The sequence below is a fragment of the Pecten maximus genome, chromosome 17 (genome assembly GCF_902652985.1).
Source record: "Pecten maximus chromosome 17, xPecMax1.1, whole genome shotgun sequence".
Lineage (NCBI taxonomy): Eukaryota > Metazoa > Mollusca > Bivalvia > Pectinida > Pectinidae > Pecten > Pecten maximus.
The window spans coordinates 31,461,171-31,583,144 of record NC_047031.1 but is presented as its reverse complement, the minus strand read 5'-3'; the positions used below and the strand labels follow the sequence as shown (position 1 = coordinate 31,583,144).

Sequence of the window (121,974 nt, the reverse complement as noted above, 5' to 3'; positions counted from 1 at the left end):
ATTTCTTTGCGATGAAATTTTCATGACAGAAATATTGAACCGGCTTATCTCCGAAATGAGGAAGGAAGTAAGTTCTTCAGGAAATCCTCAACCAATTAATGTTCGAAAGAGCTCTTCAAGAAAGGAATATCAAAGATTAATAATCAAACTGTCAATTCCATGATAATGTCACCAAAACTCCAAAAGTGAATGTATATGAGCCGCAGAATTTTCTTGGAAATGACGCTTTCAGGTATATCGGTATTGCACATACCGGGAGGACGAAATTCGAGATATAAACTCATACAAAACGTAAGTGTTATTCAAAATAGATCAAAACAGGTGAACATATGTTTACAAAATAGAGACTTACGTGAAGACTAGGATGATGACAACGGAACTATCGGGGACATCTTATCACTGCATTATCTGTTGGGAATAAGCCACTGAGCATCGAAATCTGTATTGCATATAGATGGGGTTAGTCCTGACGAATACATTTCTGACAAGTGATTTTTAGTATGACTAACTTAGGGGGTAGACCTGACGAATACATTTCTGACCAGTGATTTGTAGTATGACTAACTTAGGGGGTAGACCTGACGAATACATTTCTGACCAGTGATTTGTAGTATGACTAACTTAGGGGGTAGACCTGACGAATACATTTCTGACCAGTGATTTGTAGTATGACTAACTTAGGGGGTAGACCTGACGAATCGTGAAACGTTTTTGTTGTTGTTTTGGGTTTAAACTCGTCATTTTAAGTATTCAATGTATTATTGCAAGTGGTGTTTATTTACACCAGTAATTTCGCTGCTAAATTTGGATTTTTTTTCTCTCCAACGTTCTTCCATATCTTTTTTGTGTCCAATGACACGGCCTCTTTTTTTTTCGCCCTTGTAAGGAAGGTTTTGGTGTCGTGAGATACCAAGCTCCGATACTTGACGTTCAACTCTAACGGGATACACAATGAATTGTTATTGGCCGATGTAGGTGCCATAATGGACAGAGAGAGATGGCGATCCCAGATTACTTCGATATTACATTTCAGAGCCCATTGGATGACCCCTATAAGCAGGCGCTGGCCTTATTGGATCTTATTAAACAGATAAAAGCCCTGCATGGTCACGTTAGAACAGATATCTAGACACCAGCGGAACACAACGGAGCACATGACAGGAGAAGACATATAACAAAGGGGAATATACCCAATCGTGGATATGGGTTGAACAGTTTGGTTTCAATGGCATTAAAGCGTTTAAAGAAAGTTCCTTAACTAAGACTTTTTCCTTTAATCCATAATGCTTCCCAATTGAAAATTTGATGTTAATGAATTCCCTTAGGTTAAGGAAGGTTGATGAACTGAGGATTGGCCATATTCTGTGCCCACCATACAGCACAAATTCTGGTTTTACTGTGAGCCACGTAATCCAGGTGTGTGTTGAGTTGTGTCATTCCGTTTACGTATGCCGGCCGTACTGACTGTTGTTGCGAGTGACCTATGATAAGAATTGCATTCCTTAACATATTTCTGTATTTGATAGTGTGTATATATGTATGTGTGTTCTCTATCTTACGATAGGTCAGTCTTCATGGAAATCGCCAATTTAGTTTATATACAAGGTAAATATCTTGAAAATGTTCATGTATTAAATAATTAATAACTTTTTACAGTATCTATCCTCTCCATTCTATTGCATGTATCGGAAACTATTCACGATCTTGTGGACTTTTATCGAGCTTTAATTTCAATCATTCTAAGGTTTTCCTGACATGTAATGCTTTTGTCTTTCCTAGGATGGACTTCCTTATTCGTGGTATATGTAGCTGCACAAAGTGAGTATAAATTGACTACACACACAACGTGCAATATCATACATAGGTACATAGGTACAACATATATTTACAATCCTTTGATAGTCAGCGTATGATACAATATACTCCATCTTACTGTTGTATCTTTGTTTTTTTTCGTCTATCATTTCCAGTGTTTATCTAGCTCATACTCACATTTTACCTGTCGATGTGTTACCACATACGATGGGAGGTTATTCCATGTAATTTTGTTATACGTGAATGTTCTTTAATATGTTAAGCTATGACTTAATGATAATATGTTATCTTCGTTTAGCTTACATGGTGAGTATATGGTTTAATGATGTTGTAGTTTCCTTTTATTTAAGTGCTTCCCCTATGCCATACAGAACTTATAACACAGATAACCCGGCCAATGTAGCTATGCATTTTAATGATCACATTACCTATTGTCAGAGATAAGACGATAATTGTCATCCGAATTGTATTGATCACATTACCTATTGTCAGAGATAAGACGATGCATTGTCATCCGGATTTGACCGAAGCCAAAGACGCTTACTCTTCCGGAGCCCCTAGTACACTAGTTTTCTTTTTTCATATGGTTCCTTTTTTTCCACTTTTTTCAGTGTCTATGCAAATCTTCACGTTTTTATTTAACCTTTGCTAACATTATCTGAGTTATAATTATAGTTTCGTTATTATGTCGATATTCTTCGTTGTTTTTGTAAATATTATTATGCATAGTAATACATCAAGTTGTTTCCACAGTCTTTCCCAGTGAACTTCATAGATGTACTAATTATTTCCGTTTGTAGTATCCACTGTCGTCGGGAATGTAATAAACATCTATTGTATATATCTCCTTCTATATGTACTCTCTAACAGATGGCCCGCTGTGTTACAATTGTGACCGGATCCCCAAACAACGGGACTGCAACACCATTGTTCAATGTGGACCAAATGAGGTGAGCATTACTTCACTCAGAAAGCTAATTAAGCTATATAATATCCAATACACATTTTCAATATTATAGGCCTAATGAGGTGAGCATTACGTCACTGAGAAAGCTAATTAAGCTATCAATTATCTAATACACTACGACATTTACATTATTGTTAGGTCTAATGAGGTGAGCATTACGTCACTGAGAGAGCTTGTTAAGCTAAAAAGTATCCAATATGTTACGACAGTTACAATAGTATAGGTTTAATGGGGTGAGACATTACGACACTGAGAAAGCTAATTAAGCTAAAAAGTATCCAATACACTGCGGCATTTACAATACTACATAGGTCTAATGAGTAAGATATCACGCCACTGAGAAAGCTAAATAAGCTATTCAATACACTGCAGCATTTACATTATTATAGGTCTAATGCCCTTACCTACATCTATATCTTAAATTCTGGGACATCCTCTTTAGGTTGGTAATGGAAATATGATAGATTATGTATAACCAACCAATATGATGTTAAAGAGCGTGACGTTTCGATGGTTACACTGTCACCTTTATATGACCAAGTCTTGCTTAGTATGATGGGCTGATAGTGTAGTCATCGAAACGTAAGAATGTAATTAGAAATCCATAGGATTTTCGAAATTAGACGTGGTGTGCGACGATGCCAACCTGCAAGTTCTATATATGTTCACATTTAAAGCTCATATACATAATTATATTTATAATTGACACTCTTTCTGAATCGATAACCTTTGTGTAAGTAAGTCCGTTTATTTATCAATTGATTAATTGAGTGAAGAACGTGACCTAGTTCGCTGGGCATGAATGTATCTAAATATTGACGGACTTTTTTCCCGCAAACCACGTGTCGGAGTTTTTAACAATAACGTTTATTGTCATATCCACATTTATCAAGAAATTTGCTTATTTCATAAAATATCAAGACAACTGTAAAATTGCTGTAATTAATAGAAAACTGATTTAATGAGAATATAATAAAAACATTTTTTTAATAATATGCGGGATTATTTGTCTTGTCACCGAGAAAGAGGATCGGGTTTAGTTGTCTGTCAACGGCTTTTGCAAATGGTATGGATAAACTTGAAGTTCAATCCTAAATGATTATAACTTTTAGCTGTACTAATTGAATACATAGGAATGGATTCGCTCCTAAGCTCCGTTTTTATCGAGTTTCTCGAGACTTTCCTTTAAACTTTTATCGTTACCTTGATTCCTGGTGATTTGTTTCTAGATATGTTATGGCGAACATTACGTCACTTCCGGTGCAATTCAGATGTTCCGATCAGGTTGCAGGGATGCGGCTGTACGTATAAACATTTCAAGCACAATGTTACTGCATAATTTATATAATATATATTCCAAGTTAACATTTATTTGTTCTATATCTATTCAATCACGTCGTCTGAAATTAGGTACATTTGTGTACACATACTTTTCTTTTTTGCAGCATTGTTCGAGGAGAAAGAAAAAGTCAGACTTAACACTGTGTAAATCGTGTTGTACTGGAGACTACTGTAATCTACAGACATGTGACATTCCGATAAGTATGTGTTGGTAAACTTTGACCTATATTCATCCAGTTATATTAATCAAATTAATTTCTAATAAAACATGAAATAAAATTTAACATCACCAAGTATTGACAAAAAAGATTTGTTTGGTTGAGTAATATTAGGATAGCGTCCACGAATGATGAGAGTGGGACAACTGATATAGTGTTATCACACTGACATGACACTGCCAAGTCACATCACATTATACTGAGAACGACCAACCAGTCCTTATCTCGTTCTTTAAATTAAAAGAAGACTACAGTTAAAATTGTTTAATTACCAATTTGATAATAATCATGGAAATCATGTTTTGTTATTTCACCAGAGTTGGGTAAACGATGCCTTGCGTGTGATGACGTCATTGATCCCCAAATGTGTACCCGTGATATACAATGTGATGATGACCAGGTATGTTATATTATAGTATAATGTGAAATAATGTGAAAAGTTCTGTGATGTCGCAATTGGTTGTGTCCTTTTTTGACGAGCGAAATTTAAGGAAAAATTCTGATAAAATTTGAAATATAAAAAATAGATGAGTTTTCTTTTTAAAAGAACAATGTAATTCCCGTTAAAGATTCCATAAAGTAACCATCCCTACCCTTTAAGAAACAGTTCTGGAAACGAATGTAGATATATCAGTTTATTGTTTATCTCGAGAATGGTGATTGTTTCTGTCTAATGTGAATATCATATCTTTGTAATCCTACTTATCATTATCTACCTGTGTGCCGTGCCTTCTCCGTCTCATTAGTACCATTTTCCGGTGTACCTGTATACACAGTTAGTATGATGTTGATAGATACTTTATTATGTTGAAGATGTGTTATGCAGAAGAAATTTATAACGCAAACAAAGAAAAGCGATATCGTCTAGGCTGCGCAGCAAAAACGGTAAGTACAGCTCTTTTGTATTAAGCATTGACAGCCTTCCGAATTGCATCCCGTTAAAACTAGACCACAAGGGGGCGCTGGTGTTATTTCTATATAAGGGTGTATATTTTATGAAAACATTGTGTTGAAAGGTTTTGCACATTACACTGTGTGTCCCTTTCAATTCTGTGTATGGCAGGTTAGTGCATGCGTTGTGTATGATTGTCTTTTTCAGAGTTGTGGATATCTCGGAGTCCCACAAATTGGCCGGCGGCACGTGATGACTAAGAGCCAATCACGTGCGACATCGTCATACTGTGGTCAGTGTTGTGACACTGGACATAACTGTAACCGTGATCTATGTCGTAAAGGTTCGTATCGTCATACTGTGGTCAGTGTAATCGGGATCTATGTCGTAAAGGTTCGTATCGTCATACTGTGGTCAGTGTAATCGGGATCTATGTCGTAAAGGTTCGTATCGTCATACTGTGGTCAGTGTTGTGAGACTGGACAGAACTGTAACCGTGATCTATGTCGTAAAGGTTCGTATCGCCATACTGTGGTCAGTGTTGTGACACTGGACATAACTGTAACCGTGATCTATGTCGTAAAGGTTCGTATCGTCATACTGTGGTCAGTGTTGTGAGACTGGACAGAACTGTAACCGTGATCTATGTCGTAAAGGTTCGTATCGTCATACTGTGGTCAGTGTTGTGAGACTGGACAGAACTGTAACCGTGATCTATGTCGTAAAGGTTCGTATCGTCATACTGTGGTCAGTGTTGTGACACTGGACATAACTGTAACCGTGATCTATGTCGTAAAGGTTCGTATCGTCATACTGTGGTCAGTAGTGTGACACTGGACAGAACTGTAACCGTGATCTATGTCGTAAAGGTTCGTATCGCCATACTGTAGTCAGTGTTGTGAGACTGGACAGAACTGTAACCGTGATCTATGTCGTAAAGGTTCGTATCGCCATACTGTGGTCAGTGTAACCGTGATCTATGTCGTAAAGGTTCGTATCGTCATACTGTGGTCAGTGTTGTGACACTGGACATAACTGTAACCGTGATCTATGTCGTAAAGGTTCGTATCGTCATACTGTGGTCAGTGTAATCGGGATCTATGTCGTAAAGGTTCGTATCTTCGTGGTACCAATGACAGACTATGACTGTTAGATGGAGTTGAATCTCCTGTACGCAATACTTTTTTAACGAGTGTAGGTTATATAGAGGATATCTAACAGTGTCTTCAGTAATACCAAATATATTTCACGAGTGGGGCTAATATTTTGATATTTTTCACGAGTGCGTATAAATATTCTGTTTATTACATTTTTTATCAACGAAAAACCTACCCCGTATGCTAACTAGGCCTAATGTAAACAAAAAAGTAGTTCCCCCGTCCAGGTGCTGACATATATGTCGAGCTTTTTGATTGGTCAATTATTTTGGTATTTTCTAATCATTAATTTGATTGGTCAAATCAGCAAAAGTGATATTTTTCACTAGTGAAAAATATCACTTTTATAGAATGAATAATTTTTGATATTTCACTGGTAAAAATGTAATAAAATTTAGTATCGTGATTCCATTCAAATAGATAATTTGATTATTATATTCTTGTTAGATATTGATTCCTGGAAAACTAAAAACTAACATTACTGATATGATTAACTCTTCCTTCTTTTAAAAAAAACCATTTAAATTTGTGTCATAGAGAACAAGCATTTGGTGCACGTATGTACTATAAAACGATTGAATGAATAAAATAATATTTACTATGAATTATATCTAATGTTTGGTTTGAAAATACAAAATGTATATAACTTTTTTTCTCTGCGTATTACGTAATAAGCAGAGGAAAAAAGTTATATATTTTCAAACTAAACATTAGATATAATTCAAAGAAAATAATTGAAACTCAAAGTTACCACTTTCCATTGTATAACATTTCCTCTGTAAATATCAGTCCATAATTTGTAAGTATCTGATACCGTGGGTTACGACCTTCTTTCCAATGTTAACAGATGACGTCACACCCAAATCAATACGTTATGATTTCTCCGACATACAAAAATAGATCGTTTTTAAATGACGGATAATGCATCAAAATACAGTTTTGTTTAAAAAATGAATTCCTAACGTGTTTTTGTTGAGAATTATTACTATTTCGAAAAAAATTAGGCCCATTTGTGTTCTGATGGTTGTTCACCTTCAAGTTAGTCTCCAATGAAAGAGATATTATACCAACAATGATACCAATTAACAGTTCTCCATTATGTTCAATTTCCTTGGTTCCATCTTTATCACCACCAGATTCCATTGGATATGACCTGCTGATCCCCCCTCCTCTACAGAACTGTTTTGATTACGACAGTTCACGTTGCTCTAGTCTGCTAGGATCTGACCCTACAGTCTGTAATGACCGGACGGTACGCTTCCTGATGTGTCCAAGGAGCTGTGGTGTCTGCTGTAAGTCTTTATTGTTAACACAACAGAGAATACAACAATGAAAAGAAACTATCAGTGTAACTCAGGTTCGTTAAAACGAGGGCAACAATAAAGAATACAACAATGAAAACGAAACCATTAGTGTAACTTAGGTTTGTTAAAACGAGGACAAAAACAACAAAGAATACAACGATGAAAACTAAACCTTTAGTGTAACTTAGGTTTGTTAAAACGAGGACAAAAACATCAAAGAATACAACGATGAAAACGAAACCATTAGTCTCGGATTTTTTCATAAAGAGGGCAAATGCAAACAAAATGTAGATTCGCATTAAGACTACTACGCACGAATTTCTTTTATTGTCGAGTGTCCAGAATTATGATTAAGTTCGCGGTAAGTGTATCTGTAGAAAACAGTTGATAATGACTAGTGTAATTTCTTGAGCTCCTGCCAGAAACACACAAATACTGTATCTATTGCTTAATTCATACTTAAAGATGCCAATCATTCGAACAATTAGTACTGCCTTATTTAAGTGAAAAACAAAAGTTGATAGAAGAGTATTAACCTTTATATTTAGAAATTTACAGTGAATTATAAGTGCGTTCTAACTGTATAAATGGATAAAATGAATTCTTAATATATCATTGGACATGAAAATTATGGCCGATACCGTTGGTTCAGGATACCAATGAAAAAACGCATATCTTTCTTCTATCTCTTTACTTAAACATTTTCAGTGGGCGCTGGAGGGATTCCTGGATTTCCAAGTAAGCTATGATTAATTTTCACTTTGAAGTAAACTATTTTTAATCATCATTTAGAATGTTTAATCGGATTTATTTTATTGATTGATTAATTGGATATATTTACATCACATGGGTATTGCTGTAATGTTTACAAATATACTGTGGAAAACATTTATTGATTAATTGGATATATTTACATCACATGGGTATTGCTGTAATGTTTACAAATATACTGTGGAAAACAATTTTTAATCAAACTATATTCCATGTCGATCTCTTTTTAAACTGAGGCACTAACAACAATACTAGCTCATTTCATGTTTATATTTTACCGAAAAGAAAACCAAGTTTTGTTTTTATTCTAATATAAAATAATCTGTTCCAATATCTCAAGCAACCATCGCCGTCCCACCACAGTACGACAGCGACACCTAGCGGCCAATGTCCTCAAAACTTTGAACTACAACGTTGCCAGGTGATCGATTGCGCTATCGGCTTGTGCTCTGACCCCCTCCTCCGACCTCTATGTCGTGAATACTGTTCAGGATCGTGTCTGACTGTCGATTGTTCCAATACTAAATTTGCTAACACCTAGCGCCTATTTCGATCAAAGGTTTTATATAGAGAATGCTATGATCTAGAGAGTGTTACTTTGCATGTTAGTGACATCTGTCATACAATAGATTGTGTTTGGTTTTTAAATGTGTTGGTGTAATTTATCTTTTGTTAGAGTAAATATTCTACAAGCTCAAATGGTACCGCATCTTTAAATCTAGGTATCATCCAATCGTCGTATTCATGTGTTGAAGATCCTTAACAATTAGACCAATGTAATATCTCACTTAATCATAATGTATCATGTTTTCGCGTACTTGTGATTCAGAACCTGACTCAAAAATAGGCCAGTAGCTCAATACAATACTGTACAAGTTTAATCTGTCAATGCAAAAATAATTTGCATCTAGAGTAATCAGTGATGTGGTCCTGAGTGTTTTGAATTCAAATGATTCATCTACAATAGGTATTAATTAATGTTAAAATCTAGATTGGGAGATGGAATTACCCGTAAATTCAATTAAATTCATTATTGTCAATTTTAGACTTTAAAAAAATGTTAAAAACTGTATAGTGTATATTCTGAACGCGTCATCATTCAAATGAATTCATTTGTGACATACAGGTTAACGAAGGGTACTAAAATCCACCACATCAACTTTATTTGAATAAAAAGCATTAAGTGATCAATAGATGATATAATCTTGCTTGTTTTAAACAATGTTAAAAGAATTTCTATTGACTCAAAAATGGATATCATCCAAAAACGAAAAAAAAAATGACGTCGCTGTTTGTAACGTCCCTTTTGATTGGCCGATACATCATCGTAATAATTTCTAAGAGAAAATAATCAATAAATAAAAGCAGGGCCTGTGACGAGTAGAGTACATTGTTGCGATTTCATTTCAAAATGATTCCTGTCATATCTTAGTAACTTAGAAGATATTGAGCAAGTAACACATCATCATCAACAAATGGAAACTTATTAGAATGTTATTGATTAAGACTCGAAACTTATTGAACATTGTAACATTTATTCAATTGCGAAACAATTTGTATCAACATATATTGATAACGCTTGATGGACTGGATGGAAGCGAGCGAGTGGTGCTATGGTGAAAGGGAACTGAAGTACCCAGATTAAACCATGGATTTTGACGTCCGATCGGGGAGTCGAACCCCGGCCGCCTAGGTGAAAGGCAAGTATGTTACTACTTTGACCCCCGGTCACTCAAGCATGAAGAATTTATACCAAATAGTTCATATATAAACGTTAGGAAACAATACTTACGAAAATTTGTAATAATCCTTGGTCAAAATACACTTTTCGTGTTTGATATGTGACTGTAACCCAATCGTGTTAGAATATGCTTACTGAAACAGAAGCGTGAACGATGCTTATGTAAATGAATTTCCTATAAAAGCGACTGAGAATACACATCTGTTAACGAAATTGTTATTCTAACCCAAATTTAATATAAAAAAATGAATAACAATTACAAAATTGAAAGCATTAACAAACAGCTTAGTTGTAAGTTAAACTGAAAACCAAAATATCGAGATAAGTGGCTTACTTATAAAACAAAGCGTCGATAATGATTCTGATAAATATCTGCCTGAAAAATAGATATTGATGAATATTCCTGCCATGTGACCGCAACATATGTTATAATATCTCACAAATATCAACCGACCGGTGAAGTTGGTACGGACACACTTCACTGCCTGCTTACTTTCTGTGATTGTACGACGGATGATTGATATGTTGTGAGCCTAGTATTGAAGGAGATACGCAAGAATATTTTTTCAAGTCCTACTATTCTCTGATTATATAGGGCCGTGTACCCATGGACTGGTCACTCGTCAGCTGAAAGGCCATAAAAGCGGATATGGTAGCAACACTAGGGAAAGATTCCCCTTCATAGGCTACAGTGAAAAGGTGGGTGGCGGAATTTAAGCGCAGCCGACAGAGCCTTAGAATGACCCCGTCAAGGAAGGCCTGTCAATGTTACGACACCAGAAATGGTCAATAAAGTTCATGATATTGTTATGACTGACAGACGAGTCACAGAAAGATATATAGCCAGTAGAGTTGGCATTTCACAGGAAAGAGAACATTCCATTCTGACTGAGGATATTGCAATGAGAAAGCTTTCGGCCCGATGGGTACCGAGACTTCTGCCAGGTGATCAAAAGCACACCAAACGCACAATATCGCTTGAACATCTTAACCTTTTAGAGGAAGATCCTGCCAACTTTCGTCAGAGATTTGTCACTATGGATGAACGATGGTCCATCATTTTACCCCAGAGGTCAACCAACAATCGAAACAATGGAAACACACTGACTCTCTCCTGCCAAAGAAGGCAAAGATTGTTCCCTCAGCTGGGAAGGTTATGGCCTCAGGTTTCTGGGAAACAGATGGTATTGTACTGATAGATGATCTCTAAACGGATCAAGCTATCAATGGCACAATGGTACGGGAAAATATTAAACTTAAGCGCCGCAGAAAGCTCACTAAAGGTGTGTTATTCCATCAGGACAATGCTCCTGTTCACAAGACCGTCATTGCTATGGCTGTCATTCAGGATTGTGGCTTTAAATTGATTGAGCATCCGCTTATTTACCTGATCTCACTGAATCAGACTTTCATTTATTTCCACAATTGAAAACAGCTATTTCAGGCACCCACTTTCAGTCCGATAATCACGTCATACATGCAGTTGATAACCCTAACTCTGACCCTAACATGCAGTGGATGACGTTCTGAACAGCCAAGAAAAGGAGTTCAATAAAAGTGGCATTGAAGCCCTTTAACACCGCTTGCAAAAGTGTGTAGATAGTGAAGGGGGTTATGTTGAAAAATAATGCAAGATGTCCGGCAAAATTCAAATCCTTCAATATGAGGCTCGCAACTTATCAATCAACTCTCGTGGATACCTGCTGGGCAAAAAAATAATTATATAAAATAATGATTTTTTTTTCAATTCATGTTATTCATGCCACTATTATACATGTAAGGAGATATTTCTAGCCGTGCTGTTTTTAAATCCAGTTATGCGATATGTTATACTTAAGCACCCAAGTGTCATACTTAGGTTTCCTGAAATATACGAATATATGCAACGTAATAAAGGTGTTGTATTCTTACATAATAGCAATGCTATTTCTTTAAAACTTAAATGTACAATATCATTGAAATATTTGTCAAAAAGCATTAAGTATAAATTAACAATATTACGTGACCGACCAATTTGACTGGTTACTGTAGTTGACCGTAGTGGAAGATGACCATTGTGGGAGATGACGAAGGCGGTCGTAGTTGACCATAGCTAAACACATGAAGTAAGTATTAAACGAAGATAACCATAGTTCAACGTAATTATAAGATTATAGATTGAACTCCAAAAATCTCACAGAAACTGTGACTGTTGTTTGAATGTAGTTGACAATACTTGACAATAATTTACCATATTGATTAGCTTGATTACCGTATTTGACCGTATTCAACACCACACAACCATTGATACTATGGAAATTCCAATGGCCAGGTAAGGTCAACCGGGGAACTTTTCGAACTGTCGAACTTTCTGCACTCTTGTTGATTACGGTGAACTACAGTCAAACGAACCACGGTCATTCAGGTGTGTGACCGTAGGATGTGACCGCGGCGTAAGAACCAATTACTAAACACTATCTAATTGGTTATATTCGCGTTGGGAGGAAGGGGAGGGCTATTTTGTTATATAAATATTGTGCAAAAATAAATATTCAGCAATATACCGTAAGTTATGAATTGTAAATACTATAGTGAAACCACGTGTAGCGTCACCACATATAACATACATATACAATAATGGTCACTGACATATCACATAGTATGCTTACCAAGCAGCGCGGGCGCAGCACAAACAGCAATACAATATATATCACAATAGGTGGAACTTCAAACACAGTGTTCACAGGTTGGCGTTGATCTCAAGACTGGCTTGACTCGCGCGCTCTCACCGGAAGCTCGAAGACACCCGAGACTTCCCGAATGCCCACGGCATTCCGGCAAGGAGGACAATTACTGTTGGCTCAGTCCTGTTTCACCACACTCCTCCCCGTTCTAAAGTCCCTCCTACTCCGTTAAAAGTATAAATAATAGGAACATCAGTCTCCTGTCCGGGAACATGTCCAAGAGGCTGAGCACCATATATATAATACATATTTACAGTCCAGGTCTCGGCTCATCAGTGGTGACGGCATGAGACCTGAATGGATCCCCTGATGGCAAGTTGGATAATCTACTCTCTACAACCCGTACAGGGCTGTAGCGTTGCTGGTGGCAAGCTCCAGGATTTCCGGGGTCCTAGCATCCAGGTGGGCGGCTACAATGGCGGCTGTCTCTCCGATGTAAGCTGGAGTGCTGATTCTGGTCTTTCCGGGTGGGAAGTACGGAGAGTCAGTCTCCAGGAGTAACCTGTCCCTAGGGATCGCTCGGAGACCCTCAATCTGGGGGTCGTCGAACCGTCTGACTGCGGCTGTGACTCCAAAATATGTGACCGTGACCTTGGTTGACCAGCAGACCTGGGCTCGGATTTTTTAGACTCCAGGTGGCGCAGTAATGAGCGAATATCAGCTTGGACACTTTCCATCCGTTCGTCCAGGCTGTCTATCCGTTTGTCGACATTCAAGTCTCTCTTTGGCTTCTCCAAATGACAGGAACGTCGACTCTGGCGCGCTTTGGGTGCTGACTCTGGTTCACCATCACTGCTCGAGTCAGTGTCACGGGACACCAAAACTTCGCGAACTTCGCGTTTGGCACTTGATTTGTCAAAGATCGTTTGATGATTGAACTTAAAACTTTTTATTTTGTCCAACACCAATTCGACCGAATCACAACTCAAGTTCACAGCGTATTGTCCGGCCTCTTTATCTATGCAGCCATGGCAGATCCTCTTCATAGCCTGCCGCTGCATAAACTCCTCGGGAAGATCAGGGTACGCTCGTATTGCCAACTGCATCACCCTGTCCGCCCAATCCTCAATAGACTCCCCGACCTTCTGACTGGACGTCGCTAGTTGGTCTTGCGCTGTATCTGGTAACAGCATACCACCAAAACGCTTTTCCAGCTTTTGAAGCAAATCGTGGAAGCCTATCCCATCATGCCTCTGGACTGTGTTGGCGTAGTAGTCACTAGCCTTTCCTTCTAAACTCCAGCAGAGATTGTCCCTCATTTCATTGACAGTCCAGTTTTTCACTTCAGCATACCTCATGAATTTGTGCTTGAAGCCCACCCAGTTGTCCTTCCCGTTAAACTTTAACCCCTTGGGTGGGGTGTCATTTCGTCGGTCGTTGCCTGCCGCTGGTTGTCGTTGCCTAAGTTGCAGTGGGGGCTGAACTTGAGGTGGCACTATTTGGCCTTGCGGTGGCATCTATGGCGGACCTTGACCCTGGGGTGGCATCATAGGTGGAACGTGACCTTGATGAGGCATCTGAGGTGGCATCTGAGGTGGCACATGACCTTGAGGTGGCATCTGAGGTGGCACATGACCTTGAGGTGGCATCTGAGGTGGCACATGACCTTGAGCTGGCATCTGAGGTGGCACATGACCTTGAGCTGGCATCTGAGGTGGCACATGACCTTGAGCTGGCACATGACCTTGATCAGGTGTCTGACCTTGGAATGGCATGTGGCTCTGAAGTGGCAGGTAACCAGGATGTGGCATGTTAGGGTAACCAGGTGGTGGCGGTATGGGGTAATATGGATACGGTGGGTAACCATACTGCTGGCCGTGGTAATTCCCATAAGGAGACATGGGCTGATAACCCTGGGGGTACCCTGGTGGTGTCTGTGGCATATATGGTGACGGTATTCCACCATACGCGCCATTAGGCATGCCATAGTGATTTGGGGGGTACACACCAGATAGGGCTTGACTATATTGCCCTGGTGACATATATCCCGGAGTCTGACCATAGTTGCTGGGATAACCTGACATAGCTGTTGGTGTCATAACGGTGGACATAGACATTACAGGATGACTCGCAGGTGTGAATGTACTCAATGCTACTGCAGGAGACAACGTATCTGGAGGTGCGAATACCTGGGTCCTAGGGGTTTGTGGCAAAGTAGGCAGTTGGTACTGACCCGGTAGCTGAGCTCCAGGTGCCCTAGATTTAGGTTTAAAACCTGGATCCATGCTGGGTGGCTCCTGTTTAGCATGACCTCTGACCTCTACATCCTGATTCTTGTTATGTACAAGACTTCCCACGTTGGCCAACATTTTGGACATATCATCTTTTGTGTCCTCCGTGAGTGAAGGCTGACTGTCCAAACTTTTATCGAGCTGAACTTTGTTGTCCTCACCCCCCATATTTGAAAAATCAAATTCTGGATTTGGCTCAAAATCAACAAAGTCCATTAACTCATGGGCCTTTACATGTCTTATAGACTCAAATGTTTTCTCTGTGATATTTCCCCTTTCATCCTAGCCTCTATTATTGATGAAGCTGTCCTGTCTCCCACCCCACTTAAAGTTTTAAGCTCCTTTGCTGTTGCAAAGTTTACTTTGACTAGAGTACTAGTATTGTCCATAGTGTAAGCAGTGGCCATGACAACAATTAACTATCGTGTTATTCACAGAGAATTAAACAGTTTAGAACCAGGGAACACACGAAAATATCAAGGCAACAATGAACAATACTCAACGACTCGTTGTTGTCGAGTAAAGTAGGTATTATCAGCAAATATCCAACGACTATGTAACGTTGTCAACAATTGACAATCACATACGCTGAAAAAATTCACCGACAATTCTTAACATACAATGTATATAAATACTCAAGAACCTAATAACAGTGAAACTTCTTCGAAAATGCACATGCCAAGCAATGACAAATACAACGTCGAAAATTCACTGTCACTGTTATAATAATATGTGCAGACGACAAGTTCCACACACAGAAAAATACAACAAATTATATATAACGCCTGTCAAGATATTGAGTCTTGGATACTTATCACTGTTTAACAATAACATAACAGTGAAATATTTATGAAACAATAATAAATGGCAGTATACTACATGTAAATTATCAGCGACACAAAAATTCCAAAATGGCGACGACTTGCACGTGCTTTTCAAACTTTACAAAAAATATGCCCAGTTCGAAAATTTGCCGACGACGCCAATATAGTGAAACCACGTGTAGCGTCACCACATATAACATACATATACAATAATGGTCACTGACATATCACATAGTATGCTTACCAAGCAGCGCGGGCGCAGCACAAACAGCAATACAATATATATCACAATAGGTGGAACTTCAAACACAGTGTTCACAGGTTGGCGTTGATCTCAAGACTGGCTTGACTCGCGCGCTCTCACCGGAAGCTCGAAGACACTCGAGACTTCCCGAATGCCCACGGCATTCCGGCAAGGAGGACAATTACTGTTGGCTCAGTCCTGTTTCACCACAATACTAACTTGCATGCATGAAGTAAATGATATTAAGGAGGCGGTGTTCTAGTGAGTTCCAATTAAAACTTCTCAAAATCTTGCAATTTATTATTAAAAATTGTATCGAAGAATTGGAGCAGCATGCACCCAGTAAATTAACATTTCAAGTTACCGACTTACACTGTATATATACATATTATAATAAAGGTTTAACATCCGGCCTTCATGGAAAATAATGATAAATTCATGTATGATTTACTATTGAATTTCTCGGTTAAATGAAGTAAATTAAATAAAAAAAATCATCATAGCCAGTGAAGGAAATAAGATTAAATGTCGAAATGCCAGTATAGCACTCGTGATATTTGAACAAAAAGGGAATATATAGCAGTCTTGAAAATGAAAAAAAGGTGCAAACCTAGTCCTGCATTGTCATGTGACGATTTGTCATTTCAGGATATATTTGTACACCTAAGTAAACAAAACCGTAAAAAGTTAAAACAAAGATGTACGTGTACAAATCAGGTAAGATAATTAAAGTTAAAAAAACTACAACATTGCGGTGATGGTTTATACGAAATTATCAACAAATGAAAAGGCATAGCTCTTCTCACTAGGTGTGAAGGGGGTAAACTTATTTCACTTTACTCATTAAGATAAGAATTGATCATCAAAGAAGATAATAGATGGAGTTTGACCAACTTGACATTTCAGTATATAATTGTTATTTTGACTTTCGGAGGGCAAACATTTAACCTCGGCCTTGACAATTGACACTGAAAGTTACAGAGTGAAAGACTTAATATGTTATTACAATGTAAACATCGACATGAAAGGATGAAAATAGATTTCTAGCTGGTGATGTAGCTAGAATTATATACATCAAAACATCAAAGTATGTTTTCTTTTTAAGAAACTTCAGAATAAGTTGCTAAAAATATTCAGTTTTACGAAAAAATGATCGATCATACATGAATTTTAAACATGAAAATCGCTAATGAACACTTATTCTAGGATAACTGGAATGATTTTCGCTTCACCAGCGACGCAGTCGCGAGGAGAATGACATTACTTTTCTAGCGGTGGCGGCAACGCCGTCAACATTTCAACTTAGAGTTTTGCTAACAAATTTTAAGCCAACTTGAATCAAGCTTGGTATATAGTTGGATAACATATTTGACATTTCAACACATTTTCCTGTTAGTATCATCCGGAATTTAACGTCAAGTTGCAGTGGAAACTAGGGATGCTTGGAATCAGACCGTTATTTTTTTGTGTAGCGTTGTCCCTTTAAAAATATCAATAAATATATATATAAATATATAAATGTTATTTTAACCTTAAAATGTTTGCATTGTAGTATGGACATCTCAGCACACTATACAGATTACATGAACTTTATTTTGTTATTTTTTTTTTCTATAATTTTTAATTAAAACCCTTAGATCTTAGAAATTTCTTTTCCAATATTTTTACAATTCAATTAAAAGTCAAATTGGAAATAATTCTATAATATAATAAACCGATTTCCTCTCCCTTTTCAGGTGATGTGATGTTATTTAGGTAAAACAATGACACGTTTAAGTGATAGGTTTTTTGTTTGTCAATAAGTTGATATTTACCCATATCTTTTATGTATACAAGCTGTTTCCTACTATCAGGCAGAGGGTAGATTTTGGAACAATACTGAGATTGTAGTGAAAAGAATACCGACATAGCGGAACAGACGAGACATATGATTACACGTGTAATTCTGGTGACGATGATCCAATCGGTCGAGTTAACACAGTTTGACTTTTGTTGTGATTTGATAAAGAAAAGAGAGTGGACATGCATATCGATTTTTATCTTAACAGTAAGCCTGAGACGGTCATCATTTTACTATTTAAGAATGTCGTGAATTGTTTTGAATTCGTGACTCCGATATATCAGAGAGGGACATCGATCATCCACACAATCAGAGAGAGAGATAAGAGTGACCTTTGACCTTTCCATTGATAACGATAGCCATTTTAAGCCAATATGGCCTTTCTAGGAGAGACATGCTCCATATATTCAGGTAAATTTAGTCATATATTTTTCTTGGGATTTTTTACCTAAATATGCGTTGCGTGGTCGTATGCAGACTATGTTTTTCACAACCGGTAGATGTATACTGGGAACGTAAACCAATGGAACAACGTTTACAACCATTGGTTTATCACAATGGCGGTCCGTGACACAGATAAGAACCTAGGTCTATTTATGATATATATTGGTTATTATAATACAATATATAATTTGACGTCATGTGTCTTTTAATTGCTTCTTACTCTGAATTTAGTTTGAAAGGTGAGGATGTTTTTCATAGAGAATTTACATAATTTAAAAACATTTCGGCTCTTTTGTATCAAATTGAATTTGTTCGAAAATTTTATAATATTCCATGTGACGTTTGTATAATCCTTATATAAATTTAACGTGATGAATTTACACATACATATATATATGTATATATCATCTATACACCATATTATAATAAATAACTGTCGTTAATTGGCTATCTAGTATAACAGAAAAACCTAATATACAAGAAAAAAACTATTCTATATTGTATTTTATTACAACGTTTCGTATAATATTTTCTTGAACATTAGCCTAAATGTGATGTACATCCAATGAGATTTATACAAGTAGTTCAAGTTCATTTTAATCCGTGTACCTATCAGCCCGTAAGTGAAAATAACATGATTATACATAAATACTCAACAGTGCAATTACATAGAAAAGAAGAGTGATCAACATGATATTGTAAGCACATCCTAAAAAACGTACATCTCAATAATTTAACATAATGATATGCAACTACTAATTTTTTCTGTACTTTTTCTTAAGGCTAAATGAATAAATTTACCAGTGTAGCATATTTTTACACTTTCATCCACGTTCAGTTAATTGAGATATACAGGTAGCATATTTTACACTTTTAATCTTCGTTTAGTGAATTGAAATACACCGGTGGCATATTTAACACTTTTATCCACGTTCAGTTAATTGAGATATACCGGTAGCATATTTTACACTTTTAATCTTCGTTTAGTGAATTGAAATACACCGGTGGCATATTTAACACTTTTATCCACATTTAGTTAATTGAGATATACGTGTGGCATATTGTGCATTTTTAACCACGTTAGGTTAATTGAGATATACGTGTGACATACATTACACTTTTATCCATGTTTAGTTAATTGGGATATACAGATTGCATAACAGATAAGTTGTGTTGGAAATCCTACCAGATTCAACATAAGATATGAACTAAACAAATATCAAATTCATTTGATATCTTGTTTTTTAAGCCTCTATATTTCAGTTTACAGGTTTAAAGAGGCTTACCCGCAGACGGACCGGTAAACGGCACATCTCCGATCACTAAATAAACTTCAGTACACGTTTCTATGTGACAAAATTAGAGGCTTTCCGACTTTATTTCTTGAAAACAATTACAGAATATGTATTTAAAAGACGTTTTAAAACTCAACCTGAGAGGGAAATGTATGGAATATAACGGCAAATCTTCTTTGTAAATCGCCGCTGCCTTTGAAGTTATCACTGTGCGGCACTGTGCACGTGCTTGTTTCTTTGATGTGTCAATCAAATTAGACTCCACTTTATAGCGGGGACTTATTGCGGGTTGCGATTAAATAAATAATATTTAAAAATGAGGTTTTAATATCACTTTTCAGCGTTCTATAAGGAAAATAAAATGAAAAACTCAACAATTCAAACAATCTGTCATGTGTAAAAAATCTTTTTCTATTAGCCATTTTTTTGGATCTCTCTGCGGGCAAGCCTCTTTAAACTTTATCAAGCTTCGTTATCTCCTCAGGCTTTATCCTCATTTGAATTCCTTCAAATCTGCTCAGTTATGACACTATTGTCACAGTTATTGTGTTTGGTTGTTTGCTGAATTTACCGCCCCCGTGAACAACCAGTGTCATTTTGAGAATGGGTCTCTTTGTAGTAGTTAGTGACTACATCGCTGAACAACAAACGTGAGGCGCGTGGTATGGCATTCAGAACAATTAGGGTGAAGTGTCCTGTCACAGTACACAAGCACTAACCGACTTAGCTGGCCTGGCCCATTTTATGGTCACCTCCTACTACTGATTTGGGCCCTTAGCTTCACTGACGAAATCTAGAAGGACGAAACAGCTGTATGATTAATTCAATTAATTTCTACTGCCTCCCTTGAAGGTCCTTCGTATACCCTTCAAATAAAAATAGCAATGCCATACATTATTAGGTAAAGTGCGTTTGATAAACTAGATTTATGTTTTAAAGGACGCTATATAAATTGATCATACTTAGGATTTATCTAAATTCTGATACTGCACCTGGAAGAAATATCCTGATTTGTTATATTATGTGTGTAAGTAAGAAAAGGTAGTTTTAATATTGTTTGTGATTGGTCAATGTTGTAAACTATATTGTAAATACTGTTTGTGATTGGTCAATGTTGTGAATTATATTGTAAATACTGTTTGTGATTGGTCAATGTTGTGAACTATATTGTAAATGCTGTTTGTGATTGGTCAATGTTGTGAATTATATTGTAAATGCTATTTGTGATTGGTCAATGTTGTGAACTATATTGTAAATGCTGTTTGTGATTGGTCAATGTTGTGAACTATATTGTAAATGCTGTTTGTGATTGGTCAATGTTGTGAACTACAAATGTATATTGTAAATGCTGTTTGTGATTGGTCAACGTTGTGAACTATATTGTAAATGCTGTTTGTGATTGGTCAATGTTGTGAACTATATTGTAAATGCTGTTTGTGATTGGTCAATGTTGTGAACTGTAAACTAGTGTAAGACGATTTAATGTTACATCATAACCTGAAAAAGACGTATATATTATCAGAGTGCTTTGTCGCTCGATAATATTATCTATCAAGCATTTGTTTGAGATTGAAGAAATCCTACCGGTTGGAAGTCTTGCCTTAAAAATCTGTTAAGTTAACCGTCATGAATTGATTTTAAAATGTCGAAATGGTAAATAATGCATTGTCGTCGTACATATGTAATGCATTTGTAATATAAAGTCTAGATATAATAACGATAAGTAATTGTTTCTGTGATATATGACATGTAGTAATATATATAAAAACACAGAATAAACTTTTAATAATTCCGAGATAACTAACCACCCAACATATCTTAGTTCGAGATAACTAACCACCCAACATATCTTAGTTCGAGATAACTAATCACCAAACATATCTTAGTTCGAGATAACTAACCACCCAACATATCTTAGTTCGAGATAACTAACCACCCAAAATATCTTAGTTCGAGATAACTAACCACCCAACATATCTTAGTTCGAGATAACTAACCACCAAACATATCTTACTTCGAGATATATAACCACCTAACATTATTCAGTTTGAGATAACTAATCAATATTTTAGTCGAAGATGTCTAATCACCCATCATGTTTTAGTTCGAGATAACTTTTCACTCAATATATCTTAGTTCGAGAAAATTAATAACCTAGCATAACTTGGTTCGATGTGACTAATCACCCAACATATTGCAGTTCGAGTTAACTAATCACCCAACATATCTTAGTTCGAGATAACAAAGACTATCCTACACTGTTTATTTTGCAGGCCGAATTCTGCTATTGTCACTGGTTATATTGCAGTATGCGTACAGAGCCAACGGAGGTAGGTAACCAAATTAGAATGACCTTTACGAGGTAATAAAATTCATATACCATTCGCCTCAAGGTAAGGTCATTGAGTGCACAACTGGTAGTTAAAATTTGTAATAAATTCGCTTGATACTTTGACATCAGTTGAGAAAATGTTAAAAATAATAAACCATAGGAAAATTTGGTGTCAACATAATTAAGAACAACCTAAAACGTATTCGTGCAAATATTGGATAGTTACTAACAGAACTAACCGTAGAATACAATACAAAGAAAGTACAATTACCGCGAAAAACGCTGAAATAAATGTGCCACTTAATGTCTACATTTACAGTAATACGTTGGGCTATATAAAGATGTCTATTGACATTTTGGCGATTTCTAACGAGAACTGATGTTGCGAACTATCTGAGGTTTGACTATGTTAGCGTTTTCTGCAAGGTCATTGAAAATATTTTTAATACCTACGTCACATTATGAACAAAATAAAGTGTGATTTTGGGATTCTATCGAAACTGAAATATATTTCCAAACGTATAATATCGACCACTTTACGAGCTATATTTTAAAGATATTTCAAAATTCAACTTTACCAACTATATGATATTATTCAGATTATATTGACGTTATTGTATATATTTACGGTTTTGGTATATATTGACGTTATTGGATATATTGACGTTATTTTATATATTGACGTTACGGTTTAGATTCACGTTATTGTATATATTTACGTTATTGTATATATTTACGTTATTGTATATATTGACGTTATTGTATATATTGACGTAGTTGTATATATTGACGTTATTGCGTATATTGACGTTACGGTATATATTGACGTTATTGTATATATTGACGTTATTGTATATATTAACGTTATTGTATATATTAACGTTATTGTATATATTGACGTTATTGTATATATTGATGTTATTGTATATATTGACGTTATTGTAGATATTAACATTATGGTATATATTGACGTTATTGTATACATTGACGTTATGGTGTATATTAACGTTATTGTATATATTGACGTTATTGTATATATTGACGTTATTGTATATATTGACGTTATTGTATATATTGACGTTATTGTATATATTGACGTTATTGTATATATTGACGTTATTGTATATATTTACGGTTTGGTATATATTGACGTTATTGTATATATTGACGTTATTGTATATATTGACGTTATTGTATATATTGACGTTATTGTATATATTAATGTTAATATATATATTGACGTTATTGTATATATTTACGTTATTGTATATATTTACGTTATTGTATATATTTACGTTATTGTATATATTGACGTTATTGTATATATTGACGTTATTGTATATATTAATGTTAATATATATATTGACGTTATTGTATATATTTACGTTATTGTATATATTGACGTTATTGTACATATTGACGTTATTATATATATTGACGTAATTGTATATATTGACGTTATTGTATATATTTACGTTATTGTATATATTGACGTTATTGTATATATTGACGTTATTGTATATATTTACGTTATTGTATATATTGACGTTATTGTACATATTGACGTTATTATATATATTGACGTAATTGTATATATTGACGTTATTGTATATATTGACGTTATTGTATATATTAATGTTATTGTATATATTGACGTTATTGTATATATTGACGTTATTGTATATATTAACGTTATGGTATATATTTATGTTATTGTATATATTGACGTTATTGTATATATTGACGTTATTGTATATATTTACGGTTTGGTATATATTGACGTTATTGTATATATTGACGTTATTGTATATATTGACGTTATTGTATATATTGACGTTATTGTATATATTAATGTTAATATATATATTGACGTTATTGTATATATTTACGTTATTGTATATATTTACGTTATTGTATATATTTACGTTATTGTATATATTGACGTTATTGTATATATTGACGTTATTGTATATATTGACGTTATTGTATATATTGACGTTATTGTATATATTGACGTTATTGTATATATTAATGTTATTGTATATATTGACGTTATTGTATATATTGACGTTATTGTATATATTAACGTTATTGTATATATTGACGTTATTGTATATATTGACGTTATTGTATATATTGACGTTATTGTATATATTTACGTTATTGTATATATTGACGTTATTGTATATATTGACGTTATTGTATATATTGACGTTATTGTATATATTGACGTTATTGTATATATTGACGTTATTGTATATATTGACGTTATTGTATATATTGACGTTATTGTATATATTGACGTTATTGTATATATTGACGTTATTGTATATATTGACGTTATTGTATATATTGACGTTATTGTATATATTTACGTTATTGTATATATTGACGTTATTGTATATATTGACGTTATTGTATATATTGACGTTATTGTATATATTGACGTTATTGTATATATTGACGTTATTGTATATATTGACGTTATTGTATATATTTACGTTATTGTATATATTGACGTTATTGTATATATTGACGTAATTATATATATTTACGTTATTGTATATATTGACGTTATTGTATATATTGACGTAATTATATATATTTACGTTATTGTATATATTAACGTTATTGTATATATTGACGTAATTATATATATTTACGTTATTGTATATATTGACGTTATTGTATATATTTACGTTATTGTATATATTGACGTTATTGTATAAATTGACGTAATTGTATATATTGACGTTATTGTATATATTGACCTTATTGTATATATTGACGTTATTTTATATATTGACGTTATTGTATATATTGACGTTATGGTATATATTGATGTTATTGCATATATTGACGTTACGGTATATATTACGTTATTGTATATATTTACGTTATACTATATATTGACGTTATTGTATATATTTACGTTATACTATATATTGACGTTATTGTATAAATTGACGTAATTGTATATATTGACGTTATTGTATATATTGACGTTATTGTATATATTGACGTTATTGTATATATTGACGTAATTATATATATTGACGTTATGGTATATATTGACGTTAATGTATATATTGACGTTATGGTATATATTGACGTTATTGTATATATTGACGTTATTGTATATATTGACGTTATTGTATATATTGACGTTATTGTATATATTGACGTTATTGTATATATTGACGTTATTGTATATATTGATGTTATTGTATATATTGACGTTATTGTATATATTGACGTTATTTTACATATTGACGTTATTGTATATATTGACGTTATTGTATATATTGAAGTTATTGTATATATTGACGTTATTGTATATATTGACGTTATTGTATATATTGACGTTATTGTATATATTGAAGTAATTGTATATATTGACGTTATTGTATATATTAACGTTATTGTATATATTGACGTTATTGTATATATTAACGTTATTGTATATATTGACGTTATTGTAAATATTGCCGTTAGTATATATTGACATTATTGTATATATGTACGTTATTGTATATATTGACGTTACGGTATATATTGACGTTATTTTATATATTTACGTTATTGTATATATTTACGTTATTGTATATATGTACGTTATTGTATATATTGACGTTATTGTATATATTTACGTTATTGTATATATTGACGTTATTGTATATATTGACGTTATTGTATAAATTGACGTTATTTTATATATTTACGTTATTGTATATATTGACGTTATTGTATATATTTACGTTATTGTATATATGTACGTTATTGTATATATTGACGTCATTGTATATATTTACGTTATTGTATATATTGACGTTATTGTATATATTGACGTTATTCTATAAATTGACGTTATTGTATATATTGACGTTATTGTATATATTGACGTTATTGTATATATTGACGTTATGGTATATATTGATGTTATTGCATATATTGACGTTACGGTATATATTTACGTTATTGTATATATTTACGTTATTGTATATATTGACGTTATTGTATATATTGACGTTATTGTATATATTAACGTTATTATATATTTATACTATTTTATATATTTACGTTATTGTAGATATTGACGTTATTGTATATATTGACGTTATTGTATATATTGACGTTATTGTATATATATTGATGATATACATTGGTCATATCCTTTGTAGCCCTTGGTCCGTTATGTTACGAGTGTGACCATATGCCCCATCAAAGGGACTGTGGGAAGATCGTGCGATGTGGGAGTCACGAGGTAGGCAGACCTTATAGTCATTCACTCCATCGGTTACTTGCAATTTCGGTCTCTGCACAATGCAATAATACTCATCCAAAGAACTTTTGTTTTTTTCGGACATTGCTCATTAGCTCCTATTAAACTATTTATAAAACCATTTTATGTTTTATACTATATTATTATGTAAATATTGCATGAAATGTGAGATACTACATGTATTATATTGTATTGTGAGAAATTACAGTATATTATTAAACACTTTTTTGTAGAGTTGCTATGGATTGAAATATGTGACATCCGATTCACACGTCTTCTTTAGATCTGGCTGTAAAGATACATCGGTGAGTACAGAATACTACTCTGTGATGGTCGTGGGAGGGTCCAATAAAAGGCCGATTATACCACTCCATAACGGTCGTGAGAGGTGGCCAATATAAGGCCGATTATACCACTCCATAACGGTCGTGAGAGGTGGCCAATATAAGGCCGATTATACCACTCCATAACGGTCGTGAGAGTCGGCCGATATAAGGACGATTATACCGCTCCATAACGGTCGTGAGAGGTGGCCAATATAAGGCCGATTATACCACTCCATGATGGTCGTGAGAGGCGGCCAATATAAGGCCGATTATACCACTCAATGATGGTCGTGAGAGGTGGCCAATATAAGGCCGATTATACCACTCCATAACGGTCGTGAGAGGTGGCCAATATAAGGCCGATTATACCACTCAATGATTGTCGTGAGAGGTGGCCAATATAAGGCCGATTATACCACTCCATAACGGTCGTGAGAGGTGGCCAATATAAGGCCGATTATACCACTCAATGATGGTCGTGAGAGGCGGCCAATATAAGGCCGATTATACCACTCAATGATGGTCGTGAGAGGTGGCCAATATAAGGACGATTATAACACTCCATAACGGTCGTGAGAGTCGGCCAATATAAGGCCGATTATACCACTCCATAACGGTCGTGAGAGGTGGCCAATATAAGGCCGATTATACCACTCCATGACGGTCGTGGGAGTTGGCCAAAATAAGGCCGATTATACCACTCCATGACGGTCGTGAGAGTCGGCCAATATAAGGACGATTATACCACTCCATGATGGTCGTTGGAGGTGGCCAATATAAGGCCGATTTTACCACTCCATAACGGTCGTGAGAGTCGGCCAATATAAGGCCAATTATAACACTCCATAACGGTCGTGAGAGTTGGCCAATATAAGGCCGATTATACCACTCCATGATGGTCGTGAAAGTCGGCCAATATAAGGCCGATTATACCACCCCATAACGGTCGTGGGAGTTGGCCAATATAAGGCCGATTATACCACTCCATGATGGTCGTGAGAGGTGGCCAATATAAGGCCGATTATACCACCCCATAACGGTCGTGGGAGTTGGCCAATATAAGGCCGATTATACCACTCAATGATGGTCGTGAGAGTCGGCCAATATAAGGACGATTATACCACTCAATGATGGTCGTGAGAGGTGGCCAATATAAGGCCGATTATACCACTCAATGATGGTCGTGAGAGGTGGCCAATATAAGGCCGATTATACCACTCCATAACGGTCGTGAGAGGTGGCCAATATAAGGCCGATTATACCACCCCATAACGGTCGTGGGAGTTGGCCAATATAAGGCCGATTATACCACTCCATGATGGTCGTGAGAGGTGGCCTATATAAGGCCGATTATACCACTCCAAGATGGTCGTGGTAGTCGGCCAATATAAGGCCGATTATACCACTCCATGATGGTCGTGAGAGTCGGCCAATATAAGGCCGATTATACCACTCCATAACGGTCGTGAGAGGTGGCCAATATAAGGCCGATTATACCACTCCATGATAGTCGTGAGAGGTGGCCAATATAAGGCCGATTATACCACTCCATGACGGTCGTGAGAGTTGGCCAATATAAGGCCGATTATACCACTCCATGACGGTCGTGAGAGGCGGCCAATATAAGGCCGATTATACCACTCCATGATGGTCGTGAGAGTCGGCCAATATAAGGCCGATTATACCACTCCATGATGGTCGTGAGAGGCGGCCAATATAAGGCCGATTATACCACTCCATAACGGTCGTGAGAGGTGGCCAATATAAGGCCGATTATACCACTCCATGATGGTCGTGAGAGGTGGCCAATATAAGGCCGATTATACCACTCCATGACGGTCGTGAGAGGCGGCCAATATAAGGCCGATTATACCACTCCATGATGGTCGTGAGAGTCGGCCAATATAAGGCCGATTATACCACTCCATAACGGTCGTGAGAGGTGGCCAATATAAGGCCGATTATACCACTCCATGATGGTCGTGAGAGGCGGCCAATATAAGGCCGATTATACCACTCCATGACGGTCGTGAGAGGCGGCCAATATAAGGCCGATTATACCACACCATAACGGTCGTGAGAGGTGGCCAATATAAGGCCGATTATACCACTCCATAACGGTCGTGAGAGGTGGCCAATATAAGGCCGATTATACCACTCCATGATGGTCGTGAGAGGTGGCCAATATAAGGCCGATTATACCACTCCATAACGGTCGTGAGAGTCGGCCAATATAAGGCCGATTATACCACTCCATAACGGTCGTGAGAGGTGGCCAATATAAGGCCGATTATACCACTCCATGATGGTCGTGAGAGGCGGCCAATATAAGGCCGATTATACCACTCCATGACGGTCGTGAGAGGCGGCCAATATAAGGCCGATTATACCACTCCATGACGGTCGTGAGAGGTGGCCAATATAAGGCCGATTATACCACTCCATGATGGTCGTGAGAGGCGGCCAATATAAGGCCGATTATACCACTCCATGACGGTCGTGAGAGTCGGCCAATATAAGGCCGATTATACCACTCCATAACGGTCGTGAGAGGTGACCTATATAAGGCAAATTATACCACTCAATGATGGTCGTGAGAGGTGGCCAATATAAGGCCGATTATACCACTCCATAACGGTCGTGAGAGTCAGCCAATATAAGGCCAATTATACCACTCCATAACGGTCGTGAGAGGTGACCTATATAAGGCCGATTATACCACTCCATAACGGCCGTGAGAGGTGGCCAATATAAGGCCGATTATACCACTCCATGACGGTCGTGAGAGGTGACCTATATAAGGCCTATTATACCACTCCATAACGGTCGTGAGAGTCGGCCAATATAAGGCCAATTATACCACTCCATAACGGTCGTGAGAGTCGGTCAATATAAGGCCGATTATACAACTCCATAACGGTCGTGAGAGTCGGCCAATATAAGGCCGATTATACAACTCCATAACGGTCGTGAGAGGTGACCTATATAAGGCCTATTATACCACTCCATAACGGTCGTGAGAGTCGGCCAATATAAGGCCGATTATACAACTCCATAACGGTCGTGAGAGGTGACCTATATAAGGCCGATTATACCACTCCATAACGGTCGTGAGAGGTGACCTATATAAGGGCGATTATACCACTCCAAGATGGTCGTGGGAGGCGGCCAATATAAGGCCGATTATGCCACTCCTTAACGGTCGTGGGAGGTGGCCAATATAAGGCCGATTATACCACTCCATAACGGTCGTGGGAGTTGGCCAATATAAGGCCGATTATACCACTCCATAACGGCCGTGAGAGGTGGCCAATATAAGGCCGATTATACCACTCCATGACGGTCGTGAGAGGTGACCTATATAAGGCCTATTATACCACTCCATAACGGTCGTGAGAGTCGGCCAATATAAGGCCAATTATACCACTCCATAACGGTCGTGAGAGGTGACCTATATAAAGCCTATTATACCACTCCATAACGGTCGTGAGAGTCGGCCAATATAAGGCCAATTATACCACTCCATAACGGTCGTGAGAGTCGGTCAATATAAGGCCGATTATACAACTCCATAACGGTCGTGAGAGTCGGCCAATATAAGACCGATTATACCACTCAATGACGGTCGTGAGATGTGACCTATATAAGGCCGATTATACCACTCCATAACGGTCGTGGGAGTCGGCCAATATAAGGCCGATTATACCACTCCATGACGGTCGTGAGAGGTGACCTATATCAGGCCGATTATACCACTCCATAACGGTCGTGAGAGGTGGCCAATATAAGGCCGATTATACCACTCCATAACGGTCGTGAGAGGTGGCCTATATAAGGCCGATTATACCACTCCAAGATGGTCGTGGGAGGCGGCCAATATAAGGCCGATTATACCACTCCTTAACGGTCGTGGGAGGCGGCCAATATAAGGCCGATTATACCACTCCTTAACGGTCGTGGGAGGCGGCCAATATAAGGCCGATTATACCACTCCTTAACGGTCGTGAGAAGTGACCTATATCAGGCCGATTATACCACTCCATAACGGTCGTGAGAGGTGGCCTATATAAGGCCGATTATACCACTCCAAGATGGTCGTGGGAGGCGGCCAATATAAGGCCGATTATACCACTCCTTAACGGTCGTGGGAGGTGGCCAATATAAGGCCGATTATACCACTCCATAACGGCCGTGAGAGGTGGCCAATATAAGGCCGATTATACCACTCCATGACGGTCGTGAGAGGTGACCTATATAAGGCCGATTATACCACTCCATAACGGCCGTGAGAGGTGGCCAATATAAGGCCGATTATACCACTCCAAGATGGTCGTGAGAGTCGACCAATATAAGGCCGATTATACCACTCCACGATGGTCGTTGGAGGTGGCCAATATAAGGCCGATTATACCACTCCATGACGGTCGTGAGAGTCGGCCAATATAAGGCCAATTATACCACTCCATAACGGTCGTGAGAGTCGGCCAATATAAGGCCGATTATACCACTCCATGATGGTCGTTGGAGGTGGCCAATATAAGGCCGATTATACCACTCCAAGATGGTCGTGAGAGTCGGCCAATATAAGGCCGATTATACCACTCCATGATGGTCGTTGGAGGTGGCCAATATAAGGCCGATTATACCACTCCATGATGGTCGTTGGAGGTGGCCAATATAAGGCCGATTATACCACTCCATAAAGGTCGTGAGAGTCGGCCAATATAAGGCCGATTATACCACTCCTTTACGGTCGTGAGAGGTGGCCAATATAAGGTCGATTATACCACTCCATAACGGTCGTGAGAGGTGGCCAATATAAGGCCAATTATACCACTCCATAACGGTCGTGAGAGGTGGCCAATATAAGACCAATTATACCACTCCATAACGGTCGTGAGAGTCGGCCAATATAAGGCCGATTATACCACTCAATGATGGTCATTGGAGGTGGCCAATATAAGGCCGATTATACCACTCCATGATGGTCGTGGGAGGTGGCCAATATAAGGCCAATTATACCACTCCATGATGGTCGTTGGAGGTGGCCAATATAAGGCCGATTATACCACTCCATGATGGTCGTTGGAGGTGGCCAATATAAGGCCGATTATACCACTCCATAAAGGTCGTGAGAGTCGGCCAATATAAGGCCGATTATACCACTCCTTTACGGTCGTGAGAGGTGGCCAATATAAGGTCGATTATACCACTCCATAACGGTCGTGAGAGGTGGCCAATATAAGGCCAATTATACCACTCCATAACGGTCGTGAGAGGTGGCCAATATAAGACCAATTATACCACTCCATAACGGTCGTGAGAGTCGGCCAATATAAGGCCGATTATACCACTCAATGATGGTCATTGGAGGTGGCCAATATAAGGCCGATTATACCACTCCATGATGGTCGTGGGAGGTGGCCAATATAAGGCCAATTATACCACTCCATGATGGTCGTTGGAGGTGGCCAATATAAGGCTGATTATACCACTCCAAGATGGTCGTGGTAGTCGGCCAATATAAGGCCGATTATACCACTCCATAACGGTCGTGAGAGGTGGCCAATATAAGGCCAATTATACCACTCCATAACGGTCGTGAGAGTCGGCCAATATAAGGCCGATTATACCACTCAATGATGGTCATTGGAGGTGGCCAATATAAGGCCGATTATACCACTCCATGATGGTCGTGGGAGGTGGCCAATATAAGGCCGATTATACCACTCCATAACTGTCGTGAGAGGTGGCCAATATAAGGCCGATTATACCGCTCCATGATGGTCGTGGGAGGTGGCCAATATAAGGCCGATTATACCACTCAATGATGGTCATTGGAGGTGGCCAATATAAGGCCGATTATACCACTCAATGATGGTCATTGGAGGTGGCCAATATAAGGCCAATTATACCACTCAATGATGGTCATTGGAGGTGGCCAATATAAGGCCGATTATACCACTCAATGATGGTCATTGGAGGTGGCCAATATAAGGCCGATTATACCACTCCGTGATGGTCGTGGTAGTCGGCCAATATAAGGCCAATTATACCACTCCATAACGGTCGTGAGAGTCGGCCAATATAAGGCCAATTATACCACTCCATAATGGTCGTGGGAGGTGGCCAATATAAGGCCAATTATACCACTCCATAACGGTCGTGAGAGTCGGCCAATATAAGGCCGATTATACCACTCAATGATGGTCATTGGAGGTTGCCAATATAAGGCCGATTATACCACTCCAAGATGGTCGTGGGAGGCGGCCAATATAAGGCCGATTATACCACTCCATAACGGTCGTGGGAGGTGGCCAATATAAGGCCGATTATACCACTCCATAACGGCCGTGAGAGGTGGCCAATATAAGGCCGATTATACCACTCCATGACGGTCGTGAGAGGTGACCTATATAAGGCCGATTATACCACTCCATAACGGCCGTGAGAGGTGGCCAATATAAGGCCGATTATACCACTCCAAGATGGTCGTGAGAGTCGACCAATATAAGGCCGATTATACCACTCCACGATGGTCGTTGGAGGTGGCCAATATAAGGCCGATTATACCACTCCATGACGGTCGTGAGAGTCGGCCAATATAAGGCCAATTATACCACTCCATAACGGTCGTGAGAGTCGGCCAATATAAGGCCGATTATACCACTCCATAACGGTCGTGAGAGGCGGCCAATATAAGGCCGATTATACCACTCCATAACGGTCGTGAGAGTCGGCCAATATAAGGCCAATTATACCACTCCATAACGGTCGTGAGAGGCGGCCAATATAAGGCCGATTATACCACTCCATGATGGTCGTTGGAGGTGGCCAATATAAGGCCGATTATACCACTCCATAACGGCCGTGAGAGGTGGGCAATATAAGGCCGATTATACCACTCCATGATGGTCGTTGGAGGTGGCCAATATAAGGCCGATTATACCACTCCATGATGGTCGTTGGAGGTGGCCAATATAAGGCCGATTATACCACTCCATAAAGGTCGTGAGAGTCGGCCAATATAAGGCCGATTATACCACTCCTTTACGGTCGTGAGAGGTGGCCAATATAAGGCCGATTATACCACTCCATAACGGTCGTGAGAGGTGGCCAATATAAGGCCAATTATACCACTCCATAACGGTCGTGAGAGGTGGCCAATATAAGGCCAATTATACCACTCCATAACGGTCGTGAGAGTCGGCCAATATAAGGCCAATTATACCACTCCATGATGGTCGTTGGAGGTGGCCAATATAAGGCTGATTATACCACTCCAAGATGGTCGTGGTAGTCGGCCAATATAAGGCCGATTATACCACTCCATAACGGTCGTGAGAGGTGGCCAATATAAGGCCGATTATACCACTCCATAACGGTCGTGAGAGTCGGCCAATATAAGGCCGATTATACCACTCAATGATGGTCATTGGAGGTGGCCAATATAAGGCCGATTATACCACTCCATGATGGTCGTGGGAGGTGGCCAATATAAGGCCGATTATACCACTCCATAACGGTCGTGAGAGGTGGCCAATATAAGGCCGATTATACCGCTCCATGATGGTCGTGGGAGGTGGCCAATATAAGGCCGATTATACCACTCAATGATGGTCATTGGAGGTGGCCAATATAAGGCCGATTATACCACTCAATGATGGTCATTGGAGGTGGCCAATATAAGGCCAATTATACCACTCAATGATGGTCATTGGAGGTGGCCAATATAAGGCCGATTATACCACTCAATGATGGTCATTGGAGGTGGCCAATATAAGGCCAATTATACCCACTCCGTGATGGTCGTGGTAGTCGGCCAATATAAGGCCAATTATACCACTCCATAACGGTCGTGAGAGGTGGCCAATATAAGGCCGATTATACCACTCCATAACGGTCGTGAGAGTCGGCCAATATAAGGCCAATTATACCACTCCATGATGGTCGTGGGAGGTGGCCAATATAAGGCCAATTATACCACTCCATAACGGTCGTGAGAGTCGGCCAATATAAGGCCGATTATACCACTCAATGATGGTCATTGGAGGTGGCCAATATAAGGCCGATTATACCACTCCATGATGGTCGTGGTAGTCGGCCAATATAAGGCCGATTATACCACTCCATAACGGCCGTGAGAGGCGGCCAATATAAGGCCGATTATACCACTCCATAACGGTCGTGAAAGGTGGCCAATATAAGGCCGATTATACCACTCCTTTACGGTCGTGAGAGGTGGCCAATATAAGGTCGATTATACCACTCCATAACGGTCGTGAGAGGTGGCCAATATAAGGCCAATTATACCACTCCATAACGGTCGTGAGAGGTGGCCAATATAAGACCAATTATACCACTCCATAACGGTCGTGAGAGTCGGCCAATATAAGGCCGATTATACCACTCAATGATGGTCATTGGAGGTGGCCAATATAAGGCCGATTATACCACTCCATGATGGTCGTGGGAGGTGGCCAATATAAGGCCAATTATACCACTCCATGATGGTCGTTGGAGGTGGCCAATATAAGGCTGATTATACCACTCCAAGATGGTCGTGGTAGTCGGCCAATATAAGGCCGATTATACCACTCCATAACGGTCGTGAGAGGTGGCCAATATAAGGCCAATTATACCACTCCATAACGGTCGTGAGAGTCGGCCAATATAAGGCCGATTATACCACTCAATGATGGTCATTGGAGGTGGCCAATATAAGGCCGATTATACCACTCCATGATGGTCGTGGGAGGTGGCCAATATAAGGCCGATTATACCACTCCATAACTGTCGTGAGAGGTGGCCAATATAAGGCCGATTATACCGCTCCATGATGGTCGTGGGAGGTGGCCAATATAAGGCCGATTATACCACTCAATGATGGTCATTGGAGGTGGCCAATATAAGGCCGATTATACCACTCAATGATGGTCATTGGAGGTGGCCAATATAAGGCCAATTATACCACTCAATGATGGTCATTGGAGGTGGCCAATATAAGGCCGATTATACCACTCAATGATGGTCATTGGAGGTGGCCAATATAAGGCCGATTATACCACTCCGTGATGGTCGTGGTAGTCGGCCAATATAAGGCCAATTATACCACTCCATAACGGTCGTGAGAGTCGGCCAATATAAGGCCAATTATACCACTCCATAATGGTCGTGGGAGGTGGCCAATATAAGGCCAATTATACCACTCCATAACGGTCGTGAGAGTCGGCCAATATAAGGCCGATTATACCACTCAATGATGGTCATTGGAGGTTGCCAATATAAGGCCGATTATACCACTCCAAGATGGTCGTGGGAGGCGGCCAATATAAGGCCGATTATACCACTCCTTAACGGTCGTGGGAGGTGGCCAATATAAGGCCGATTATACCACTCCATAACGGCCGTGAGAGGTGGCCAATATAAGGCCGATTATACCACTCCATGACGGTCGTGAGAGGTGACCTATATAAGGCCGATTATACCACTCCATAACGGCCGTGAGAGGTGGCCAATATAAGGCCGATTATACCACTCCAAGATGGTCGTGAGAGTCGACCAATATAAGGCCGATTATACCACTCCACGATGGTCGTTGGAGGTGGCCAATATAAGGCCGATTATACCACTCCATGACGGTCGTGAGAGTCGGCCAATATAAGGCCAATTATACCACTCCATAACGGTCGTGAGAGTCGGCCAATATAAGGCCGATTATACCACTCCATGATGGTCGTTGGAGGTGGCCAATATAAGGCCGATTATACCACTCCATAACGGCCGTGAGAGGTGGCCAATATAAGGCCGATTATACCACTCCATGATGGTCGTTGGAGGTGGCCAATATAAGGCCGATTATACCACTCCATGATGGTCGTTGGAGGTGGCCAATATAAGGCCGATTATACCACTCCATAAAGGTCGTGAGAGTCGGCCAATATAAGGCCGATTATACCACTCCTTTACGGTCGTGAGAGGTGGCCAATATAAGGCCGATTATACCACTCCATAACGGTCGTGAGAGGTGGCCAATATAAGGCCGATTATACCACTCCATAACGGTCGTGAGAGGTGGCCAATATAAGGCCAATTATACCACTCCATAACGGTCGTGAGAGTCGGCCAATATAAGGCCAATTATACCACTCCATGATGGTCGTTGGAGGTGGCCAATATAAGGCTGATTATACCACTCCAAGATGGTCGTGGTAGTCGGCCAATATAAGGCCGATTATACCACTCCATAACGGTCGTGAGAGGTGGCCAATATAAGGCCAATTATACCACTCCATAACGGTCGTGAGAGTCGGCCAATATAAGGCCGATTATACCACTCAATGATGGTCATTGGAGGTGGCCAATATAAGGCCGATTATACCACTCCATGATGGTCGTGGGAGGTGGCCAATATAAGGCCGATTATACCACTCCATAACTGTAGTGAGAGGTGGCCAATATAAGGCCGATTATACCGCTCCATGATGGTCGTGGGAGGTGGCCAATATAAGGCCGATTATACCACTCAATGATGGTCATTGGAGGTGGCCAATATAAGGCCGATTATACCACTCAATGATGGTCATTGGAGGTGGCCAATATAAGGCCAATTATACCACTCAATGATGGTCATTGGAGGTGGCCAATATAAGGCCGATTATACCACTCAATGATGGTCATTGGAGGTGGCCAATATAAGGCCAATTATACCCACTCCGTGATGGTCGTGGTAGTCGGCCAATATAAGGCCAATTATACCACTCCATAACGGTCGTGAGAGGTGGCCAATATAAGGCCGATTATACCACTCCATAACGGTCGTGAGAGTCGGCCAATATAAGGCCAATTATACCACTCCATGATGGTCGTGGGAGGTGGCCAATATAAGGCCAATTATACCACTCCATAACGGTCGTGAGAGTCGGCCAATATAAGGCCGATTATACCACTCAATGATGGTCATTGGAGGTGGCCAATATAAGGCCGATTATACCACTCCATGATGGTCGTGGTAGTCGGCCAATATAAGGCCGATTATACCACTCCATAACGGCCGTGAGAGGCGGCCAATATAAGGCCGATTATACCACTCCATAACGGTCGTGAAAGGTGGCCAATATAAGGCCGATTATACCACTCCAAGATGGTCATTGGAGGTGGCCAATATAAGGCCGATTATACCACTCCATAACGGTCGTGAGAGGTGACCCATATAAGGCCGATTATACCACTCCATAACGGTCGTGGGAGGACGTCATATAAAACAAACGTCTCGAGGTTAACATACTTCACATTTTCCGTCAAGTCCCAAGCTGCAAGGTTTCCAATGTTATCGAACTAAATTTTTCCATTTAACACAGAACACAGCCTTATTCTCTTGGTACATTTTCAATGGTCTTCATGCAAATAGTTATATTTTTTATTCCTGTTTTTCCCTCACTATATCGGTTTTGATTTCGAATTACCCTTTCGTTATTATGTCGTAATTGTTTTTACAGACCTGTGGCGTAGGAAAACGTGATGATCGAACGCTTTGTAGTTCGTGTTGTAGCAAAGATTTCTGTAACATACAGACATGTGATCAACCTGTCAGTAAGTAACGCATGGAATTTTCTTTTCTTTTTAAGGATTCAAGTAGTATCGAATGTCATTATGCATGTAGACATCCTCGATACGCAAAGGATTACGTTCACATTCGTTCTCTTTGACCCTTGACCCTTGACCCTTTTGTCACTGTGGTGGACTTCAGACTTCCGGGGTCGTCATACCGTTACATTGACTGGCTTTGGCTTTAGTTGTCACTCCTCTGTGAGCTAAAATAGACCAGCTTAATAATCATTCAGTTTTTATTTTCCTGGCATCAATCAAATATGTAGTTGTGGGCTTTCGATTTTTGTCATGGGATATTCCAAGGGAAACAGAGAAAGAAACTGGAGGTTATAGTTAACACTCTACTCTTCAAACGTCATATAACATAATAATTTTATTGCTAAACAAAAGTATCGATATTGACAAGATTGGAAATAGTTTACTTTCAAACCAGTTCAATGTACAATTGCAGTGACTACTTCCTTTAACAGTAGAATTTCCTCTGAATTTTCTGCACTAAAACTCACCACTGACGGAAAAAGCCTACAGTTAATTTTTCTGTGTATTTATTTCAGCACTTAAACACAGATGTCTGGCCTGTGACTATGTGATAAAACCAACAGACTGTGACCTATCGAAACAGTGTGATGATGACGAGGTAAACAAACATGTTTAAATATCCATAACACATCGTATACTCTATATAGACTGAATTGGCCCACTTTCAATTTAAGTGTTTTAGCAAATTTTATGACAAATTAACGTATCCACAATATTATTATTTAGAAATGGTATAGAGAAAGTTTCATTAGCGCATGCGCAACGTATCTAGCCGAAAAGCGCTAAAATATGGTGACCGCTAAATTGTCAGTTTACATTAATTAGGGGACGTCACAATATCAATTGCATATACTGTTGCAAAGTATGCATGAAAGCAGTGTTAAGATATATTGTTTATTATAATATATCATAAAATATGTAAAGTTGTTACAAATGACAGAAGCAAACGTTATTGAACATCTGTTTTATGATTTTTGGCAAATAATATGATAGAGCCACAATTTTCTGTATCAATATCAAATTTATTGTATTTAGTTTTTCGGATTTTCTTCTATCATCGAAAATTCGAAATATTTGAAAGGTCGAATTTCTTGAAAATTACATTTTAATGTAAATGAAGCATGTATTTAAAACTTTGATATATATATACATAAGATATTGAAAGAATTCCCGTTGAAAATATATGTAATATATAATGCACAACCATGACAGAATATTGGTAAAAAATGCAAAGTATATAGCGGAAGTGCCGCAATGCGTTTCAACGCCGCGAATAGAAAGTACCGTTTTGATTGGTCTAACATAGAAATTACTAGCGATGATGTAATATTTTTATCAAGATGATGATTTCTTACATTTGTATAAATGTTATACAAATCTGCATCATTCATCTTTTCGTCCGACAAGAAATCGACAGTGATAGCAGCGGGCAAATTATTTTAACTCCAGTAGTCCGAAAACAATGGCTAAGATAGACAATACGTATCTTACTTTCATGTTACATTTTTTTCAGATTTGCTATACAGAAGAGGTATACAACGTAAACTCGGAAAAACGATTTCGTCTCGGATGTGCGAGAACCTCAGTAAGAATATTCGCTTTACTCGATATGCAACGTTTTTCACGTGAATCATATTAAATGTCATCACTTACAGATATTATATGTGTTATATATATGAATCAGTATGTAGTACAATGTATTCCAACCAATTATAATAATACGTGTGCTATTATACATCAGAGTTGCAGATCGCCGCCACCCGTCCTTGTTGGAAAGCGCGGCGACATCTCCCAGCGACAGACCAACTCACTACCACTAACAACCTCTTACTGTTCCAAGTGCTGCTCGGGCGAGAACTGCAACAGACAATTGTGTAATGGAAGTAAGTTAAACGTTAACAAAAATATCAAGTAAAATAACCAATAAGCAAACACAAGATCAATACTGAAAACGTAAGTAAAGTATCAGAAAAACTAAAATTTAATATTCATATTTGCTATATATTATGCAGTACATTAATTTACTAATACAAATGAATTAAACGGGTTCGGAAGCAATTGACATTTTTCTTTTATGCGTTTAGGCATATTAAGGTGATGGTTTTGTTGAAATAACACTAGATATGAGATTTTACGAAAGAGCCTTAGAAGCTTTTTCTGAGAGCCTTGGCGGGTGAAGTTAAAGAAAATGAAAACAAATTAATGAATAAATCCGAAACGAGCTTTATAACATATTTTAAAGTAAAAATATTGAGAACATTATCAAATGGATGCAGTGGTTTTTTGCCGCCATAATTTAATTCATAGTCATGTCATGTCATCACAAAAGATGTCGGACTGGCATAACCATTTAGTGACATACATTTAAAAACATTACATTGGCAACTTCACCGGATACCACGCCGTTTATGTAATAAAATTGCATGTGTATAACGTCTTTGTAGAATGTACATGATTTCCAGATCTAAGATTAACCTTACATTTAAATATGTCCCAGATCTAAGATTAACCTCACCTATAAATATGTCCCAAATCTAAGATTAACTTTACCTATCAATATGTCCCAGATCACAGATTAAACTTACCTATAAATATGTCCCAGATCTAAGATTAACCTTACCTGTAAATATGTCCCAGATCTAAGACTAACCTTACCTAGTCCCAGATCTAAGATTAACCTTACCTATAAATATGTCCCAGATCTAAGATTAACCTTACCTATAAATATGTCCCAGATCTAAGATTAACCTTACCTATAAATATGTCCCAGATCTCAGATTAACCTTACCTATAAATATGTCCCGGATCTAAGATTAACCTTACCTATAAATATGTCCCGGATCTAAGATTAACCTTACCTATAAATATGTCCCAGATCTAAGATTAACCTTACCTATAAATATGTCCCAGATCTAAGATTAACCTTACCTATAAATATGTCCCAGATCTAAGATTAACTTTACCTATAAATATGTCCCAGATCTAAGATTAACCTTACCTATAAATATGTCCCAGATCTAAGATTAACCTTACCTATAAAAATGTCCCGTTTGTCTTACAGCTGACACCGGTACCGACCTCCTGATTCCTCCTGCCCTACTTGTGTGTTTTGACTACGACGAGGTAGCCTGCCGACAACTCATCGCTAACGACCCTGCTCCGTGTTTTGACAAAAAGATTAAGAATATGTTGTGTCCCCGAACGTGCGGGACATGCAGTATGTACATTTCTTACATTTAGTAGACAATACTTTTACCCGGTTACTGGGAAATGAAATAAATACAAACGGTTATAAATAAACAACATACACGTTATCTAATAAATTGTCAATTGTTCATTAATTTACATACTTGCTCTTTGTAATTGGCATTAAGAAAGACTTTTTTAACATAATATCCCATTTTTTGGTCAAAAAGATTGAAATTAATACTTAAAACAATATCGTGTTGTTCTAAGCATTTCGATGTCACGACTTTCATTCTGAATTTACACACATTTGGTCCCAAGCATCACTGACGAGCCCTTTAAAGGACGGAATAGCTATATAATGCAGTTTTATTTCATCATAATTTACTTTATCTTTTGTTAAATCTATATTTAAATTCACCTTTTACACGTGTGTGCCTGTCAGAATGTGCATCCTACTGATGACGTGTTGTTTCAGCTGGGGGTGGTCCAGGCATCGTTGTGGGGTCTACAGGTAAGTAGATAATGTCACTGTATTGTGTGGGGTCTACAGGTAGATACTGTAACTGTATTGTGTGGGGTCTACAGGTAGATAATGTAACTGTATTGTGTGGGGTCTACAGGTAGATAATATAACTGTATTGTGTGGGGTTTACAGGTAGATACTGTAACTGTATTGTGTGGGGTCTACAGGTAGATACTGTAACTGTATTGTGTGGGGTCTACAGGTAGATAATGTAACTGTATTGTGTGGGGTCGACAGGTAGATCATGTAACTGTATTGTGTGGGGTCTACAGGTAGATAATGTAACTGTATTGTGTGGGGTCTACAGGTAGATACTGTAACTGTATTGTGTGGGGTCTACAGGTAGATACTGTAACTGTATTGTGTGGGGTCTACAGGTAGATAATGTCACTGTATTGTGTGGGGTCTACAGGTAGATACTGTAACTGTATTGTGTGGGGTCTACAGGTAGATACTGTAACTGTATTGTGTGGGGTCTACAGGTAGATAATGTTACTGTATTGTGTGGGGTCTACAGGTAGATAATGTCACGGTATTGTGTGGGGTAGATACTGTAACTGTATTGTGTGGGGTCTACAGGTATATAATGTAACTGTATTGTGTTGGGTCTACAGGTAGATACTGTAACTGTATTGTGTGGGGTCTACAGGTAGATACTGTAACTGTATTGTGTGGGGTCTACAGGTAGATACTGTAACTGTATTGTTTGGGGTCTACAGGTAGATAATGTCACTGTATTGTGTGGGGTCTACAGGTAGATAATGTCACTGTATTGTGTGGGGACTACAGGTAGATACTGTAACTGTATTGTGTGGGGTATACAGGTAGATAATGTCACTGTATTGTGTGGGGTCTACAGGTCGATAATGTAACTGTATTGTGTGGGGTCTACAGGTAGATAATGTAACTGTATTGTGTGGGGTATACAGGTAGATAATGTAACTGTATTGTGTGGGGTCTACAGGTAGATAATGTAACTGTATTGTGTGGGGTCTACAGGTAGATAATGTCACTGTATTGTGTGGGGTCTACAGGTAGATAATATAACTGTATTGTGTGGGGTCTACAGGTAGATAATGTAACTGTATTGTGTGGGGTCTACAGGTAGATAATATAACTGTATTATGTGGGGTCTACAGGTAGATAATGTAACTGTATTGTGTGGGGTCTACAGGTAGATAATGTCACTGTATTGTGTGGGGTCTACAGGTAGATAATATAACTGTATTGTGTGGGGTGTACAGGTAGATAATATAACTGTATTGTGTGGGGTGTACAGGTAGATAATGTAACTGTATTGTGTGGGGTATACAGGTAGATAATGTCACTGTATTGTGTGGGGTCTACAGGTAGATAATGTAACTGTATTGTGTGGGGTCTACAGGTAGGAAGATAATGTAACTGTATTGTGTGGGGTCTACAGGTAGATAATATAACTGTATTGTGTGGGGTCTACAGGTAGATACTGTCACTGTATTGTGTGGGGTCTACAGGTAGATAATGTAACTGTATTGTGTGGGGTCTACAGGTAGATAATGTCACTGTATTGTGTGGGGTCTACAGGTAGATAATGTAACTGTATTGTGTGGGGTCTACAGGTAGGAAGATAATGTAACTGTATTGTGTGGGGTCTACAGGTAGATACTGTAACTGTATTGTGTGGGGTCTACAGGTAGATAATGTTACTGTATTGTGTTTAGAGTTATAATTATTATCTCCTTATTATGTAATGTGATAAAATACACTGATGTCCTGCTAGTCAAACGATACAATAGTGACATAAACACTTACTGAAGTAATTATATCTCTATAAATATATTAGTTAATAATCTCTAGCACGATACATGTTTCTAATGACACAATTATGAGCATTCATATTTAGATCGTCACAAAATGTGACGTTAGGTCACTTTGAAATCATACATTGAGTTTTTTTTATCTGTTTCCCCTTTGTAAACAGATTTTTTGATGTAAAATGATAGCTTGGTGTATGTTTCAGCAACACCGGGACAAGTACCAGGGAAGACTCCGAGCCCGGGTAAGTAGAAGGGATAAACCAACCAGTTGTTTTTTCCATAGACTTCAGTGTTAATGTTTGGAGTATATTATTAAAATTCTAAAATTCAATTTGGAAATTATTATCTATCACAAAACTTTAGGGTCTCATATAACACTTACTAAAAAACTATCTTTTCCAAGGTAGCCATTTTGAAATTGGGTGAATTCCGTAGTAAAAATTCTAAGAAATCTGAAATGTTCACCTGTTAATAATTATGATCTGAACTTTTGAAAAAAAAAATGAATAAGTAAATAAGTAAATCTGTCTTACCAAATTTATATCAGCATAACCTTTGAGCATGTACCTTTCGGGCTACATATATATTTTGGAATTTCAACATATACTGGCCAATCGGTGGCTGCCAAATATTTTATCCCCTGATCGACTTTGTATACACAGGAGAAAGTTTCAAAAGTCTATTTTTCGATTGGTTGGTTGTTCCCTTGTAACTTACTATACAAGATCATACTGGTCCCTTGTTACCTGGTAGAAATGAGGAGGCGTTCCGTTTCGCCGAACGTGCATGGCTAAATTTGGCTGAAAGAACTGAAAAAACTGAACCCCCGAGCCTTCATCCGGTCCCGCGTATACAATTATACGTATGTGCGGCTAAGTATTAGTAAAAGGTTTATACTCCCACAAATTGCTTGAAAATTGTTTATTAACATACAACGGTGGAGTGTAAATGTTAGGAAGCATTTCAGGAAAATAAAAGCGATCAAAAGCTAAATGGCAATAGATATTTAACAGTGTCTTCAGTAATAACAAATTTATTTCACGAGTGTCACTAATATTTTGATATCTTTCACGAGTGCTTATCAAAATATAAGCCACATGAGTGAAACATATTTGGTATTACTGAAGATACTGTTTGATATTCTGTTTATTTCATTTTATAGCAAAATAAATTAATCTCCCCCAGAATTCAGTTCGGTCCACTGTCAACAGCTCACAAATGTATGCCAAATCGTGACGTTATGTATTCTATCTTCCATTATGACGTCATATAATATGACAGAGAGCTATATGCAAATTTTAATTTTCCCTATTGTCGTTTGTAAGCAGTGCCGTGATTGGTCAGTTTAAAGTAGTATTAGATGCTGTGTTTATTTCGTTGAATTGTCCTGTCGCAAACACATTGTTATGGCATCTCTACGAATCTATAATACAGGCGTTGACGCTATGGTAATATTTCACAGTGAAATGTGATCGTATAAATACGTTTTCCTACTTCATCAGTTTCGACGGTAAAGCCAGGTAAATATTTAGTTTTTTTTTTTTTTTTCTTCTTTCCGAGCTAGGTTGGTGTGTTGATGAAGATGTGTTTAGTGACATATTACATAGAGTAGTTTTACTAACAGGAGTGATTGATGTAAATATAGAATATTACATCAGTGGCTGTATTATGTAATTTGAAATTCATTTAGTTATTTTAATATTTCGACATGCCTTGAGTCATTAATTATCTAATGAGTTAAATAATTTGACATGCCCCGCTAGTCATCAATTATCAAGCAGGTTTGAGATTTTCCCCATGTTATAGCCACAAGTGTAATATTCTGTTATATACATACGTCGTATTTTATAGCCAATCTCTTTGTTTATGTAAAAGACCCTTTATTTATATATAGTATATATGCTAAAGGGCTAGTAATGAAAGATAACACGTATTAGTCTATGTCTAAATAACATGTACCAAAATTGTTTTATATAACATGTGCCGGGGTAGATGTTTATAATGTAACAGGCGAGATTTATATATCATATACCAGACTAGTTTTGTATTGCATGTACTTGAGTCGATTTATATAGCACGTACATGTACATGTACTAGAGTAGATTTATATAGCACGTACATGAGTAGATTTATATAGCACGTACATGTACTAGAGTAGATTTATATAGCACGTACATGTACTATAGTAGATTTATATAGCACGTACATGTACTATAGTAGATTTATATAGCACGTACATGAGTAGATTTATATAGCACGTACATGTACTATAGTAGATTTATATAGCACGTACATGAGTAGATTTATATAGCACGTACATGTACTAGAGTATATTTATATAGCACGTACATGAGTAGATTTATGTAGCACGTACATGTACTAGAGTAGATTTATATAGCACGTACATGTACTAGAGTAGATTTATATAGCACGTACATGTACTAGAGTAGATTTATATAGCACATACATGTACTATAGTAGATTTATATAGCACGTACATGAGTAGATTTATATAGCACGTACATGTACTATAGTATATTTATATAGCACGTACATGAGTAGATTTATATAGATCGTACCTGTACTATAGTAGATTTATATAGCACGTACATGAGTAGATTTATATAGCACGTACATGTACTAGAGTAGATTTATATAGCACGTACATGTACTAGAGTAGATTTATATAGCACGTACATGTACTATAGTAGATTTATATAGCACGTACATGTACTATAGTAGATTTATATAGCACGTACATGTACTATAGTAGATTTATATAGCACGTACATGAGTAGATTTATATAGCACGTACATGTACTATAGTAGATTTATATAGCACGTACATGAGTAGATTTATATAGCACGTACATGTACTAGAGTATATTTATATAGCACGTTCATGTACTAGAGTAGATTTATATAGCACGTACATGTACTAGAGTAGCTTTATATAGCACGTACACGTACTATAGTAGATTTATATAGCACGTACATGTACTATAGTAGATTTATATAGCACGTACATGAGTAGATTTATATAGCACGTACATGTACTAGAGTAGATTTATATTGCACATATATGTACTAGAGTAGATATATATAGTACGTACATGTACTATAGTAGATTTATATAGCACGTACATGAGTAGATTTATATAGCACGTACATGTACTAGAGTAGATATATATAGCACGTACATGTACTATAGTAGATTTATATAGCACGTACATGTACTATAGTAGATTTATATAGCACGTACATGAGTAGATTTATATAGCACGTACATGTACTAGAGTAGATTTATATTGCACATATATGTACTAGAGTAGATATATATAGTACGTACATGTACTATAGTAGATTTATATAGCACGTACATGAGTAGATTTATATAGCACGTACATGTACTAGAGTAGATATATATAGCACGTACATGTACTATAGTAGATTTATATAGCACGTACATGTACTATAGTAGATTTATATAGCACGTACATGAGTAGATTTATATAGCACGTACATGTACTAGAGTAGATTTATATAGCACGTACATGTACTAGAGTAGATTTATATAGCACGTACATGTACTAGAGTAGATTTATATTGCACATATATGTACTAGAGTAGATATATATAGTACGTACATGTACTATAGTAGATTTATATAGCACGTACATGAGTAGATTTATATAGCACGTACATGTACTAGAGTAGATATATATAGCACGTACATGTACTATAGTAGATTTATATAGCACGTACATGTACTATAGTAGATTTATATAACACGTACATGTACTAGAGTAGATTTATATAGCACGTACATGTACTAGAGTAGATTTATATAGCACGTACATGTACTAGAGTAGATTTATATAGCACGTACATGTACTATAATAGATTTATATAGCACGTACATGTACTAGAGTAGAGTTATATAGCACGTACATGTACTATAGTAGATTTATATAGCACGTACATGTACTATAGTAGATTTATATAGCACGTACATAAGTAGATTTATATAGCACGTACATGTACTAGAGTAGATTTATATAACACGTACATGTACTAGAGTAGATTTATATAGCACGTACATGTACTAGAGTAGATTTATATAGCACGTACATGTACTAGAGTAGATTTATATAGCACGTACATGTACTATAGTAGATTTATATAGCACGTACATGTACTATAGTAGATTTATATAGCACGTACATGTACTAGAATAGATTTATATAGCACGTACATGAGTAGATTTATATAGCACGTACATGTACTAGAGTAGATTTATATAGCACGTACACGTACTATAGTAGATTTATATAGCACGTACATGTACTATAGTAGATTTATATAGCACGTACATGTACTAGAGTAGATTTATATAGCACGTACTAGGTAAATTTTATATAATGTAACAGTCTAGTTGATATATGATGGACTAGACTATTTTAATATAACATGTATTAGACTAGTTCGATGTAACATGTGCTTGGCTAGTTGTATATACATTTGTATTATGTACTTAACTAGTTTAATATAACATGTACTAGACTAGTTTAATATAACATGTATCAGACTAGTTTTACATAATATGTACTAGACTAGTTTGATATATATTACGTACGAGACAACTTTATTATAGCATGTTCTAGACTACAATGTAGTTTGATTTAGCATGTTCTATGCTGGTTTAATATAACATGTACTAGACTAGTTTGATATAACATATACTTAACTAGTTAAATATAACATGTACTAGACTAATTTAATATAACATGTACTACACTAGTTTAATATAACATGTACCAGACTAGTTTAATATAACATGTACTGAACTAGTTTAATATAACATACACTGGACTAGTTTAATATAACATGTACTTCACTAGTTTAATATAACATGTACTTAGCTAGTTTGATATAATATGTACTGGACTAGTTTAATATAATATGTACTAGACTAGTTTAATATAACATGTACTACACTAGTTTAATATAACATGTACTGGACTAGTTTAATATAACATGTACTAGACTAGTTTAATATAACATGTACTACACTAGTTTAATATAACATGTACTGCACTAGTTTAATATAACATGTACTGGACTAGTTTAATATAACATGTACTGGACTAGTTTAATATAATATGTACTGGACTAGTTTGATATAACATGTACTTAACTTGTTTAATATAACATGTACTAGACCAGTTTAATATAACATGTACTAGACTAGTTTAATATAACATGTACTACACTAGTTTAATATAACATGTACTGGACTAGTTTAATATAACATGTACTAGACTAGTTTAATATAACATGTACTACACTAGTTTAATATAACATGTACTGGACTAGTTTGATATAACATGTACTAGGTTAGTTTAATATAACAAGCACTGGACTAGTTTAATATAACATGTACTGGACTAGTTTAATATAACATGTACTACACTAGTTTAATATAACATGTACTGGACTAGTTTAATATAACATGTACTAGACTAGTTTAATATAACATGTACTACACTAGTTTAATATAACATGTACTGGACTAGTTTGATATAACATGTACTAGGTTAGTTTAATATAACAAGCACTGGACTAGTTTAATATAACATGTACTAGGCTAGTTTAATATAACATGTACTGGACTAGTTTAATATAACATGTACTGGACTAGTTTAATATAATATGTACTTTACTAGTTTAATATAACATGTACTACACTAGTTTAATATAACAAGTACTGGACTAGTTTAATATAACATGTACTACACTAGTTTAATATAACAAGCACTGGACTAGTTTAATATAACATGTACTAGACTAGTTTAATATAACATGTACTGGACTAGTTTAATATAACATGTACTGGACTAGTTTAATATAACAATCACTGGACTAGTTTAATATAACATGCACTACACTAGTTTAATATAACATGTACTGGACTAGTTTAATATAACATGTACTGGACTAGTTTAATATAACATGTACTGGACTACTTTAATATAACATGTACTACACTAGTTTAATATGACATGTACTACACTAGTTTAATATAACAAGCACTGGACTAGTTTAATATAACATGTACTAGACTAGTTTAATATAACATGTACTGGACTAGTTTAATATAACATGTACTGGACTAGTTTAATATAACATGTACTGGACTAGTTTAATATAACATGTACTGGACTAGTTTAATATAACATGTACTGGACTAGTTTGATATAACATGTACTGGACTAGTTTAACATAACATGTACTACACTAGTTTAATATAACATGTACTACACTAGTTTAATATAACATGTACTACACTAGTTTAATATAACATGTACTACACTAGTTTAATATAACATGTACTACACTAGTTTAATATAACATGTACTAGACTAGTTTGATATAACATGTACTGGACTAGTTTAATATAACAAGCACTGGACTAGTTTAATATAACATGTACTGGACTAGTTTAATATAACAATCACTGGACTAGTTTAATATAACATGCACTACACTAGTTTAATATAACATGTACTGGACTAGTTTAATATAACATGTACTAGACTAGTTTAATATAACATGTACTGGACTACTTTAATATAACATGTACTACACTAGTTTAATATGACATGTACTAGACTAGTTTAATATAACATGTACTGGACTAGTTTAATATAACAAGCACTAGACTAGTTTAATATAACATGTACTAGACTAGTTTAATATAACATGTACTAGACTAGTTTAATTTAACATGTACTACACTAGTTTAATATAACATGTACTGGACTAGTTTAATATAACAAGCACTAGACTAGTTTAATATAACATGTACTAGACTAGTTTAATATAACATGTACTGGACTAGTTTAATATAACATGTACTGGACTAGTTTAATATAACATGTACTGGACTAGTTTAAGATAACAAGCACTGGACTAGTTTAATATAACATGTACTGGACTAGTTTAATATAACAAGCACTACACTAGTTTAATATAACATGTACTACACTAGTTTAATATAACATGTACTAGACTAGTTTAATATAACATGTACTGGACTAGTTTAATATAACATGTACTGGACTAGTTTAATATAACAAGCACTGGACTAGTTTAATATAACATGTACTAGACTAGTTTAATATATTATGTACTACACTAGTTTAATATAACATGTACTACACTAGTTTAATATAACATGTACTGGACTAGTTTAATATAACATGTACTGGACTAGTTTAATATAACATGTACTGGACTAGTTTAATATAACAAGCACTGGACTAGTTTAATATAACATGTACTAGACTAGTTTAATATATTATGTACTACACTAGTTTAATATAACATGTACTACACTAGTTTAATATAACATGTACTGGACTAGTTTAATATAACATGTACTGGACTAGTTTAATATAACATGTACTGGACTAGTTTAATATAACATGTACTACACTAGTTTGATATAACCTGTACTGGCCTAGTTTAATATAACATGTACTGGACTAGTTTAATATAACATGTACTGGACTAGTTTAATATAACATGTACTGGACTAGTTTAATATAACAAGCACTGGACTAGTTTAATATAACATGTACTGGACTAGTTTAATATAACATGTACTGGACTAGTTTAATATAACATGTACTACACTAGTTTAATATAACATGTACTGGACTAGTTTAATATAACATATACTGGACTAGTTTAATATAACATGTACTGGACTAGTTTAATATAACAAGCACTGGACTAGTTTAATATAACATGTACTGGACTAGTTTAATATAACATGTACTGGACTAGCTTAATATAACAAGCACTGGACTAGTTTAATATAACATGTACTGGACTAGTTTAATATAACAAACACTGGACTAGTTTAATATAACATGTACTGGACTAGTTTAATACAACATGTACTAGAATAGATTCATATAATATGTACTTAACTAGTTTTTATATATCATGAACTAGAATAGTTTATGAAACATTTACTAAGCTTATTTAATGTAGCATGTACTAGCCTATAATTAGTTTTGTATATAATCGACTAGTCTAGCTTGATATATCATTGACTAGACTTCAATTATACATATTATATACAGTAACGTCTTTGATTTCGATGGCTCATTTTTGCAGCATGTATTGCCACAATGTTTAAAAGGGCGAAAATCTGAAAAATTATAAAACGGATAATAACCTACTGTTTTAAACTTTTTTGAAAGGTGTCAATTGAACTCTATGATATATTATCTGTCTTTTAATTACTAGGCTCGTGTGTGGACATTGGTGACCGCTGTGGTATCGATGCTGCGACGACAACATTGATCTGCAATATCTCACCACAGTTGTGTCAAAAGACTTGTGGAATTTGTGGAGGTCGGTTCTTGAATTATTCTTTTTTTAATGTCTTACTTATTTCCTTCACAAAACCATATAACTTTTTTGTTTGTTTTTGTAGTTTAATTTATTTCTTTCGTTCATTGATACACCCACAGGTTCTACGCTAAAACCAGGTAAATATTTCTCTTTCCTTTTCTACCCTTTCGTTGTAACTATAATGATTGATTTTTATCATTAACAACAGTGTTACTCAGGACACCAATAACAGACTCCAGCAAGTTGTTTAGGTGCTTTAAGCTTACATTGTATATAATTAAGAAAACAAAATATTTTAATAATAATATCAGTGTAGTATTGCAACACCGTCGCTTTGACATTTCAATTAGCGTCCAGATATTTTTGAATATATACAGCTACAAATGTTAAATCCTTGTAATAAAAACATGTTTACATCATAGTTTTTATTTATATACACGCAGCTTCTACGGCTCAACCAGGTAAAGTATTTTTTTTTTTTTTAACTTTTTCATTCCATCCACTGAAAGAATATTGATTGTTCTCTAGAACAACTCCAACACCTAACTACCAGATCACTAATTACCAGTCCCTGTATCTAGATGAACAGCTACATATCGCCTTAAAGTATCGACGAAGACTGATTAATGGCTTGGAGTGTTTCAGTTGTTCCGATTGTAATTTTCAAAAACTACTTCTCTTGAACAGTTCCAACATAAAACAACTACATAAATTGTCATTATCAGTGTCAGCATCTGCATCAATAGCTGTCCATATCCTTAGAGAATCGAACGTTTTGTTGTTCCATTAATGATTCTTAAAAGCTACTTCTCTCGAAGCGTTTTAACATGAAATCTCTCCGTCGCTAATTTTCATTTTCAGTGTCAGCTTCTGTATCAATATCTCACCATATCCTTATATTATCGGGAGTATTTTAATTGCTCCATCAATGATTCTAAAAACAACTTCTTCTCTCGAACAGCTCCAACATGTAACGACCCGATCAGTGATTGCCAGTGTAAGTACCTGGATGAACAGTTACACATCTGTGACGATCCTGACCCACAGGTGAAGATGTTCTGTTGTTATTACTGTAGCAAGAAGCGCCATACATACACGTGTCCAGACAACCAATGTGATACCATAGAACAACAGGAGTTTGACAGGTATTTATAGATTTACGTATATTTATAGATTCCTAACTATTTATAGACTAACTAATTACTGTTTGACAGGTATTTATAGATTTACATATATTTATAGATACCTAACTTTTTATATTTTTTTAATTACTGTTGGACAGGTATATATAGATTTTGTAGGTATTATAAAGGTTTGGCACGATTTATAGATTTCCAGCTATTGCAGATTTCTCAATTACAGTTTGACTGGCATTTATAGGTTTAAAAGTTGGACTATCAAACAGTATTTTATATGTTCAATATAAGGTAATGATTCTGTTTTACATATAATCTGTGTTATATTTAAACCTTTTTTTGATATAACATTAATAAATTGTTATTCGGTTGAATTCCACATTATCGTTATTCCTTTTGCAAACATGACATGAACATCAGATCGTTATTGAAGTGACTAAGCGAAAGAAACTTTATCGTGACATATATTACATAAACATTTACATGTATTGACCAGTCTTTACACCTAACTGATGAGCGACAGAGCGGAGTTATAATGATTATATAATGTTGACAAATATTGACCAAACTTTGCACCAAAAATGACAACTCGCTTTATTCGAACACTCGGATAACTCGAAGTTTTCTCGTGGTCCCGTCGAGTTCGAGTTAACAAAGTTCCACTGTACATGTATAGAACGAGTTTGACAGGTATTTTTAGATTTGTAACTATAGAACGAGAGTTTGACAGGTATTTTTTAGATTTGTAACTATAGAACGAGTTTGACAGGTATTTTTAGATTTATAACTACAGAACAGTAGTTTGACATATGCCACGAATATTTAGGCGAATACATACATGTATATCAAATTATTGAACGAGTTACATAAATTTCATATGACATAGCCACGAGTGTAAGATTCTATTTATCACAGAACTACTATTTATGAGAATATAAGCAAAAAACTTTCAATTTTTGTTTCTATATAGGACAAGCGGAATCCGGCTCGGATAAGACGTTTCCGTCTACTTAGACAAGGATTAGACGTCATATATTTATTATGCATTTATGAAATGACAATTTATTTGTGGGTTTTTTTCATGAATAGCTGACTTAATCAATAAATCCCATTACTTTATCGTTACAGAATCCAGAAACTCGGTATCAGCATCACATGCCACAGCGACATCCATATTAAGTAGAAATTGATTGTTTAGTGTCTGAAAACACGAAATAGAATTATTTTTATATACTGGGACTCATGGTGTTCTTTTTATTATTAATTATATGAATTTGATTCTTTTCTGGTTGTTTGTTTGTTTGCTGAGTCTATCACCCCGTGATATCTCGTTTTTGTCGAGGGGTCTCCTTGTAGTAGTTGGTGACCACCTTTCAATGAACAACATAAAAATGGCCCGTCGCATGCCATCCAGAGCAATAAGAGTAAAGTGTCTTACCCAACGACCAAACCGAGACAACACAAGCCGGCCCTTTTTTTCTCAGCTTCCTGAAAAACACAAACCGGCACGGGTAGGGAGCGTTGGACCACGCACCTCGCTTCTTTACCCGAGATCACTTGGCCGGTACTCTAGCCGAATGAGCTATTACAGCGCCCTTTCCTGAGGTAACGTGGCCGGCGCTCTAACCGACTGAGCTATGTCGGTCCCCTCACCCGAGATTACGTGGCCGGCACTCTAACCGACTGAGTTATTGCGGCCCCCTTACCTGAGGTAACGTGGCCGGCTCTCTAACCAACTGAGCTACTGTGGCCCCCTCACCTGAGGTTATGTGGTCTAAGCGACGGAGCTATTGCGGTCATCTAACATGAGGTTACTTGCACGTGGCTGGTGCTCTGACCGAGATATTGCGGCCCCGTCATCTGAGGTTACGTGGCCGACACCCTAAACTACACTAATATACTTGTACACGATTCCTTAGTGTATTGCATCGAAACAAACAGGGTCTGGTTTTATCAGCATTCCTTATCTTACGGCAATTCCTTATTGCATTAATCATTTCACCCCTACTGACAATATTGGACTTCATATGATGAATGAATGGCAGAGTCCACTAATGTTTCTGAAGGTTGTAAGGGTTAAATGAAATAATTGCGGAAATTTTCTCTAATTCTGTTATTCTTTTCAAATTTTAAGTGAATTGATTTCCTTCAGTTAGACGGTGTCGATGAAAACACTGCCTTGGAAATTTCGTGAGATATCGTACCTGTTTCCCACCAGAAGGACAAAACGGCTGTATGATATCCCTAATATATATGACGATTCTTTGAACGAGCGAAAGCTGAATGATGTCCCCAATATCATATAGAATTAATGACGAGTCTTGGAAAAACTAAACAGCTTTATGATGTCCTTAACATTACTGACGAGTCTTGGAAAAACGAAACAGCTGTATGATGTCCCTAACATTTCTGACGAGTCTTGGAAAAACGAAAGAGCTTTATGATGTCACTAACATTTTTTAGGAGTCATGAAAGGACGAAACAGCTGTATGATGTCCCTAATATTACTAATGACTCTTGGATGGTCGAAACAGCTGTATGTATGACATGTACATACTTTTATGAAACTAAAGTCTTGTTTAACATTTAGGAAAACAGCTCTTATAAGCTATATTTCAAATCAATGCTATACCCCTTCAACTTTGAAATCGTGAATCACGGCAATAGTCTCGCGCCTCAAGTAGAGGCAGCCTTGTTTGCAAAGTCGTTTTCTACAAGTCAAGATCTGAATAATTTCTTTCTTGTCAAAACAAATTACTGTAAGTCAATTTTGTGATTTTTTTCAATTCTCAATTTAAGTCACTACAAGCTACAGAATTTCCATAGTTTGTATACATAAAACCAAACGACAAAGCAAAACAGATCCAACATATGTACCAAATAAGCAAAAGGTAAACTACAACAATTGTACAAAAAAAGAAATATTCATTACCATAAATAGTTCCCTTGCTTTGAATAATGTAATGCATTAAATATCAATCTCGTTTTACTTTTAATTTAATTTTAATATAAATTTCTCAAATTAATCACTTGATTTTTCTTTCTTTCGTTTTTTACTTTTCTTCTTTTTTGTCTTTGTGTCATCTTGTAAATCATTATTTAATGGAGTCTCATCCTCAAAGGACTGTCTTTTTAAATCTTTCTTTTTCTTCTTTTTTGAATCGTTATCACTAAGCTCAGTCTCACACACATCAGACTTCTGTTTTTTGTCTTTCTTTTTCCTCTTATTTGATCCCCTATCACAATCATTGTCCTCAACCACAATATCAGATATCTCTATACTCTTCCTCTTCTTTTCTTTCTTTTTCTTCTTTCTTGTGTCTGTATCATCCTCCATAGTCTCTGAAGTCTCGTCACACCTTTGCTTTTTATGGTTACAAATTGAATCTGTGTCTATGGCCTCCTCTGCTGAGACACACTCCAAGTCCTCCTTTTCCCTTTTACGTTTCTTCCTTTCTGATTTGTCCTTCTTTCCTTTCTTCTTTATTTCCTTTGGACTACAATCATTCTGTAGTATGTCATTATCTTCTCCATTCTGAATTTTATCTTCAGTAACATTTTCTCTTTCTTTCACTTTGGTTTTTCCAGTTTTGTATTTAGCCAATAACAAAGCTTCTTGTTCTTCAATTCGTGCTAATTTTCCATTCAACTTGTGACCATGTCTGGCAGCCCTGTAGACAAAAAAGATTGATTTTGAGTTCAATTACTGTTTTGTTTTTATATTGATATCATCTATTGTGTTTACAAACATATAAAATTAAAGACAATAATACTGTACATAGAAGATCTAGCATGAGTGGCTATGTCATATGGAATTTATTAAATGAGTTCAATAATTTGTTATGCCACGAGCCTTTAGGTGACTTGCATATTAAATTATTGAACGAGTTTGATAAATTTCCTATGACATAGCCACAAATGTAAGATTCTATTTATCACATAACGTCTATTCATGAGACTATAAGCAAAACCATTTTTCAATTTCTGTTTCTATGTGATTAAAGACAGGCGAAATCCAGCTTTAACTAGATGGGACTTTACGGCTACCCGGACAATCATACGACGTTACATATTAATTATGAAGTCACAATAGTGATATTACATATGTGTCTAACGATATTTATGACATGGCCGTATGACATGGCAGACAGGGCCAGTTATGAGATAAATGGATGTTGTTGTACATGTAATGTGAGTTTACAGTAAACAGATTGAGCTGACTTACTTGTGACCCGTCATTCCACCACAAGCCTTTAGGAGCTCAGCATCATCTATGTCCTGTATCCTAAGAAATAAACACCAACATTTTAAACCTTACACAGAACTGGAATCTTCTCCTAACTGAGAGCATCATGAGCTTCAGTCTCCCTAACTCTCACTCAAGGTCACCATTCTAATACAGGTTAAAGAGAAATTCCAACTAGTCTGATCTAGTAAGATGACATAGCTATACACTTCACATTTACACTATGCCCTCCTGAACAAAGGTTTTCTCCCAAAAAACATCCACATCCCATGTTCTTTAGCTTTAGCCTTACAATCTCCTATAGCTTTCATTTGGAGTGGCAAACACTACCAAATCTGACAAAAGTCTGAGTAACGAAAATACCCTGAAAAATGTTTGGGCTAGCTAGCCGCCCAAACATTTGTCTCCAGACAGACAAGAACAGTTAACGGAAGACTGCAGGACAAAGGAAAGGCACCAAGGGAGATAACTCTTGAAAAAGAGGAGATGAAGTTATAACCCGTTGTTACATGAACCACAAATCGCGGCAAAGTGTCTACCTAAACGGCCAAGATTGGATTTAATGCACATCAAAGTCTCCTTTGATTAACATTGGCAATATGTGATGAATTCATGTAATCAACAACTATGTGACTAACCTTGCTGGTTTTGTTTCCTCTTCACTTTCCTCATCCTCAGAATCCTCCACATTAGTAGCCTCGTAATTTCCATTGGATAGTGTTGCACCCTGGTTAAAGACAAACATGTATATGACTATGATGAAGTGTTGCACCCTGGACAAACATGTATATGACTATGATGAAGTGTTACACCCTGGACAAACATGTATATGACTATGAAGAAGTGTCACACCCTGGACAAACATGTATATGACTATGATGAAGTGTCACACCCTGGACAAACATGTATATGACTATGATGAAGAGTCACACCCTGGACAAACATGTATATGACTATGATGAAGTGTCACACCCTGGACAAACATGTATATGACTATGATGAAGAGTCACACCCTGGACAAACATGTATATGATTATGATGAAGTGTTGCAAGAGATGTAGTGTTGTTTCTGGATAAAGACAAGCATGTATATGATTATGATGCAGTACCGATCCTTTTATAGATAAAGTTCATAATGATGAGATTTTAAGCCCTGTTAGCCAACAAAAATATTTCAGATTTCCCAAAATCTCAATTTTACTCATTAAAATTGTCTTAGTATGTTACATATTCACCAGTTTTCTTTCAAAAGGAAACAAAAAACCTCCAAGCACTTTAAGAAAAATATTTGCTAACTATACTCACCTTGAGAAATTTGCCATACAGCATGGCTTTATTGTCAAAAGTTTTTGTGGTAGTCGTGGATATCCGTTTGGTGTCCTTTGATTTATTCACCTTCACACCATCCTTTACAACAAAAGTACATCATTAATACAGGCTTTTAGAACTTGTCACCAGTATAACACGCTATTAGAATGTAAAGGGTGTGAAGATGTTTTGTTTCAATATCAATTACAATTGATCAGATGATACTGGTCGTATTTCCGACATCGCTGTTGTCTAAAAAAACATCACGGCTTCTTTACGAAAACAACCCCTTTTGGGCCTCATTTAAATTAAATGCGAAACTCAGGCTTCTAGCTCTACTTGCATTGAGAAGATAAACGAACCGACACGCTTCAATGATGTGTGGCATTGTTTCATAATTGTCGTGTTGATTATACACTAGGCCTTCCGTCATAATGCCCCCTTGGGATATATATTGGATACCTGTACAAATCACCTACGTAGGTCCCGAGACAATAAGGCTTCACACAATACCCGTCACAGTTGTTGTTTCACGGTTGACTGGCCTGACCTCGTGTCATAATCGCTCAGGTAAGGCCGGTTTTCAGAAGTAATTTTTGGTATATTTTAACAGGAACCGGACACAAAATCAGTCCGGTGTTCGGAATTCAGAGGGATCGGTATTAGAACATTCTGGCTTAATCTGGCTATTAGAGAATTCTCACTTAATCTGGCTATTAGAACTTTCTGACTTAATCTGGCTATTAGAGCGTTCTGACTTAATCCGGCTATTAGAACGTTCTGACTTAATCTAACTATTAGAATGTTCTGACTTAATCTGGCTATTAGAACGTTCTGACTTAATCTGGCTATTAGAGCGTTCTGACTTAATCTGGCTATTAGAACGTTCTGACTTAATCTGTCTATTAGAACTTTCTGACTTAATCTGGCAATTAGAGCGTTCTGACTTAATCTGGCTATTAGAACATTCTGAATTAATCTGGGTATTGGAGTGTTCTGACTTAATCTGACTATTAGAACGTTCTGACTTAATCTGGCTATTAGAGCGTTCTGACTTAATCTGGCTATTAGAGCGTTCTGACTTAATCTGGCTGTTAGAACTTTCTGACTTAATCTGGCTATTAGAACGTTCTGACTTAATATAGAGTAGAACGTTCGGACTTAATCTGGCTATTAGAATGTTCTGACTTAATCCGGCTATTAGAACGTTCTGACTTAATCTGACTATTAGAATGTTCTGACTTAATCTGGCTATTAGAACGTTCTGACTTAATCTGGCAATTAGAGCGTTCTGACTTAATCTGGCTGTTAGAACGTTCTGACTTAATCTGGCTATTAGAAAGTTTGACTTAATCTGGCTATAAGAACGTTCTGACTTAATCTGGCTATTAGAAAGTTTGACTTAATCTGGCTATTAGAACATTTTTATTTAACCTGGCTATTGGAAAGTTTGATTTAATCAAGAAGTTAGAACATTCTGGCTTAATCTGGCTATAAGAACGTTCTGACTTAATCTGGCTATAAGAACGTTCTCACTTAATCTGGCTATTAGAACGTTCTGACTTAATCTGGCTATTAGAAAGTTTGACTTAATCTGGCTATTAGAACATTTTTATTTAACCTGGCTATTGGAAAGTTTGATTTAATTAAGAAGTTAGAACATTCTGGCTTAATCTGGCTATTGGAACGTTCTGACTTAATCTGGCTGTTAGAACGTTCAGACTTAATCTGGCTATTAGAACGTTCAGACTTAATCCGGCTATTAGAACGTTCTGACTTAATCCGGCTATTAGAACGTTCCGACTTAATCTGGCTATTAGAGCGTTCTGACTTAATCCGACTATTAGAACATTTTGATTTAACCTGGCTATTGGAAAGTTTGATTTAATCAAAAAGTTAGAATGTTCTGACTTAATCTGGCTATTAGAACGTTCTGACTTAATCCAGCTATTAGAGCGTTCTGACTTAATCTGGCTATTAGAATGTGCTAACTTAATCTGGCTATTAGAACGTTCTGACTTAATCTGGCTATTAGAGCGTTCTGACTTAATCTGGCTATTAGAGCGTTCTGACTTAATCTGGCTATTAGAACGTTCTGACTTAATCTGGCTATTAGAGCGTTCTGACTTAATCTGGCTATTAGAGCGTTCTGACTTAATCTGGCTATTAGAACGTTCTGACTTAATCTGGCTATTAGAGCGTTCTGACTTAATCTGGCTATTAGAGCGTTCTGACTTAATCTGGCTATTAGAATGTTCTGACTTAATTTGGCTATTAGAGCGTTCTGACTTAATCTGGCTATTAGAACGTTCTGACTTAATCTGGCTATTAGAATGTTCTGATTAATCTGGCTATTAGAATGTGCTGACTTAATCTGGCTATTAGAGCGTTCTGACTTAATCTGGCTATTAGAATGTGCTGACTTAATCTGGCTATTAGAGCGTTCTGACTTAATCTGGCTATTAGAATGTGCTGACTTAATCTGGCTATTAGAGCGTTCTGACTTAATCTGGCTATTAGAGCGTTCTGACTTAATCTGGCTTTTAGAGCGTTCTGACTTAATCTGGCTATTAGAACGTTCTGACTTAATCTGGCTATTAGAACATTCTGGCTTAATCTGGCTATTAGAATGTGCTAACTTAATCTGGCTATTAGAACGTTCTGACTTAATCTGGCTATTGGAACGTTCTGACTTAATCTGGCTATTAGAACGTTCTGACTTAATCCGGCTATTAGAACGTTCCGACTTAATCCGGCTATTAGAGCGTTCTGACTTAATCCGACTATTAGAACATTTTGATTTAACCTGGCTATTGGAAAGTTTGATTTAATCAAAAAGTTAGAATGTTCTGACTTAATCTGGCTATTAGAACGTTCTGACTTAATCTGGCTATTAGAGCGTTCTGACTTAATCTGGCTATTAGAACGTTCTGACTTAATCTGGCTATTAGAATGTGCTAACTTAATCTGGCTATTAGTACGTTCTGACTTAATCTGGCTATTAGAACGTTCTGACTTAATCTGGCTATTAGAACGTTCTGACTTAATCTGGCTATTAGAATGTGCTAACTTAATCTGGCTATTAGAACGTTCTGACTTAATCTGGCTATTAGAACGTTCTGACTTAATCTGGCTATTAGAGCGTTCTGACTTAATCTGTCTATTAGAGCGTTCTGACTTAATCTGGCTATTAGAACATTCTGACTTAATCTGGCTATTAGAGCATTCTGACTTAATCTGGCTATTAGAGCATTCTGACTTAATCTGGCTATTAGAGCGTTCTGACTTAATCTGGCTATTAGAACATTCTGACTTAATCTGGCTATTAGAGCATTCTGACTTAATCTGGCTATTAGAGCGTTCTGACATTATCTGGCTGTTAGAACGTTCTGACTTAATCTGGCTATTAGAACGTTCTGATTAAATCTGGCTATTAGAACGTTCCGACTTAATCCGGCTATTAGAACGTTCTGATTTAATCTGGCTATTAGAGCGTTCTGACTTAATCTATCTCAGTCTAGGACTCAAATTTTGAAACAAAATCTTCTTTGGGGTGAAGCCCAACAATGACAAATAGATTCAGTTTATAGTATTTCTCATACATAAATGTATCAAACTACATCAAACTATATATCAATAATTCCTTTTCTTCAAGCCAAATGAATTACCATTCTTATCGTCAAACAAGCCCCCTTCCTGTAGTGTAAAAGTTCAGTATTGTAATTATCCTTAAATAAACACCTTACTCCCCTGGTGTAAAAGGTTAGTAATGTATTTATCCTCATATAACCCCCTCCCCTCTGGGTAAAAAAAAATACAAAATACCAAAATGTTTGTTACCCTAAATTCTTACTAAATAAAAATGAAAATACTACAATGTACTGTAACAGGCTGACAAACTTTAACAAAATAGCTACTGGTCAGGTGTCTGGTCTAACTTTGTCAAACTAGTATAAAAGACCATCAATATTTTGTGTGTTTATGTTTTTTTTATTGCTGTTTTGTTTTTTTTGTTACCATATATGAAGATCATCAGATGGTAACACCTTTTAGTAATAAACTCAATATATGTTGGTTAATGAGACTAATTAATGACCATAAACATTGCACAAAACAAAACATCTCAAGTTGTTAACAAAGTAAATACCTCTGTGGAGTTGACGCTGATGTTACTGGCAGCTTTATTAAACACGTGATCCCACCAATGGAAAGCAAACTCGTCTCCTTTGCTATGACCAACCTACAAATTCAGAAATAGTTTCCATTCAAATTTGATCAACTGGTCAATTTTCAATGACAGCAGAGGGGACGGGTACTGACCATTAGAAATTGGTCTGTTGTCAAGTTAATCTTGCAGGAGCAATTTTTTTCTTGTTATCTTACATTTTCTTTTACTTATATTAATTGGTGTTTATTAACTTTATAATTATATCACTTGACGATATGTTTCACATTTAGTTAGTCCTTTGGTGCGCATGCTAGCTCTTATGAAATCAAACTTACCTGACAGGATGTTCTCCTATATATAGTTACCATATCAATCACTTAAACAACTAAATGTCTAGTATTTTATTCATTAGTTATGTTTTATTAATGCTGTACTTGAATTAATAGTCCAGTCATTTTAAGATTTGACCTCAAACTAATTGCAAAAGAAATAATTTTATTGGTTTTAAATAGAATACGACACCCTTTAAATCATACCAAAAGTCTAGAAAAATCTAAGTTGAGGAAAATGAAAAAAAACGGCATTGAAGTAGTCAAATATTGTCAATACGGTGTTTGCGAGTATGGGCCGCCGTAGTGAGATTTGAGACGATTCGCCCCACCGGTACCGCGATGTTCCGAAGCAGAATACAACATGATATATACAAATATATTCACAATTAAGTTATAATTCCAGTTTGAAAATAATATGTTGGATGTAAAATTGTGGTCTTTTCATACAAGAATAATAATATTATGCCTTTTCTGAATGTCGGACAGCGTAAAGTGAAGGGAGTTCGGTTTGTTTACATTCTACGTATAGTACGACGACGTCTGCTTTCACCGGGCGCATATTTCTTGTATTTCAGACTAACGTCTTACAAACTACATTGATTTTTCCATATTGTGTATAATGTCTTTAATATAGATGTGCTAAGGCTACCCTTTTTAATTGTTTATGCTAAAATAACGGAAGACGGCCTCGATAAAAAATTCAAAGTATGGAAGCCGTGTAGTGCTACAAAACGGAGATTATAAAGCATCGTAAACCGATTTCACACACGAGTATTTCCTATAGTGTGAACGTATTTTTTAATCATTGTTGGAACCTTCTCATTCTTCTACTTCTCAGTTTTTAAATGCATTAATACATGAATTGAATTTTTGTTTGTTTGTGCTTATTTAATACTGCTATCTTTTCTTTTAAAATTGCGTTGATTTTTAGGTTTTATTCATTTCATTTATCATTTTACTTTATTATACATGTATTTTTCTTAATTTCAGTTGAAAAGAGTAGGAGATCAAATATTCTACTAGCTAAGTTTGGTGAATAGTTAATTCTTATTTGTGTTTCACTTTTTTTTTATGTTTGGAAAATTGTAATTTGTTTTACTATAAGTTGATAAATTAAACTGCTAGTGCCTTATATATTTTTTTTCGTATGGCCTTTAAGATCGCCTATGCCAGGATGGTCAGGTCTTATGCAAATGATTGCATCAGGGTCACATCCAGGTAAATCATCATTTACATTTCTTCCAATGATTGATCTAAACCCAAGTGATCTATGATGCGTTTTTTCAACACTGAGATTTATAAGTGAGCAGGCCAGACTCTACAACAAAACCCCGATCATCACATTTGACCAACCACTCTACTGGAAAGCATTTACCATCATATCCAATGATGAGCCAGGTAGCAACCTCAAATCAATCGTCCTACGCTTAGGAGAACTTCACTTAGAAATGAGCTTTCTTGGAGCTTTTAGAGACAGTGTATTCCCCCCGATGCAGTTTCTCATATGATCACAGGGAAAGCCGTTGCAAGAGCACTTCGAGGTCACATGCTAGTTGACGTTGCTCTTCATGCTCTTGTGTCTGAAGTGTTTGGAGTAAAGCTTCCAGTCGACGTAGCGGAGAACACGGAGACAGAAGAGAATCTTCAAGATGAAGATGCGCCAGCGTTTTTTAATCATGGATCTCACATGTTATCTCAAGCAGCAAACTTGTATGATCAGCTCGTAGCTGGAGACATTCCTATTGAAACACTGTGTAACAACTTGGTTTTAACTGAAGCATTTGACTTGCTTGCTGAGAACTCAAAGATATATGAACAAATGCGCACAGCAAGGCTTTGGATTCAGTATTCTGAAATGATACAAATTCTCATATTATTCATAAAGGCCGAGAGAACAGGTGATTGGGAAATGCATTTGAAATGTATACGGGACAATTTTTACACGAAGTCTGGATATACTTACCTCACACAGATGCAGAACCTGGAAACTGAACATCCAGATGATTACCAACAGCTTCTGTCTGGATATCATGTCTTTCGAAGGAGTGATCGTTTCTGGGCTGATCTATCATGCGACCTTGTTATAGAGTAAGAACTTATGAGAAGTGTAAAGACATCAGGAGGACTAACCAGAGGTCTTGGAATGGGTGATGTTCAGAGGAGTCAGTGGCTATTGTCAATGCCTGCATGTGCAGACATGAATAACGCTCTGCAAGTTTTGACAGGCATGGGATTTCAAACTAGCGACCAACATAAGGAGGCCACTGCTGCAAGGAAGGAACGTGACCATAAGGATATAACAAAAGTCCTGTGTTTCTTGAGCGACCGAAATCCCTTTTCAGGTTCTGTGTCTTTACGGAACATTGAAACAGGCGAGGTAGCGGATGACAGTGTAACCAAGACCACGCAAAGGAGGTTGGTTAACGTATTATAGCATCCATGGAAGGGAAAAGGGTTCTTGAATTCTCATTCAAGCGATCCAATCAAGTGCAAACCCAAAGGGATAAATCCTGTGTCAAGGTAGATGGGGAGAGTGTGCTAATTGACCCTCAACTCCTTTTTCAGCGCCTCACGATTGCCGCTACGGGACTCTTAGAAGACCTTCCTATGGTGTTTAACTATGAGCTGTGTAGCTACCCTTCATCATTGTTTGAGGCATCAGGTCTTCCTAGGGCAGCACAGAAAGCATCTCTAGCAGATTGCTTTTGGAGTATGAGGGATTGTGGAATTGCAAAACTTCCAGATGACTTACTAACTGTGCTAGACGGTGGTTCCCTGTTGCAAAGAATCTCATGGAATGTTGGTGATTCATTTGCGAACATTTGTCAAACGTACGTACAACAAGTTACAATGAAATACGCAGATTCTGTTGTTGTCTTCGATGGTTATACCAGTAAATTGTCAACGAAGGATGTTACCCATATCAGGCGCTCAAATGGTGCAACAGCACAGAAAGTAGACTTCACCAAGGAAATGCCCTGTCGAATGAAGAAAGAACTGTTCCTGTCCAACATAGAAAATAAGCAGCACTTCATAGACCTGTTAGGTTCTAAACTGCAGCAAAGTGGTTGTACGACTGTGCACTCAGATGAAGATGCAGATCTTCTTATCACACAGACTGCTGTCAATTGTGCAGCAATTAAAGATGTTGTTGTAGTTGGAGAGGGCACAGATCTTCTTGTTCTGCTCTGCTATCACGCCGGTCGTCAGAATCATGCAATGTACTTAGAATCCGATTGTAAAAGATCTCTTGGGAAAGAAATTAAGGTATGGGACATCGGTAAGACAAAAGAGGTTCATGGAAATCAATGCAGCCTGTTTCCCATGTTACATGCTTTGAGCGGATGTGATAAGACATCTCGACTCTTTGGTATCGGCAAAGGGCCAGCGTTCAAGAAGCTACAATCATCTGACGTCCTCCAAGACCATGCTCGTGTCTTCCTGGATAGTACATCTGATGTAGATGCAGTTGCATCCGCAGGAGAAGAGATTCTCACGGCCTGGTATGGCGGACAACCATTTGAGACCTTAGATCTCCTGCGTTTCAGAAGGTTTGCAGCAAAAACGCACACAGGGGTCACATCTGTAAAAGTACACACCTTGCCTCCAACTTCAATTGCGGCCAGGTTCCACTGTATACGGTCGTTTCTTCAGTGTCAGTGTTGGATTGGTAATGGGTGTAACTTTGTTCCACAAAACTGGGGATTGTTTGTCAAAGAGAACTACCTATTACCCGTGAAATGTACAATGCCTCCAGCTCCAGAACAGCTGCTTTAAGTGGTTAAATGTGGATGCAAGTTGAATTGCGACACGTGCCGTAAAAACGGTTTGTCGTGTTCTGTGGGTTGCGGCAAGTGTAGGGGTGCCAGCTGTTCGAAATCATTACCAGTGACGCATGCATATTTGAACGAGGATTTGTAAATGACTGGTTTGTGCTTCATTACTGTAATATCCCGAAAACTTATAAATGAACATTACCATGCTTTTATCAGACACTAAATATAACTGTGTAAATGCAAATACAAATATATGGTTAACCTGCAATAGACTTGTATAAAAATACGTTTAGCCCCCATTTCCTTGCTACATGTGAGCCCCCAAAGGTCAATCATTATGCTAAAATGACAAAAGCATGCTTAATAACTGCCCTGAATTGGTTTCTTTATATATATGTAGCAGGTTTGAAATTATATATGATAGAAACAACATGCAAAACACAGGGAAATCATTTTTATACTCACATTTCTTTAAATGATGAGATTATTTACAAGTGGAGATAATTCTAAGGCTGTGACGTCAATAGACATGCAAAATAATATGCAATGACACTCAATTTGATCAGCATTATCACTTCCATAAGAGATTTTCTTTTGATAACCAAGTGTACCTCTATACTCTATTATCTTTACTTAACCTAAATCACGATTATTTAGAAATATGGTAAAAATTTCCGAAATTTGCTCGAAAGATTTGACGAAGAGTTGTTACATTTCTCGTCCGTTGCTTAATTTTTTATTTTAAAACAACACAAATTTGAAAGAGACAGAAAAAAATCAATGAAATCATTTCCACTTTGAATTTTTGATTTTTTTTTTTTTATAAGGGGAGGTAATTATCGGGTATTTATGACGTCATGATTTATCTAAATCAATATAGTGTGATATGTCCTGAAAGGTGTACTATCTGTGCTTATTCTAATGTATATATAGTTGTTCTATCTTAAAGACTTTATTTTTTATTCCGAAAATTATACACCTACCCCCAATATTTTCTTTCAATGATTTGTATTCAAGTAAGGTATAAAAAAAGGTGAAAAAATAACTTTTCCCTTTTGGTGATGGCTTTAGACTTTTTAAATATTAAGCAAGACATGTTACAGATAATAGAAACTCAAAAATAAATTCTTTTGCAATTAGTTTGAGGTTAGCCATATTTTTACTATAAAATGACTGGACTATAAGTTGTGCTTTAATCTTACCCCATGGGTATCATGCTTGAGTTTCACTTTGATTGCTTCTTTAATACCGCTCTCGCTCTTACCAAGTCCAGAACCTGAAACAAAAGTTTAAAAAATTACCAGTTGCAAGCACAGGGGCATGTCTAGTCTTTACCCCAGCTAGCTAAAGTTCTAGATCTCTGGCTATTTTTTTTTTTTTGTTTTTTTTTTCTACTGACGTCAACTGGCCTTCGGCAATCGAACACTATTTGACACTGTGCAAGTTCCGCACTGATTTCAGCAATCAACAACGTGGATGATGCGCACACCTACCGACCATAGCTCTCGTTTTTGTCATGTATAACTTTTCTGACGGGATTTATGAGTTTGCTACTGTTGACATAGCTATATAAAGCTATTATAATGGAATACCACAAATCATGACTTCTCCATGTTCTCCCCGACCTCATTCGACTGTTTCAACTTGTTGTTATTTTGTCGTCTAACACGTACACCACTGACCTATAATTCAGCAGTTAATGATCGAAGCGACAACTCAATAATTATGTACATACCTTCCTTCCAGCCATGTTTTGAGAGCTGTTCCAAAGCGAATTTTGAATCGGACATCTCAAAACGACAACACGTGTGGTGAGGAAAATACCGGAAGTACACGGTGGTAGAGAATTTGTGTATCCCGAGCCGAGCCCGAGCCGAAGACCCGAGCCCGAGCTTTGGATATTTCCGTTTTTCTCCTTCATTACTGAATGGATTAAAGTGATTTTTTCAACAAAGATTTGATTTCAGGTTTTAAATCAATCCGTGTAAGTGGATTTTCTTAAAATGTATTTTAACGTCCTAAATCGACGATTTTCATTTTTTAGGGGGAGAATTTGTGTAGCCCGCAATCAAGCGTGACTATTCATGTTTTTTGCTAATTATTTCCGATACATGCTATTATTGAGAAATATTACTAGATACAAACAGCAAGTAAATATAGCTGATTCTAAAAATATAAATTTCAACATATATCTAATGTGACTTGATGTCAAATTTTGACATTTTTGTAACCGCGCCGACGATCAATGAACTCGCCGTGTTTACCGAGCTTTCACCGAGCCCGTGCTAAGGGCAGATAACTCTACCGATCCCGAGCTTTGTAGAACTTTTAGCCATTCTGGTATAAGAATGTTTCCGGGCTCTGCGACGAGGACGCAGTTCTACAAAGAGCCCATATCATTTTATTTTAATGATTTTATATATATTTACCCATCTTTTCATTATTGTTTATCACATTAAAATATTTTTATCACCATATGTACTTTTGTATTGTTTTACGTAGAAAATAAAGTTTTCATTTGTGTTATAAACCAATTCACTCGTTTACATTTTATCTGTTACTAAAGCTATTTCTTTTAGTAAAAACATATTTTCATCAATGCATGATTTTAATACAACTACAGTACTATTTTCCTATTGTATTCTAGTTTGAATTTTCGAACATTTAGTACAATGCCAAACGAAACTGTCTCTTGAAAAATGAAAATCTGACTGATCACAAACACATCTATCGTGAAACCACCTATCGCAACCAGCGTCACAACTTACCATATCATCAAAAACATTAGAAATATGACATATATAAAATACATAAGAGCGCACAGTTAGATCCAGATGATGTAGTATTTTCAGAGAAGGTTTGTAATCCCGATGGTATATTAGATTTAATTCAGAGTAATATCAATGATATAGAGCCAGATGTACACGACGAGATAACCGACGAAGAGGTAAGTGATGACAATGTTAACGCCACAACAGACTCTAATATTCCGCAAGCAGGTAAGTATTCCCAAAAGTCGTTAGCAGTAGCCGCATTAAGGGATAATAAGGTAACTCATGTTCCATCTGCCAAGACATTTTTAGTTGAAGGTTCGCAGGGAGATAAGTATGTAGTTCAGTTACATCCCAAAGAGAAATGTCAGTGTCCGTCTATAGGTACTTGTTATCACATTATAGCTGCTAAGTTAAGTATAGGAATAGATGATTCAGTAGGTAAGAGAAAACTTCATATGGCCCAACTTAAACGTAATTCCAGGAAACGTGTAGACAAGAAAGCAGGTAGGAAACGACCACGACCTTGTGATAGAGATGAAACTGATATAGTTCCCGCGCCAGACAGTAAGTTAACTAAGTTAGGTGATTCTGTACTATGTTCAACGCCAAGCACAACAATAGTTTCTCCAGTGAAATCTGATCAAATCTCTCCCCTCCATGATATTTCAGACATCGGTACTCCTAAAAAGCCCAAACCTAGGTCTAGATTATCTTTAACAAATAGATTATCAAATATAATGGAAGAGAAGGAAGATATATCCAAAGACGTGAGTATTAAACAGTCAGAAGAAAATACAATAAGTAGTGATCACGTGAGTATAAATCAACCAGAGGAAATTGCCCCGACTGATGATGTTGTAAGTATAAACGAGCCTATTGTTATCACTAATCACTAAACTGTATTTCAAATGGTAGGTTTTCTAAATTTCCAAAGAAAAAACTTAGTAAATACAGAAAAAAGAAAGTTTCTCAAGCCTTAACTTATGATATTTTTATCGATTGTGAGTCAGCTAAAAGAAATAGCTTTAGTAACAGATAAAAAGTAAACGAGTGAATTGGTTTATAACACAAATGAAAACTTTATTTTCTACGTAAAAAATACAAAAGTACATATGGTGATAAAAATATTTTAATGTGATAAACAATAATGAAAAGATGGGTAAATAAAAGTTCTACAAAGCTCGGGATCGGTAGAGTTATCTGCCCTTAGCACGGGCTCGGTGAAAGCTCGGTAAACACGGCGAGTTCATTGATCGTCGGCGCGGTTACAAAAATGTCAAAATTTGACATCAAGTCACATTAGATATATGTTGAAATTTATATTTTTAGAATCAGCTATATTTACTTGTTGTTTGTATCTAGTAATATTTCTCAATAATAGCATTTATCGGAAATAATTAGCAAAAAACATGAATAGTCACGCTTGATTGCGGGCTACACAAATTCTCCCCCTAAAAAATGAAAATCGTCGATTTAGGACGTTAAAATACATTTTAAGAAAATCCACTTACACGGATTGATTTAAAACCTGAAATCAAATCTTTGTAGAAAAAATCACTTTAATCCATTCAGTAATGAAGGAGAAAAACGGAAATATCCAAAGCTCGGGCTCGGGTCTTCGGCTCGGGCTCGGCTCGGGATACACAAATTCTCTACCACCGAAGTACACGTGTAGTGGTAAAATCGGTAGTACAATGCGGTATACCATTTCCGGTTATCCGATACAACTTGTTGTTCGGGCCATAGCCGTGTTGTCCCTAAGTGTCAATATTTCTTAGCCTATGAATTGATTCACTGACTTGGTTTTTCATGTTTAATGCAAAATTAATTGATGATATTTGCAGGAATCGCTTCCTAATGAAGGCGACTCGATTCGTCGTTAGCGTCACGCGCTTATTCTCGCCCTGATTCTGATTAAGTACGCGATAGTGAGTAAGCTACATAGTAGCTACTCATGGAAAGCGCGCTAAATGAACTCTTCACTTATTTTGATATTCCTTATTTTTTTTTTTTTTCTGTCGATTTTGTTGTATTCCACTTATCTCCTTTGGGAAGAAATAAAGTTTGATGATGATGAGTAGAGACATATATACATGTACACGTATGTCTCTGATAACAGTACCTGTACTTACAAGCTATAGTTATTATTCATAAATGCGTTCATGTCTACTGTTTATAACCACAGGGCCACGTCACTATCGTATCGTTTTGCAAACACTGTCACAGGTTATGAGACGTAGAGTAGACATGTTAAGTGTTAAAAAACGATACGATAGTGACGTGGCCCTGTGATATAACCGATAATGAAGGGCGCTAATGAGAAAATATATATTTATCACAGAGCAGTTAAATCGGAGACGTATCAAGGTCTGGGTCAACATTTGTATGCGCGAAAACCAAGGTGATGTTAACATTTTGGAAACCAAGGTCAGGGTCACCCTGAACTGGAAAATTAGTTTTCACTTTATTCACTTTAAGAGAATATAATTATGAAACGAGCAATAAACGTGACATAGAAACACAAAAAATGACGAAAAACATCGTGAATCTCTCATTGAACGAGGTTTGCAATTTGAGCCTCGCCTTCCGACACCTTAGCTTGGTTCAGAGGTTAAAACTGATGACATGACTTTATTTATTTATTTATTTATTTTTATTTATTTATTTAAAGAGGCTTGCCCGCAGAGAGATCAGAAAAATTGGCTAATAGAAAAAGACTTTTTACACATGACAGATTGTTGGAATTGTTGAGTTTTTCATTTTATTTTCCTTATAAAACGCTGAAAAGTGATATTAAAACCTCATTTTTAAATATTATTTATTTAATCGCAACCAGCAATAAGTCTAATTTGATTGACACATCAAAGAAACAAGCACGTGCACAGTGCCGCACAGTGATAACTTCAAAGGAAGCGGCGATTTACAAAGAAGATTTGCCGTTATTTTCCATACATTTCCCTCTCAGGTTGAGTTTTAAAACGTCTTTTAAATACATATTCTGTAATTGTTTTCAAGAAAGAAAGTCGGAAAGTCTCTAATTTTGTCACATAGAAACGTGTACTGAAGTTTATTTAGTGATCGGAGATGTGCCGTTTACCGGTCCGTCTGCGGGTAAGCCTCTTTAAGGATTTAGAGAAAGAACGAGCGTCAAGCGAGAAATGGGTCGAGAGAGGAGATTGAGAAGTCGTCGGTTGTTTTGAATCCGATCCCGGATCCATATCCAAAAATATTCCGTGTCTTAACTTTGATTAGATACGTCACACCAAGATCCTGTCGTACCCATGGGACGGGGGATGGGGAGGTATTTATGGGGCCGACGTGTTTCTACAGTATACATATTAACGCCTTCACTCATTACTGCAAACTTCGCGACAACACGAGTGATTAAAGTAAGTCGTAGAACTAGATCTAATACAAAATGCTGGTGGGTGTGATCGAATGTTAATTGAAGAGTCAGCTGCCTCCAAATTAATTTGTGTTTGTTTGATCGTCCAGGTGTATAGTATATATAGGTAGATGTTCGTACTGGAATTGAGATTTGAATTACACGTGTTTCTCTCTTTCTATTAACCTCATTATACACGAACTTAATAATTTGATCAGATTCCAACAGATGTTTTCACATTGGACTCTATTGTCATTATGATACGATGTTGTGTTTATCATGTCTGTGTTGTTATGTAACGTCAATTATAAAGCAGGTGTCTTGACACTTGATTCTGGTTCCCTTTTTTAGTATTTATATGTTACATGGATACACATTGTTAAATGGAAATTGACAAATAAAACATCGTTTAAACTAAACACATTCTATTGGAAATACATGTATGCAAAAGAATTGGACATGCGTTTAGTACGAACTTCTGGAAATACAGACGGGAAGTTAGTGAAATAAGAAAAAGTCTAAATAAGGAGTTCGTTTTAAAGTTGGGTGTATTTCAGCTGAATTTACTATGAATCTTCTTTGAAGCCAAGAATTGTTTTAAAAGGCACAGGTGGGTCCACTCACAGCTCTGAGAGGCAGACCCTGCTAGGAGAAAGAACTTGCAATAAAAGTAACCTGGTTGTCGAAACATCCTCTGCGCATGCACATTTTACAGGCCTCTCTGTTAAGCACGAGTTTTAATAACGTTTAACATAAATTGCAAAATGATAACAAAGAAAATGTTTTCCTGCTTTTTAAGTAGATAATCATATTATGATGAATTTGCAAAATAGTTCTCGATCTACTCAATGTTTTGATTGTCGGTTGGCACAGTACTAGTGCTAAAACACTTGTTTTTCACCAAGACGGCAAGGGTTCGATTTGCCAATCGGAAATGAAAAGGTTTGAAGGTCACCTAACCCCTAACCCTTTTATCTAAACCCCTGATCTCTTAATCTAACTCCTAAACTCTTAATCTAACCCCTAACCCCTTTATCTAAATCCCTAACCCCTTAATCTAGTAACTCCTTTATTTAAACCCCTAACTATTTAATCTAACCCCTTTATCTAAACCCCTTACCCTTTTGTCTAACCCCTAACCCCTTTATCTAAACACCTTACCCTTTTATCTAACCCCTAACCCCTTTATCGAAACCCCTAACCCTTTATTATAACCCCCTAACCCTTCAATCTAACCCCTAATCTCTTTATCTAGACCCCTAACCCCTTAATCTAGTAACCCCTTTATCTAAACCCCTAGCCCCTTATTATAACCCCTAACCATTCAATCTAATCCCTAACCCTTCAATCTAACCCTTAACCCTCCAAAACGTCTATATTCAGCTATACTTTCTTAACATTTTTCAGTAATGTCTATCCTTTAATCGTTTATTTCCAATCGTCGGCCTGTTTGTTGAATTAGCTTTATTAGTTAAATCTCTATAATCATAGATGGTATTTAACATGTTTGTGTTATACTGCAATCTTTTCATTGTTTTGCGATCCCTATTATTATATTCTGTATGTACTGTATATTCTGAAATAAGGATGTTCGGGTGGCACAGTGGTACAACATACTTGCCTTTTTCTTAGTCTGTCACCTGCCCGACCACGTGGGTTTTCCCCGGGTACTCCGGTTTCCTCCCACAGTAAGACTCCTCCCACACTTCCATCCGGGCCAACAAGCGTGATTAATATAAGTTGACTTGTTTCGCAATTATTGTAAAATAAATAAAGTTTACATTCTAAAATTAAATGTTGCTTAAACCAAACATCTAAAAATATGGTATGCACACTATGCTATGTCCAAATTCACAAAGACAGTAACAAATTCTCAGGTCCGTGTGATACACAATAGGACAGACCAGAAAATACACATAGAGCGAAACAAATCTCAGGTCCCTGTGATACACAATAGGACAAACTCAAATAAACCTAGAATGAAAAAAAAAATTCCCAGGCCCCTGTGTGTACGAATGGACTTTACTTTGAAAGATAGTGTACATTGGTTTCATTATATTCTTTATGTTTTTTATTGTTGTTTTTAAGCAAAACGTTTGTTTACTAAATCCTTGATGAGACACTTGATTAACAATAAATATCTAAAAACAAAAGACAGACTCGAAAGTGCGATTCACCAACTTTAATTCTTTTAACAGATAGTAAAGTTTGAAACACACCAGTTTTTTTTTTTAAATAATCTAAAGTCTACAAAATGTGTTAAAACCAAGCTCTTGTACATAACATTACAACGTCAACGTAACTGTAATAATTTAGATATTTAAGAATTAAAACAATCAAACTAAGATATTCAATTTTATCTTTTTACTCATTAATATAGGAGACACAATTCTTGAGAAAATGCTCTGCAATTACATGATATGGTTGATATATATTTTGTCCAATTACTTCTAACTGTATGTACATTATTCGTTTTCTATATACAAAAAGGTGATTTTTATTATGACATTTTAAATAAAAGTATAAATAAATTACACTACACACTTTCTAACCTACGTGGTGATGTATATATATTGCAATAATTTATAAATATAAATATTTCACAATTTTGTCAGACGCGGTCTTTAACACTCCGTAAACCATCTAAAACGTGGTTAAGACTTCACAATTCGTGCCCTGTGACGTCATAGACGTTTCATATTTCCAAAACCCAAAGATGTTGACAAATTCATCGTTTTATTAAAAGTCTCGCAACAACAATTGTGTGAGGACGGATGTAAAGGACAACTCTGTCATCATCCGAACTAGGCCGTAATTAAGATAAACGAGTAACAATGTATGTTTTAGCATGCCAACGGAAGAAAAGTCTAATTCCAAAATGGTCAAATATCAGGTATCATCCCTTAAAGGCTCCTCTATATCATTCTGTTAATAGACGTTTTCAGCTGCGAGATGCTACAGTCGTTTAGATATGAAATTATGACGTCATATACCTTTGGCCTATCGTACCCTTGCCATCAGTTTTTGCATGAGTAATTCCTCCAGTTCCGGGGGTTCCTCCGTCGGTCGTGGGAACCTGTGGGAATTCACATCGAGAGATCCCACTAGAGACATTAAAACGTTTTGAAGTGAAGAACTGGCCGGCGCCTGCGCAGCAGATATGCTGTTTGGAACTGTGGACTGCGGTCCCTTGTTTGTAATATTCGAACTTGTACTCTGACTTGACATGGTGTTACTTCCGGCTGGATTGACATGCGCAGATATCTGGCTGAAGATGTCCGCTGAACGTGTCCCTGTATTTGTGGACGGGCTGGGGTTGTTGTTGAGTGACGGAGATGTCGGTTGGTTGCTGACACGAGTATCAAAACCACTATTGAGTTGTGGGACATTCATCTCCTTCCATTGCTCTCGTGGAGCCGAGATATGTGATGAAGAATTTATAGGGTCGACATGCATAAGGTTGTCGTGTGAAGGGCGGGAGCTACGGATAAATTCAGATCGAGACAAAGCCTGGTCACGTGGTCGAATGATGACGGGCTGCGACGAACTTTGCCTTCCAATATCGGTGAACTGACCTCCTTGGTCATTGCGCATGCGCCTGTCCGCCAACTGGGAGCGGGAGCTGATCATTATGATATCTGGAGAAGATCTTGAATTAAAACTGTCGAAGGACGATCTTGAAGGTCCACCGGAAGATCTGAATCCGCGCACGTCATCCCGAAATCCGGAATCCCCAAATCTGGAGAACCCACGAGAACTGCCGCGTGACTGGGAACGCCCTCTAGTGTCAAACTCGACGGCAATTTGTGATCCACGACCCCATGATCTGCTTCCTGTTCCGGAGTTTCGCGATATGCTCATCAATCTGTCGCTAAAGGAACCACGATCGAGGACCCGAATCACCTGTCTATCGTCCCGGCCTACACCACTTCTCATGCTGGAGAATGAGTCACGGTGTCTGTCGAAAGCACCACCCTGCAAAAGAAAATGGATTTCGAAACTGAAACATTACACAGTTAATTATGTTTGAGTTAACATTAGTTATACATAACGGTGATACTAAATGTGTATTAAATTCCATCAAAATGTAGTAATAGAGCAGCTAATAAAATATTTAAACAAGAGGCCTTAGGGGTCTTAACGGTCATCTGCTATAAACTTCCTTGTACTTTTGTATACATACTCGGTAGCGAGTATAGTGATTCTGTTGGCCATGGCTGCCATTACGGCTATCTTGGATTTTGGACCGACCAGAAAAAAAAAAAAGAAAAAACCCCACTTAGGGCTATGATAGGATAATTTCATGTATGTTAAAGCTATATCCCACTAGAGGAATTTGAAAATGAAATTTGAAATATGTTTTGTTCTGGAAAAACAATAATATTAGAAGACGACTGCCATGGCTGTCATGTGACCCTACAGGTCAGTACAAAACTTCAATATGGTACGTAGCTTACCATATTGTGAGGCGCCAGTTTTATAGCAAAAATGTTCGACACATACATTATATCTATTAGTGGTACGGGTTTACTTGGGTTATTTAAGTGCTTGAGTACGCTAGGGTGTCAGGCGTGCATAGCGACGTATATGGTGAAATACGGATAGCACGTGAATAACCTGGGGGTAGGGGTGGACGTATACATGGTGTATAGGTGGTAGCGTCATTCGATCTGTTGCAGCCGGACAGTGCACGTGTGGTTATTTTTTTAGGTCACAAACGCGGTGCAATATGATGCAATTCAAAATCAGTTTTATCATTAAAAAATACTCCTTTTTTGTGTTTTACGACATTATCCAATATCCCCTTACCACACCCTATTACCCGCGTCATTTTAACACACGTGATATTTTTAATTGTGTAACCGACTCTATCCCATGCCGCCCAAACTCCTTGCCCGATACCAAAGTCGTTTTTTACGTACATGGCTTGATGACAAGGTCGGACGGCGCCAGTTAGTGTCAAATCGAGTCCCCTGATTCTGTGGAATTAAATAAAGAAAATCAGAAACAGGGCAGCAACTTTTAAAAGGATTTAGATAAATACCAATGAGAATTTGCTCGTGAGTACCAAAAACTGCTGTATGTGAGATTTATATCCCTTGAATTTTACGTTACACGTTAACAAGAGTTATGTCCCTTGAGTTTTACGCTACACGTTAACAAGAGTTATGTCCCTTGAGTTTTACGTTACACATTAACAAGAGTTATGTCCCTTGAGTTTTATGTTACACGTTAACAAGAGTTATGTCCCTTGAGTTTTACGTTACACGTTAACGAGAATTATATCTGTTGAGTTTTACGTTACACCTTAACAAGAGTTATGTCCCTTGAGTTTCACGTTACTCATTAACAAGAGTTATGCCCTTGAGTTTCACGTTACACATTAACAAGATTTGTGTCCCTTGAGTTTAACGGCATACGCTTATTCTATAACAATAGCTCAATCTCTTGCGTTTTACAAGTCAGATTATCTGCTACATCGTCTATACACAAGTAGTTTTATTATTCAGAACTACTTATTACATCGTGTCTATAAACCATACTTTATTTCCAGCACGGTTTCAATTAGTGTTTCAAGTACAAAAACACACAGAGAGTATCACGCAATATATATAATAACCGTCAAAACGAAGGCAAGACGTGACAAAGAAAATGAATAAGACCAGATGATTCGGAAGGGTAAGCGTCACTACTTCATGGACATTACTTACCATACAAATCAAGGTCAATCCCGGGTAACATTCTCCGTATGATAACAATGGTGATGGAATTAACATCTATACATTATCATTACTCAGTTTTTATCATTACTGTAATCATTGTAGTTTCTCCATTAGATACAACACGTAGTTGTTAACTAACGTTAAATATCACACGTAGTTGTTAACTAACGTTAAATATCACAAGTAGTTGTTAACAAACGTTAAATATCACACGTAGTTGTTAACTAACGTTAAATATCACAAGTACTTTGTAACTTACGGTAAATATCACACGTAGTTGTTAACTAACGTTAAATATCACACGTAGTTGTTAACTAACGTTAAATACCACACGTAGTTGTTAACTAACGTTAAATATCACACGTAGTGGTTAACTAACGTTAAATATCACACGTAGTTGTTAACAAGTGTTAAATATCACACGTAGTTGTTAACTAACGTTAAATATCACACGTAGTTGTTAACTAACGTTAAATATCACACGTAGTGGTTAACTAACGTTAAATATCACACGTAGTTGTTAACAAGTGTTAAATATCACACGTAGTTGTTAACTAACGTTAAATATCACACGTAGTTGTTAACTTACGGTAAATATCACACGTAGTTGTTAACTAACGTTAAATATCACACGTAGTTGTTAACTAACGTTAAATATCACACGTAGTTGTTAACTTACGTTAAATATCACACGTAGTTGTTAACTTACGTTAAATATCACACGTAGTTGTTAACTAACGTTAAATATCACACATAGTTGTTAACACGTGTTAAATATCACACGTAGTTGTTAACTAACGTTAAATACCATACGTAGTTGTTAACTTACGTTAAATATCACAAGTAGTTGTTAACTTACGTTAAATACCATACGTAGTTGTTAACTTACGTTAAATATCACACGTAGTTGTTAACTTACGTTAAATATCACACGTAGTTGTTAATTAACGTTAAATATCACACGTAGTTGTTAACTTACGTTAAATATCACACGTAGTTGTTAACAAACGTTAAATATCACACGTAGTTGTTAACTTACGGTAAATATCACAAGTAGTTGTTAACTTACGTTAAATATCACACGTAGTTGTTAACTAACGTTAAATATCACACGTAGTTGTTAACTAACGTTAAATATCACACGTAGTTGTTAACAAGTGTTAAATATCACACGTAGTTGTTAACTTACGTTAAATATCACACGCAGTTGTTAACTTACGGTAAATATCACACGTAGTTGTTAACTAACGTTAAATACCACACGTAGTTGTTAACTAACGTTAAATATCACACATAGTTGTTAACTAACGTTAAATATCACACGTAGTTGTTAACTACCGTTAAATATCACACGTAGTTGTTAACTAACGTTAATTATTATACCTCAGACTTGTATCACAGCTTCTGATTAGTGAAAACCATGTCACGTGATTAAAAACATTCGTTATGTCACCCTCTCGTGAGCCCTCCAAAATCGTTATGTCACCCTCTCGTGAGCCCCAACTCGGAACTCTCTTCCGTAACCTCTTCAAAAGTAGTCGAATCAGAGAAGTTCCGAGTATTCTGCTTGACAACAACAATGGCTGCCGGCGGACGCTATCGTCTGCTAACAGAGGAGGAATTGGCGAAATTATTGCAAGAAAAGGATTCTAAAAACACCAAAAGGGTCATTAATGTGGCCGTGGATTCCTTTAGACATTTCCTATCTGCAACAGGTAGGCCTAGACCAAAGGATTGTGAAAACTTCGACGTCCATACATTGAAAGTTCAACTGGGAGAATTTTATGCCGGGTCCAGAAAGACGATGGGGTACCTCTTAAAAACTTTTCTTAAAAACTGTTGATAGTAATAAATAAACTTATTGATACCAAAATTAATTCACTTATGTTTTTTTCGGTATAATAAAACAATTACTGCCCTTGTTCCGAGTTGACATGAATATTTGCCCACCCTTGAGGTGTCATGTCACCCTCGGGCTACGCCCTCGGGTGACATGACACCTCTCGGGTGGTCAAATATTCATGTCAACCCGGAACAAGGGCAATAATTGTATAATATCACACGTAGTTGTTAACAAACAGTAAATATCACACGTAGTTGTTAACTAACGTTAAATATCACACGTAGTTGTTAACAAACAGTAAATATCACACGTAGTTGTTAACTAACGTTAAATATCACACGTAGTTGTTAACTAACGTTAAATATCACACGTAGTTGTTAACTAACGTTAAATATCACACATAGTTGTTAACTAACGTTAACTACCACACGTAGTTGTTAACTAACGTTAAATATCACACGTAGTTGTTAACTAACGTTAAATATCACACGTAGTTGTTAACAAACGTTAAATACCACACGTAGTTGTTAACTAACGTTAAATATCACACGTAGTTGTTAACTAACGTTAAATATCACACGTAGTTATTAACTAACGTTAACTATCACACGTAGTTGTTAACTAACGTTAAATATCACAAGTAGTTGTTAACTAACGTTAAATATCACACGTAGTTGTTAACAAACGTTAAATATCACACGTAGTTGTTAACTAACGTTAAATATCACACGTAGTTGTTAACTAACGTTAAATATCACACGTAGTTGTTAACTTACGGTAAATATCACACGTAGCTGTTAACTAACGTTAAATATCACACGTAGTTGTTAACTTACGTTAAATATCACACGTAGTTGTTAACTAACGTTAAATATCACACGTAGTTGTTAACTAACGTTAAATATCACACGTAGTTGTTAACAAGTGTTAAATATCACACGTAGTTGTTAACTAACGTTAAATATCACACGTAGTTGTTAACTTACGTTAAATATCACACGTAGTTGTTAACTAACGTTAAATATCACACGTAGTTGTTAACTAACGTTAAATATCACACGTAGTTGTTAACTAACGTTAAATATCACAGGTAGTTGTTAACTTACGGTAAATATCACACGTAGTTGTTAACTAACGTTAAATATCACACGTAGTTGTTAACTAACGTTAAATATCACACGTAGTTGTTAACTAACGTACGGTAAATATCACACGTAGTTGTTAACTAACGTTAAATATCACACGTAGTTGTTAACTAACGTTAAATATCACACGTAGTTGTTAACTAACGTTAAATATCACACGTAGTTGTTAACTAACGTTAAATATCACACGTAGTTGTTAACTAACGTTAAATATCACACGTAGTTGTTAACTAACGTTAAATATCACACGTAGTTGTTAACTAACGTTAATTACCACACGTAGTTGTTAACTTACGTTAAATATCACAAGTAGTTGTTAACTTACGTTAAATATCACACGTAGTTGTTAACTAACGTTAAATATCACACGTATTTGTTAACTAACGTTAAATATCACACGCAGTTGTTAACTAACGTTAAATACCATGAAATGTCACTGAAGTTAATTTTCCTTACGATAAAATAGAATTAAAAAGGTTTTTCATTATCAGGTCGAAGATTCAATTTTATCGACATAAAAAGAAAAACAACGTCACGTCATCAGCAGACAGAACGGTTTTGAACAAACATCATGGACGGTTTTGAGTGTTACCTCAATTATCACAGGTTTCAGTAATAAGTTGTAAATCATTAATAGATTGTTAATACAGTAAATATACATATGTTTGTTTTTGTTTGTTTGTTTTTGTTTAACGTCCTATTAACAGCCAGGGTCATTTAAGGACGTGCCAGGTTTTGGAGGTGAAGGAAAGCCGGAGTACCCGGAGAAAAACCACCGGCCTACGGTCAGTACCTGGCAACTGCCCCACGTAGGTTTCGAACTCGCAACCCAGAGGTGGAGGGCTAGTGAGAAAGTGTCGGTACACCTTAACCACTCGGCCACCGCGGCCCCTCTGGAAATGTACATAACGCATATAACGAGTTTCAGCGGTTGTTACATATAATGTATCTAGATTTGGACACGGGACAAAGTCCGTTTTAGATAAACATGTATGGTATGTATCTATACTGTTGTATAGATTCTCGTTTACTTTGCTGAAGACACAACTTATACGTGCAAGTACGAAAAGCGATGATATATCATATATGTATTTTGTATTATGTTTTATTTATTTTAATAATAGCTTATTATTTTCGAAACAATTCATCATCATACAACATGAGCTACTATTCACGGTGAATCTGATCATGTTATTGAAAGATTACTAATAATGAAAATCAATTTTATCTACATAGTTGTTTTTCTTCAATTCGTTATTGTGAAGTCCGACGAAAAAAAATAAAAGGTATAAGAGAATTTTTCATTTAAGAAATCATAGAAATGAAATAGATTATTCTGAAAAGTCAATTTTGATCGAATTATAATATTGGATGTATAATGCACTTACCCATCTCCCAAACCTCTGTCCGACGGTAACCTGCACAATACCGGCTAAACACAGCACAACTGCCAGCATATTATCCATGTTTTCTTAGGTGCGGCTTCCAATGAGTTTTTAGTAAACTATACAACTATATTTTTGTTAAAAAATTAAACAAATACAAAATTTGTTAAGTTTACAAGCGGGAATCATCCGTAGACCGACCTAATCACCTTGGCTATTGAACTGACCACTAACGGAGTATCCGTGGATTTCGGACAATAGACATCTTGATTGACCATTAGGTAACCCGTCAGAATTTTTACGAGAACTCGCGGCGGTTGTGAACTCGTTAACCTATTGTGAGGATCTGTGTCTGGTGTCATATCACCCTAACCCCCCGGTCACGTTCTAATCAGAACTCTTATGACAGATCTCATGCTCGTCCAAGTTTTTTTTAAGTACATTATATAATAATGAATATTCCATATATCTATTTATAGAAATACAAAAAAGATCCTACATGTTACATGCATGTAGTTTCAGAAACCCATCAGATCTCTGATACACATTATCTTTGTTCAAGTACCCACACCGCCATGAATTTTCCCTAATGAAACTTTTAAAAATCAGAATTAATACTGAGCATCATGGAATTGCCCATATGCTCCAAATTGTTGCATAGTATTAAGTAGCATTGTACCACCGGAAGTACATGAGCATTCAGTAAGTAGCGGGAAGTATAGGAAGGCATACTGCCTATCGGGGGCCACCATTTATCTTTTTAACAAACCACGGACTTTCAATTAACAGCAGCCCCTGTCAGTTGTATCAGGTTTAATTTCAATGTAGTTAACTAAGGTGTTTCTGTAGTATGTACATGAGTTTTACATCCGAGACGCATACAAAAATACATCAAACCGAAAATAAGAAATTATTTAAGTTAACAGTTAACAGTAAGTAAATAAATGAGTACAATTAAGGTAAAATGCATGTCACATAGTTGACAGCTTTATTTCTCAATTTCCACTGTTTATTTTACAAATCGAGTTACTAGTGAACATTTTTCAATGTACATGTACTCATTTTTTTCGCAATTAAATTCTATCTCAAAAATAACAAAATTTATAATCTTTAAAACAAGTTTACAGTTAACATTTTGACCGCTTACGACACTGAGAAACAGCACCGACATTGCATGTATACCTTCATAACTCATGCTATATCGTAATATAACTACATGTATTGTGCTGGATGGCACAGTGCTAGCACGTGCCTTTCACGAAGGCTGCCGGGGTTCGATTTTTTTGTCGCATTTCAAAAGAAGTATGTTCATGATTTATTACATTATAGACAAAACCGTGAAACTTGTAAACATCCGATCTTTTTATCAGACCAGTAGTCTAGAAAACAAACAAGAGATCCCGGGGCACTTTATCGCTCACCTGGATATTTCAGCAACATCAAAGTTTACGTTTGACTTCTTGGTTCCAAAAATGTTTCATAGCAAGATTGGTTAAAACATTTTAATTTCTCGTCCTAAAATTCTTTATCAAACACTGCCTCTCTGTTCTACAGGTTAGAGCCCCCAATCACACCAGATCCATACATGTAATCTCCCTACCTGAGAGGTGTATCAGGTGAAAGGTCACTCAGCTGTCAGTGAAGACAGGAACACGTGTTTGATCGGCTACTTACGTCATTTTATTATTTAATTACATATTTTTTATCAGCTAGTATGCAAGGTGTCCGATACATTATGACACGTGTCAGCACGTGACAGTAGTCTGTCCATTAATAGACGCCAGACTGACCACTGTTCACCTAACCCGTCTACATACAATTCCGTTTATTACCAGGACCACATTCCGTTATGACTTACATCCAGATACATTGTAATAGTGTTAATTAGGTTACATAAAAAAAAACTTTAATGATAATGAACATCAACATTTTAGAATTGCTACTATTGTCACTACTTGTCACGAAATGTATAGAATGACACCCAACGGTATAGGAAATAAATATTTAATTAACACTAACAATTGAAGAAAAAAAATGATAGTGATTGAAAAATTAAAAAAAAAACACAAAAATATGCAGTATTGTCGGGACGTAGCACTATGGCACTTTCATGTCCCACTGGAATCCGTGGAATGACGAGATGGAATGATCGGTGCCACCTTGTGGTGGGTTTTAAAAGTATCACTACTTAAGTACTACAAGTGTAGATAATATCAACGACTGGTTAACGACATTGATTGGTCGATCAAAACACATGTCATGACCCAATAAAAATCAGATCACGGATTTGACCTTGGGGCACGCGATGTCAGCGCGCACGACTTTACTGTTGTAAGGCTTATGTCAATGGGCAGAGCGTTACACTGGTGTAATTGTTCGTCTGTCAAAGGTATCGCAAATCTATTCACGCTAGCAATACATTTCTGACAGTGAACTTTATAGGAAAATCTATTTCACACGGGTGATTGTCCTCTAAGAATGGGGAACCGATCTATTTCACACGGGTGTTTGTCCTCTTAGAATGGAGAACTGATCTATTTCACACGGAAGTTTGTCCTTTTAGAATGGAAAAACGATCTATTTCACACAGGTGTATGTCCTCTAAGAATAAAAAACCGATCTATTTCACACGGGTGTTTGTCCTCTAAGAATGGAGAACTGATCTATTTCACACGGGTGTTTGTCCTCTAAGAATGGAGAACTGATCTATTTCACACGGGTGTTTGTCCTCTAAGAATGAAAAACCGATCTATTTCACACAGGTGATTGTCCTCTAAGATTGGATAACTGATCTATTTCACACAGGTGTTTGTCCTCTAAGAATGGAGAACCGATCTTTTTCACACAGGTGTTTGTCCTCTTTTTTGCCCACATTTTAAAGTTAAACGAAATGTGTTGAAAAATGTGAAACTAATTATAGTCTGTACCATATCAATTTTACCTGTGTTTTACCTGTAGTTATTTACCTGTGCTACCTGTAGAAAGTGTCTATTTCACACGGGTGTTTGCCTCATCGAATCCATGCTGGTACATGGTATGTTTGATTGGGAGTCCGTCAGGCGTTATATTGGTTTATGAAATATCCGGTTAAATATGGTTCAAGGTTTCAAAAAAGGCCAGAGTTCGTTGCACTATATATATAGAATAAGTATAATCTAGAATTGTTTCTAGAAAGTGGCAAAAATCATGACAAAATAGTTGAATACATTTCATGGCATTATTGTGGTTTAATATCATATAAGGTGGAATATTGTTTCGGTATTACGGGAAATATCGTCATTTAGTAGCCATTTATAGATCATGCAATGGAGTATTATATAGCAGGTAAAAAAAATCCGCCCGTATAGAAAATTGAAGGTCCTGGAAATATTGTTTGTTAGGCCGATGAGATTTCTTCAAATTATTAAAAAAAAAAAAAAAAAAAAAACAGAAAAAAACGCAAATGGCGATCACCTTTAAAAATGAATTCAGTAATAGATACTGTATGAGCCAAATAACGAATAAGGGAACTACACTGCAGAGCTGTTTCGTCCTTCTAGGACTCCACTATATAACTACAGGTAAGTGCCAGAATTAATCACACATGATGGTAAACGCCAAAATTTGACGCACAAATATTTAACCATCCTATTTTGAGCAAAAAACGCCAAATTTTGGCGACGCCAAAATATCCCAAAGTACTGTATGATGCTTAGGGCCAAATTGTGGAAAGTCAGGGAAATCAAAACGAGTCTTAATAATGATTATCTGAATTCATTTTTGGTGATAGAATGGTATTCATCTCCACAAACCAGTAATGAAAACGTCAATTTTCCCCTTTGGCGGATGTAATGATAGCCTATTGTGATAAAATCGTGATCTATCATCGCCCATAATACTCTGACCTGATTCAAACATTCCAAAGACCTCCGGATACCCTTTATATACACGTGTATAAGTTTTTTTGTCGGTTAAATTCTAATATTTACACTTCCACTGTATGTTCTCTATATGAAGGTACTAACAAAATTAGCGTTCATTCCTAGGTGAACAATTAACCTGCCGCGTATGAATACATATAGTACATTGTTGACGGTGCTACGTAGACTGCAGAAGTGTGAATATAAAATCGCGTTTGATTACACATGAAATAATGTTTTATCAACTTTAAAACTTGTTCATAATTGTAAAATTGAAGACAACATTTCAATATTTTTCTTTCGTGATGATTAAAATAATGAATTTGTGTGGAACTATATTTTGTGTACTTGTGTACTTCATTCAGCTGTTTCGTCACTACGTATAACGAACGTAGAACACTGTTTCTTATGATTTTTTTTCAAAGATTACGTTGAAAAATAGTTTTGAAATGTAAATATAAGAAATAATTGTTATTTTTTGTTGTTCACTGGTGTATGAACGGCATTTTTTGACAGATATTTCAACATGACGCGCTGACGCGCGTCATTTAATATATCTGTCAAAAAATGCCGTTCATACACCAGTGAACAACAAAAAATAACAATTATTTCTTAAATGTAATAAAAGATAGTATACCATATATAGGAGTCGACGATTCATTAATCTGGAAATCTATACATTTTAACCACATGTCAACGACCTCGCTTTATTGGTTATACTATCCATGATTATAGTGACCTCAGGCGACATGTGATTAAAAGGTTATGACACAAAATTCTTAATGTGGTGTAGTAACACATACGTCATAACACGGACTAAATTGTTAATACTGCAAGGTCAAACATAACTCTTACGGTAGTACATTGCCAACAAAAGACTAATACAGACCGACTGAAAATAATAACAGGTTGTTGAATATTTTATACAATACATAGTTACATATCTTTTACATTTTTTACCAGTGAAATATCGAAAAAAATTCATTCTACAAAAATGCTATCTTTCACAAGCGAAACACTACGTAAAGCCGGAGTGCGATTGGAAGTTTTCGGGATGCAATTACAGGTATTTATTCACAGGGAATTAAAAAAAAATATTACAGTCTCACATTTCTGGAGGTTGGTCGGTAAAAACATCAGTTAACAGTATCTAACAGTGCCTTCATTAACATTAAATATATTTCACGACTGGGGCTAATATTTTAATTTTTTTTTCATGGGTGTGTAGCACTGAGGATATTGTTGGATATTCTGTTTATTACATTTCATAGCAAAATCTTCCGGGACAGCTTTAAAGTTCTTCCATTGTCGTTTGCAACCAGTCCTTTGATTGATCAAGTCAGAAAAAATGACATTTTTTACTAGTGATTTTTCACTAATAAATAATATCACTTTGGAAGAATGACAAATTCGATATTTCAATGGTAAATACATAAACAACCCAGAATATCAGTTTAGATATGTCCTATAACCGAACTCGGCATAATGAAACGGATTTATCAAGTAACAGTGACACGAATACAACACAGCTGTTGGCAGTATTTCATTATGATACATGAGTAAGGATGTCTGTCTGTAACACTAAGTTACATGTTCTGATTTGCGACAAGTTCGCACATTTCCAATTCCGCTTTTGTTACATTCCGTGTCTACTGATCTTCGCCATTGTTTTTGAGTAAATTCTGTATCGATGTGCCGTTTACAATCAAAACTACCTTCATGCTTGCAGGAAAAGTCAGATCGACAGACAGCGCAACCCAGGTTCCAGTTAGGATAATCGGTCACTAGGTCGCTGCCTTCTTACTTAGAGGAACATCTTGTTGGATGCTTTTATTTCGACATCGCCCGCTTACGAGTGTTAAAATGGCTAACCTAGTACATTATGTATTTATTTAGCAACATTTTAATCGCATCATGAATCTTCAATTACCGTAAAACAGGTGTCCATTTGAAACCCATCGGAGATCATCATCTCTACACTTTTAGATGAATACAGGGTTACTTTTATGCTTTTAATGCCCATATAATTGTGATAAGCTTCTGCATGACTATGTCTTAGTGTATTCAAGAAGAATCATTTAATACATTGCATTTGATCGAGAGCATGGAATGAAAGATGGCAAACATATTTCTCTTAAAAGTTGAGAGCGTAATTTGTCCCCGAAAATCGTAGATCTTACGGCAAAATCGGAGATGTAAAGTCTCACTGAAAATTCTTCATCGGGGGCATCATAGGGTAGAGTGAGGTTTGGTTTGATAGGTTTTGTATTGGTTAACATCCTATCGACAGCTATGGTCATTTAAGGACAGCCTTCCATTGTGTCGGTATAGTTTCACTTTGTATTGGTTAACATCCTAATTACAGCTATGGTCATTTAAAGTCGGACTTCCTTGTGTCGGTATAGTTTGTGTTTGTTAACATTCTAATTACAGCTATGGCCATTTAAAGTCGCCCCTCCCTTGTGTGCGTGACTGTAGTGTATTATTTGTGTATTGGTAGGTTGCGGTATGTTTTTGTTTGTCTCATTGTGATAGCGCGGAACTAATGCAAAAGCAACATTAAAAAAAAAGATTAAAAAAAATCCATTTTTTTTTTAAACTTTTTTTAAACTTTTTTTTTTTTTTTAACTTTAGTTCGTTTGGTACCGGAGTTATATTAATACATAACCAAAAAGTGTCTAAGTAGTTAACACATTAAAATTGGCTTTTTGTCAACAGATATTGCAGTTGAAAGCATTTTGTCAATATATATTGCATTTGAAATTGTCGATCTGTTTTAACATATTGTGTTATCAATTCAATATAATCCTTTTACATTGCACATCCCATTAAACCTCAGCAGCTGACATATAAAATTGAAATAAAAGTACATGAAATTTGCAATTAGATTGTTAGAACGTTAGGCAGCAAAACATAATAGATAGTCTTTTTACTAAAACATATGTAAATGTGCTCTTGTGGTTATGCAAGTTATTTAAGGAAAAAATCTTGAATTTTATCGTTTACTGGTTTGTAAACTGCGATGTATGAAGAAATATCAACTATTTTTAAATAAGCTTTTGATTTTACACAATCATTCCGCGTCTATTAGGAACATTATAATTTAAAAGTGCTTTTCTTGGCTCATAGCTCACACACGTTTGGAAATATCTCTTGTTATCTACCATAATGCATTTACTCCTGCATTTCAGCACACCGTAAATCACTTCTAGGCTCTTTACGGCAAAACATCATTAAACTATCGTACTTAATCCCATTTAACCTGGCTTTTATTGGGAACTACTCTAGCATAGAACGTTTTCTTAATTATTTTTACGTTTCTATTAAAATACCGTGTCATTTTATCTGACTCGGGACCCGAATCGATACTAAAAACGACCATAACATCTTTTATTTTATCTTTTAAATACCAATGCTTCACCGAGTCAATGGAATTATCTAGGTGGGTTACTGGTACACACATTTGATGAATCACTATTTGTCAGTAATATTGCAGGCGATCATCATTCGTAGGTTTGCCTATCAAACGTTAAAAGAACCGTGTAAATCGGAAAAAAAGAATATGCCTGCTGTAACTGTATGTCGTAAGACGCAACTAAAAGTGGAAATTCGGGGATTTCTTCCGTGTCCTCTTTTAATTGGAAATTTTAGAGACCAAGATAGATCTTCTGCCTCAATTGCAACACTGGGAATCTTAAATCTGTCCCTTTTTTCATCACTACTCCGTCTGTGTCTTTAATAATTGAATCTCGTCCGGATATCTGCTCCCACATCAGCCGATCTCTTGAAAACTTAGTATTCCTTATCATCATGGCATGTAGTTATGTTTCCTTGAACTAAACACTTTGACTATTGTTTCAACAGTTATAAACTATTGTTTCAACAGTTATAAACCATTGTTTCAACAGTTATAAACCATTGTTTCAACAGTTATAAACCATTGTTTCAACAGTTATTGTCCTTTGCTTATTTCTGAGTTTGATTTTTGTTGATCTTTCCTGAAGATCCTCTCCCGTAGCTTACAACCAATTCTTTGTTCCCTGATTCTCAATGTTTATTCACCTACTGATGATAGATAATTTGGAACCATATGTTGCTGTTCCGAAACTATAATTGATGACTACGCAATTACAAATGGTTTCAGATTTAAATATTTAAATTAGAAAATGCAGCCTGTTACAAAGTTTCCATCTTTATTTTTTCAGCCTTAATATGTGCTACATCAGTACCAGGGTAATGGTATGCCATCAAAGCAATAACGTTTCCCCGTTTCAGCTACACGGGGTCATATCACTTTATTGCATTGAAACATGAAACCAAAACCTATTACATGTGTGTACATACAGTGTGCAACACGGAGCCTTTTCGAACATGGCACCATGTTACAAAATCTGATACTGATATAACACCTATTGCTCTTAACATGTTCTACTTTCTGAAGATATTTTTTTATTTTTTGTTTTATTACATTAATTAACAATTATCTTCTTTAACTAATGGTATTTTGTTTGGATATGTTTACACATGAAAATGCATATATCCAAATGTAAACAACCATATGGCCTTACGATAGATTCATTATTTACATTGAATGTGATTTCAATTAAGGAATGTTAGTTGGTATGGCTTAATGTTTAATGCTAATTGGATCGTATCTATTATATGGTTCATAAAATATTTACTGTATGTATGAAACCCACTCAAGTGTGTCGCTGTTATAAGTAGTATATATATACAGTTATATAGTTTAAGAAATTCGGATTTCGTTGATTCATTGGTCTTTACGCTCCTCAAGGTAAGTCTTTAAGTATCGTACTCTTTCATTTGTATTGTATTGCATTCAATTTGAAACAAAACTATTTGAAAGTTACTTTAATATTTTTGAAAGTCCTGTCATCACATTAATGGTGATTATCAGAAATGTCCACAAATAACGGGTACAATTCTTCAGCTGAATTGTATTGTTTTCAATTTGAAACAAAACTATGTGAAAATTACTTTAGTATTTTTGATAGTCCTATCATCACAGTAAAAACGATTTATCAAAAATGTCCATAAATAACGGGTACCGTTCATCCGCTGAAAGATGAAATACATTAAACTGAACTCATTTCGGATACTCACTAAACCGGACTGTGTTTGTCGAGTGAAATGTTACCATTTAGGGGCTCGGGCATACCGGTCTATTAAAATGAATGAAAATGAAAAATCGATAAGTGACATGTTTTGAATGTGTAGCTAGATAGTACCACGTACTATTATCTTTACTCTGGCTTTACAATTGATATTTCAATTCCTACTCAAGTTGGACTCAATGAAACTACCAAACCTAATCTGTTTCATTTGCTCATGAATTTGACCAGATTAACACTGATCAGTGCGTATGAATACATGATTAAAATCCTTCCGTGGAACGATTTCACTTTTTCTACATTGTTGTTATAAACATGGAATACTACTAAAATTATCAAATTGATAATGTATTCTTGTATTTTATGAAAGACCACATATGCTAAATACTTCTATTTTGACAAAATAATGCTGTTTTTAATCCTTAAATTGCGGACTATTTTACTCGACCGACTAGACATGCACAATCCGAAACTCCTCGGGCTTTTCCGCATTTGGACTTGCACATGTTTCAAGTTATTAATATCTAGACCGACTTTTTTATTGGAAAAAAAAACCAATTGAAATATAAGGATTGAATCTTGATTTGGTCGATTTCATGGGGTCATGAATTGAGTTGCTCTTGAGACAAATTCACCATGAATAAATTTGTCTCAAGAGCAACTCAATTCATCGCAGTTCATTAAATTTGTCTCAAGAGCAACTCAATTCATGACCTCGTGAAATCGACCAAATCAAGATTCAATCCTTAAATAATTTGTGCACATTATTTATGAACATTTAATATAGTAAATTTATTAAAAGTAGCAATTTTCATCTTCTCACCCTGATATCTCTACATCTGTCCCTTTCCCTCCCAACTATTTGCTATCTTTCTATATAAATCAATGTACCCATTTTGTGTCGTTATCAAACTTTCTGTAGCATATATATGTGGAGAGGGCTTTTCTAAGTTGTAATAACTTGTGCCCGATCCATTTATTTATAACAATAAGATATTTTCAAATCAAAATATTAAAATGATCGTGATATAATTTGGCAATACGATAATTTTTGGATTTCAAATGTACATACTTGAGGCAGGATAACCTCTTCAGGAAACATTACGTAGGGACATCCCGATCGAATTTGTAAAGTTAATTTAGCCTAGTATTATTTTTCATACGGAAGAAACCCGATTTCGACTGATGGCATTGTTATAGCAATATGTGTTATATGCATATCTACTACGTCCGTGCAAATATTTATAAAGGTGATATGTGGTATCCACGGATAATACTGCTCCATTGCATGATCGAAAGAGACGACTGAATTCAAGAGCTTTGATATCTCCCATCGCACTGCTTCACTGTTGGTACAATGGTATTTAGTGGAGCGTTCGCGCCTGTGAGGCACAAGGAGACAAAACAAGCAAGGCACAACAACACACGCATGCATTTCGCACTCAGGGGATGCCGTCCTTAAAGGATGATAGCCGTTGATAAGAGGTTAAAAGTTATAAACAAAAATAAAGTATGTATGATTAGACGACTGCGTTTCTGTATAGCATTGTCACACTGACATGCCACTATCTTACACGGGGACGGGACGCTCCAACGTCTTAAATCTTATTGATAAAGGCTGAAAACAGCCAACACTAAAGCCGAAAACAACATTGATTGATTGAATGACTGATCAAAATCTTTACGACCAAATAGTATAAAGGGTAATAATATATATTAATTAGAGACGTATTTTTAAAATATATCGATATACAGTGCAACTTCCGAACACAAATCCTCTCGAAACTGATACCATTGACCATTTACCGCCTATTCATACCGACATGACAATGTCAGGAATCGATCATTCTTTATTGTAGCAATAAAAACTACCCAATACCGATCCCTCTGGATTCCGCATACAGAGCAGATTTTGTATCCACAATAGGTTAAAATATACCTAAAATTAATTCTGTAAACCAGCCTTACCTGAGCGAACATGACAGGTGCTCGGCCAACCGACCGTGAAAGCAACACCCGTGACGATTGCTGTCATAACGTTTATTGTAGGACATACGCGTATGGAAGGTAAATTGGAGCATTATGTTTTAAATGTCTACTAATTAAATCGGTACGAATCATCTACAACTTAGGAGCATTATGTTGTAAATGTCTACTTATTAAATTGGTACAAATCATCTACAACTTAGGAGCATTATGTTGTAAATATCTACTAATTAAATCGGTTTAGGTCAAACCAACTCGCCACGCGTCAACGAAACGGTACGATCGCTTTACCACTGTAAAACACGTAAAGCTAAAAAGTTTCGCATGTTCCGTACACGAGGATCCGTACAGATTAGTTTGCAGCAGAAAGTTAATGATGGATCGAATGTCATCTTAAAATACAATATCAATGCCCTTGATACGGTTGGTAGGAACTAGTTGATGTTATAAAATCTTTCTCTAAATGTTTATTTGTATAACCGATCATCGAGAATGATACGGAATAATCGTTTGGTAATAGCTACATCGATCATAAAATATCATAATCGACCAATGAAATTTCATCTATCCTAAGAAAAGGTTTCACAAAATTTACCATCAGGTAACAAAACCTATTACAATCGAAACTTGATCGGAAGAGGTCATCCAATTATTCCGATTAATCGACTCCTATCACTAGAAATAAATACTCCTTATCGTGCCCTATAGGGAACAACCAACCAATTGAAAAAAATAGATTTTTGAAACAGCCCCTGTGTATAGAAAGTTGAGCCAAGGATAAAATGTCCGGAAGCCACTGATTGGCCAGTATGTTATGAAGCGAGAAAATAGATATGTAGCCTGATAGGTAACTATCAATAAGAAATGTTGATATTAATTTCGTAAGTCCGATTGATTTTTTTCCCAAAAGTTCAGGTAATAACAATTAACAGGTAAACATTTAAGATTTTTGAGAATTTTTACTACGAAATTCACCTACATGTATTTTCAAAAAGGCTACCCTGGAGAAAATTTGAGCTGAAGGACCCAACTTTTTTTTTTGATTAGGTGTTATATCAGACCCTAAACTTTTGTTATAAACCATAATTGTCTTATTGAATTCAAGAATTTGAATGAAATACTCCAAAACGTTAACACTAAAGTCTATGGGAAAACAATTGGTTGGTTGGTCTCTATAAGCATACATGTTTAGTGTCATGCCGGGTGCAGTTCAGTGCTGATGTCAGCATTGTGAAATGATACCGATGTACAGGACAGACGTTTGAAATAAGAATTAGAACTTATTTCACTAGTTTAATTTGATAGGGGATTCAATGGCTTCATTAACTTTTATCTAAAACACTGATTCAAAGATAAACATATATCAGCTCCGGTTCCTGACCGGTCAAAATGGATAACTTTTCTTGATCGAACCTCTTCTAAACCGGCCACTGCATAAAAGTCTGAAACATCACTAAGACAATCCAGGTGTTAAATATATCTACATTGGTTTAGATATGTTGGTACGGTGGACATGATTAAAACGAATACTTCGGTGTGATTTATTATTGTTTAACGTGCAACAGCGGAGGTAATTTAAAGACAGCCTCCCGTGCGTGCGACATATATGCGGGTCTTGAGTGTGTATGTGTGTTTTGGAAGGCTGCGGTATGTTTGTGTCCAGTCTCCTTGTGATAGGCCAGGATGTTCGCCGATTAATAGTGCGACATCAATGAAACACCCCACCCGGTCTCATTATACTGACAACGGGCGAGCCAGTGTCTGGTATATCTCGACCAAGGGTCAGAACCCAAATCCTTTCTCACAGAGGCGAAAGCTCATCGTAAGCAGTAAAGTGAGGCATTGTCAAGGGAGACAATTTTGAGAAAATTGTTCAGAAAAAAAAGAAAAGATAATGTCCAAAATTTAGTCCCTCTTACGATCATGAAATATGGGTATCAGGTACAGTTATGCCGTACCTGATTGACATAAAACAAAGACATGTTAATTATGAAACTTAAGTTTTTCTATGATATGACATTTTGTTAATTAACATATTCAATTATAAAGTGTTTCACTGCAAAAGTAAATAAACATAACGGCCTGTCACAGCCAAATTGATCTCTTTTTAAAAGTTGTCGATGTGACGTGAACGACCGCTTCTTTTTCTCTCCGATATCTGCGAGAGGTCACATTTATAGATTTGCAGAATATTTAAAAAACATGTATTTGATAATTTATTCTTTTTAGTCTCATATTTCTCTCTATCTTGATAGCAAACACCAATTATAACAACTTTCGCTCTTCCGACATATCTTCCTGTCCTAATCAAACTATATTGGTAAGTTATATTCCCTTTAAGCGTCATATTAACACCAAGGCATTTAAATACGACACCAGTTTAAAAAAGAATAGAGCTGAATGTGTCTCACACACACGTTTGTTGTGGCTTGAATATGATTTAATTCGAGACCATGTATACGAAGATAATAAACAGCTATGTTTCGGAATGTAATTGTATAAGTGATATATTTGTTTTTTTAAATGGCGACTGACCCATGTATCATATTAAAATAGTATTTTTTCAGGAAAATTTATTTTCATTAACCGAAATGACTTGAATTCCTTATATTATTTTTCGGGAAAGCGTAGATTTTGTCATTTGGGTGGAGATAAAAAAAAAAAAAAGCACGCTCCCGTCGCCTGTGAAGGGCAGAGCCCGTGGTAACCATGATACTGACATGTAGGGGATTGGAGAGCTGGTATGTAATGACCGAGCTATATCCTAACGTTTTAGTTATAGAATCATCCAGAGAAATTTTGGATCCTACATTCTTATGACCATTTATTGCTAATTGGTCGTTGATGACGATATATTAAAATATCAGTAGATCTCGGTAGAGAAGAGGATGGCACGAATATCAGGTTGTTTAGTTGTACGTCGCAGAGGGCATTGACATTATAAATCGGTAGATGGTTTATGGTATAATGGGTAAAATCAGAGCTTTAACAGCCGAGACTGGTACAGCTGGTCCCGAGATAACGGATAACTCTAACTCGGGTAGGCCATGGAAAAGGATTAGTTTTCATTAATGTTGTAAGAGGCTATCAGTTATCAGATATTCCATTTGAAAATTTGATTTATTTCACTTTTTTTCCCCAAATTGCCATTAAGAAATACCGTATGTTAAAGAGGCTTGCCCGCAGAGAGATCAGAAAAATTGGCTAATAGAAAAATATTGTTTACACATGACAGATTATTGGAATTGTTGAGTTTTTCATTTTATTTTCCTTATAAAACGCTGAAAAGTGATATTAACACCTCATTTTTTAAATATTATTTATTTAAAGAGGATTACCCGCAGACGGACCGGTAAACGGCACATCTCCGATCACTAAATAAACTTCAGTACACGTTTCTATGTGACAAAATCAGAGGCTTTCCGACTTTATTTCTTGAAAACAATTACAGAATATGTATTTAAAAGACGTTTTAAAACTCAACCTGAGAGGGAAATGTATAGAATATAACGGCAAATCTTCTTTGTAAATCGCCGCTGCCTTTGAAGTTATCACTGTGCGGCACTGTGCACGTGCTTGTTTCTTTGATGTGTCAATCAAATTAGACTTTTTGCGGGTTGCGATTAAATAAATAATATTTAAAAATGAGGTTTTAATATCACTTTTAAGCGTTTTATAAGGAAAATCAAATGAAAAACTCAACAATTCCAACAATCTGTCATGTGTAAAAAATCTTTTTCTATTAGCCAATTTTTCTGATCTCTCTGCGGGCAAGCCTCTTTAATCACAACCCGCAATAAGTCCCCGCTATAAAGTGGAGTCTAATTTGATTGACACATCAGAGAAACAAGCACGTGCACAGTGCCGCACAGTGATAACGTCAAAGGCAGCGGCGATTTACAAAGAAGATTTGCCGTTATATTCCATACATTTCCCTCTCAGGTTGGGTTTAAAACGTCTTTTAAATACATATTCTGTAATTGTTTTCAAGAAATAAAGTCGGAAAGCCTCTAATTTTGTCACATAGAAACGTGTACTGAAGTTTATTTAGTGATCGGAGATGTGCCGTTTACCGGTCCGTCTGCGGGTAAGCCTCTTTAAGTACATTATTTTCATTACCGAGCTGTAATACATACATGATGCAATGTGCAATATATGCACCGCTAATATTTGACAATTTACTTGCAAATTAAATAAATTATGTGTTTTTTAACGAGTTGATATCGGTGAGTTTCAGATAAGTTTTACCTTTTAATTTTTGTTTCGAGCCTAAGGTGTTTTCTTTTGTGGATGTAACCTTCTTCGGTGTTTTTGACCCTAAATACTCAAATTGTTGAGGGACCGTTTAATTATATAAATAGTGGAGTGTTTGGTTTGTTTTTGTTTAACGTCCTATTAACAGCCAGGGTCATTTTAGGACGTGTTAGGTTTTGGAGGTGGAAGAAAGCCGGAGTATCCGGAGAAAAACACCTGCCTACGGTCAGTACCTGGCAACTGTCCCACGTAGGCTTCGAACTCGCAACCCAGAGGTGGAGGGCTAGTGTTAAAGTGTCGGTACACCTTAACCACTCGGCCACCGCGGCCCCTCCAGATTGTACCAGTAAACTAAGTAAATAGCGTATACAGCGTATAGCACGCATTTTGAAGACACGAGTGGAATGTAGAATGGGAATCTATTATAAAACATTAATCGTTCATTTAAAACTTAAGACATTTTTTATGACCCAATAAGACGATAAACAAGTCATATCACTTTACGGTCAGTAATTTATGGAAGCGTATTAGGGCCACATGTAAACTTTTTTTTTTTTATTTTCCAAACTTAAATGTGTAAATTAAACACTTTAATGTGTACAATTTGCACTTTAATCTGTAAATTTATAGTTTAGCAAAGTGTGGAAATTAAAACTAAAAAAAAGTTTAAATGTGGCCCTAATACGCTTCCGTAGTAATGAGTGTCTATGGTGATGTATACTAGTCAGTATCAGAAATTGTCCATTTTCTGATATAAAAAATATTTCAAATAATTTACTTTATTGTGTCAAATATAAGGACATAATTCAGTTATCAAGGTTTTCATTACAGTAGCGTTCGAAACGCACCAGCATGGCTGCTATGGCAAAGAATAGATTTAGTAATTAAGGTGAATTTTTGAAATATGTTTTTCATAACAAGAAATGGAAATATAGAATTGGTACGCGTTGATTGCATTTACTCATTTGTGTCTTTAGAGACAAAACTGTATATCAATACATTTGCAATCACACAATGGAGAGGTCTATTCTAAAAATGTTCAACTAAAACAATGTGTTTGCTGTTGTTTTATATCAAAATTCTGTATACTAAAAAACTGAACGTCGTTAATAAAAATAATGGAATAATTAATTGAAAAACATTAACATTGGAAACATTAGAACTGTTGATATTAGAGACCATGTCATTACTGAAACTAAGTTTTCAGAAGGAATCATAGCTTTAATATATCGCTTACGATGAAAAAAGTCTATGTTAATGTATCCATTATAATAATAATAAATCCTATATTAATGTATCCATTATGGTGATGATTTTTATTGAAAAGCAAGATGAATATTGTGTTACTCATAAATCAAACTATTGGCATCATTTGTTATAGAAATAGATAAAAGCTTTCAATATTTTGAATGAAAGTACAATATGAATTTATTTCACCTTAAATGTTGAAACATCATCCAAAATCAAACAGATCCAGAACAGTACTAATTTTGAGAGGAAGGACTCCTTTCTGACCAAGATGAAAACAAATTGCATCCCAGATGAATCACCTCAACTACCATCGACAGCATTATAAGACATTTGATCTTTCCTGACCCAAACTGCAATTGATACGTTTGAAAGTTTCACCTTATTATAGGTGCGTCCTTAAATGACCTTAGATGGTAATAGGACGTTAAACAAAATAAACCAAACCAAACCTTATTATAATCATTAAAAACAATGACGAAATTGTTAACTCTTGTATTAAATGCAATTCAAATCATAGTTAAAACAAACACCTTACGCATATATCTCGGTATATTGTGACTGGATGGTATGTTGTGACTGGATGGTATGTTGTGACTGGATGGTATGTTGTGACTGGATGGTATATTGTGACTGGATGGTATGTTGTGACTGGATGGTATATTGTGACTGGATGGTATGTTGTGAACGAAAAGTGTCTTCGGCAGTATGCTTCAGTGCGATAGCACTTTAAAGGCAGCGTCATCATTTAGGTGCTGTTACATGGAGACAAACAAAAACATGTCATCCCTCACACAGGGAAGGCCGTCCTAAAATGACCTTCGCTATTGATAGGACGTTAAACAGTAGTAAACCTAAACCAAACCCACACAGGAGGCCGTTCTTGAATGACCGTAGCTGTTGATAGGACGTTAAACAATATTGAGCCAAAACTATACCACGGATGTATCTTGCACATAGAGAAAGCCGTCCTTAAATTACCATACCTGTTGATAAGACGTTAAACAATGCTAAACCAAATCAACTGCGCAAAGAGGAGGCCGCCCCTGACGACAATAGTTGTTGATAACAATGCTAAATCAAAAGCATTGGTCATTTGGTCCTCCTAGAGCTCAGTACCCTTCTTTCCGTCCTCCTTACTTCAAGTGCTCCAGTTTGTCCGCCAGTTCAATATCATCATCCTTATCCTTCCTTGCCTCACCACCCTTTGGCTTATTCTCTTAATTCAACGCCCTCTTCCTCATCCATTATCCCTCCAAATTACTTTTTCGAGGCCAAGACGAAGCAGACACAGTTTGTTTACTATAATCGTTCAAGCGTATGCTACAAGAACATTTCGGAAAATGGCTTCATCTACATATACAAGCTTCGATTATCTGGATAAAGAAGTGCTTGGTAAAATATTTTTCTGGAAAAGACATCACTAACACATAAGTCATAAAAAATGCAGTTAGCATGCTGAAAGACAATATGCTCGAAAAACATTAGGAAAAGTGGAGGATATGATCACTGGTTCGAGCGCAAAATTGAATTATTTAAATGTTGGTATAATAAAACAGTTATTTATGTGTATTTCTAAAAAGAATATTTTATTGTCCCCTTGACATTAACTATTTCCCTCGGCTTTGCCTCGAAATAGTTTATGTCACTGGGACAATAAAAGCGCTATTTCTTTCACACCCATACAATAATTGTATCATAAGAAATTGTTGTTTACAATATGCAATATCAAAAATAAAACAAAAAAAGAATAAAAAAAAAACCCAAAAACCGCAAGAACTACACATATGGTATCAGTATATTTTTACATATTTTTCTACAGAAATGGCAGTCCTTTTCAAATGGCGTTCGCTTGCCTTCCTACTATTTGGAGTTTTGTATGAAGGTGTATGCGCAAAGTCCCATGCGGAACTTGTGAAACGAGCTTTTGATAAAGGACGACAGGCCGTAACTGAGCGTTATGACGTCATCAAACCAAACTTCCATGGTAAGTCCATGAAATAGAAATAGATGGACGCATATGCAAATATCTATTTTATTAGGCTAAAACAATTGATTGTAGGTACTAAACAGAAACAAGTATAAACTGTCAACATTGCCGTTTTTCTAAAATTCTGATATTTTGCTACTTCTAAAGCTTTTTGAAGTAGCTATCATAGTTTTCACAGGTCTGAAAAACATAAAAAAAAAACTATTTATTCTTCACAGCTTTATCAAAATGGCAAATGTTATATAGATTACAGATATATATTCTTTGGTATATGTCATATGTAGGGTTAACAGGCTAAATTTACATTTAATAAATATGCCTTTTTTCAGAATTATGTATTTCTACTGTACATGGCTACCTAAGACATATTTGAAGGGACTATACCATATCTTCTGCATGTCCATATTGCAACGCTTAGGATCTTAAATCTTTCCGTTATTTCGTCATTGATCCATCTTTCTCTGTTTTGTTTTCTTAATCCATTATATCCGTCTCCATATTACCCTGGATGTTGCTTGGATGTTCATTCCCTAAAAAAAAACAAAAAAAAATGGGACCCTTCACATGGTTTAATTGCGTGGCTCAGCGTTAAGGGGACCTAGTATTTTGCTCAGCGTTAATGGGACCTAATACTTTGCTCAGCGTTAAGGGGACCTAGTATTTTGCTCAGCGTTAAGGGGACCTAGTATTTTGCTCAGCGTTAAGGGGACCTAGTATTTTGCTCAGCGTTAAGGGGACCTAGTATTTTGCTCAGCGTTAAGGGGACCTAGTAGTTTGCTCAGCGTTAAGGGGACCTAGTACTTTTCGTTAGTTTGGTATTTACATGATTCCTTGCTACTGTCACCAACCAGTATTTCGGCCCGAGTTCCAAACGACACCACCCTTCCATCTCTGATTACCTCTACATACTATCCTCTACACTACATTCCGATGTTGGAATATCCCTATCCTTCATACACTATGACGAAAGAGTCTTTTGGTCTCGTATCACTACCAAACCTCTGACAAAACTTTCTCCGAGCCAGCCGTATTCTTCATCTTTTTTTTTAAATTTCTTTATTTGATGTTTTTACCAAAATACGTGGTTATTGAAAGTTTTTTCAAAATTTTCTTCCTTTTACGGTTCAATTATGAACGGAACGAGGGAATAATTTACCGATAAAATTGCTGTAACTTGACCGACTTTTGATGTGGTCATTATCAAATTGTCAACACTCGAGATTAAGAAGTGTAATCAACGATACTTTGAAAAATCTAAATGAATTTTCCAGTTGTACATATTTTGGATTTGCACTTTGACATTTTCGATCATTTCACGGAAGACACCGTACTTTATACTGCACTATCTCGTCGGGTGTTGTGTTTCATATTTTCTTTAAAAGTGTGTATTAATTACTTTAATTCAGCTTCCTATTCACGCCCGCTGACTGTGTGTGTTTGCATGCTTTAATGAGACAGATGACTAACCAACATGGTAACCCAGTCTACTCTACTGGTCGCTCAGATGAAATGTCTAATCGTTTTACCGTCTAGCCTTATAGCTGGTTTAATGCGTGGACATGTATCTACTGAATACCTGTTTTAAGTAAAGTCCATTTTTTTTAAACCTGACACTGGCGGTTACGACTGACAGATGTTAGCACAAACAGACGAAGTTGTAAGAGTTGCCCCCCTTGACCGCAGATTATTCCAAATGCTTATGACACCGGCGATGACGACTGAAAGATGTGAACACAAAGCGACGAATTATAACAGTTGTCCCCCCTGACCGCAGATTATTCCAACTGCTAATCACCCTTTTATTCATAAATAAGTTGCAATGATGTTTTTCGCAGTAGTTAAGAATTGATTAATTTTGATTTACGTGTTGACTATAGAGTACGATGTGGCGGGATTAGAGCATGGCTGCCGTTGGAAGATGGGCTTGATGATGAAGCCTTCACCATTTGCTCAGTACATGGAACGACATGCCGTGTTTTACCTGGCCGCTACTCGATATATCGTCCAAAGGTAATGGTTTAAACTCAGTTGATAGTTGTTATTGGTAAGAGTTCCTGGCGATCTTTAGTCTCCGAAGTGTCACTGTATGTGATATATTATACCCGTTTTCTATTTTGTGTGATAGTATCATATTTCTCAATCGTATCAAAAGTGATCCCCTTCCCGAACCCGAGTCCCCTTTAATGTTTTGACATTCATATTGTTTATTGTGTTACTGTTATCGTCCAATCAACAGTTAAGGTCATTCAGGGACGGCTTCCCGTGCGTACGATATGCATGCGTGTGATGACTTTGGATGTGTATTTTTGGAGGCTGCGGTATGTTCCTGTCCGCACATTTACACGATCTGTTGATGTCTCCATGACACCCGTCCCCATACGACCCTGGCTGTTGCGATGACGTTAAACCCTGAAATAACGCAACAAACAATAATCACGAATGTTCGTCATCCAGCTGCATGTTTATTTTTTTATGAATACAGATCTTCGATGAATCCCAGAGAAATCCTGTCCGACCCAGCCTTCCGCGAGGAATGGAAAACCCAGAGTGCAGAGCAGGGTATTATGGAGGAGGGAGGGTGTGCTGGAGACATTGCTGCAGTAAAACAGTTTTGTAAAAGTCACTTAAACGAACGATTCCGAACGGCTGATGGTTTATGTAACAACATCAATAACCCGACGTGGGGACGTGCTGGTACTCCCCATGCCCGGTTTCTCCCTCCATTGTATGGGGACGATTTAAGTAAGTTGTTATTTTGTTTGTTTTCTCGCGTAACATATCGGATCGAATTGTGTTTTCACTTTTAATAAAATCTGTCCTCTGCGATGTACCATACATTGTAGCTACTATGTATATATGGATTGAGAAAAACAGGGACATATGGAGAGCGTATGTGGGAAGATATGTAGATAGCTCCTGATATTTATAATCGCAATGATAATGAAAACAAAATCGTGTTAAATAAGATTGATTTCATGTTAACTGATGGCGAAGAAAAAAAAAACAATTAACGGAAATGATGCGGGGACTATTTTTCTAAGGTATTAATATTTCATAGATGTATTCTTGGAACTCGGTGTAAATTAGGCGTAAAAACCCGAAATTTAGTCCCTATGAAAATAATTTGGTTTTCAGTACATTCTTTGTTGCTGTGATGTTTTGCAGATATGGGAGACACACCTCGTATTGACTCCGTCGCTGGAGGTTTACTTCCCAGCGCAAGGGACGTATCCGTGAAAGTGTTCAGACATTTCGAGTTTAATAACCACCCAACACACACGCATATGTTAATGGCCATGGGGCAATTCATCGATCACGATCTAACATTCACTCCACATGAAAAAGGTAAATACACTCATAGTTGTGTCCCGTGGTTTGATTTTGTTTGGTCTTTTTGTATATTTGATCAGATCTGTTCGTCTTGACAGGTAATAAGTTCGTTGCAGTATTCGTTTCCCCTTCTCATTACCTTTCTATTTGGCTGCTAGCATTAATGGTTCCGTCATTTTGTTATTTGTTTTTTATTTTTGTTTTAAGGGGGGGGGGGGGGGGGGGTAATTGTGTCCGTCCCGTCCAAGAACATCATAAATCACACAACTTTATTCCCTTTGTGATGTTGATTCAACAATATACGCGAGTCCTGAATTATTACCCCTGATATTCGATATGGTTTCCACATCACTTATATAATATTTAATTATTTAATTGCCATAGATCAATACAATTATATCTAATGTGTTTATCAACCATATGATATCAATAATTTTTTTTTTTTTATTTCTTACCATTTTCTTTGTCTTATTTATTGAGTATTGTTTGGCCTTAAATTTCTTAAATTGGCGAAGCATCGTCCAACAACAGACTTCTTGATTCAGTGTTATGTAGCATTGTAATGCTAGTGTTCCCGGTGATTACAGATTCTTAACTGGATAATAAAACAGGAAGCATTAATTAGACGCGTTAAAGGGCAGCTTTTATTTGTATTCCTTATTATAGATATGCACTGACAAAGATCAATCACATCTTAATCATGTTAATACACCTTGATAAGTAGACTAATGTGTAAACCCTGTATGCTTTTTGTTGTTTTATTAGGGCAAAATGGCGCCGATATTGATTGCTGTTTAAAAATGCCGAATGGTCTTCTAATCGACAGGTAATTGTTTTCTTCTATTTCTTGCAAATTATATGCAGTGTACTTTCGTTTCCTTCTCAAGAAATTTATTTTCTCCATAATGTGGCCTTGCCTCCTATATTACCGTATGCATTTGCATTGAGCATTCGCCCCTGTGACAATGTTGAAGTTAAAGGACGGCTTTCCTGTGCATGCCAACTTAAGAGAAGCCCAGTTGTATGTTTGGCCTTCTATGTCTTGGTATGGTTTGGTTTGTACTGTTAAACGTTCTATGGACAGCGAGGGTCATTTAAAGACGGCCTTCCATATCTGCGTATTGTTTAATGTCCTCTCAACAGCTTAGGTCATTTACGGACGGCCTCCCATGTCTGCATATTGTCTAATTCCTCTCAACAGCTTAGGTCATTTACGGACGGCCTCCCATGTCTGCGTGTTGTTTAATTCCTCTCAACAGCTTAGGTCATTTACGGACGGCCTCCCATGTCTGCGTATTGTCTAATTCCTCTCAACAGCTTAGGTCATTTACGGACGGCCTCCCATGTCTGCGTATTGTTTAATTCCTCTCAACAGCTTAGGTCATTTACGGACGGCCTCCCATGTCTGCATATTGTCTAATTCCTCTCAACAGCTTAGGTCATTTACGGACGGCCTCCCATGTCTGCGTATTGTTTAATTCCTCTCAACAGCTTAGGTCATTTACGGACGGCCTTCTATGTGTGTGAGATGCATGCGTGAAGTGTTGTGTATGTTTATTAAGGGGGCTACGACAAGGTCGTGAATGTCTGTGGTGAACGAGTAAATACAAAACTGACTAAATACCAACTCATCATCGAATCTCGGATATGTCTTGGCTTATAAAAGCAGTGAATCAATCAGGATAAGAACCAACATGTAATCACTACAATGGCTTCATTGTCTTGTTGTAGACCCGAATGTTTCCCCATCAATGTAACCGCTGGAGATCCTCATTTCCGTAAGGACTGTCTTAACTTTGCCAGATCGTCCCCAGCGATCCAGACCGGCTGTGGTGTGAGTAAGTGTCATGCGCACTAGAAGTATTTCTCAGTAAACATGTTTGACCACACAAGGGCATGGCACCGATATGATTGATCTTGCTTTGGTTCATTTACTCGATGTTTCAACTGTTATTTCGAAACATGCATATACCTTTTTGTTTTCGTATTCATGAATTATTCCAATGGAAAAATGGATTTTATTTGTTCTCTGCATAATTAGCATTGTTAGCATAATTCGTAAGAAGTGATTACGTCTAATAGGCATACAAAATACTTACCTGACTGTATTCCGTGTTAAATCAGTTAGAAATAATTAAAATCTAGAATGAAATTCAACAATATGGTATAACAATACTTTTCACGCATAGTTCACGAGTGATTCCATGGTTGCTAGGGAAGAAATAATAATATCTCGTATAATTCTCAGGTGATCCTGTGGGTACTGGTGTTGGGATTAACTATATCTCGTATACTTAACGTCGACGACCATATCACGTCACATCAACATTTACTAGCGATGATGTAACAGAGCGCATGATAAATTAAATTTAAACCACTGCCTCCGCTAGGGATCGAACCCGGGACCTCTGGCTTACTAGTCTTATGCTCAACCGATCGAGCTAAAGAGAAGATCTCTCTAGCCGAGCGGTATATTGCGGCTAGTATTTACCAGTGTTACATAGACTTTAGATACATAGAGAGTTAACAGGTTCCCTTTGTTTGGTAGGTCACACTGAGACAATGAATCAGATCACGGGTTTTTTTGTTCCCTTTGTTTGGTAGGTTGTAGAAAGACACTGAATCAAATAATGTTTTGTTTCCTTTGTTTGCATCGGTAGGTGACAGGGAAACACTGAATCAGATAAAAGTTTGTTTCCTTTGTTTTGTAAGTCACAGGGAGAAACTGAATCAGATAATTTTTGTTCCCTTGTTTGGCAGGTAACAGGGAGACACTAATCAGATCACGAGTTTCGTGGATGCCTCTAACATCTATGGTTCGAGCTTTTCGGAAATGACTGCACTGAGGAACAGAAGCGGAGGTATTGCATTTGTTTTTGGCCAATGATAACGATGCTGTTTATTCGCCGCATTTAAATCCGCCGTTATTTTGGGGAGTTCAGATGCAGATGCAGCGAAGGATTAATAAATGGTTGATTTGCATTTCGTTTGGTATTGTTTTCATTTGATCATAATTACTGTAAATAATTGAGATTTCGTGAATACTTTATTTTGCGAACTAACTTCTTCAGATATTTCCTTTCAAATATTCGCGAGATTTGAATTCGCCATTTACTCATCGCGTATCTAAAACGAAATATAAGATATTCACATTTCGTTGAAGATACATTTGCAATATTATTCCTATCATTTGAAGGTTTAATGTCCTCTCCCGACAACCTGCCTCCCCCTGGCCCGAGGGACACGTGTGCATTGACCGCTGACCACACGGAACGTTGCCTAAAAGCAGGTATGTATACCCATGGTCAACGTGTTTAGAAACGTTACGACGAGTATACAAATATATGATCATAGTATCTACAAACATCAAGGCAGGTTTAGTATATTATAGTAAGTGGACAACCGTGTCCAGATTTGGTATATTATCATGGACTGCCGTGTCCAGATTTGGTATATTATAGTCAGCGGCCTTTTTGGTCGGAGATGCTGCCTATAAATGGCTTACTTTGTTAAAATATGAGTCAATAATATCAATCTAAACCCGAGCATGAACATGTGCAATAATTGTGTGGTCCTCCAGCAAGGTAGGGGTTGGTTTTTGTTTTTTGTCTGCCGTCAATTAGGCTCAATATACCCAACATCCCATGGCATGTTGATCGTAGAAGACGACCGTCAGTGCTTGACTATCTTCTACATAGTGTCGGGACACATTGACCACTCGGCCCTTTTTGCAAAAATAAAATCATTATATATAAACATATATATTTGTATAATTTCAGGAGATGAGCGAGTAAATGAAATACTAAACCTTGGCATGATGCATATTGTCTTTTCTTTCTATCTTCTAGAGAATGTCGGGACACATTGACCACTCGGCCCTTTTTGCAAAAATAAAATCATTATATATAAGCATATCATTCTAAATACTTTTATAAATGTAGTCTATATTTGTATAATTTCAGGAGATGAGCGAGCAAATGAAATACTAAACCTTGGCATGATGCATATTGTTTTCCTCCGCGAACATAACCGTATCGCTTATAAACTCGCAAAGAAATGTCGACGTTTTCGCCGCAACAACAACAGGTTATTCGAGGAGACTAGACGTATCATCATTGGTATCATGCAGAAAATCACATTCTACGAATTCTTACCAGAAGTTCTAGGTTCGAAGACAATGAGGAAGCACCAACTAAAAGAACAGCAGTACAGGTGAGGACATGTGTGGCTTTTATACTCATATACAAACATTAAAACGTTTAACACATAAAAGACGATTACTTTATTCAAACTTACATTAAACAGATAATGACTGCAGGAGGTGGCTTATTAGTCCCCTGCCGTTTGAAAAACGGGGGGGGGGGGACTATAGTTTACCCTCCGTCCGTCTGTCTGTCTGTCACGCAATAGTTGTCCGGACAACTCCTTCTAAAGTACTACTCCGATTTTAACGCATCTTGGTATTCATGATCAGTATAACATGTACATTTATTGTAGTTGAGCATCCCACATTTTTTTCGAAAAATTCATTTTTCAAAATGGCTGCCGGCTTCTCATTGGTTGAGGCTTGTCCGGACAACTCCTCCTAAAGTACTACTCCGATTCTAACGAAACTTGGTATACATGATCACTATAACATGTAGTTGTGCATCCCAATTTTTCTTTTCGAAAAAAAAACATTTTTCAAAATTTCCGCCGGCTTCTCATTGGTTGAGGCGTGTTCGAACAACTCCTAAAGTACTTCTCCGATTTTAACGAAACTTGGTATACGTGATCAGTATAACACGTAGTTTAAAAAATGGGAAATATATAGGTGCACTCCTGGGTCAGGCAGGGGACTTTGTATTGCTGTTGCAATACTATACATCCTTGTTTCGTATCAAATCTTTTCCCTTCTTTCCAACTTTTTCTTTCTTTCTAATGTCTCCCTTGACACTGCCTGAAGCTGTACTTTTAATATTAAAAATATTCTTAATTTAACCAAGAAAATTAGAAGGAAGAAAGAAGCATAATAACCTATAAAACAATAAAAAGTTGTGATTCGAACTCCGAACCTTCAGACTGCTAAGCAGTAGCGTCACCACAAGAGCTTAGCAAATGTAATGGGTGGTCGGGTGGAACGTGCAGTGACAACACACTTGCCATCCATCTAGACGGCCTATGTTTGATCCCCCGATCGGACGTGAACATATTTTCCTGTTTTCCTGGGTACTCCGGTTTCCTCCCACAATAAGACCGGGCGCGATTCCATCCGGGCCAACAAGCGTCATAAACATACAGTTATTTGGGAAAGGACGTTTATATTATATTTTGGCGTCAGTTTAGTTAATACTAGAAATTGAAATATTTCATCAACTACTCAATTTTCAATATTTTGATACCAGCGCATCAGAGGACCACTTTTTCAGGAAAGATATTTTAGTAGTCCTATAAGCCCCGAAAATAAAGCATGTTTTTCGTCAAAGATGTAGAAATCTAACCAATGTTTGTTCTTTTGCAGAGGCTATGATCCAGAAGTGGATCCGTCTATATTGAACGAGTTTTCCACCGGAGCCTTCCGCTTTGGTCATTCCTTAATCCCGAACCATTTCGCATTCATGAATGAGGATCTTTCAACCGACTATACGAAACATGTCAGTGAGACATTTTTTAAGCCGATTGAAGTACAACACAAAGATCTCATGAAAAAGTTGTTACGATATCTGACAACGACTAAATCCCATGTTGTTGACAGGTATGAAATAATTAAGTAAATTTGATGTGAAATATCTTTGAGGGAGGACATAGAATGGGCTGCTATGACTCCTAGGATCAGAGGGGAAATGGGGAACTTTTTAGCTTAAAAATCCTACTTCTTCTTAACCCTAAGGTGAATTATATCCATTTGATGTAAAACATCATCGGGGGAGAACAGTATTATTTCATATAACTGAGCCTGGCTTGATTCTTGGACCAATGGGGTGGGGCTTCAAAAGGGGAGATTCGCATCAAATCAATCATTTAATGAACAATTATCATATCAGGCAGCTCTGGCGTTCCATAGGTTGGCGTTAATGTCAATAACCAGAATTATAAACGGAGTTCAAAGCGGAAATGATTGTGTGTACTTACATATGAATTTGGTTATATGACCGGAATATCACCGAACATGCCAAAGACATCAAAAGAAGCCGGTGCAGATGTTCTAGGTGTCTTTGAACGGTATTTTCAAATTTGCTTCATATAATGGAATAAATGTTCAGGGGACATTGGAGAGCCCTAAAGAAGGTCTAACATATCCCACCCCTGCATGTTTATCGTATAAGTGGACTGAAAGTTAGCCTTCTAAAGAATCGATGATGTTCTTCCGTGTATTCTATATGTAGGAGACATTGCAAATAACATAACATACCTACTCCGAGGCTGCGCTAAGTAGACTAAATCAAACAAGTATTGGCTTGCTTCATTTTTGCTTGGTTGTATTTCACTTAGCCACACTTTGTGTGGAAGAAGAGGTCACATTTATACATTGCAGTGATTCACATATTCTCAAACATTGACTTTGTATATATGGTAAACACAGTGATTCATATATCCTTCAACATTTGCTTTGTATATATGGTAAACACAGTGATTCATATATCCTTCAACATTTCTTTGTATATATGATAAACACAGTGATTTACATATCCTTCAACATTTCTTTGTATATATGGTAAACACAGTGATTCATATATCCTTCAACATTTCTTTGTATATATGGTAAACACAGTGATTCATATATCCTTCAACATTTTCTTTGTATATATGGTAAATATACATATTCCTTAACATTATTTTTGATGCACATATTATAGGCACATGTAGTTAATACATCGATTCACAAATTCTTAGACATCATCTTTGTATATGGTAACTTACATTTTATACAACAATGACAGAAGTACACAACACTAACAATGTACATGCATAGTTAGCTTAACGAAGGGTTAACCTATACATCTGGGTTACAAACATATTTGTCTGAGGAAAATCCCAAATCTTGTCATTCTTAGTATGTTACGGGTGTATATGCTTCAATTTAGTTGCACTCTTGAGTTCAGCGGTATCACGAAAGCAACGCGAGTTTACCGCAATCTCCCAAAACACATACACATTCACCACACACATGCATATCGTACGTTAGGGAGGCCACTTGAAATTATTGTAACTGTTGCTAGTGTGTTAAACAATATGCAACCAAATCAATGCTTGTAATTGGAAATTAATGAAGGTATATGATTGTGTTATAGGGAGTTTAGTGAATCCGTGCAGGACCGTCTTTTTGAAGACGAAGCAGGTGATAGTTTCGACTTAGTCGCCAACAACATACAGCGGGGACGAGACCATGGATTAGCATCCTACATGGAAGTTAGAAGGGCATGCAGATTACAAACAGTTTCTACTTTTCCAAACCTTCCTAATATGACCCCGGAAAATCGAGCACTTCTCCAGGACGTATATGCGTATGTATTTTATGGGTATTTCCATATCAATTATACTATTTCAGATGCAATATGTTCAAATAGAGGAAAATTAGGTACATTTAAATTCTGGAGGTTAGAAAAGGATATGATCTTCTAGTCTGGTATTAGAAAGAGCTTCCTGGGGTGAGTGAAGGAGATGATCTTCCGGTCAGGTACTAGAAAGAGCTTACTAAGGTTAGTGAAGGACATTCAACCTTGTAGATGTGTAACTGGTAGGTCTAAGACCTTTTCGACTTGCGGGGGATGGCCCAGCATGGGAAAGGTTAATAGATAGTGGTACATTTACGTATACAGTTTAGCTACGGTTACTAAGATATTGTGGTACAAACCAACAGCTTTAAAATATGTATGGTTTGCATATGTTAACAGTCTCTAAAAGAGAGTAATAAAAGCTCTATCGTGGAGTTGGTAGTTATGTTTTATGTGTTTAAATGCGGTTTTGTGTGTTTCTTTACATAGAGATGTTGATGATATCGATTTGTTCGCTGGTGGGATTTTGGAGAAGCACGTTCGTGGTGGGGTGGTCGGTCCAACCTTTGCCTGTATCATCGGGGAACAGTTCAGACGTCTCAGACAGGGTGACAGCTTTTACTTTGAACGACACAAGACATCCTCTCGAGAATTCGACACTCGTAAGTATCACTATTTTATCAACTTCCTGGTTTTACTCATTCGTCCAAAAATAACAGATAATAACGACATGATAACTAAACCGCATTCCTAATCAAACATCAATTAAAATTCAATTAAAAGAGCGTGAATTTAGGACTCGCTCTCACCTGAAGAGAACAATGATAATGAGACCAGGTGGTCCGACAGGTGCTCGTTTGATGTTTCGTCGAAGACACCCGCCATACCTTTGTTTGTATGTTTTCTTGTCGTCAAAACCTACCGGTTCAGTCTATGGTTTCTGAATCTTGTGAAGCGGGTAAGGAATATGGCTGCTGTATCTCGCCGCATGGTGTTAAAACAGCTTATAGATATATCCCCATTACTGGGATCAGACATAATTTGTGTGATATCATTTATATCTGCAATTTCCATTTTAATGTCCTAATAAAACACCAGTGTTTATACATTATTATAAAGTCAAATCTTGTCAAACCAATACTCCTATTTTGTGCTTTAGACACTGGTGAGCAAAACGACATGGCTATTTTGTCCAATATATGCGATACAAATGAGTTACGTATGTACAATGTACGTCCCCCTGAAATTTACAAACAGCTTAACAAACTACACGACAACACGTCAACACCAAGTCTCACGGTTTGCCATGATACATATTAATGTTCATCATGTTGCTTCTGTCAAATTGCACAATAATTGAAATTTACACGTTTTAAAAATATCACTTTTTTAACTGGATTCGCTGTTCAGATCCCCCTTATCGTAAATGTCCTCTATTTCTTCCTATTTCAATGTGTATTGTCCCTCCATTGTGATAACATACTTGAACTGAAATAAAAGAAAGTTAAAACTGAACTGATTACTGTAAAAGTGGAAATACTCGCGGTGTGGAAAGTTTCGCTTATTTCGCTATCATTAAATCTCCGCGAAAATTTCCACACGCGAATATATTAACACATAAAAATACTAAAAATAAAAGATACAAGTTAGCGCAAAAATATCTTGACGGCGCGAAAATATCCACACCGCGAACACTTTGGAAGCTGGCTAAGCGAAAATTTCCACACGCGAAAATATCAACTTTTACAGTATTTTGTTTTTCAGGTCAAATCGCGGCTTTGAAGGAACACTCTTTGGCTAAAGTGCTTTGTGAGAATACCGGCATGAAGTACATACAACGTAATGTCCACAAGGTCCCAGAATGCATGTAAGGGTTTATATAATCCTGTAATTAATCTATCAAATCTGTTAAAACTTGGTCATTATTTAGGTTGACCTTAATAAAACAAATGAAATAAATAAAATCGTTGTCTAGCAGATTTGTAAAGCCATTTTTATGTTAAACCCAGGAGTAACATACAATATGTTAATCATGATTGAACATCGACGAAGACCTCAGTGGCTTCTTTTATTAAACATTTAACACTTATCTAGTCAGAACAGTGAATTGCATTCCAAATAGATATGAGTATTCTGAAACCAACAAAACAAATTTTAGAATGTCTTACTTTAAAAAAAAAAAGATTTGTTTAAGTCATCTGAGACCAAGTTTAAAGTTTGATCTTGTGAGTGGAGAAACGTTACTATAGTTTTTATAGGATAAACATATTTTGACCATAACTTGGTTTACATTTTTATCAACTTTGGATGACAGCTCGAGGGGGTCAAATAATTGAAAGATTTTAAAGCTCAGGTGACCGTTAAGGCCCATGGGCCTCTTGTTTCTTTGTTGTTATTTTTATTATTTTTTCTAAATATACATAAAGAACAATGATTGAGGACGCATGAATATAACTATCTAAAATTGTTTAATTGTTATTTCAGTACGAACCCTACGCAATTATGCAGCCGGATACCTGATCTAGATATCGGATTGTTCTGTTGAATGGATATGTCGGACGTCAGAAACTACATACAGAAACACTTTTATGTGTCATCTTTCGCCACATTTATCAATCATGAAGCTTTTGTTAGATCAATATGGTGTTGTACTAAAATACTAGAATCAAGGCTCCTTCTTTTACATTATATATGAAAATTTTTTGCAAAAGGGCGGGGCTACATTATAATTATGTTGATAACATTACATTTTGGCATCATAATGTCACAATGATTATGATATTGGTGAAAGATGTAACCGTTTGAGTTATTGACGTGGTGCTTCTTCATTTAGAGAAACACATGTACATGCACCAATTCAATATTTCAAAAGAATGTCATTTTCACCATTATCATTTTTACCCATGCTTCCTCGTTCTACTTCCTTTTAGACATTCATTTCTTAACTTAATACCCTTGTCGAATTATTGGTCCAGAATACATTTTCTGTCTTAATGCTGAAATTTAAAAATGTTTTTGTTGATGAAATTTATGTATAAAGAACAAACGGCACAATACTCCTTGTGAAAACCTAATTAAATCTTAAAAATTTTCACTTGGACTATACCATCATAATTTATAAATAAACTGGACCACATGTAACCTTATTTTCCGTTGAATATTGAACGTGAAATTTGAAAATATTGAAAATCGGTAGGTTATCATATTATCGTTACGAAAACATCATTATCTCCTTCAGAACGATTATGAAAATGAAAACAATAAAAGGTTGGGGTTTTTTTTAAAGATAAATGTATTCAAATTGAGAGTCGTTTTCTCAGAACTGGATAACTTTTTTTCACATGAATATCGTTGATCCTATGACATTAAAGGTGTTGGCTACTCACCAATGTTAAAAAATTACACGAAAAAAATTTGGCGCAATAACAACATTTTTCTTCTTAATGTCTCCTTGACAATGCCTCACTTTTCGCCTTTAGTTGAGCGTTCGCCCCTGTGAGGAAGGCCTTGGGTTCTGTCCCCTAGCCGAGAAATGGGTAGGTACTTCTCCTGCTTAGCGCTCAGCATATTAGGAGTGGAACGACTGGTTCGCCCGTTGTCAGTATAATGTGACCGGGTGGGGTGTGCTGCTGGTTGTCTTCGGCAGCATGTTTCAGTGAGGTAGCACTATAAATCGGTGAACATTCCGGACTATCCCAAGGAGACAAACATAAACATACTGCAGTCTCCCAAAACACACAAACGCACTCACCACACACATGCATGTCACACGCACGGGAGGCCGTTCTTATTGTCCTTAGCTGTTGACAGGGCGTTTAACAATAATGAACCAAACTTAATGTTTGTTTAGTCCTATTTCTAGAGCTAGGAATTCCCAGACACGTGGTCTGAAGTGTGTATAATACCATGAACTGTCTTGTATATATCAGTTCATATTGATTCAGTGATATTTTAGACATTTCCTATTATTTTTTCTAAATGTGTATTTATTATAATCGGAAATATTCAAATATTATGTAAGTCAGTGCATAGATATTCAACACCAAGCTTCAAAGATAGAATTATGTTGTATTTATTCAAAAGTACGCTTTTCAGTTTTCATTTGGTTTTAGCGAGTGTTTTTTGCAACTTTTAAAAAATAACTTATGAGTGTGAAATCAATTCCATATCCAACAATTTCGAGTCGTGTGACCTGTTTCTACCACAATAATATCGGCTTGAATCAAAGGGAAACGTGGCCAAGTATAATTTCGCGTATGCAAATAAAGTGTACCGGTGACGTCCGGGACCCGGTGATGTGACGTCATTACATTATTGATGACGTCAATAACAATTGCAGCTTGGGTCAAAGTTCAGCGTGTCAGCCAATCGAAATGCGTACAGAGTTTATACCACGTGTGGTATAAACAGATTGTTAATCAACGGCTGTAATGATTAACTGATGGTCTGAGAGTTGAATAACACAGGGTATTGTGGTAGAAATATTGTTAATAGTATCAAATTCTTTTAATTCAGTTACTATGGGTGAACAGTTCGTCTTTGGATTTTGAAATCAAACAATCGTTTTCAGTATAATGGTACATGAGAAATATAATAGAACAATTTTGTCACGTTTTGAGATAAAAATTGTTTTATTTTTCTATACATATATTAATCATATTCTGGTGCAGCTGGCAGACTTATTGAATAAAACGTCAGAGACTAAGCCGGAATAGTTCACCTGGACTCGTATTCATAATACCATTCTAATGCACATATATGAAATCTGCGCTCAACTCAGTTTCCTGTAAATTCCTTTAAATCATTAAACATATATCTTCAAAAAAATAATTACATCCTTTCGTTAAAGAAGCTTGATCTTTTCAGGTACATTTATTATATATCTAAAAAAATAATTACATCCTTTTTACAACTAAGTGTTCGTGTGTTACGATGGGGAATGTCAAATTCAAATTTAAGTCCTGCAACTATATATTTACATTTAGAATGCTTTAAAGCATTGGTGTCAATTGTATTCATTTTTTTTCATGACAATTTTGGTCTCACAACTGAATGTAGTAATGTCGGGGACGGCGTTACCACGGGTAGTACTCTCCACCGTCACAGTGTGTAGTAATGTCGGGGACCACGTTACCACGGGTAGTACTCTCCGCCGTCACAGTGTGTAGTAATGTCGGGGACCGTGTTACCACGGGTAGTACTCTCCGCCGTCACAGTGTGTCGTAATGTCGGGGACGGCGTTACCACGGGTAGTACTCTCCGCCGTCACAGTGTGTAGTAATGTCGGGGACGGCGTTACCACGCAGTACTCACCGCCGTCACAGTGTGTAGTAATGTCGGGGACCGCGTTACCACGGGTAGTACTCTCCGCCGTCACAGTGTGTAGTAATGTCGGGGACCGCGTTACCACGGGTAGTACTCTCCGCCGTCACAGTGTGTAGTAATGTCGGGGACGGCATTACAACGGGTAGTACTCTCCGCCGTCACAGTGTGTAGTAATGTCGGGGACCGCGTTACCACGAGTAGTACTCTCCGCAGTCACAGTGTGTAGTAATGTCGGACCGCGTTACCACGGGTAGTACTCTCCGCCGTCACAGTGTGTAGTAATGTCGGGGACCGCGTTACCACGGGTAGTACTCTCAGTCGTCACAGTGTGTAGTAATGTCGGGGACCGCGTTACCAAGGGTAGTACTCTCCGCCGTCACAGTGTGTAGTAATGTCGGGGACCGCGTTACCACGGGTAGTACTCTCCGCCGTCACAGTGTGTAGTAATGTCGGGGACCGTGTTACCACGGGTAGTCCTCTCCGCCGTCACCGTGTGTAGTAATGTCGGGGACCGCGTTACCACGGGTAGTACTCTCCGCCGTCACAGTGTGTAGTAATGTCGGGGACCGCGTTACCACGGGTAGTACTCTCCGCCGTCACAGTGTGTAGTAATGTCGGACCGCGTTACCACGGGTAGTACTCTCCGCCGTCACAGTGTGTAGTAATGTCGGGGACCGCGTTACCACGGGTAGTACTCTCCGCCGTCACAGTGTGTAGTAATGTCGGGGACCGCGTTACCACGGGTAGTCCTCTCCGCCGTCACCGTGTGTAGTAATGTCGGGGACCGCGTTACCACGGGTAGTACTCTCCGCCGTCACCGTGTGTAGTAATGTCGGGGACCGCGTTACCACGGGTAGTACTCTCCGCCGTCACAGTGAGTAGTAATGTCGGGGACCGCGTTACCACGGGTAGTACTCTCCGCCGTCACAGTGTGTAGTAATGTCGGGGACCGTGTTACAACGGGTAGTACTCTCCGCCGTCGGATTTTTGTTTATTCTTGTGTTCTTTTAAATAAACACGAATCATGCTATATTTACAACTTTCCAATGTTGTTATAATCTCCTAAATGTTCAAAGCAAAAAATCGCCCATAGAATCTCACAGAATAAGTGTCGTAGATGGAGCTATATTTTGTTTGTGTTGTTGTTGTTTAGACGTTTTCTAAGACCTGCTAAAAACTGTCTGACACTTTGTCGGGAAATCGGCTATCCGACTTTGCTCCCAGGTAAAAACATGAAAACCTGGTTTTTTTTAATCATTGAGGACTTTAACAGATAAAATAGAAAATAATCATAATGTAAATATAAGGAATGAAATTTAGTTTTTCAACATTCATGATGTTATAATAACTTTGGCTTTCTGGACATATTAACCATGAATCGCCCGACGTCGAGGCTGTTATGACCTCATGAATGTTGAAAAAAAAAGTCGACATCGGATTCTCGCTATTGCATTGATGATTTTCATCAACCAGTGATTAAAGGGAGATAACCCGTCCAAAAATGTAAGATATAAGTATTAGACAGTTGTTGGCCCATGGAGAATTATCCGGAAGTATAATGTTTTGTTTATAAGGGTTTATTGACGAGCGGTTCTTTACAAAAAGAGAGTTAGATAATTCCAAAAAAGAGATGGTTGGAGAATGAATTTGAAAGATTTGGCAATATAGTATAAATACCACGAGAGACAAATATGTTTTCAGAACTGATTTACAATTGTCAAATTGTAATATTGTAATCGCAGTAACGTGCCTTCTTTTGTATTTATTATTAAATTGTGCTTTGAGCTTATCTGCTGGCTTTCGTTTTTTGTTATTATGACATAACAAGGATCATAAAAAAACGATCGATCGCAAACGTTGACATTTTGATCGGTATGAAGAGGTTGTCCGTTTACAGGAGGATCGGTTAAGAGGAGGATCGGTAAAGAGAAGGATCGGTTAAGAGGAGGATCGGTTAAGAGGAGGATCGGTTTAGAGGAGGATCGGTTAAGAGGAGGATCAGTTTTGAGGAGGATCAGTTTTGAGAAGGATCGGTTAAGAGAATGATCGGTTATGAGGAGGATCGGTTTAGAAGAGGATGGGTTAAGAAGAGGATCGGTTTAGAGGATGATCGGTTCAGAGGAGAATCGGTTTAGAGAAGGAGCTATTTAGAGGAGGACCTGTTAAAAGAAGGATCGGTTAATAGAAGGTGATCGGTTAAGAGAAGGATCGGTTTAGAGAAGGAGCTATTTAGAGGAGGACCGAATAAGAGAATGATCGGTTTAGAGGATGATCGGTTAGAGGAGGATCGGTTCAGAAGAGGATCCGTTAAGAGAATGATCGGTAAAGAGAAGGATCGGTTAAGACGATGATCGGTTAAGAGAAGGATCGGTTAAGAGAAGGGTCGGTTAAGAGAAGGATCGGTTAAGAGAAGGATCGGTTAAGAGAAGGGTCGGTTAAGAGAATGGTCGATTAACAGAAGAATCGGTTTAGAGAAGGATCTGTTAAGAGAAGGATCGGTTAAGAGGAGGATCAGTTTAGAGGATGATCGGTTTAGAGAATGGTCGATTAAGAGAATGATCGGTTTAGAGAATGATCGGTTAAGAGAAGGATCGGTTAAGAGAAGGATCGGTTAAGAAAAGGATCGGTTAAGAGAAGGATCGGTTTAGAGAAGAATCAGTTAAGAGAAGGATCGGTTAAGAGAAGGGTCGGTATAGAGAAGGATCGGTTTAGAGAAGGATCGGTTAAGAGAAGGATCGGTTAAGAGAAGGATCAGTTAAGAGGAGGATCGGTTTAGAGGAGGGTCGGTTAAGAGAAGGGTCGGTTAAGAGAAGGTTCGGTTAAGAGAAGGATCGGTTAAGAGAATGGTAGGTTAAGAGAAGGATCGGTATAGAGAAGGGTCGGTTAAGAGAAGGATCGATATAGAGAAGGATCGGTATATAGGATGATCGGTATAGAGGAGGATCGGTTTAGAGAAGGATCGGTTAAGAGAAGGGTCGGTTAAGAGAATGATCGGTTAAGAGAAGGATCGGTATAGAGGAGGATCGGTATAGAGAAGGATTGGTATAGAGGAGGATCGGTATAGAGGAGGATCGGTTTAGAGAAGGATCGGTTAAGAGAAGGATCGGTTAGGAGAATGGTCGGTTAAGAGAAGGATCGGTTAAGAGAAGGATCGGTATAGAGGAGGATCGGTTTCGGGTAGTTGCACTGTGAAAGGATATAAACACGAGTATACCAAAGCCTCGGAAATACATACATTACATGTAAATCAATTCAACTGAAAGTGTTGACTTTATTTCCTTATTAGGGTCTCGTCCTCATAAAACAATTTCATATTCTATTATGTCAATATAAATACCTACATATATAAGTCACTTTGTACTTTTACGAGAGACCAAACTGCTCACACTTAAAGAATGATAATACATTTCTACGTATATTGAAAACAGTTTCTATATCTATTAAAATCGTTTTCTACGTCTGTATGAAATAAGTTTCTACGTCTATCAAACTAAGTTTCTGAGAACTTGTTACATCTATTTGTGCTTGGACCTACGTTGGTATCTTAGTGTATACAATACCAGTTCGGAATGCCAATCCTTAAAACGTCTGAAAATGCTATATCAAAACAAATAACCTATACTGGAACAAATTCCGAGATTCGCTGATATAGGTTCAATACACCTAAACTGTAACGAACTCTCACGTCCCTGTGATGTACGCTAGGATAGGTCCAAATAAATCTAGATTGTAACAAATTCTCAGATCCCTGTGTTACACACTGAAATAGGTTTAAATACACCT

At 36.7% G+C, this 121,974-nt stretch overlaps 7 protein-coding genes across 11 annotated transcripts; 4 read left to right on the top strand and 3 right to left on the bottom strand.

The window, feature by feature from the left end:
- The first annotated feature begins 1,483 nt into the window (after window positions 1–1,483).
- On the top strand, window positions 1,484–9,544 carry LOC117315646. Of its 2 annotated transcripts, none has more exons than XR_004529735.1 (11): window positions 1,484–1,605; window positions 1,780–1,818; window positions 2,686–2,765; window positions 4,012–4,083; window positions 4,228–4,324; window positions 4,659–4,741; window positions 5,155–5,226; window positions 5,441–5,576; window positions 5,677–6,102; window positions 7,527–7,682; window positions 8,403–8,432. XR_004529735.1 is itself a non-coding variant. In XM_033869933.1 (11 exons), exons 1-11 carry the CDS (start codon window positions 1,536–1,538, stop codon window positions 8,844–8,846), a joined length of 876 nt encoding a protein of 291 aa, XP_033725824.1. In that variant the 5' UTR covers window positions 1,501–1,535; the 3' UTR covers window positions 8,847–9,544. The 2 variants fall into 2 exon arrangements, 1 of the variants encoding a protein (XP_033725824.1); XM_033869933.1 differs by lacking the exon at window positions 5,677–6,102 and adding an exon at window positions 8,806–9,544 and having other exon boundaries at window positions 1,501–1,605.
- A 4,842-nt stretch (window positions 9,545–14,386) lies between these two features.
- On the bottom strand, window positions 14,387–15,376 carry LOC117315324 (calcium-binding protein P-like). Its single transcript, XM_033869472.1, has one exon. The coding sequence runs from the start codon at window positions 15,374–15,376 to the stop codon at window positions 14,387–14,389; it is 990 nt and encodes a 329-aa protein (XP_033725363.1).
- Window positions 15,377–18,405: 3,029 nt separating this feature from the next.
- On the top strand, window positions 18,406–54,706 carry LOC117315645. Of its 3 annotated transcripts, XM_033869929.1 has the most exons (17): window positions 18,406–18,479; window positions 22,081–22,137; window positions 26,321–26,403; window positions 26,655–26,726; window positions 38,246–38,339; window positions 38,912–38,994; window positions 39,910–39,981; window positions 40,138–40,279; window positions 41,458–41,613; window positions 42,061–42,096; window positions 44,108–44,146; window positions 45,407–45,424; window positions 52,224–52,331; window positions 52,451–52,468; window positions 52,775–52,792; window positions 53,293–53,476; window positions 54,596–54,706. In XM_033869929.1, exons 1-17 carry the CDS (start codon window positions 18,443–18,445, stop codon window positions 54,648–54,650), a joined length of 1,272 nt encoding a protein of 423 aa, XP_033725820.1. In that variant the 5' UTR covers window positions 18,406–18,442; the 3' UTR covers window positions 54,651–54,706. The 3 variants fall into 3 exon arrangements, with proteins under 3 accessions (XP_033725820.1, XP_033725821.1, XP_033725822.1); XM_033869930.1 differs by lacking the exon at window positions 45,407–45,424; XM_033869931.1 differs by lacking the exon at window positions 52,775–52,792.
- A 1,671-nt stretch (window positions 54,707–56,377) lies between these two features.
- LOC117315644 (G patch domain-containing protein 4-like) lies at window positions 56,378–69,126 on the bottom strand. The gene is made up of 7 exons (XM_033869928.1): window positions 69,033–69,126; window positions 68,500–68,573; window positions 63,169–63,261; window positions 59,019–59,120; window positions 58,352–58,440; window positions 57,693–57,752; window positions 56,378–57,138 (listed from the first exon to the last, which is right to left on the bottom strand). Exons 1-7 carry the CDS (start codon window positions 69,085–69,087, stop codon window positions 56,490–56,492), a joined length of 1,122 nt encoding a protein of 373 aa, XP_033725819.1. The 5' UTR covers window positions 69,088–69,126; the 3' UTR covers window positions 56,378–56,489.
- Window positions 65,930–67,866, top strand: LOC117315643. The gene has a single exon (XM_033869927.1). It carries the CDS (start codon window positions 65,961–65,963, stop codon window positions 67,296–67,298), a length of 1,338 nt encoding a protein of 445 aa, XP_033725818.1. The 5' UTR covers window positions 65,930–65,960; the 3' UTR covers window positions 67,299–67,866.
- Window positions 69,127–75,680: 6,554 nt separating the features above from the next.
- LOC117315642 lies at window positions 75,681–83,883 on the bottom strand. Of its 2 annotated transcripts, XM_033869925.1 has the most exons (3): window positions 83,556–83,883; window positions 78,379–78,435; window positions 75,681–77,431 (listed from the first exon to the last, which is right to left on the bottom strand). In XM_033869925.1, exons 1-3 carry the CDS (start codon window positions 83,631–83,633, stop codon window positions 76,457–76,459), a joined length of 1,110 nt encoding a protein of 369 aa, XP_033725816.1. In that variant the 5' UTR covers window positions 83,634–83,883; the 3' UTR covers window positions 75,681–76,456. The 2 variants fall into 2 exon arrangements, with proteins under 2 accessions (XP_033725816.1, XP_033725817.1); XM_033869926.1 differs by lacking the exon at window positions 78,379–78,435 and having other exon boundaries at window positions 83,556–83,881.
- Window positions 83,884–101,414: 17,531 nt separating this feature from the next.
- Window positions 101,415–120,237, top strand: LOC117315323 (peroxidasin-like). Its single transcript, XM_033869471.1, has 13 exons — window positions 101,415–101,466; window positions 101,894–102,058; window positions 103,939–104,071; window positions 104,544–104,803; window positions 105,227–105,406; window positions 106,157–106,217; window positions 107,123–107,229; window positions 108,588–108,680; window positions 109,354–109,603; window positions 110,892–111,125; window positions 112,663–112,875; window positions 113,356–113,528; window positions 120,089–120,237. The coding sequence occupies exons 1-13, from the start codon at window positions 101,415–101,417 to the stop codon at window positions 120,235–120,237; spliced, it is 2,070 nt and encodes a 689-aa protein (XP_033725362.1).
- The last annotated feature ends 1,737 nt before the right edge of the window (window positions 120,238–121,974 follow it).

What these genes read in the sequence shown, in the direction of transcription:
- LOC117315646 (XM_033869933.1), top strand. Translation starts at nt 1,536, where the DNA reads ATGTATGTGTGTTCTCTATCTTACGATAGGTCAGTCTTCATGGAAATC. An exon ending in CAGGTTGCAGGGATGCGGCT is followed by an intron (nt 4,084 to 4,227) that starts GTACGTATAAAC and finishes TCTTTTTTGCAG; the next exon opens with CATTGTTCGAGGAGAAAGAA. An exon ending in TACAATGTGATGATGACCAG is followed by an intron (nt 4,742 to 5,154) that starts GTATGTTATATT and finishes ATTATGTTGAAG; the next exon opens with ATGTGTTATGCAGAAGAAAT.
- LOC117315324 (XM_033869472.1), bottom strand. Translation starts at nt 15,376, where the DNA reads ATGGACTTTGTTGATTTTGAGCCAAATCCAGAATTTGATTTTTCAAAT.
- LOC117315645 (XM_033869929.1), top strand. Translation starts at nt 18,443, where the DNA reads ATGGCCTTTCTAGGAGAGACATGCTCCATATATTCAG. An exon ending in TCGGATGTGCGAGAACCTCA is followed by an intron (nt 39,982 to 40,137) that starts GTAAGAATATTC and finishes ATTATACATCAG; the next exon opens with AGTTGCAGATCGCCGCCACC. An exon ending in GAACAACAGGAGTTTGACAG is followed by an intron (nt 53,477 to 54,595) that starts GTATTTATAGAT and finishes TTATCGTTACAG; the next exon opens with AATCCAGAAACTCGGTATCA.
- LOC117315643 (XM_033869927.1), top strand. Translation starts at nt 65,961, where the DNA reads ATGGAAGGGAAAAGGGTTCTTGAATTCTCATTCAAGCGATCCAATCAA.
- LOC117315644 (XM_033869928.1), bottom strand. Translation starts at nt 69,087, where the DNA reads ATGTCCGATTCAAAATTCGCTTTGGAACAGCTCTCAAAACATGGCTGG. An exon ending in TCAAGCATGATACCCATGGG is followed by an intron (nt 63,262 to 68,499) that starts GTAAGATTAAAG and finishes CTGAATTTGTAG; the next exon opens with GTTGGTCATAGCAAAGGAGA. An exon ending in GGTGGAATGACGGGTCACAA is followed by an intron (nt 57,139 to 57,692) that starts GTAAGTCAGCTC and finishes TTTTGTCTACAG; the next exon opens with GGCTGCCAGACATGGTCACA.
- LOC117315642 (XM_033869925.1), bottom strand. Translation starts at nt 83,633, where the DNA reads ATGGATAATATGCTGGCAGTTGTGCTGTGTTTAGCCGGTATTGTGCAG. An exon ending in GACAGAGGTTTGGGAGATGG is followed by an intron (nt 78,436 to 83,555) that starts GTAAGTGCATTA and finishes TTAATTCCACAG; the next exon opens with AATCAGGGGACTCGATTTGA. An exon ending in CGACCTTGTCATCAAGCCAT is followed by an intron (nt 77,432 to 78,378) that starts GTACGTAAAAAA and finishes TTTCTTTTGCAG; the next exon opens with GGTGGTGCTTTCGACAGACA.
- LOC117315323 (XM_033869471.1), top strand. Translation starts at nt 101,415, where the DNA reads ATGGCTTCATCTACATATACAAGCTTCGATTATCTGGATAAAGAAGTG. An exon ending in ATTGTATGGGGACGATTTAA is followed by an intron (nt 104,804 to 105,226) that starts GTAAGTTGTTAT and finishes GATGTTTTGCAG; the next exon opens with ATATGGGAGACACACCTCGT. An exon ending in CTCTCGAGAATTCGACACTC is followed by an intron (nt 113,529 to 120,088) that starts GTAAGTATCACT and finishes GTCCGTTTACAG; the next exon opens with GAGGATCGGTTAAGAGGAGG.